Source organism: Anolis sagrei, chromosome 1 (assembly GCF_037176765.1).
Source record: "Anolis sagrei isolate rAnoSag1 chromosome 1, rAnoSag1.mat, whole genome shotgun sequence".
Lineage (NCBI taxonomy): Eukaryota > Metazoa > Chordata > Lepidosauria > Squamata > Dactyloidae > Anolis > Anolis sagrei.
The window spans coordinates 312,902,614-313,046,792 of NC_090021.1; positions in this window are offsets into that span (position 1 = coordinate 312,902,614).

Below are 144,179 nucleotides of genomic sequence, written 5' to 3' on the forward strand. Positions count from 1 at the left end.
CCTTTTAGAAAGACATGTATCAGTGCTCTTTCCTTAACTATTCATTTTTAAACATGAGTGGCGGAATCTCTAAGCTTTGGCTAAATATGAAGTATTAGGCTTGAAATTTTTCTTGTACTTTTCAGCATCTAGCCATTCTGAATAAAATTGTGGTTACTTACTATATTTGTAAACACTGGTGATAAATCCACCAAATCTACTTCTACTGATCTAGAATCTTCTCATTTCTAAAACACAATTTATCTGCTTCTTCCTAATGATCACCAATAACCCACAGGCTGTCCCTTGTCTTTCAGAACCACTTACTGAATGCAGTACATGATGGTTCTGGGACTGTAAGAGACTGTTCTGACCACGCTGGCAGCAGAGAGAACCTGTAGGCTGTGCTGGCAGCAATGGGGCCCCATGGGCTATGTGCTTCCTAGGTAAAAAGGGATGGAGAGCCTGCCGTGCCCCTGCGGAGCCTTAAGGGCTCCATGGAGCACAGTTTGAGGACTGCTGGTCTAAAATAAGGGAGGCAAATCTAGGTTGCTCTCCAGATGCCACTGGACTATAACTGCAAGCATTCATCATCAACTAGGGATGTGCACAATTCCGTTTGGTGATTGCGGATTCGGGGAAATTCTGCGATCCAGGTTCTGGACCACCGAAAATGGATCAGCCAGGGCCCAGCCAAAGCCTTAACTGGAACAGATCATGAGCAGCCAGATCTTTCAGTTAATAGGGGAGATTTGCCCTCATCCAGACCGACACAGCAACCAAGCACCAGTTCAGTACCTGCACAACCTCCTTAGTAACAGGTGGAAAGGAGTGATAGAGCTGAACATCATCCGCATACAGATGACATATAACTCCAAGCATGTTTACTGATTTTGTTGTTGCTTTATTTGTCTCCTACTTGGTTTAGATATTTAATTCTGGTGAGGAATAAGATGTACTCTGGATGATCTCTCCCAGTGGCGTCATGTAAATGTTCACCCAAAGGTGTGTCTTCAAAAATATTTTAAAGGAGAGGAGGGTGGGGACCATTTTCATTTCTTTAAGGAGGGAGTGCCAGAGATGGGGAGTGATCATGGAGAAGCCCCCCCCCCCCGCCTTCATTCCCAACAACTACACTTGTGACGGGGGTGGGACTGAGAGCAGGACCTCTTCCACTGACCGGAATGCATGGGATGGTCTATATAGGAAGATGTGGTTAGACAAATAGCCAGGACCAGCCAGCACCATGTATTCCTTTGAATGATTTACACTTCCTCCTGCTGCACATTGCCACTCAAACAATACTTCCTTTCAATAAGATGCCAGAATGAAGTTGTAAATATGAGATGGCATCCTTTTTGTGACATATACAGGTGTAAGTTGTACTATACATGCAGAGAGATTTTGTTTTGGGCAATGGACAATGATCACATCGAACTAACAGTGGTGGAAATAGAATTGTACATTGGGGACCATTGTGCACATTGTAGTAAATTGAAGTACACAGTGTAGCATGCATATGTGCGTTACCATTATGCAGTATTCTATACATTGTAATTAGACAAATGTTTGTCACCCATGCTCATTGACCATTGATGCATATATGTTGGACTATTTTGGTATTCAATATATCCATTGGTGGATATTCATACCACAATGAAGTGGTTTGGATCCCAGTTGTTATCTCCTGTCCTCATTCTGACATGGCTTCCTGAAGACAAGATATCACCATGAAGCTAAATTGGAGTGAGGGCAAGAGATGGATGCAACATTTTGCTTGACTCAGGGCATTTTTCTGGCTGAGACAGAGCAGAAAATGCCCTCCCTTCAAATAGAGTTCAGTTGTTTTTTCACTGGAGTTAAAAAATTCACATAAGCACATCTTCCATCACAAGCAATAAAGGTTCCGTTTTTTTTTAAAAAAATAACCAGCAATGTATTTATTTATTTATTTTTATAGTTGTCAAAATGAATTGCTTGCCTGCCTAGTAGTAGGACTGCCCTACTAATACAGTACTTTCACTTAGCACAATATGGATAGCAAGGACTAAGAAAAATATTTTGAGCAGCAGCTTAGACCACAGCATTGTGACTTTTGTGTAGAATAACAAAAACAAAACCAAAAACAGTGAACAGGAGGCACAATAACCTATGACTCTGAAATGAAACCATGCTCTAAAAGATCTAACATCCCAGCTATAAACAAAACTGAGTATAGAAAATGAAACAAGAGATGAATCCAAGCCAGGGGCAGATAGAGGATTTTAAAAAGTCAGGAAGGACAGAAAGGAAGGAAAGGATCTAGATGTTTTCATCTGTTTCAGCATTAAAAGAAGGGAAGCGAGATAAGGTATTTTTGAGACTACCGGTAAACAATTTGAGCATTAGGCATTGATTCTGGAGATCAGGGTTCAAATCCTTATTCAGCCATGGGAACCCACTGAGTGACCTTGTGCAAGTCACATTCAGGTTCAGAGGAAGGCAACAACAAAACCTTTCTGAATAACTTTTGTCAAGGAACCTCCATGAGAGGGTTGACTGGAAAGCACACAACAAGATCTATTTCAGCATAAGATTTCATGGACTCAAGCATATTTATGGACATGCAAGAAAGAAAATAATCTTTAATGACAACTGCAATGACAAGTTATCCTAATTTTTAAAAATGGCTTCCTGCACTTTTGTTCTTCCTGTTTTGTTCCTTTAAATTAGTCTAGGTTTGCCACCTTTTCTAAAGAACAGAAAGGAGATAAGCCAGAATGAAATAGTCCACTCTAGACTGAGTAGTTGTATTTCTTGAAAGTTTCTGTTCATGAAATGGCATTGTTTTGCCACACACATAGGAAACATAATTGAACCATCATGTATTTAGATCATCTTAAAAATGCTCATTTCCAAACATATAATAGCATTTCCAACATGATTTTAAAAAACCTATTTCAGCATCTCTGTGTACAAACTGCTGGCCCAGGATGCTGCCTTATCAAGGTTGGTATCAGCTACCCTGTAAATTACTGTAAGCATGCCTATTTCTATGGGATCAAAAGAGAGGTAGCCCTGGTTTAGGAAGGTAAATCTTCAATTGTTTTGTGGTTGTTTGCAAGAATAACTAGTTTTGTAGCTTTCTCTCTGTTGTTTGGAGAGAAATGAATATTTTACATAATATTTTCCCTCGAGTGTTCACAAATCTCAGTGTTTCAAATTATTCTGGGTGAAAATACACTTTTTGTGCAAAGCTCATAGTTTATTCCTAGAAAGCATGTGGTTTTTAAAGTGTTTTTAATGCAAAATCTATAAATTTTGTGCAAGAAATTTTCATGGAAAGTGTTTTCTTCCACACCTTTTTCTCCATAGGGACTCAAAGCATCTTATAATAACATGACACAACACAATAAACATGGCAAATACAAAAATTAAAAGCAATAAAAAACAAGTCAAATACAGTTAAGATACAATAAAAATACTTGTACAGTTAAAATTACATTTAAAACTAAATATCCTTCCTCAATCCCACTCAAAACTTTCCTAGCATGAAATATACCAGAATGCACTATTACCAGATGAGGATTCTTGCCTCTGTCTTGTTCTTTCCAACCAGCTTTCAGAACTGCCATCTCTCAGGGGTACTTTGATTGTGCTTCTCCTGCCTGGCAGGGGGATAGTAGCCCCTGGTGGTGCAATGGGTTAAACCTTGTGCTGGCAGGACTGAAGCCCAATAGGTCGGAGGTTCGAATCCAAAATAGGATGAGACCATCCATTTCATGAATGTATGGATACAGGGATCTTTGGAGCTATGACACTATGAAAGAGGTAGCTAGGAAGATCACCTGTCGATATCACTTCCATGACCACATAAATTTTCAAACCACTGAACACACAATGGTGTGTTCGGAGAATGGTTTACCTCTGAAGAGTCCCTGAGGATGTTACAGTGAGAAATAAAGATATAGATTTTAAACAAGCCTTGCTAGCAACCAAAGGACAGCATTTGATTGGGGCAAGCAATTGAAGCCCCTGTGAAAAGACAAAGGAGTTGTTGTTGGTTTTTCAGATTGTATGGCCATGTTCTAGAAACATTCTCTCCTGATGTTTTGCCTGCTTCTGTGGCAAGCATCCTCACCTCAGAACCTTCTAGAACATGGCCATACAACCCGAAAAACCTACAACAACCCAGTGATTCCGGCCATGAAAGCCTTCAACAATACATAGACCAGGGGGTTCTCACAAGATTGGTGTCCCCACCAGCCTCGGCATGTGGGAGGGGCCTGGGCAGGAGCTAAAGCAGTCAGCCTCTCCCTGCTGCCTCAGGCATTCAAACACCTCTAGCACATAGCTGTCCTGGTGTTGATCTCGAGGAGGTACAACACCGCATCTCTAGTTCCCTTGCGGAATCATTATTCGGTCAAGACATTATTTCTATATTCAATACAAACCCTATTCTCCTGTAACATGAAACCTGAAACTACCTTCGAGGGAAGCAGAGATTGCTCTCTGCTTCCCTACAAAAACTGAAAATAAGTGCATTGAAATTTGTACATTGGTTAAAGTGTCATTTAGGTGAATTCACATTAAAAATGCAAAGTATATTATTTCCTCCCATTTCCCAGACATGACATCCAGCCTTAGGCATAGAGAAGAGCTTAGGGGTATTATGTGACTGTCTATGGGAGAGAAAAAAATTAAAACCAGACTTTCAATCACTGACCATATAAGAACAAGAATAAAATCTGCTTCAAAAGTTTGGGATCAGTCACATTCTTGAGTTTTTTCCGCTCTGTGTCATGTTTGTCCATTGTAGTCTCATGAGAGGTCTCAATGGTCTATCTATTTCCAATTTGCACCAATCAATCTGGTCCCTGAGAGATCAAGGGAATGGTCACTCTCTGGAGGACGTCTGACACCTCCGTTCAGGAAGCAGTCAATTACCCCATTCATCATTCCTGAGTCTGCCATTTCGCATTGCAGAGGCACAGCAATGATTATTGAAAGGATGCTCAAATGGCACATAATTGCCTTTTTATTGTCCATCAGTCTCCTTTATATTTCCTAGCCAGAGATTCCCAGACATTACCATTTGCTATCCCAGCCACTATCTCTAAATCATTATTTCTTATATTGAGTTAGTAACTACAATTTATTTAAGACTCAGTCTTGGGAGACACTGGGTATCTACCAAGCAAAACGTTGCCCATTATCTGGCATCTATGCCTTGACTTTAGAAATCAGATTCAGCCTTTTGCTTGCCAGTTCCTTAATGCTAGAAAGCACATATTTTTAAATCAGCATCTTCAACAATTAGTGGTGTTCCTGAGGCTTACCTCCTCTTTCTCATAACAGGTTCCAGATTCAATGCTTTATACCTATTTGGAATTAGTGTGTAGTTTTTTTAAAAAATCCAGCTGGATCATTTGTGTTATTTCTTTTCTATTCACCAGCCTGAAAACTAAGGTGTTTTTTTTAAAAAAAAAATCATAATGTATGCTGACCTTTTTGTGCCTTTCTAATATTTTGTGGGTGACAAGATTATATGCAGGTTATAAAGAGCCTAAGAACATGCACACTATCTAGAGCAATATTCTTTTTCCATAGAGAAGAATTATTATATGCAGGAAATAAAAATAGACACCAGATTCTGTCTGAACATGGAAGCTAAGCATTGTCAGCCCAATTTAATATTTGGATGGGAGGCTATATTTCAAGGGAATGAACTAGCACAATCACCTTTGAATATTTCTTGCCTATGAAAACTCACTGAAATTCAAGTGGTTGCCATTCCAATTTATTTTCAACCAGTTATTCACATTTAGACACATACTACTATTTTATACTAGAAATATATAGGTATCATGATTATCATGAGTAACCCTGGACAGCCGGCTTCCTCATGAATTTGTCTCATCTACTTTCAAACTCATTCAAAGTGGTGAGTAATAGGGCTGGGCAACCACGGAAAAATTTGTTTCTAAACTCGATTCGTTTTTAGGGGGTTTTTGCGTTTCGATTTTTAAATTAATTCCAAAATTTTCCTTTAAAAAATTTCGATATTTACGAAATTTTGTAAATTACGAATCGATTACGAATCGATTTCGAACCAATTACGAATCGATTCGTTAATGGCGGGCGCGATCGCGCAATACGCTAAAAAAAACCTCCAAATGGGACAGGAAGCTTCCCTCTCCCTCTGTTGTTTACTGTGGGTGTGATATTTTTTTTTTTCACTGAGAAAACAAACAACGTCTATAAAACTTGCACCAGACATGCGGAAATAATAACGAAACGATTTAGAATCAATTACGAATCAATTTCGAAACAAATACGAAACAATTACAAAACGAATTGAAAAAATTTGTTTCGTTTTTTAGTTGCTCCTGAATGGTTCAATATCGCTTCGTTATAAAAAAAAATAACGAATTAATAACGAATTACGAAATTAACGAACGAAACCGCCCAGCCCTAGTGAGTAAGTATCTCTATTCTCTAGCAGTCAAATCTTCAATTTAACTTCAATTTAACTATCTGACACTGGATCTCAAAAGTTCAAATCTGAATAATATGGTCTATAAATCCACTTTTTCACATCATATGCAACATACAAGAATAACTTCTAAGAGATGGCAGAATGTCTTGTGTAGAGTGCAGAAAGCATTCATATAACAAATAATAATTTTATTTCTTACCCACCTCTCCTTGTAGCTCGAGGTGGGATACAACATCACTAAAAACATATAATCATCTACACATATAAACATTATATAAAATACATGTATTAAAATATTTTTCTACAAAAATCATATTAAAATACACTGAACAAAGATTAAACATAAGACATAGCTGTCAGATCTCTCATGGCAGGTTGTTCCACAGTCCTGGGGCAGCCAATGAAAAGATTCTCTGGGTGACGATCACCAGTCAGGTTCTGACAGGCTGAAGTCACCAGTTAGGCTTTAGCAGGCTGACGACCAGCCAAGAGGGGCAGGGATCAAGAAAGTAGGTTACTCTCCTTAGTTGCCCCAGCAGCTTGTCCACATCAACAGTACTCACAAACTGAAATGGATCCAGTGTAATCCCACTCATAGAGGTGCTGGACACCTCGTTGTTAGCTTCTGCTGCAATGATACATCTAAGTCAGCTCTTATGCAAGAGATTTTATCTGTAAAATGGTTGTGAAAAGCATCACAGTTGGGGGGGGGGACTCAGGGTGGCCTCACAGAAGTACCATATGATACCAGCATCATAAAACATTCAACAAGTATATTAAAACATTAAAAAAATCATTAAAACAATTGATTAAACATGCCACTTAAAAACCAAATCCAAGTCTGGGTTAATTCATTGTCATGAGTAGCCTAAGTTTCTTTCCACTTGCCGCTATTCACTGGTCGAACACCTGGTCCCATAGCCAAGTCTTCAGTTTTCTTCTAAAAGACAGGAGGGAGGTGGCCAGTCTGATGTCCCTGGGAGAGAGTTCCACAGATGGGAGGCCACTGCCGAGAAGGCCTTGTCCTTCGTCCCCACCAATCGTGTTTGCTATGACAGTGGGATCGAGAGCAGGGCCTCTCCCGATGATCTTAAACTTCATGATGGCTCATAACAGGAGATACATTTGGACAGGTAGTCTGGGCCAGAACTGTTTAGGGCTTTAAAGGTTAAAACTAACACTTCGAATTGTGCTCGGAAGCTGATCGGCAGCCAGTGGAGCTGGCATAACAGAGGGGTTGTGTGCTCCCTGTACGCCACTCTGGTGAGCAACCTGGACTAGTTGAAGCTTCCAGGCAGTCTTCAAAGGCAGCCCCACATAGAGTGCATTGCAGTAATCTATTTGTGATATAACAAGAGCGTGGACCATTGTGGTCAAGTCAGACTTCCCAAGGTATGGGCACAGCTGGCACACAAGCTTTAATTGTGCAAAAGCTCTCCCAGCCACCACCGACACCTGGGGTTTCAGGCTCAGCGATGAATCCAAGATCACTCCCAAGCAGCGAACCTGCGTCTTCAGGGGGAGTGTAACCCCGTTCAACACAGGCTGTAACCCTAAGCCCTGTTTGGTCTTTCGACTGACCAGAGTACCTCTGTCTTATCTGAATTCAGTTTCAATTTGTTTGCCCTCATCTAGACTGACACAGCAGCCAAGCACCAGTTCAGGACCTGCACAACCTCCTTAGTAACAGGTGGAAAGGAGTGATAGAGCAGAACATCATCTGCATACAGATGACATCTAAGCCCAAAACTCTGGATGATCTCTCCCAGTGGCTTCCTGTAAATGTTAAACAGCATGAGGGACAGGACCCCACAAGTCAATAGTTGTGAGGTTGAGCAGGTGTCCCCCAGTAACAAAATAGTAATAATTATAATAAAGAAATATGAAATCTAAAACACTTCCAGTATGAAGCACTTTAGATAAGTAATACCCAGATTGTATAAGAATATTCTGAGCATTATGCCATATCTAAACAATCTTGCAACCAGAAAAAAAGTTTCTGCTCATAAGTTAATAAATATTTAGCTTAAAACAAATGAAACAATTACGTATTCACTTGACATGCGGGTAAGGCAGGAGATTGAGAGATGCATATTCCCACACCTATTGCTGATTGGTCACTTCTCTTTCACTGCCTGCATATGGCATAGCAATGAAGATACTGTAATCATGAAAACTTCAACCTCACCCAATTACAAAGCAAAAAGTTTCCTTCCCCAGGTAATACTTCACAGACTGCATTTTATGATAAAGCTGCCTGTGTAATCAAGTACAAATAGCTGAAACTCTGACTGCAGATTATAACCAAAGAGGTTTAATCCTATGGATTAGCTACAGCGCCTTCAGCATAAATGCTGTACTGGGCTAATGATGCAAAGACATTCTACCACGCTTCACTGTGCACAAATTAGGGTAAACAGAAAGCATAGTTATTTCAGGGTAACCAGAAAGCATAGTTGTGTGACTGTTCCCAACTGCAGGAACAGCTTAGAATATAGTGGTTTTGAAGTGCTCGCATTGGTTCCCCCCCCCCCCCCATTTCAAATAGTATATGGGAAATATATGCACAAAAGATGGTGGATCAATGACCTGGATGTTCAGGAACCACTGAATCATTACCTGCACTAGAACTTAAAGATTATCCTCTGGGAGAGAAAACTGTATACTTGATCAATCAGGAAATGTCAACTGCCAGTTAGCCTATGTTCTACTGCTCTATTCAGACCACTATATTTTGAGGCTGACGTATTTTAAGTATGTGGGAACTGAGGATGGAGACTTCAGCCTGAGGATGGAGTGAACTAATTAAAAATTGTGTTCTAAGCCTGCTGAGGAATGTTGCTGAAATGTTGTTAAGGAATGTTGTAGTCTGCCACACAGGTTTGACAGATCAGGATTATCCTAGACCATGAGCCTTTGACACTATTTAATTACAGTGCTGTGATTCTACTTTAACTGCCTTCAGTGAAATCACAGGATTTGTTTAGGGGAATACATTAAGAATTATCTGGCTGAAAACTCTACAGCCTCCCCAAGTTACAAACTCCAGAATTCCAAAGGATGAAGTATGGCAATTAAAATTGAATGATAATGCTATAATTGCATAGTTTCAAGGGGTCCTCAGGTTTGATCCTGTATAATGTCACACAGAGTGGATCCAGTTAATGTTAGAACATTAATGTTAAAATTGGCAGTCCTCAGCAATGTCATTTTTTGCTGTTTATTTGTTTAGTTGCTTCCAACTCTTCATAACCTCATAGACAAGCCCACTTAAGAGCACCCTGTAAGAGCACTCTTGCCACCCCCAGCTCCTTCAAGGTCAAGCCAGTCTCTTCAAGGATACCATCCATCCATCTTGTCCTTGGTTGGCCCCTCTTCCTTTTTCATTCCATTTTCCCCAAAATCATCATCTTCTCTTATTTTAACTTTCTACGTGGAGTGTGATCAGGTCTTGCCAGGCCTTGTTGTTCTGTTTCTTATTGTGATATGGCCTAAGGGCTAATCAATAAAATTACTACTACTACATCTTGTCCTTGGTTGGCCTCTCTTCCTTTTTCCTTCCATTTTCCCCAAAATCATCATCTTCTCAAGGCTTTCCTGCCTTATCATTATGTGGCCAAAGTAGTTCATTTTTGCCTGTAATGTCTGTCATGATAAAATATGCTATGTAATTTGAGTGAGATTGTATGAAAGGCATACTAATGTGGCCCAGTTGGGCTGAAGATACCATTCTAAGGAATGAGACCTGGAAAACTACAAGAAAGAGATGAAGAACTCATGGACTGTAATTAAAAATTCCTGATGAGACCTATGAAAAATGATGAACTGTTGACATTGCTGACTAATGAACTCTTGGTGAAAAAACAACTTGTTTACATTGCCAAAGACAATGGGTCTTTTAAATAAAGAAGTCAACACTATGGCTCCTTACAGAAATGTTTACAAGGCTCCTTGATAAGGAAAGCCAATTAAACCACATCAACATCTGTCCAGGAACTGATGGGATCTATCTGTCAGTAATTTACAACTTCAGAACCACATCAACAGAAAATACTACTTAAAAGGACCCCTTTCTCCCAGAAAGTGTGTGTCAGAACAACTGAACACAATTTCAGAACACCATTGTGAATAGACGCCTCCTCTCAAGAAGCTGATCAACTTATGGTGTTCTAAATTAGTTGTATTAGCCTCCCCACATAAAGCGGTACCTAAATTTCCTACTTTACAGATGCAACTATCTTTTGGACTGCATAGGTCAACAGCAAGCTAGATTACTAATGGTTGGGAGCTCACTTTGACCCGGACTGACTTCGAACTCATGACTTCTCGGTCAGTAATGATTTAATGCAGATGGCTACTAACTAGCTGCACCACAGCCCGGTCCTGGAGTATCTCCTGAAGTATGGACTGGTTTGATCATCTTGTGGTCCAAGGCACTCTCAGAATTTTCCCCCAACAACACAGTTCAAAAGCATATATCTTCCTTAGCTCAGCCTTCCTTATGGTCCAGCTCTTGCACCCATAGTTTGCTATGGGGAATATCATTCTTTTTACTCTGTGGATCTTTGTTGCCAGTGTGATGTCTGTACTCTTAACTATTTTATCGAGACTAGTCATTGTTCTCCTCCCAAGAAGTAAACGTCTTCTGATTTCTTGGCTGCAGTCTGCATCTGCAGTAATCTTTGCACCTAAAAATACTAACTCTGTCACTGCCTCTATGTTTTCTCCCTCTATTTGTCAGTTATCAGTCAGTCTGGTTGCCATAATCTTGTTGTTGTTGTTTTAATGTTGAACTGCAACCCAGCTTTTGTAGTTTCTTCTTTCACCTTGCTTACAAGTCTCCTTAGTTCCTTCTCACTTTCAGCTATCAAAGTAGTATCATCTGTATATCTAAGGTTGTTAATGTTTCATCCAGAAATTTTAACTCCAGCCTTGGATTCATCAAGGCCTGCACATTGCAAGATGTGTTCTGCATACAAGTTGAAAAAAAGGGTGAGAATATACAGTCCTGCCATACTCCTTTCCCAATCTTGAACCAGTCTGTTGTTCCATGGCCTGTTCTTACTGTTGCTACTTGGTTCGTATACAGATTCCTCAGGAGACAGACAAGGTGGTTTGGTGTATTGTAGGGTTTTCAGGCTGTACGGCCATGTTCCAGAAGCATTTTCTCCTGATGTTTCACCTGCATCTATGGCAGGTATCCTCAGAGGTTGTGAGGTCTGTTGGAAACTAGGAAAATTGGGTTTATATATCTGTGGAATGTCCAGGGTGGGAGAAAGAACTCTTGTCTGTTGGAGCTAAGTGTGAATGTTTCAGTTGGCCACCTTGATTAGCATTTGATGGCCTGACAGTTTTTAGGTGTAGCTTGTTAGTGCCTGGGGGAATCCTTTGTTGAGAGGTGATTCGCTGTCCCTGATTGTTTCTTGTCTGGAGTTCCCCTGTGTTAATTGTTCTTTATTTGCTGTTATAATTGAAGAGTTTTTTAAATACTGGTAGCCAGATTTTGTTGATTTTCATGGTTTCTTCCTTTCTGTTCAAATTGTCCACATGCTTGTGGATTTCAATGGCTTCTCTGTGTAGCCTGACATGGTAGTTGTTAGAGTGGTCCAGCATTTCTGTGTTCTCAAATAATATGCTATGTCCATCAGGTGCTCTGCTATGGCTGACTTTTCTGGTTGAAGTAGTCTGCAGTTCCTTTCATGTTCCTTGATTTCTGTTTGGGCAATGCTGCATTTGGTGGTCCCTATGTAAATGTGTCCACAATTGCATGGTATATGGTAGATTCCTGCAGAGGTGAGAGGATCTCTCTTGTCCTTTGCTGAATGTAGCATTTGGTGGATTTTCTTAGTGGGTCTGTAGATAGTTTGTAGGTTGTGTTTCCTCATCAGTTTCCCTATGCAGTCAATGGTTACTTCAACAATAGAGTGGTTTGGTGTGTCATTAATCATGGTGAATTAAGCATCTATCACAGTTCTGCCATGTATACCATTCAAGTAAAGTTCTAAGTATTGAGAAATATATAAAAACACATACTGTTTAAAACAGTGGTCTTACCCTGAGGTTCCTCCCTCTGAAACTGAGAACAAAAGAAAACAGAGAGAACCCTACTGCCGTTCCATCATGTAGCATCACAGCACCTAAGTGAATGGCAGCCACATAGGCTACTATACATTTGCCTGCTCATTTTGACCCTGTGGAAGATTTTTATCTCTCACTGGCTGCAAATGTATCAGTTAGGAATAATGATCCTAAATTCACCATTATGATGTTCATTATGCAACTTTATAAACATGTAGCTACATAATAGAGGTGCTAAGAAATGCTGGAGTATCACAGCAACCCATTCACTCATTACAATCTCATTGTTTAAGGAAATGACATTATTGGATTGATTGTTTTCACACCTTGTTACAATTGCACAATGTTGGTACTTTGTTGAGGCAAATTTCCTCAGCCTTCCACACAGCCCACTTCCTATCACCTTTGCTCTACCCAGCACATGTCTGTTGTAGGTTTTTTCCCCTATTCTTCCCCTCTTCTCCCATTTTGTCATAACTGTTTTTTGGTGTGTGTGTGTGTGTGTTTTTTGTTTTTTTTTGTTTTTGTTTTTTTGCATTCTCATTAGACTTTCTCTATTTTCTCTATTGGGACTGCAATGGAAGGACATTGTAGCAGAAGAGATTTTTCCCATGAATGAAAAGATACATTTCAATCATGTTTCGAGCACAAACAACTACAGAAGAGACATAAAACTTTTTTGCAAGCTTCTTTCAAAGACACCTTTGTCCTGCTGTAATTGTGCTTTATCAGCCTTATATGACAAGATATATGTTCTTAATCAGATTCTGGCCATTAGACTATAAAATAGGATTAAGAAAGTAGCACATCAGTGTTGATTTTGATACCTCAAATTATTTTTCTTATTCTGAATGTTTGATTCATTTTGATCCTCAAAATCTGAAGCAGTGTATGGGAAGGGAGAGGAAAGAGAACAATTAGCATATCAATTTACACAGACAAGTGCAATGAATTCAATCCTTGAAGAAGGCAGCTAATTTTAAAGAGACTTCTACAGTCAATATGAAAAGAAAACACTACAGCAAAGATTATCCTCTTATATTATTTCTCCATTCCAAATAGCTCAAAGAGCTTGAGTTTTGAATTAGACACACATCTATTTTTATTCCACCCCCCCCCCCCCCACACACACACACACTTGATCTGCTCTCTGAAAGCTTTGTCCATTTCTTATATCAATGCATAATTTGCCAGATGATGTCAGGCAAACTTCAGATCCTACTGTTTATAGAAAAAAAATTGCTCCAGATTTTTTTGAGTTTTTTTTTTCTAATGCCAAGGACCACACAATTGATTTTGCAAAGTTATTTATCTTCCCACCCCCACCACATCATCACTATTGATATGTATTTAATTTTACCTTTCCAAACCAATTTGATGCAAATACCTTCATATCACAACTCATCATCTTTTGATACTGTGTGCTTTTAGTGCAAGAGTTTAAAAAGAGTTTAAAACCCACATTTTAAACGGTAGGTTCCAGGATACAGGAATCATCATGGAAAACAAATTCTTGGTATAGTCCAAAAAAGACATTTTCCCACGGTCTCATGAAAAGTGGGCATAGTTGAGGTTTGATGAGGTAGGGATTCCAGTCAGAATTTTGGACTTCTTCTGAGGGTGGTTCCAATATGATAATTGTCTTTTATATAACGTTGTAAGCTGCTTTGAGTCCCATTTAGGGAGAAAAGCAGAATATAAATAAGCATTCAATTAATATTGCAGTCATATTGCAGTGGTGTTATCAGTCTGCTGATGATACCCACATATATTTCTCCATGCCTCCAAAAACAGTGTCAGCTAATGATAGCATTTCTACTTCTAATTCTTGGAAGTGGTAATGGGCTGGATGAGGAAAATTAAGGAAAATGGACACTGCATCCAGACAAAATAGAGATGCTTGCTATCAAGAGTCCTAATCTGGGAATGGAGGTATATCAATCAGTCCTGGATGGGGTTACATTCCCCCCGAAACACTGTGTCTGCAGCTTTGGATCCATCTCTCTAAACGTCAGCCCAGGTATTTGCAATGGCCAGGAGTGCTTATTATCAGCTTCAGCTGATACACCAACTACACCTCATTCTAGAATTTGAGGACCTCAAGATAGTAGTGTACATGCTGGTAACCTCAAGGTTGGACTTTTGTAATGTGGTGTATATTGGGTTACCTCTGTACCAAGTTCAGAAACTCCAGTTAGTTTGAAACATGGCAGCCAGCTTGGTTACAGAAACATCTAGGAGTAAACATATTACACCCATATAAAGTCACTCCACTGGTTGCCAACTGGTTTCCAGGCAAAGCTCAAAGTTGATTTTGATCTTTCAAGCCCTATATGGTTTGGGACCAGGTTACCCACAGGATCTCCAAATGCTGCATAATATGCCCTTTTGGACACTTGGGTCCTCTGAGGGAAGCTTACTCCAACCAGTCAGAGCCCAACTGGAGACTGTCATCTAGAGGATCTTTTCATCAATTGCACCATGACTGTGGGATGAACTGTCAGAAGAGCTCTGACAGGTGAATAAGCTGTCAGAATTCAAAATGAAACTGAAGACCCGTCTTTTCCAGCCGATCTACCCAGTCAAGGATGTCCCCATCATCCTTTCAACTGTATGATTCTATGAAGATTGGGCCCTTAATTCAGCACAATGCCATGGGATACTGGAATCTGCAGTTTGGTGAGGCACCAGAAGTCTTTGGTAGAGGTGGCCAAATCACTTCCATGATTCCATCACATTGGGCCATGGCATTTTAAGTAGTGTCAAACTGCAATAATTCAACTATGTAGACACACCCTTGGTCTCACTTGGTCTTCAGCCTACTTTCTCAAGTACTCGGGACAGATATTGGCACTTGCATCTCTGCTCCAATATGTGTATAAATGCCTTAAAATCCATGGTTCCTAGTACAAGACCCCACTACAACTCACCTCAAATAATGTCACATGTTCTTCCTTCCCCAATTCCCCTTCCAAACAGTCTATCAGTACAAACAATACACACACACAAGCATCCTGTTTTTGTCCTTTTAGGAATGAGTCTCCACATGTTTACTGTGCTCATGGGTGCAGCAGGGTGACAGAGCTGGACTTTTTTTTGTTGGATTCAAGCCTTAATGGAGCCCTGAGATATTCTCACTTCATTTGCAGCACAAAGAGTTGACCGCTTTCCTAGCTTTGCAGACAGTAATTTTTTGGCCAAACTATACTATCTACACTATGATTACATAGCTCTTCCATTCTTTGCAGTAGAGAATTCTGCTTATCCAATGGTAAATTAAATATTTGGTTGCTTGCCTCTGCTCTAAAGCAATGTCAGGTAAATATACATGGGTAATTTGCTTCAGATGTTTTGTTTAGTTACGTTTAATTTGGAGAGGAGGGGAGGATGTTCACAAACAAAACAAAATGATCTCTAGGACATATGAGCCAGAGAGTTGACACCAGCTGACCTTGGATTTTATTTTAAAATTAGACCAATAAAACTTTCAGTGCAGAGAGGGGGTAGGAAACCACAGCATGTATTCTTTTTTTTTCCAGTGTAAAGAGACTGAAGCGCCTACATACACAACAAATAAGAGAATTGAAAGAGATGCCTATCTTCCTGGATGGCTGGCAGAGCAGTTATAGTCAGACTGAGATTTATAATAAATTGCTCGTTATATTTTCAGACTTCTGAAAGAATAGCATTGATTTTTTTTAAAAAAAGTGAACAGAAAATGCCTCCAAAACTCTGTTTTGCCTTGCTTCTGTTCATTAAAAAGAATCCAAAGCAAACAGTGAGGGGTTGTTTCATCTTTAAAATGATTATAATCAGCAGAACAGAGGGAGGAGGAAAACACATTTCATCATTAATAATTTAATTTTCAAAGATTCCCTTTTCTGTTGTGGTGCCATGTCATTTAGTAGTTTATATTAAATATATGAAACATGGAGAAAATGAAAACAGACAGAAACAAATGAACAAGTATAGTGTCAAAGAAATGGATAAAGGCAATGTGGGAGAGAGGAAATGAACAACATGCAAAACAATCAGTCTTTGATGCTTACATGATTGGAATAAGTCCAACTGGACTTAATAGGACTTTTTTTAAAAAGTAAATGTGGATAGGTTTGCACTGGGAAAAAGGCTTGGGGTAAATAAATGTAAAATACAGTGTTTGATGCTTGCATGATTGGAAGAAGTCCGACTGGATTTAGTGGGACTTTAAAAGAAAGTAAATGTGGATAGGTTTGCAATAGAAAAAATACCTCTGTCACCTTTAAAATGCTTGAGGATTTCACAAGAGACTCTGTACCAGACAGAATTTTTTTCTACTGACAGAACTGAGAATGAATCCTGCTCAGATGACATATGCAAAATCCTAGGTCCTTAAAGTTGGTTTGTTAGTTATGGACCATCTAGTCCAAACCCCTGCCATGCAAAAATACTCACTGAGTCTGGAACCCCAGGTTTCGGCGGTGGCCAGGGGAGATTTGGCACAATTAAAACTTGGGCGCCAGCTGCGCCCATATCTTGGGAGGTCTGACTTGGCCACAGTGGTCCATGCTCTTGTTACATCCTGAATAGACTACTGCAATGTGCTGTATATAGGGTTGCCTCTGAAGACTGCCTGGAAGCTCCAGCTAGTCCAACGCTCGGCAGCCAGGTTGCTTACAGGAGCGGGGTACAGGGAGCTCCACTGGCTGCCTATTAGCTTCCAAGCACAATTCAAAGTGCTGGTTTTGACCTATAAAGCCCTAAACAGCTCTGGCCCACTTTACCTGTCTGAACGTATTTCTCTCTATGAACCATCAAGAACTTTAAGATCACCTGGGGAGGCCCTGCTCTCGGTCCCTCCACCATCGCAGTCGCGTTTGATGGGGACGAGTGACAGGGCCTTCTCTGTGGTAGCCTCTCGGCTGTAGAACTCCCTCTCTAAAGAGGTTAGATCTGCCCCCTCCCTCCTGACTTTTTGCAAGACACTTAAAACTTGGCTATGGGTGCAAGCATTCACAGAATAGATGGTTTTTAGTGGTAAAGATGAGATTTTATGGACCGCATTTTTGGACTGATTTGGAGGATGTTTTAAACCTGGTGAACTGTTTTAAATGTATATTATCATGTTATGTAATTGTGTATTTATTGGTGTTTTTATATTGTTGGAAGCTGCCCTGAGTCCCTCTTCGGAGGTTGAGAATAGGATGGGATACAAATGTTCTAAATAAATCAGAACTGGTCACCTGCAAGACTAGCAAGGCATGCTTATGCTGAATTTCTCTCTCTCCCTTCTTTCTCCCAGTCCTGTTTCTCTTTCTTTCCTCTGCAAAATGGTATTATCTTGGTCTTGGAAGTCCTACTTTGCTAAAATGGCCAGCAGGCACCAAAAGGCCATCCTGCCTGACTTTCCCTAACCCTGTTTGTATTTAGCTAGTGAGAACAATGCCACTGAGTGAAAAGAACTTTCTAAAATATCCTTCATGGAACAAGAAATAAGAACTGGGAATGTTTAATGGTCACATTGTATTTTTATAAAAAATGAACTTTAACTATGTGCTGGGGGGCTAGTACATCGGCCAAAGTGCAGAGCAATGTGATAGCAGAGAAAACAAAGCCACTCTCCATCTTGTCTACATGTTTAACACAGACCTGGGTCTCAGGGGCATTTGAATATCTTGATAAAAACAATAAATAAAAAAGAAAATGGAAAAATGTAATAAACTGTAATGGAAAACATGTTTCTCTTCTATTGCCAGGAGGGATTACAATATTATTCTATGTACCCTGCCAAATGGAAAGAAGAGACAGGCAAGTAGAGAGGGTGGAAAGGACTGAGAAAACAAACTTCCATTTGTTTTTCTATCTTAAAATATAAAGAGATCTTGGGGGAAGAACTGATCTGATATGAAGAAAGACAGCTTTCATGTAGTGGCTTCACCAAATGCCAGAAAACCTCACACTGCTGGCACATGCATCTAGATTGCAGATACTCATTTTAAAAAAAGGAAGAAAGAGGTGGGGGCAGCAGAGGGGGCTTACATGTGATTGTAAAACTACAAAACAACTTGAAGACAGCATATTTCTGACACTTACTTTAGATGCTGAAAGATTGTTAGAAAGCTGTCCATTTTCCATAGTGTTTGTAGCGAAACTTCTGCAAACCAAATATATGCTCATAATAAATGCACTAGAATTGATCAATTAAAGTAATGGAACTCAAAATAAACTTTGGAGGAAAATGTATAACTCCCATCTGAAAAGCTTTCGAGGTCCAGTAAGTCCAGAAGCCTTGACTTTCAATATAATAGCTTGAGTATCTCACGTTCTTATAACTACCCTTGCTCTGTAAGAAGGACCAGCTCTTCTTCAAAATAATTCAAGGAATTCATCGCAAAGAGATGGAGAAAATGAGGGGAAGTGTGGGGAAAATGTGGAGTTTCATGGGGTTCTGTTTTTAAAGAAGCTGAAGAACTTACTCCCATCACACTAGATTGCCTCCTCCACAGGCCCGTAGCCAGGATTTTGTTTTTGTTTTTTTTTGGGGGGGGGGGGGTGCTGAGTTTGGCTCGGGGGGGGGGGGTGAGTCTGAGTGAAAGAGGGTCTACCCTAGCAAACCTTTTGTATCATTACCCCAATACCCCCATGCATATGGGATATATTGAGCATGGTGATCAGATCATATAAATAAACATAACAGTTTAAATAACGTACCAGTAAAGCATTCTCGCAGACCACCATCAGAATTGGGGGGGGGGGGCTGAAGCCCCCCAAGCCCCCCAAGCCCCCCCCCCCCGGCTACATGCCTGCTCCTCCAGTTTCTAACTTAACCATCTGCTTAATTCCCATCACATGGACAGGCAATAGCTCCAGGCAACAAAAGAGGGCAACAGGGATTAACATAACAAGGGGAAATTGCCCTCTATGCAGGGAATTTAAAAATAAGTTGATGCTCCTGAGATAATGGCCTGTCTGGAAAGGCCCTGAGTTAACAAGAAAGTTCGTGTTGGGACTGTCTTATCCCACATTCTGAAATTATATTCTAAAGACTTGAGTTATAAAAAGCCAATTGAATTGATGTTTCTGAGCTAGGGAACCAGTGATTCTTTGGAGATCTGTAAGAGGGAATGAGGGCCATTTTGAGCAGCCTTGTGAGGAATAAGAGCTTACCCCTTATCCATGGCAGGTAGTGGGAGGAGAAAAGAAGAGCCTGGTGAGCTCCTATAGAGTCTGTCTGGTGAAGGACTCTGGAACTGCCCCAGCAACCAGAGGGGTGAGATAGGAGACTGTCTTTGGGACTGGTCTAAGAGTTTGCCCTCATGAGAAATCATGGGATTTGAGGGTAGGGAATTTTGAGTTGGCTAGCCTTGGTGCAACCCAAATTTTTAGGATTCTCCCAGGACTTTGGCCCAGGTGAAGCTGCAGAATTGGTCTGGGGCCCCTTCCACACAGCTGAATAAAATCCCACATTTTCTTCTTTGAACTGGAATATATGGCAGTGTGAATACAGATAACCCAGTTCAAAGCAGATGTTGTGGGATTTTCTGCCTTGATATTCTGGATTATATGGCTATGTGGAAGGGCGCTCAAAGAGAAAAGTTTCCCCAGCTTCTCCCACACTATGTTTCTCCCCTTTTTCATATCTCAAAGAAAAATTAAATATACGATGTTTTAAATAAAGTGGTTCATATTTCAGTCCATCTTCTGTGTATGGTCTCATTATTTCATGGGTTAGTCAGGGCCCTTCCACACAGCCCTTTATCCCAGAATATCAAGACAAAAAATCCCACAATCTCTGCTTTGAACTGGGATATCTGAGTCCACACTGCTATATTACAATCCAAAGCTGAAAATGTGGGATTTTATTCAGCTGTGTAGAAGGGCCCTCAGCAATACAGTTTTATTCTCACCAGAGCAGTGTAGTGGATAGAGGTCATTTTGCTGGCATACAATGAGGGAAGGATATGAATTAACTCAGATGCTGGCACTATGTGTCGATATATACAGAGACAGGGAGGGGGGTGAGCTTATTTAAAGCCATGTCTCTTCCTCTTTGCATCAGAATCTTTGATCTAGTCTCTAACCTTTGATGCAATGTAAGTTTGCTGGTTGCTTCTGGACCAGATAGGCATTTTTACCCTTTTCCACAGATTTTTCCCTACTCCACACTGTCAATACAAGAAGTTCTAATAGACCAAGGTGGAGTCTTAAATAATTTGCCATTTAGCAGATAATGTGGGTAAAAAAGAGTGGGGAATAAAATATTTTTTGTTGTTCTTGGTGATGTTTGGAAAAGTAGTTGCAATTAACTGCTACTCTAATGTGCTCCCTTGAACCAGACTGTTCTTATAGAGCTCTTTAGAAAAGATTGAATACCTCACTTAACTACAATGCCCACAATTACATTGGATGGAGCCAAGGCACTGATCTTGATAAGAAACTATTGTAAGTGTATGATGTGTACATAGTTATCTAGTTACCTATTATAATGTGTTTATATGTTGTGCATCTATACTCTCCTCCTCAACAAGAAATTCCTGTGGATGTCCACAATATGGAGATACATACACGTGTGTGTGTGTGTGTGTGTGTGTGTGTGTGTGGTCTTCTTTGTCCAGACTTGAGGGGAAAAAAACATGTGTTTTGCAGGAAGTCATCCAACTATTCTCTTTGTCTAGTGTAGCCTTATCTTTGTACAATGAACATGAACAATGGCTTCTAAATTCGGTTGTGATGCTAATGTTAGAACTGTTTTCATTGAAGACTTCACACAGGAGTACACATTTTTTGCAACAACCTTGGAAATTGTCCTGATCCAAGTTCCAAGAAAGCTTTGCTTTTCTCTTTCCATACTTTCTACATAATTAGCTAGGGGGTGATGTGCCAAAATCTATACAATGAAATGGTTAGCAAAGTAAACAGAACTTGTCTGATGAAGCCCAAGGAAGAAAGAAAGAATGAATGAATAAAAGAAAGAAAGAGGAAAAGTATGTGGTTCCCTCTGAAACTCACATAATGGTGCTCAAATCCTTAATCTACTTATACAGAATTAAATAATGGCTTTTGAGCACCCATGGTAAAATCTAGTCATGCTAACTAACTTAATGCATTTACATTGAGGGAGAAAAGTATTATTCTTTCATCTGATTACTTAACTGAATTCCTAACTGAAGTTCATGCCTAAACAGTAAGTGATTATTCTAATCACCAACTCCGTTAACACCTGAAAGAGGCATGCTTCCATTTCATATGGCAGCAAGGCTTGGCTGAAATGACTGATTGCCACCAACAGAACTCATAACAGTCATACAGGTACATAAACCACGTGAAGGTATTTTATTCATTTTGAAATGGGAAGGACAAGTGTCAGTACCTAATCATTGAGGCTACAAAGCATTTGAGGAAATTGGCTGGAATTCATGGGTGCATCTGTGTTGTAGAATTAATGTAGTTTGACACCTCTTTAATGCCATGGGCTCAATGCTATGAAATCCTGGGAGTTGTAGTTTAGTAAGGCACCTGCACTCTTTGACAGAGAAAGTTAAAGACCTGGTAAAATTACTTCCGGGATTTTAAACCATTGCACCATGGCAATTAACATGGTGTCAAACGACATTAATTTTACAGTGTAGATGCACCCCATGAACTCTCATCCTCCTCTTCATTCTCCTTCTTTGCTTTCAAGAAGACTCCAAATTACAAGACCCTATTGTAGGATTTTCTTGACAAGATTTATTCAAAGAAGGTTTGCCATCCCCCCTCTGAAGCTGGCCCTTAAATGTTAATCAAGGTGGCTAATTGCCACATTCAGACTTGCCTCAAACAGACAAGAGTCCTTCCTCCCACCTCAGACATTGCACAGATATATTTAAACTTGCCTAGTTTCCAACAGACCTCACAACCTCTGAGGATGGCTGCCATAGATGTGGGTGAATTGTCAGGAGAGAATGCTTCTGGACCAACTCACAGAAAAGTTTTTGGCCACAGCTTGCTTGATCATTGGAAATAAACGGGAAATTGCAAATCTCCACCTGAAGACTGATATGGTTCAGATGTAAGCCTAGTTACCCAAGAGTAATTTAAGAAAAGGGGGAGGGGAACACTTCAATGCCATATAGTTTTAATGAATCTGTTAATAACTGCTTGTAATTCCCTTTCTGAAAACAAAAGTATATTACAGGTAAATTCAACTGATTTGAAAAGTACTGAAGATCATTTTGAAGATTACTAGCCACTGAGCCAGAAAACTCAAGGTCACTGAATTACAATGGAGAAGCGGGTATCTTTCCCACTGTGGAGACAATGACTTCCTGTTGTCAGAACTTGAACTGGGGAAAATATGCCTTGCTTTGGCTTTAGTAGCTCTGATGATTAAGCAGAATAAAATAAAATAAAATGACAAATGCAAGATACTCCACTTTGGCAGAAAAAAATGAAATGCAAAGATACAGAATGGGGGACGCCTGGCTCGAGAGCAGTACGTGTGAAAAAGATCTTGGAGTCCTCGTGGACAACAAGTTAAACATGAGCCAACAATGTGATGTGGCGGCAAAAAAAGCCAATGGGATTTTGGCCTGCATCAATAGGAGCATAGTGTCTAGATCTAAGGAAGTAATGCTACCCCTCTATTCTGCGTTGGTTAGACCACATCTGGAATATTGTGTCCAATTCTGGGCACCACAATTCAAGAGAGATATTGACAAGCTGGAATGTGTCCAGAGGAGGGTGACTAAAATGATCAAGGGTCTGGAGAACAAGCCCTATGAGGAGCGGCTTAGGGAACTGGGCATGTTTAGCCTGAAGAAGAGAAGGCTGAGAGGAGATATGATAGCCATGTATAAATATGTGAGAGGAAGCCACAGAGAGGAGGGAGCAAGCTTGTTTTCTGCTTCCTTGGAGACTAGGACGCGGAACAATGGCTTCAAACTACAAGAGAGGAGATTCCATCTGAACATTAAGAAGAACTTCCTGACTGTGAGAGCCGTTCAGCAGTGGAACTCTCTGCCCCGGAGTGTGGTGGAGGCTCCTTCTTTGGAAGCTTTTAAGCAGAGGCTGGATGGCCATTTGTCAGGGGTGATTTGAATGCAATATTCCTGCTTCTTGGCAGGGGGTTGGACTGGATGGCCCATGAGGTCTCTTCCAACTCTTTGATTCTATGATTCTATGATTCTATATCATGTGATTCTGGCTTCAGGATAGCTACAAATGTTCAGGTCTTAGTCTTCTCTGGGTACTGAGACATTTCTGCAGTGAATAAACAGCCTCTAACTGAGATCAGCCTCTATCTGGGGTAGCTGAGTCTTGTACTAACTAATTGTCCAAAGATAACTTCTTACACATCTTAAAGAGAACAATATGAAAATAGCAGAATTATACTTTGACCTTCCCAAAATATCAATGGCAACAATTTAGCCAAGAAACACAAGGTTTTTGCAATTAGCAGGCAATAGACAAACATATCCATTAGGCCTGGGTAACAATGGATCGATTTGTTTCTAAAATCTCTCAGTTCTTGTGGGTTTTTTCGGGCTATATGGCCATGTTCTAGAGGCATTTCTCCTGACGTTTCGCCTGCATCTATGGCAGGCATCCTCAGAGGGTGAGAGGATGCCTGCCATAGATGCAGGCGAAACGTCAGGAGAAATGCCTCTAGAACATGGCCATATAGCCCGAAAAAAACCCACAAGAACTGAGTGATTCCGGCCATGAAAGCCTTCGACAATACATTGTTTCTAAAATCGATTCATTTTTTGGGGTTTTTTGCGTTTCGATATTTAAAAGAATTCCGAAATTTTCCTTAAAAAAAGTTCGATATTTACGAAATTTCGTAAATGGTAAAAAAATTACAAAACAATAACGAAACAATAACGAATCGATTCGTTAATGGCGGCCGCGATCGCGCAATACGCTAAAAAAACTTCTGAAGCTTCCCTCTCCCTCTGTTGTTGACTGTTGGTGTGATATTATAATTTTTTTTCACTAATTAAACAAAAAACAACTATAAAACTTGCCCCAGACATGCGGAAATAATAACGAAATGACCTCAAACCAATAACAAAACGAATACATAACGAAATACGAAGCATTTACGAAACGAATTGAAAAATTCGTTTCGTTTTTAAGTTGCTCCAGAATGGTTCATTATCGCTTCGTTAACAAAAAAATAACGAATTTTTAACGAATTACGAATTAACAAAACGAAACCGTCCAGCCCTAATATCCATGGATCCTCCATATCAGTAATTATTGGTGATAATAGAAGGGGAGGAGGCAAGCCCTGCAAAGGTTGTTTCAGACTGCTGGTGGCATCCTAGAGCTGAGTTCTGTATAGACAGTGCCTCCCAGTCAGTAGCTTGCAATCTCTAATCTCTTGACCCTGTAGAACAGGTTTTGAATCTGCACTCCAGGTATGTTTAGTCTGGAGAAGAGAAGGTGAAGAGGTACAATGTTAAAGATGGGGCAAGCTTGTTTTCCACTGCTCCAGAGACTAAGATTGCTGGAAATAATTGGATCAAAAGCAAATCAAGTCAGAGACTTCAGGCAGAGAAGACATGATCCATAGAAAGAAATTGTAATGCTTACTTAGAGATAAGGCAGGAGGAAAGAGGAAGAGTGCTTTACAGGTGGATAGACTCTATCAATAAAGTCATGGCAAAAAAGTTTGCCCGTGCCTGACCTAGATGAACAATTAGATTTAGGAAGAAAATGGGGGGACACACTGCGGGGTATCAGGTGAATATGGCCCCACTGTCTCTTTTGTTCTGTTGTAATCATAGTCACAGATGGCTAAGTGGTTACATTAGGATATTTAAGACAAATCCATTTCAACCATTTAACTCACTGAAACAAACACATTTTGGGCTTTTCTTCTTAAAAATTCTTCTTCAGACTTGGGAACTAATATTGATATTTTTAACAATAATTGCCTTCCTCTTGACTGTCTGTATATGCTGACAGACTACTTGCTCCACGAATTTATTAAATAATAGTCTGTTAACAATTCCAAGTTCAATTAGTTCACAAATATCAAGCTTTCATTTTATATCCATAGGAAATCCTATGTCATGTCTGTCTCTTGGTGGCATTTGATTATGTGAATTTGCATGAATTATCAAAAAGTATCTAGATACTTTATTTACCATTATGGACATGACTGATCATGACTGAAGAAGGGCAGCTTTTCATCTTCTTATAATTCATTATCTGTCTTACTATTATCAGTCCTGTTGTGTGTTGGTCTCAATGCACATTAGTCCCAATGTGCATTAGTCATTTTGCCAGCTCTCCAATGGCATATCATCACTGCAATTTGCTGAATACAGACATTACAGAACTGCAAATGTAAGTGTTCAGATATAAGTCCCCAATGGGTTTCTGGCTAATAATGGAGATTTGACATGACAGGTATATATTTGCAAATCAAAAGATGGGTTTCCAAATAAAGAAATGAATCTATTTTCCGAAAGGCTTTAAAAACTGTTTTGCCTTTGTAGGGGTTTGTATAATTGCTGTTGTCCTGTATAATTTAATTGTAGTGCTTGTCACAAATGACAATCAAGGCAGGTCCATTGTTAACAATCCAACATTAAAAATGATGTTGGCTTACGAAACAATGAGGAATCAAAGCGGGGGGTCCATGAAATCATGTTGTGAATGTTATTGCATACCATTTCCTAGTCAGTCATAATAAAGCTAGTAAGCAGTGCATTGTTTAGAAAGAAATATAACAACAAAATCAGAACTACTGGTTTATGCTAAGGAAAAGTGATATAGTATCCAATATACAAAAGGAGAGATTCAGTTATTTGTATGGAATATGTTCATTTAAAAGTGATTCTGTTTCAGAATAGCTGTGCGTTTCTTTTTTTTAAAAAAATCATGCCAAAATACTCAAAATATAGATGTAAATGTGTGTGTGTATGTATGTATGTATCAGATTACAAAATGCAGACATATTTAAATTTCTCCATTCCTATACATACCTTATCATAAAATGTGTTTTATGTTGCATTTTGTGATTCAAGATTACTCTGCAGAATTCAGAGATGTACAAAAGCCAAGAAATCACTATATTCTGATCCACAATTCATTCCATGAGGTACAGGTCTATGGCAATATTGATTGTTAATTCCAACCACAGTATCTTCATTGAATCAATAGAATTTGCTCATGTGTTGATCCAGCATTCCAATAATGGATTCAACAGATTTACTCTGCTTGAGACAAGGGAACTCTTCACACTGGCCACTGGAATCACAATGGATTCTGGTGCATCTAGCAACCACCATTGGGGGCATGGGAAATCCATCTTTCCACATCCTGGATCATCTGGCTTACTAGCAGGGTTATCCCACAGGGGGGAAGCGTTGACCATCCAGCTTCTCCCTATTGATCCAAGGCAACATGGGAGATTTCCCATGTTGTCACCATGGCGGCATGCTCCACTTTGCCACCTCTTTAAGCGTGGAGCCCCACCAGAAATAGTAGTGCATCATGTAATGGGAGCTGGTGGGCTACATGCTTAAAGGAGTGGTGAAGAGGAGGATGCTGCTGATTCTTTCCCATCTGATGAGGTCATAATTAGTATGCTCTAGATAAGTGGTTCTCAACCTGGGGTCCCCAGATGTTTTTGGCCTACAACTCCCAGAAATCCCAGCCAGTTTACCAGCTGTTAGGATTTCTGGGAGTTGTAGGCCAAAAACATCTGGGGACCCCAGGTTGAGAACCACTGCTCTAGATCCTACTTTACCTGAACAATGACTAAAACAGAGAGCATGTAAGGAAGATTTGGTAACTAGAATAAAAGCAGTTAATACTAGTTGTTTTAATATCTATCCTGTTTATTTAATATGTATTTTATAGAAAAACGTCTTAATATCTATCTTTTATGGAACTGCATTTTAATATGTCTGTTTATAGACTTTTTGCAATGTTTGTGAGTTTTGACTGTGCTGTGACTGGCCTCGTGCCACAAAGAGAGACAGGTAAGAAAGAAAATTGTTATTATAGAATCATAGAATCATTGAATTATTGAGTTGGGAGAGACCTCGTGGGCCATCCAGTCCAACCCCCTGCCAAGAAGCAGGAAAATCACATTCAAGGCATTGTTGTTGTTGTTGTTGTTGTTGTTATTTAGAGAAGAGTTATGATATAATGCTTGAATTTATGACTGCATAATAGGCCACAGAAAGTATAATCTAACACAAACCTTGGATTTTAAGAAAGCTGCTTTTATCAAGATCAGATGTGGCTGGGATTCTCAGAGGAGGAAATGCTGCTAGAACATGACCATACAGCCCAGAAACCAAACAACATCCCAATGATTCCGGCCACGAAAGCCTTCAACAATACAGTTTTCTACACTATTTTAAATAATGTTACACAACTACTTTGGTGTGCACTGAACCATCAGAAAGCAAAGATGTCACTATCTCAGCCACTTGTGCGAAAAAAATTGGATTTTGGAGTATTTTGATTTTAGAATGGAGGATAGAGGATCCCCAATTTGTACTAGACCATCAGAATCCTATTCACCACAGCAGTAGTGTTATCAGTGCATATTTGCTTAAGGCTACAGTAGCTGTGGTAAAATGAGAATACATTGAATCAAAACATGAAGTTATGATAAACCAATGAGTTTAGGACCACTTTTACAACTTACCGGTTAAAAAGAGAACATCTAAGATGATTTAGGGCTATAACTACACATGTAAAGTATTTTTTATCTGTTGTCGATCCACTTTTTGGGTTTCATGCAAATCTACCATTTGTCAAAATATATGATCCTGTGCCACTCTTTTCCATTTCTGGCCGAATAGCTTAAATTCGGATAATATTTTCACTTTGCCATTTTAGCAATTACATTTTTGCAGCAGTGTCGTTCAAATTGCTAGCCCTTGTGACCCTATAGGCACTTGTCCTTCCATCAGTTCCGGGGCTAAATCCCAACTAATGGTGGATGAGACATGATGGAGCTGTGTCTTCCTGGTTGCCTCCTCTTTACTCTGTTGTCACAAAAGTATGTACAGTATGAAAGTGATAAATGTATTACAGTTGGAATGAGAACATACTAGAGATATAATTCTTTCACATTCTCAAGGGAGACAATGAGTAATTTCAACAATTTTCTTTCTCCTGTGAGAAAGAGTTCAGAATATCCAGTTTGCAAAGACTTTTGGCAGTTCAAGGATTATTCTGTGCAAAATCTGCATGTGTGTGTGTATGTGCTGGAGACACAAACACCACAAAAATGGGCAAGGAAGATTGCTCCTGATTGCCCCTAATCTAAAATATCCTAATCACTTCTAATCTAAAATTTAACTCCCAACCTGATAAATACATGGTTTACCATGTGCATTGTCATGATGAGGGTTCCTGGGCAAATGATTACATGTTTGATTGAACTCCAGACAAAGTGATCACCCAGCCATATAATTTCTAGTTTTACCAGCTAACACACACATTGACAATATCTTCCCAGGTATCTCCCAACCTGTAATTTAATAATTAGCAGTAAATGTTTGCATTTTATTTAAATGCCATAAACAGTTATTAAGAAGAGAGAGAAACATCTGTGATTTGCTGCCAATACAAATCTTCTCTTGGTTCTGAGGAATATGATTCCAATGACGTCATCTGGTTTGCACCATATTATTTTTGACCACCTATGAGTTTTTCTTCCTGGCAAGGGGTTCTTCTCTCAACAACACAAATGCCTTGGGTTTTAAAATAAGGAAACAGGCCCTTTTCCGTTAGGTATAAATGAGATCTTTATAGCATCATAGAATTGGAAGGGTCCATATGGGCAGTCAGGTTCAACTCCTTGCAGTTTTGTAATTATTACAAATAAAATTCACATGTAACTGTAAACAGCATTGACTGCACAGAAAATATAATTCTGCATAGCTCTTTCCTATGTAGAAAGGAAAACTTTTTTGTGTTTTTTCTACAGAAATCACCACTGTGTGAATTTTGCATATAATAAATAACAGGCTACAAATACTCTCATCAGTTCAGGATTCTCTCATCAGTGGTTTTTTTTTTTTAATATTTGAAAAACCTGCTTTTTTGGACATTTTTGAACATTTATATATTCTTTCCATCTAATTGTCAGGTTATCAGAAGCTATTCATTTAGCCATATCTGGATTAAACTTCAATATGTTTCACCAACATTTAAATAAGAATAGCCTGCTTGGACTGATATGAAATGAAAAGATTGAGATTGAAAAAGAATGTGTTTGAAGCTTGGTGTCAACAACATTGAGAGAGAGATAGAAAAATATTGAGATGGAAGTTGTGTGTTTACAAGCATTTGATTCCACGAACAGAACATTAGTGGAATCAAATGCTTATAAACCAGTCCAAACTAACTGTTGTTCCTTGCAGCAGGAAGAACTTAGGTTAGAACATGCAAAATTGAATTGCAAACAGGGTATACTTTTATTATGCTACACCCATCATGAATTTACCAACATGAAGTAGAGGTTCTAAGGATTCTAGCAATCTCCATTAGAACCCTTAGTACCTATTAGAAAATCTCAGCTGTCTGCCTTAGACAAACAGGAAAATGAGTGGTCAAAAGAGGTGAATGACATTTATCTGAGATTCCCCTTTTGCTCCTGCATGCAAATCTCTGTATTTGGTCATGCACTTCTTCTAGTATGAGACTTTTTATTCATTTTCCATTTCTAAAATTATCTCTGTTTGGAAAGAAAAGGAATACATGCACCTTTGCTAATAGTTAATAGTCTTTTCATCCACAAACTGGATTAATTCATTTCGTTAAAAAAACTCAGTTAATACACATTGTTTTTCTATACCTCCCATGACTATGCCCTGAATGACAGTGAACACCAATGGTTAGAAGTGAGTCTCGAATCTGAGTTGAAAGCATATGATAAATATTCCATATTGTTGTCCCCCACCATACCAGTGATTTGTAGAGAGAGTGTACATACAAATTTAATATACATCTTTAATAGGCAATGGTAAAGCCTAGCTAAAACTCTGCAACATTATTTTGCTATGAATGTAGATTGATTTTCCCCAGAAATGCCGATCTAGTGGATCTGTCAAAGATGTTACTGAAGAATTACCTCATCCCATCTGAAATGTGTGACCCAAATTACGAAGCAATGAAGTGTATAATGGTAATTAGCACAAATAATTAAAAGAAATCTGTTGCTGCCCACCAACCAGAAAATTGAACCCCCTTTGCATTGTAAGCACAAATTCTATAGGGGGGGATGTAATGCTTAACATGTCTTTTGTAATTCAATTACTAGGGAGAATTGTGGATTTCCGCTTGGGCATTCTTGTTCAGAGATCAAGTAGGTTTGAGTCATTATGGAGTTTTGTTACTGTAACCACATGCTATATTTTATGTCAGCTCTGATCTTTGTTGACAGGGAGATTTTTCTGTTTCAAGCCTCCACAATGGTTTGATGGTAAAATGGTAAAGCAAAATGGATTTTGTGGTATCTCCTGGGATGATGGAGAGAAATTCCATCCACAGTACTATGGGACTTTTTGCTTTTTACTTACATGCTACCCCAAAACCACCTAATCAATTTTTCATTCTACACACTTTTCTTCCAAAGCAAACACAAAGACATCAAAGTGCTCTTTCTAATATCAGTTGATCACTGTTGTTTTATTTAGTGATCTAACAAAACCACCAGCTTGGAAACTGTGGTCCTTTTCCAGCTGTGGAGTTTTGTTGTTTCCCCATAGCAACAAATGGCAAAATAAAACAAAATAACAATGCTGGGTTTGAAATATGTTGGATTTTATTTTGGCAAACAGATAATATAATCAGTGGTTGTGGCTGTGAATTTCAGACACTTCATTAGAAGTCAGAATGAATGTTCCCATTATTTCATTGTCTCTCTGATCATTCTAAATCCAAGATGCAACATCACCAATACAAAGGATAGGAGAACAAATTTTGAAGACTATACATATTTGTACACAGTGAGCCATTATAATCCATGGATGTTCAAATTCCATTGTATATAATGTTATAAATGTCTAAAATGGCAATGTCTCATCATCACTTAGAATTGCCTAGAATGGTCAGTAATAATTTCCAAACCCGCAAATATATCTGAAAGAGTGGTGGGACAGAGAAAAGGGTCTCCCCATATTCAGAATAGCATGCCCCAGCATTTGCTTGAGTCAGTAGCCAGGGCTAATGTATGCTGCTGTAGAAATAACATTTCCCTCTATTGCAGTAGTTCTCAACCTGGAGTCCCCAGATGTTTTTGGCCTACAACTCCCAGAAATCTCAGCCAGTTTATCAGCTGTTAGGATTTCTGGGAGTTGTAGGACACCAGGTTGAGAACCACTGCTCTATTGCCTTCTGGGGACACCAGGTTGAGAACCACTGCTCTATTGCCTTCTTCAAGATATACCAGTAAGCGGAGGAATTCTTTTCCTCAATAAGCTAACACTAGTGGTCAGTAGATCTACTTAGCAGCAAACCTCTCTGGCCATGACTAATAGAAACATGATTAACACATGTTCACATTGGACTGAATTTCCACAGCATTTTAAAATTGTAGGCTGAAGCTCCAGTAGTGTACAAAAACTACACAATTATGGGAGAATTGGGGAAAAAATATACTGTTTTAAAGCTACACTGCATAAATAATTGTCTTTGATGAACTTACTGGTCAAAAGTTTAGTGATTGACCAATTTTATTATAACATAGTTCAAATGTATGGTTAGTTAAAGAAGCTAGAGTTTGTCTGGCTCAGAGAGTAGACTTATTCATGCATTTCTAATGGAGAACTATCAATGGATAAAAATCGACATTTTCCTGGCCTTCTTCAGCCTCCTTGTGTTTGCACATTTACAACTACATCATACCATCAATCCCAACTACTTACTAAACAAATGATATGTGTGTGTGTTTATTTGTTGTTGTTGTTGTTTATTCATTCAGTCGCTTCCGACTTTTTGTGACCTCATGGACCAGCCCATGCCAGAGCTCCCTGTTGGCCATCACCACCCTCAGCTCCTTCAAGGTCAAGCCAGTCACTTCAAGGATACCATCCATCCACCGTGCACTTGGTCAGCCCCTCTTCCTTTTTCCTTCCATTTTCCCCAGCATAATTGTCTTCTCTAAACTTTCCTGTCTTCTCGTTATATATATATTCACTTTCATATAATTGATTCCATGTGTCAGGAATAGCTGGCAGTAAACTCAGGGGGAGGCAATGACATGAAGAGGCAGGAAGATTACTAAAGTCTCAGTACCCTAAGTTCTCATTTACTCCTCCAAAACCTGGAGTCTGATTGAGGCCTTATTCCATCTACCTAGATTCCCCACTATTCCTTTTAGGTGAAGCTTCAGGAGTGTGATTTTATAAAATGATAATGACTTCATGTGAGCACTGTTTCCTTGTCTCTAGCTTCTTACTTGTAGCAGCCCCCATTCCTTTGGAATTTGGCTAATCAGTTGAATCAGGCTCATGAGAAATACTATAAAAGCTCTGGTACCATGTGTTCACAGTCATTAAAATAGTTTCGGTATCAGGGACTTTGTTGTATTCTCTTTTCAAAGATAATAAGAGAAAAGGGGAAAGGAAAGAAGGCACAGGCCAGCAAAATATATACAACACTAATAGAGGCTGATGGATGTACAATACGGGATTTGAGAAGTGTGTGGGAAATGGAGTTACAAATCTTGGAACAAGAAATGAGAAATGTGGTAGAGACAATAGGGATGGAAAGGAATACCAAAGTACGAGAAATGAGGAGGAAATTATTGCACAAATGGTATCGTACACCCTGCCAATTAGGATACTACTATAAAAAGGAGAGTAGTCAGTACTAGCATGGATGCCATCAGAAAGGGTGGTTTATGCACATGATGTGGAAATGTGAATATGTACAATATTTTTGGCAGACTATACAAAATGAGTCAAATCAAATACTAGGAAATGAGTGGGTCATAACAAAGGAAATAGCAGTATTAGGGAAAAGAGAGGAAACGGGAAATAAAAGGGAAATAAAAGAAGCAATAATAGAATGTGCACAAGCAGTAATGGTATTAGGGTGGAAAGATAAATCAAAATGGAAAGTAAATAAATGGTACCAATATATGGTGGAGCAATGGAATTTGAAAATATGAATGTGAAATTAAATGATTTAAAAATTAAGGAAAATAGAATGAGAGAAATGGAAGATGGACAAGGGTAAAGAACTATATTATGAATCATTCTGGAGATCAAGCCATAAGAAATAGGATACAAATTTTATATAGCATACAGGATGGAAATTTATAAAGATAAAGATATAATTATTGTCTCAAAAGAATGACATGTAAAAGAAAACAATCCTGTGTTGGTGGTGGAAATTGTAAATGTTTTGTGGTATGTGTTTTTTTTGTATTGTTACAATAAAAATTCTAATTAAAAAAAGGGAGGCTTTGTTGTATTCAATAATAAACTTTATTTATATTCTGCACCTATCTCCCTGAGGGGACTCAGGGCAGTTCAATGGCCTCAGACTCAACTGAATGTTCTTTCTCAAACTCTTAAGAATTGACTATTGTAGTGAATACCATTATGTTTGGTATCCTTTACAGGCACATGATTTGGATTTACTACTACTATGACTACTATTACTACAACCCACTTTTTCTCTCTTGAAAGAGACTCCTCCATAACTTACAAAAAATGATCCTGAACAACTTTTGCAGTTTCAGGGATGAGACCCACCTCGCTCCTATGTTACCCTTATCTATGGAGAACCAGGTTGGAGTACTGATCAGACTGCACTTGTGATAGCCAGAGATTTTTTTAAAGTCTATATTGTGCCTGTATCCATAGACCTTAGGATATATTTTAAGTGATCCACTGCTACTAAAAGCGTTTTGCTGTTTGAAGTCATTGAATAAATTCTGCATGTCCAAGGACTAAGTAGATAGGTGGAAATTAAGGTTTGCTTTCTTATAATCACAAAAGAGCTAATTTTCAAGTGTTGCTCTAGACATTAAGCTTTACTGCAAAGGATATCAGTAAATCTTATGCATCTGCTACAAGAGTACCACAGTGAACTTGAAATTGTTCTGAACAAATGATAATCTTTTGAATGTTATCTTTGTTTGATGTAGAGTAACCAAATTGATAGGATGCTTTATTCAATCTTAACAGAATTGAACTTGGCTTGAAATTAGTTCTTGATTATAATTCTATTTAGAAAATCAATGGGAAGCTGGTAAGCATCATGTCCTTACCCGCAGGCTTTGTGCTCTAGACAATTGCTATATTCCCCTTGTAGATGCAGTCCATTTAATATCAATGTAGTGTGTGCTCCAGACAGTCTCCTAATTCAAGACTGATAGATGAAGGCAGGCATCAAATGCTTCTGACAAATAATCGGGTAGAGACAGTCCCTCTTTATCTGACACTATCGACAAATTAGTAGCATGTACTTAATACCACTAAATCAGAGACAAATGAAAGGCAAAACATAATGATGAAAATTGAAAACAAATAGTACTTGATGTAGAATATTTCACATCAACAGAAAAACAAGCAATGAATCATGACAGTATGGGTTGATGATGTTAGTTCTAGTGACTTTAATCTTGTTACCACACTACATTGTTATACCATTATTATTCCACTTTAACTGCTATGGCTGCCTCCTATAGCATCCTGGGATTTGCAGTTGAGTGAGGGCCTTTAGTGAGAGCTCTCAGCCAGAGAGCCCTCACTCAATGATAAACATCAGAATTCTACAAGAAGTAGCCATAGTACTTCAAAGTGAAATAATAATGCTATAACAGTGTAGTGTGACATTGTTCTAAGACAGGAAAAATGTTCCATAAAATACTATATACAACATCTAGTTAGTCATGGTGAAAAATGGAATGCTGCAACTGACAGATTTTCAGTTTGATCCAATAAGGAAAGGTTACAATATTCAAAGCTGTTAGCCGCAGTGGTTGGCAACTTCTGTGTCCACGTCTGCCCATGTGTGACTCTGTTCCAGATTTCAGTCTGAATTCTAGGTTCTGCATATTAACTCCAAACCAGTTTCAGCACCTTGAATGGAGCCTTTTCAATGTGCACTACTTGCTGTTAATTCAGGAATCGTGGAGAGGTCAGCAATAGCATAGAAGAGACAGATAAGTACAATTGTCTATAGTGTGTGGAAAAGTAGATATTCCAAAGGTTTTCTGTTTATTTTATAGCATTTAAAACTGGGGAACACTGAATTAAAAAGAAAGAAAGATGGGAACAGCAATGGCTAATTATGATAAGTAAAATTTCTCTCCAGTACTAGTAATAGATACACCTATGCTCTGATCCAATATGACTCCTTTTACAGGGTGCGATGTCATGCATAGTAACCAACTGATCTGTTATTATGGTGGATGTATCAATCAATCCTGTAAGTCTTTTATCACACAAAGACATTTGTGTTTAGAGATAAAGCTCTCCCAGGCGTGTTTTCTGTTGCTCAAGGGACCAAAGCATAAATTACTTGATTCAAATAAATCGATATAGACATTAATAATAACATCTTTGCTGCACAAATGATTTGACAATGGTACAAATATCTTAGAGGATGGAGGATTTTCCTTGTTTTGAGAACTTTAAACAGAAATTCAATGGACATCTTTTAGGAGTGCTTTAATTATGTATTTCTGCATGGTGATGATGAATTTCTTGGGATTTTTTGGCCCTTTCTATTTCTATTCTTCTTGTATGATAAAGAAAACCAGGTGACTTTCTCTCCAGGTTATCACTAGTTTCTGTCCAGGCATCATGTATATAAGCTACTGTTACTGAATATAACAAAATTATCTATAAATCTTACTGTGGAATTTCTGTGACTCAATCTATCAATGTAAATCAATCAATTTATCAGTTTTTAGAAGGTTCACCCCTCAAGGATTTATTTTATTTTATCACACAGAATAAGTCGCAAACTGGATTTTTTTTTTCAACTGTGCAGTTCTCAATGGCTTTCTCACAGTAAGGAGAAGCATGATAACATGATTTGCTTTTGCCTGAAATATTGAAATTTGCCAAGATTTACATCCCTAGGAAGTTTCACAAGCTTGCAAATGGGAAAGATAAGGTGCAGGAATTGTGCATTTCCAAGAGAAGGGATACAATAGCTGCTACTCTGAAAGCAGTGGATAGGTCTTCAACTTTCATTTCTTATTTTACGGCACAATCTTTGTCTGGAACTCTCTTGGTGGACCTCTGATAAAGAATAAATTGGTTGTTAAAAGAAAGCCATCTTCTGCAAGCAGGTCACACACTGAACATGTCTCTGTTGAAATCCAAGGAATGAGGTATTTTGTTGTAAAAGCAAGGAATTGTCTAAACCTTTGCATAACTAGAACATTGGTTATGCATTCAGCATTTTCATTTCAAAACAAGTTGTGCCTTTGCACAATGACAATGAAAAGGTACAGTTATAATAAGGCTGTGAAAATCTGTCAATCTCATTGTCATTGCATTTATCAGGGTCCTTCTGACATTCTGATTTTGTCCTAGTTCCATATTGAATGTTGAGACTCCCTGCTTCCTCCATGAAAATGAAGTAATATTTTTGTGCTTTTCGCCCCAAATATACACATTTTCATTTGCATTTTCCCAATTAGGGATTATTGCATGCCTCATTTCCATTGACAGACGCATTTCTCCTCAGATCTTTTACTGTATACATTTTACTAATGTGTGTATTTAAAATGTATGTATGGTACGGGATGTAGTTTTAACCTCCAAAAAAAAAAAGCACCAGAAATCTTGTAAATGCACGGGTTTCAAAGAGAAGATATATTTCATTCAGAAATATGTCTGAGGACATGTGAAGTGGAACCACCAAAGGAGCTATGTAGTGTTAGAATGACTAGACATCACCCCCAGTATATTAGGCAGTGTGTCTTTGAATATCAGTTTCCAGGGAACATGTCCTGCTGGTGGATTTCTTTTACAGATCTTCGAAAAAAGAATATCGAAGTAGATGGGTCTTTGGTCTCGTTTTTCTGATGTTGCTTAATTCTCTCTGATCCCTACTTGGAAGTCATTTACTTGCATATAATGTAAATGTGAAATTAAGAAACTAATTCAAATAATAAATATACAACTAAAAAGAGTATAGCAAACCTCAGGATAAGTTTCCTAAATACTGATTTTTGAAACTCTTTTCAGAATGCCTTCATCTTATTCTCCCATTGCCTATTTTATAGATTCAATTTTGCCCAAATAGATATGAATTCTCCCCTCCCTCCCTTCCTCCAGGTTTGGATCCAAATTAACAACTTTAAATAATTAGAGATCATATAATATATTTTACATGATTGCTAGCGCTATGTACCACAAAGCATCATTTTTGTTTGCTTCAGCTAGGTTTAGCATGTGATAATTTGATAAGTGAGCAGAACAGTTGAGAAAAAAGAGGGCTTTCAACAATCGTCACTACCATTTTCATGACAAACTGACACATTTATGGTGGTTGCCATGACTATAGAAAAGAGAACAAAGCTGCCCTAATCTAATCTTAGTTTCTTTAAATACAACTCGGTTGAAGTGCTTGTGATTGTATGCTGATCCATAGCCTGACACCCAGAAAAGTTACAGATCTGGGTTTCAATTTACAGAATCCTTTTCCATCAGTATGATAGCTGAGGCATTTTGCAGTTTGGCTTTAAAAAGAACCTTTTCTGGGCTCTTCTGGAAACTAGCATTGAGCTGCTGTCATCAATTATGATGATTTTCTGTTGACAAATAGGGGTCTATCTCAAAGCCTTATTTCTGTCAGCATAGTATTGCACATTAAATCATATTCCTCCCATTGTGTTTCTCCTTCAAATGAAGAATACATTTCTCTATACACAATGCAGCTGTTTCAGAACTTTCCATAGGATTACATGCAACTCATTCCCAAATTGCTGCTAATTGGGGTTAAGGAGATGATAGATAGATAGATAGATAGATAGATAGATAGATAGATAGATAGATAGATAGACAGACAGACAGACAGACAGATAGATAGATAGATAATACATATTATGCCATAAGGAAGAAAGCATCAACAGGTATAATCCCATCACAAAATTACATGAGTAAAGGCAAGAATTTAAAGGCATGTCCTTATCAGTCTTGTCATTACAAAAAGTGATCTGCAGAAATGGTCCTACATTTTAGACAGAGACCTTTTATGTGATTTAAAACTGTAGATGTAGATAGTCATTATGGGAGCAGAGGTCTGAAATTCATTGAGACCAAAGTAGTTAGAAGACTACAGGAGTACTGCAGGGGTGGGGAGAGAGAGAATTTGGAAAAGATGCTGGGAAATAGGCAGACTACTGTACAACCTGTTTAAGGGAGGAAAAAACTAGAAGAGGTGACCTTTGTGGGCCTTTCTAATTCTATGATTTTATAATTTATTTATTTTTCAAATAGACATACATTTGCAAGTGTTTGTTGTGTACAGTTCAATACTTTCAATCTATTAATGTTCCATAATAATTTCTCAGATAATATATTCCCTTTAAGGGATCACAGTCTTCTATTTAAATAATATATATAAAAGTGTCATATACTCTTGCTTAACATCCACTTCCTCTTTGTCTAAAGTTTTATATGATCCTCTATATACATTTTAGTTTAATTTTACATTGAGATGTTGAATCACTGATTGCCATTCATTAACAAAGTTATCTAATAGTTTTCCTCTTAATAATACAGTTATTTTATTAATTATCAGCATATCTGTAATATATTTTCCCCATTCTTCTAAAGGAAAATCAAAGATTGGCCCATATCCATGGATGGAACAAGGTGGGAAGGTGAGAAGATAAATGAAATCAAGCATGGTAGATTTCTCCATCCCCACTTGCAAATCCTTTTCTGTGATCTTGCCTTCAAGGTGACACTCATAGGAGCAGTATGCCAACAACTTTGACAAGGTTTCCCAGACAAATGAGTTGAAGTGTTTGAAAAAAATGTTTGGTGGAATGGGACATGTATAGCCTGAAGAAAAGAAAGATTAGTAAAGGCTAGTGAGAACAACCTTCAGACAAAGCAGGAAATAAGCATGCAGTTATGTCCCGAGGGAAGGACAAAAAGAGATGAATTTAAACGGCAAATGCAATGGTTTTGACTGCAAACCAAATAACAGTAGCCTGTCTGTATGGACAATGGAAGCAGATGCCCGAGAAATTTATGGATACTCAGGTACTGGAAGCTCAAGAAAAAGCAATATTGGTCTTATATTGAGTGACTATGCCATTCATTTATATTTTTTCCTTTCGAGATTGGAAAGTTAGACATCATCTGTTCTCACTTTTATTTTCTTGAGCAGCTGTCATTTAAAAAGAAAATAGATGGCTGTATCTTATCATCACTGTCTTCCAAGCTGAGAAAGGGCACAAAAGGAAGATAAAGGATTGAACAGTTTTCCCTTCTGCAATTTCTGATGCTGGTCAGAAGTCTTCTAAACTGTGTGCCCGTTCCATCTCTTTGGAAGGGAAACATTTCCAGGGGTGCAGGGAGACAGAGAGAGGGAGAGTTAATATTCTCTAGCAACACCATTCTGAAGATGTTAATTAAAAGACAAATTGATCATAATTAGGAGAGGAATTTAAGGCAAGGCCACTTGATATGCAGTTGACTTGACAATTCTTATAAATGGTTGTTAAGGTCATGATCTCAGACATCTCCAAAACCCCTGGGTTCTTTTTGAAAGAGTGGACATATGGAAGGAGTGAAATTTCAGTTGTCTTCTTCCAACGCTATTTCACTTTTGCGGCCTGTTTAGGAATTTGCAGGGCTTTGGATCATGTGAAGCCCAAGCTTTCCATGCTCGAACCACATCATACTCAGAATACATTTATTTTCTATCTGTACCAAACCAAAGTTTCAACTTTGGGGTGGTAAAAAGATGGATACACTTCCAAAGCAGTTGATTTCATCTGAAGTTAAACTTTCTCTTCTGAGGTCAGAATTATAGATGCAGAAATCCTATCCATCCAATAGCCCTTAAAATGTTGCCCGTGAACCACAGAAATGCAACCTAATAGCTTTATTTTTAGAAAAAGAAGAGGTTAGTCTTATACTTCTGTGTTGTTTGTCCATGACCTTCATGACCAAGTAGCATCCCATGAGCTTTTCTCCTTATGACAGAAAACCCATAGCATGTGCTATGGCATGGGTAAATCAATGAGAAAAGCATATCAGAAAACTTGTCACAATCCTTTTTGAAATTACTAAATGTTCACAAAGATAATATATATAAGCAGTGTAATAGAATGACATTTTAGATGACAGTCAGTTTTAGTGTGACAGTTTCATAACTCCTCTATATCTGTTTGCTAAGCAAACAGAGTGTCCAAGGAGACCTCTGATTATTCAGGGTTTTTTTTTGTGAGATAAAATTGATGATTGATTCAGTTTGATGTTAGAAGACTGAAAATCTAGAAACAGCTCATGTGCAAAGATAGTTAATTGCATAAAAATCCTTACCCTGGGCCTATTAATTCCTCTGGATTTAATTCAACTAGTGTCTCTTGTGAAAAATGTGAAAAATGTATAATCATCCTCTTTCATTGACAGATATCTTCTGTGTCACCATAGAACACTGGGTGATTTTCATTGCGTTGTTTCATAAACCCTTCATACCATATTAATGCATTGTTCCATATTCAAAAATGGATAAACTGAGGGATCGCTTTTCTATATCAATCAATCAATCAATCAATCAATCAATGATTTATTACGGTCTTTGACCAGCACAGTACAGAATGGGGCATCAGTGCCCAAGGAAGGGAATCGCAGTTCCCAAGTAGATAGTAGGTATAAAAGTAGGTATAGTTCCCAAGTAGATAAGTAGGTATAAAAGCAGATTAAAAACATGTTATAAAAGAGACAAATTAAAAAGATAAAACAGACTAAACTTACAGTTTAAAGTGCATGTATGAATCTAAAATAGGGGGCGGCTAATAACAAATATCAGACGACTGGGAAGCTATAAAAGGGATGAGAGGGGAGCATTTACAGCATTTCAGTTATTACAGATCATTCTAACTATATTCCCAGCAGGAAGTTGCCTGGTGGAGTCTGTCATCAGCCGTCTAATGTTAATTGCTGCTGCACAGAACTTGGCAACACTGTAGGTTGTCGCAGAGCAAGAGTCCGAGAGCAACAGGGAGGTGTAATATCTTTCAGTGCGCCCTGGATGTTTTAAAAGCCGTGGAGTGATGAAATTAGCTCTAATGTCTCTATAGAACACACATTGGAGGAGCACATGTTCAGTTGTTTCAATGTAGCCAGACTCACACGGGCATAGTCTCTCCTGGGCAGGGGTCTTCCGGTACCTCCCCTCCAGTACTGCCGATGGAAGGGCATGGCACCTTGCCAAAGTGAAAGCTCTTCGGTGTTTAGGCACCTCCAGGTTAGCTAAGTAAGGCATGGGAGCGATGAGATATCTGCTATCTTCGCTAATGGTGAATGCTGGAGAGCAGGCTAAGTCTGATTGTCCCTCTATATCCAGGATCCGTTGTCTAATAAGAGCCTTGGCTTGGTCCCATCCCATACCTAGCAGTTGTCCTTGAGAGAAGCCTAGAGTTGTGATTTTGATTGCCACTGCCTTATTCCATGTAGACTGAAATTCATCTCTCAGAGTTAATGGAGCAAGGCCACATGTTGAGAAAGACAGATGCAGCCAATAATTGAGGGTGGCTGTCCACACTCTCGCCTCCACTCTCACAAGGCCTGTCTCTAATCGCAGGGTGGCGTTTGAGACACATCTGGGGACCTGCATCACCGATCTTAGAAATTTTGATTGTACTTGCTCCAGAGGGGCATAGTTTGTGAAGGGACCAAGTTGGGCTCCATACATCATTTGTGCTATGGATTTTGCCTCAAAGAGCTTAAGTGCAGCTGGTATGTAGTGGCCTCCTCCCGTTTTGAGGAACTTTAGGATAGCATATGAGCTCTTTTGTGCTGCCTCTGCTACGTAATCCACATGTACTTCCTTGTTTCCAGTGCAGTGATAGAATACTCCCAGGTATTTAAAGCTGGAGACCTGTTCAATATTGTGTCCATCTAGTCTCCAGGTATGTTGGGTTGTTTCGCAAACACCATAATTTTGGTTTTTTTTATAATTAAGATGAAGCTGTTCTTCATTACACTATTTTGTTAAGGCTCTCAAGGCTCTTTTCAGGCCTACTTGAGTTCTGGATAGTATCACTGCATCGTCTGCATAAAGCTTTTCTATAGTTAAGAATGAGGGATCCCCCCCCCCCATACACAGAGGCAGCCCTAGATAATTGCAAACAGTATTTTGGTGCCCCCCCCCCCCCAACCAATCACTGATATATATTTTCTGTTTGTTGTGGGAGTTCTGTGTGCCATATTTGGTTCAATTCCATCATTGGTGGAGTTCAGAATGCTCTTTGATTGTAGGTGAACTATACATCCCAATAACTACAACTCGCATATGTTAAGGTCTATTTTCCCCCAAGAGCACCTCAAGAGCACCCCTCGGCAAAATCAACTATTCTGCAAATGCTTACTTTACGTAATGGGTTGAGCCGCCCTTGCCCATACACTACTAACAAATCTTATCTCTTTGCTGACAAACTGTGACAGTTGTATGCTGTGAATAACTTTGTCTTTCTGACCAGCCATATTTACATTTGTAAAACGTTTCTCTTGCGAGAGAATAGCAGCTGCTTTCACAGGCAGCAAAGATACTCAGACTGGGGTAAATAATTATTTTCCTCAGGGAAAGAATTATGGTTTTTTGATATTTTCTAATATTATTTCCATCACTTTAAAGGACTGGGCATGCATCCTAGGCAAAGATAAGCATGGGTCCTTTTTTGGAACCAGAACATTGTTTTCCTAGATCACCACCTATGATATATTCCCATTCACACTATTCTTGAACTATTTGGAAGTAAAGCTCAGATTTTGTTTCCTGACAGAGTGGATAAGGAGAAAGGGGATGGAACAGAAACTTTTAAAAGTGTCTTCTGAGAAGATGGTTATGCATTGCCAACAAAAACATAAAAACATTGGAGGACTAAAGAAAGACAAAAAAAATCCTAGTTGTCCAAGGACAACAATATATCAAGGGAAAATAATTCTCTTTGTCCTACCTTGGGGTTAAATGCACAATGCTGCTTTGGTAAGTTTGCATTTCTTTTGTGCTGGGGATGTCTGTGAATGTTTTATGAATGTAATTGAGCTTAGGAATCAAGTTTCTGAGACAGACACAGTTTATTCTGAAGAATAAAGATACCAGCAGAAAGTTATTGATTTGGGAGGAATCTACGCCTTGTGAAAAATTAACCAGACATTCTTTCCAAATCAATACAATTATCCCTGCTACTTCAGGACTACTTAATCGGATCCAAAGATGGTCCCTGGTGCATAGCTGGTATGCTATTGCCTTTGAAAGCAGCTTTCAGATTCTATTCTGCCTCTTCTATACGTATCCTTCTCCAGACCATGTTTTTGAAAAACAAAATGGAGCAGGGCATATTTTTAAAAATGTACAAATTATCCAAATAGATCCATTGAGGTCAGTTGCAATTCTGCAGAGTAAAAGGTTATAAGATTGCCTTTCCAGTTCAGTTCATCAGAAAAGTTCCTCATGGATAGATGATTTGACTTCATAATTTAGAAGCCAATCCCCAGTGAAATTAATGGACCAGATGAGACAGAAATAAGTGTGTGTAAGCCTAATGGTTATTTATTGGAAGCACTCCTTTGCTTAGTTCAATAGTCACTCACTATATATACCCCTTCACCTTTAACATCCATGACTACTAGGCAAGGTAGAGTTGAGTTGCCTGCACAGATGCTCTCCCACAGCCAATCTAGAGATATAATAAAATAAAATAAATATATTTTATGTTTGTGGCTGGGTATATATGTATGAGTGATTTCTGAGATGGCTCTCACTTCCAGAAAGTCCTGTGACTCCCAGTGATGATGGATTTGGACCAAACTTGGCTCACAGATCCTCCATGAACAACAGAAAATACTGGATGGGTTTTTTGGGGGAAGGGGACTGACCCTGGATTCTGGGAGTTATTGTTCACCTCTACATCCAGATAGCCCTGTGACTCCCGCCAACAACTTGGCACACATACTGAACATGACAAACCTTAAGTACTCGGGGAGTGGGGGTGATGGAATTGAGCTTGGATGCTTGGAGTTATAGTTCACCCACATACAGAGGGCACTCTGAACCCAACCAACAATGGATCTGGACCAAACCTGGCATGCATACCTAACATGGCCAACTTTAAGTACAGTGTGTGTGTGTGTGTGTGTGTGTGTGTATGAAGGAAAGTGCCCTTGGATGCTGGGAGTTACAGATCACCCACATCTGATCTGAAACTGAACCAACAATGGATCTGGACCACACAAGGCATGCATACCCAGCATGACTAACTGGTGGGGGTTGGAATTGACTTTGGATGCTGGGAGTTATAGTTCACCCATATCCAGAGAGCACTTTGAACCCTACTGTTAATGGATCTGGATCAAACTTGACACTCATATACAACATGATCAAATTTGAATACTGACATGGTTTTGGGGAAATTCATCCATAATGTTGAGAGCTGTAGTTCACACACATCCTTACACATGTTCTTATAAGATTCTTCATATCTTTTATGGTTTAATGGTTTTTAACTGTAAATTTTTCAATAATGTTTATAGTTAATTCTGCTTTAATGTTTGTGGACTCCCTGGTGGTGCATCTGGTTAAACCACTGAGTTGCTGAACTTGCTGACCAAAAGGTCAGTGGCTCACATCTGGGGAGTGGGCGAGCTCCTGTGTTATCCCCAGCTTCTGCCAACCTAGCAGTTCAAAACATGCAAATGTGAGATCAGTAAGTACCGCTTCAATGGGAAGGTAACGGTGCTCCATGCAGTCATGCTGGCCATATAACCTTGGAGGTATCTATGGCTCTTTGGCTTAGAAATGGAGATGAGCACCACCCTTAGAGTCAGAAATGACTAGATTGAATGTCAAGGGAAACCTTTACCTTTATTTTCAATGTTTGTATATTTGTATATTTTAAAATTTATGTTAAGCTGCTTTGAGTCTCATTTGGAAGAGATAAAGTGGAGTACAAATATAATGATGATGATGATGATGATGATGATGATGATGATGATGATAACTTACTTAGGTAAGTACCTTGTTGTCCAAGTAGGATTGTCTTCCAAGATTGGTGTACTGGCAGTGGGTACGTAGGTGTCTGTGGAGCCCTATTCTTGATCTGCATCTTCTCCCGCAGTGAGGGCATTGGTTTCCAGGTGGAAGGTGGTCCCGGTTGGGGTTGGCTTGACAAGCCTTCCACTTGGTACATTTCTCTCTTTTGCCCTCCATTCATGCCTCTTCAAATTCTACAGCACTGCTGATCACAGCTGACCTCCAGCTGGACCGCTCAAGGGTCAAGGTTTCCCAGTTCTCAGTGTCTATGCCAGAGTTTTTAAGGTTGGTTTTGAGCCCATCTTTAAATCCCGCCAACATTTCATTTTTCGTTCTTGAGTTCGGAGTAGAGCAATTGCTTTGGGAGACAGTGGTCGGGCATCCGGACAATGTGGCCGGTCCAGTGGAGTTAATGGCAGAGGACCATCGCTTCAATGCTGGTGGTCTTTGCTTCTTCCAGCACACTGACATTTGTCCACTTGTCTTCCCAAGAGATTTGCAGAATTTTTCAGAGGCAATGCTGACAAAATCATTCTAGGAGTTGCATGTGATGTCTGTAGATAGTCCATGTCTTGCAGGTGTAATAATAATAATAATAATAATAATAATAATAATAATAATAATAATAATTCATAAAAATGAAAGTAAAGAATATCTTTTTCAAATAAGTAGCAATCCAAATGACTTAACCCAGACATCATCAGGGACCACACCTGGTTTATTATTTTTAAAATGTAGCGTTGGCTTTAACTCAACTAAATACTAATGTCTTAGCTCTTTTAAGATCATTCTATGAGCTCTTTATGAATATGTTTTCAATCTGGGATTCTCTGATAGCTGTATTCCATGAAGAAAAACACACACACCATATTTGGGCATAGATTTTCTAGGGAGAAGAGAAGTTCTTGTCTACACACAGAGTTCAACATGAGCACATCAGATTGCTGGATCATGACCCGCATCCTGCTGTGATAGGACTATTCCTTGTCTGAAAGAAAACATCTGAATCACATATTTATTTTTATAGGCTTGCAGAGGAGTGGGTGCATTGTGTACGTTCCAAAACGCTTTATGTGCAATCGAAAATAAATCATGCAATTTCCCTTCTCTCTTAATTTAATCCCCAAACTATAGAGAGTGTAACAATTTCTTATAGCTCCCATGGATAATGTGATAACAGCTAAGTATTCTAAGTAAATCTCATGATTAATGACCATGCTGCTTTACTCAGTTGACAAAATAAACAGCCTTCTTCTCTGATGGGGAAGTTAAACTAGTTATAATTGGCACCCCTTTCATGACTATTTTCCACTCAATTGCAACAGGCCAATGGTTTGCCAGTTCAGTTTTATGTGTTTTTGGGAGACGTGTTGGAAACCAAATGCTTTCATGAAAGTTGGTTCAATTACAGACAAAACTGCATCAATAGGAGCATAGTGTCTAGATCTAAGGAAGTAATGCTACCCCTCTATTCTGCTTTGGTTAGATCACATCTGGAATATTGTGTCCAATTCTGGGCACCACAATTCAAGAGAGATATTGACAAGCTGGAATGTGTCCAGAAGAGGGCAACTAAAATGATCAAGGGTCTGGAGAACAAGCCCTATGGGGAGCGGCTTAGGGAACTGGGCATGTTTAGCCTGAAGAAGAGAAGGCTGAGAGGAGATATGATAGCCATGTATAAATATGTGAGAGGAAGCCACAGGGAGGGGGGAGCAAGCTTGTTTTCTGCTTCCTTGGAGACTAGGACGCGGAACAATGGCTTCAGACTGCAGGAGAGGAGATTCCATCTGAACATTAGGAAGAACTTCCTGACTGTGAGAGCCGTTCAGCAGTGGAACTCTCTGCCCTGGAGTGTGGTGGAGGCTCCTTCTTTGGAAGCTTTTAAGCAGAGGCTGGATGGCCATTTGTCAGGGGTGATTTGAATGCAATATTCCTGCTTCTTGGCAGGGGGTTGGACTGGATGGCCCATGAGGTCTCTTCCAACTCTTTGATTCTATGATTCTATATCAGAAGAAACCCCAAACCCAGACACGGGAAACCAGATCCATAGGACACAGTGACATTTAGATATATTTTGACAGCTGATTGGTAGATAATTGGACTGAAGGGGCTTTTTGTAGTATTTGAGACAGGGATAAATAAAAATACCAGTTCAGTTTGATTTTGACAACAATTTCCCAAAATTTGCAATTTGGGAGAAGAAAAACATAGAGATGAAAAACATATGAATGTGAGAGAAACCAAAACATGGATTCAGTTAAGAAAACTCAGTATTCGATATCTTAAGCTCACTTGAGGACAGAAGAATATAAATGTAAACAATGTTCATCATCTTTATCATCATCTTTAGCACTCATTGTCATTGACACTCATAGTGCTAAAGTAGGGTTGCTACCTCCTTCTTCTTGACTAGAGAATGAACTGCCAGTGGGTACAACATGCTGATCTCTAAGCTAAACACATCTAACTTACTGAATCTGGCTGGTACAAACGGAAATGGTTTTCCTTTCTTTCTATTTGGAATAAAAACAACATTATACTTTACATTTTCACTGCAAGGAGAGAAAAAGGAAATAGATTACCTTATTTCCAAACCTATAATTGAGTAAGTAGGTTTTTTTTTTTTTAAAAAAAGTATCAGTTTCTCACAGTACAAGAAACCCAGGTCATCCACTCAGGCTGAATAAGGAAATTCAAGATAGATAAAAGGAGATACTTGCCCGCAAAGCAAATAGTAAAATGCCATTGCCAAAAGATGGTTTTAAAGGAAATTGGACAAATTCATAGGGGATGCAGCCACCACAAACTATTATACACAATTGCTATATGTCAACTCTAACTTCAGAAACAATACTTCTTTCTACAATCATTTGATTGGTGACTGTGGCAAGTATGCACCTTTAAACATATATATCTAAACACAGTGCAATTTAAACACTAATCTTACGGGGCAGGCTGCTGAACACCGATCCTTTCAGTTTGCAGATCCTCCACAGGCAATTCCCAAGTTGTGGACATGGTAGGTTCTGTAGGTCTGTTCTCAAGTTGAATTTGTATGTAAGTCACAACAGGAACATTTTATGTGTAACTTCAGCCATATATATGTGTGTTTGTGCATGTGTACATGCATGTTGAATGGAACAGAGAAGGGTTAACATCCTTGCAGTGTTTGTTTTGTTGTCTGTGCCCCTGTTCAGAGGATTTCTGATCATTTTCTGTCCCTGTGATAATTGGATTTTGAAAAATGTGGCTTGTTCTGGAAACAATGATTGGTAATAAAGTTCAGTGGAAACATAACTTTTTCAGGAGGCAATGCCCCTTTCTAGGGGTAGATGTCTCTCACTTCTTCTTGGGGGAACATGCATAATTGGAGAAACATTCCATAGACATCAATACAGTGTAAGATCACCAAAATGGAACAAGTACATCTAGATATGCAAAGTTTCACATCTCCCCCCACTGCTCAATACCTGTAATTATTAGGGATGTGCAATCAATAAAAAAATAAAAAAATAATTACAAAACAGGGGAGGGTACTGCAGCTTAATTTCTAATGTGTTTCTAAAGTATCATGAGTGAAAATTCATTACTATAATGAGAGTAACAAAATTTTGTTACTATTTCATTATAGTAATTGCACATAATTGGGGAAATTTAAGGGCGTCCTTTCTCTCTCATTTTACACCTATTGAAGTGAAACTTTGTTACAATGGTAGAACACATTGACTACTGTTAGCACACCAAATTTCAGAACATTTCAGTTATACATGGATATTTGGAAAATTCTCAAAATTTTTATAAAGATTTTTAATAATGAAGTAAATATGTTACTGGTTTGAAAGTGTTATTTCCTGTTTAATGTGTAGTCCTTACTTTGAAAGTAATTGGTTTACTCCAGGAACTTTGTTTTTGTGGCACAAACTTTATTAAATTGCTGGAGATGCAACAAGACATAATAGTTAAATGTGCTATAGCATGATGTCCCACCCATGAAGACAATGTTGTTTGCAGTTTAATAAGTTTTCCCCACATTTATATGAATGAACCAATTAGGAACTGACATTTATAGCCCAGGAACAAAAATCATAATACACCATCAAACCACTCCTGAGAGATGGCCATCCAGCCTCTGAATAAGAAAATCTGTTCCTAGTTTCGAAGTGTTATTTCCTGTTTAATTGTGTAATCCTTATTTCAAAAGTCATTGTTATACCTCAGAAACTTTGTTTTGGGGGCAAAAACTATGTTAAATTGGTGGAGATTCAACAAAACAAAATGTGTTATAGCACAATATTCCTCCCATAAAGACAAAGTTGTTTGCATTTTAATAAACTTTCCCCATGTTTCTATGGTAAAACCAATAAGGAGCTGACATTTATAACCCTGGAACAAAAATCATAGTAAATACACAATCAAGGGTCATCTAGACCAACCCCCTTCTTCCAGGAAGAAGGGTATCATCCAAACTCCCCCCAAGGGTCATCCATTTAGGGATTTCTTCCCAGTACAAAGATCTGCTTACTTTCTAGAGAAGTATGAGTCAGTCCTCCACTTTGCAAGCAGCAGCTGATAGGGAGGGATAAATCTCTCTTCCCACTACCCTGATTGGTGCTTTCCATTGCTGATGAATTCTGGGAAATGTAGTTCAGAGCAGGGCCTTTTGAATACCCAAGCATAGAGCTCCACCCTTTCCAAACTACATTTCGCATAGTTCTGTATTGTTCCCAGAAAATATCGCTCTCTCCTTTCTTTCTTCTAATGGCAATTAACAAAGGAAAGGGAGCTTTTTTTCTGCTTTGCATGCTTGCTGACTTTGGGAGGAAGCCTTCAAAAAGTCACAAAACTAAAACAAAGAAGTATGGCATAAATTTTAATTCCAAAATATTTTGTATGGACCACACAAATGCATTGGATATAACTTCTGACTGACAAAACTTACTATTTTCTTCTGAATTCCAAGACTTCAGAAATTTTTGCACATGTCTAGTAATGATAAATGCCAGAATGACAAAACAAGAGAGGGAAGGGGAAAAGGAGAAATTGCTCTCTTCTTTTGCCTCCCTCTTCTCGGATCTATTTATTGTTGCAAATTATATGCCACATTTCTGCTGGAGTTGGACCCAAGGCAGCCCAGCAATACAATTTAAAACCCAGCAATACAATTTAAAAATAATCTAACTAATCACATTTAAAACAATAGGAAATATTTTAAAAGCACACAAAAGTTTTAGAAATAAAGTGCATATCCCATAAAAATCTCTCTGTGACTGGTTACATATTAAATGCTTGCTTAAATGTAAAGGTCTTTTCCTGCTGTCAAAAGGAGAGCAGGGGAGGGACCAGGGTAGTCTCCTGTGGAAGGCCTTTCTAGAGGACAGGAGCAGTAGCCACAAAGGCTCTCTTCTGTATCCTCACAAAGTGAGCCTGTGATGGCGGTGGGGCCAAGAGAAAGCTCTCCCCTTCAGATATCAGACAGGTCTTTTCCCCCATTTGTACACTGGTTCACTTCCCTTTTCGGCAGTCTGGGCAGTCTCCATGCCAAAAAGAGTGAACCAGCACCCACCGTGGCAACACAGGAGCCTTCTCGTGTTGCCTTGCCTTCAATGGAGGGAAGTCGGGCAGCAATGCTTCCCCTCATGGGATGATGAAGAAGGTAATGCAGGCAATGCAGAGCTCATGGATTCACCCCAATGCAGAGTGAATTCATGGGCCTTTGTGATAAGGTCATAAGACTCTTTCAGTTTCATGTAGGGAGATGTGTTCTTTCAGATTTGTCACTGACAATAGCAGCCAACTTTTATCAGTAATCAGTTGTCTGTTGGGTTGTCCTCCATAAAGGCCTTTTTTTTTTTTTGCTCTCCCCATGTTTCATCACTGCTTAATTTCTAGGACTCTGGGAGCAGTTCTAGCAGCTGCGAACATCAGCTCTGAACATGGCCTCTATTGACTGCTTAGAATTGATTTCTTTGTCTTATGTGCAGATCAAAGAGATCTATAACATACATTTCAAAATCTCTGAGTTTAATTAAACCCTTAAAGCCCCTACAAACCTGTGACTCAGCCATTAAAGAATTCTTGATGACAAATAGCCCAAATCCTTCTAGTACTCTTTATGCAACACATAACTGAGTGATGATGTCCCAGGTTAGACATAAAACGAAGACAGCCTGAGGCTCTGAAAAACAGATGGATTAAACTCTAGAGGAAAAGGCATTTTATTGTTTAAGACTCAGGAATCTTCCATTTTTTCCCTGTTACAAATTATCTGTAGTATGAACTTCCCTGTTCTTGCCCTTTACTTTGTGTAATAAATAAATCCTATTTATGGATCTGCTTGTACTCTCAATGGCATAATGTGCATTATTTCAATGAGGCAAAGATTAGGTCTTAAATCACAGATTTTTCTGTGGCAGAAAAAAAATGCTGTGAACAGCTTTCTGGAGATGGAGGGGGGAAGTTGAAATGCTGTTACATGAAAACATAATACATTTTCTTGGATCTATAGGGATACTCAGTCAATAGACTTCTGGATTCGGAACTTGGAGTCTTAGTGCCAAAAAAAACAGACTCCAAGAAGGTCACCTTCTAATAAAAGCATATAACAATATAAGCCCTTGCATGGTCACTTAGATGTGAAACCAAAAAGGTAAACCCTGAAGAAGTTATACAAAGGGTTGTGATATTACAATTCAAGTATTAAGAATATGCTAGATTGTAAAATTGGAACAAGCAACTTTCAAAGTTGGTTTGAGATAGATGGAGACAGATCTCTGCATGTTTCTCTTCAAAGAGGCAAAGATAAAATGAGAAACCAAACACACCAGATTGCATTCAGATCATAGTTTCATTAATGGAACCAAATAACCTAAAACCAATTGCACTGTTGACTTACCAAGTTTCTATGAATTCAAATGGTCCTGTTCCTCTCAACTGAAATTAAGGCAAAACATTTTTAATTTTGATTAGATACATGTGTAAAGGATTATTGTGCTGCTAAACATGCACATGCAGGGTCAATAACCAGACCATACAAGTCATTATCAGGGAAGACTATACCATCAGTGATAACGCATGGCCGAGTATGATTATTTCCAAGGGTAGAATCTTAGTGGTGGGTCTGTAAGTGACTGTGAAAACTGATTCTGGATCCACATGGTCTGACAGATTGAGGATGTAGATTTATAAATTGAAAGTGGTCCCAACAAGGGTTTGCTTGATGTTTCTGTATGTTTCTCCCTTTCACTCTATTTGTGCCTCCTCAAAATCCATAACAACATTGGTAACAACTGACCAGTTATAGAGTTTGAGTGCCAGTACATCACAGGTCTCTGTGTTTATACCACATTTTAAAGGTTAGGTTTAAGTTCATCTTTAAATATCTTTTGTTGTTGACTGGCATTAAGTTTTCTGTTCTTGAGTTGAGAGTAAAGTAACCACTTTGGGAGACAGTGATTGGGCATTTGAACAATGTGGCCAGTCCAGTGAAGTTGATGGTGAAGAATCATTGCTTCAACGCTGGTGGTCTTTGCTTCATCCAGAATGCAGGGTAAATTAATAGTAATTTCTTTATTGTAGTTTTCTATGAAATAGTTAAGATTATATTTATTTTGCCATTTCTGGATAAAAGCATATGCTACAAGAAATCCAGACTAAGAACACATGGCAACACAAGCAAATTCATGTAGGATTTGCTTGAGATTGCTCTCCTCTCAGACAAAATTTGACCTCTACGGATTGCCTGAAAGAAGAACTGCCATGATAGTGGTAGGGACATTGGAGTATGACTCTGGAAAACAGAGTTAAAATCACTGTTCAGCCATGAAACCCATGACCCTTAGCCACTGAAGGGTCAACAATAGCCAGCAATGACTTGGAGGTATGTACAAATTGCCTGAATGGGAAGCTCTTATTATGGATGCACCATGAAAAAGAATTTTTCTCTACCTATTAAAACACCATGATGCATTATACATTACCATCATGCAAAGGTGCATCTAATAGGAAGGTATAACAATTCCCTGGAGGTATAATAATAACGAGAACGAGAGACAGGGCCTTTTCTGTGGTGGCCCCTCGGCTGTGGAACGCCCTTCCCATGGAGGTAAGATCAGCTCCCTCGCTAATGGTGTTCTGTAGAAGATTAAAAACTTGGATGTTCGAACAGGCCTTTGGTTAATCAGTGCAATGAATGTGACGATCACAGGAATTGAAATATGGACGACGAATTTTGGATCACGACTCTAGATATGAGATGTATTGGGTTCTTGCTGTTGTGTAATATTGTATACTGTGCTCTTTTGTTTTGAATTGACTGTTTTTATCCTGTTGTAAACTGCGTTGAGTCGCCGGTTAGGCTGAGAAACAGCGGTATACAAGTAAAGTAAATAAAATAAATAAATATAAATAAACGTTATTTTTGTATCTCACCACCATCGCCCCCAAAGGACTAAGCCCAGTCAAACAGAGTTAAAATATACACAATAAAATACATATGCAACCTCATAAAACAAAATTAAAACATAGTTCATTGTACAACAACCAGTAGCTGAGCATAACGGACACTTTCGAGTTAAGGGGCAAAGGAAAGCTTGTGCAATACAACTTTCTAGATGAGAGCTGATGGTAAAGTACGAGAGATAGGTGATAAATTAAAGCTGAAAGGGCCAAGTCAGATTAATACAGTACAACTCCAGGGCAGGGACAATAGTAAAGTGAAAGAGTTGAGAATGAAATTACGGTTAAAAGTTATGGCTAGAAAGGCCAATTCATTCAGTGAACAGATTAATCAAAGGCATATTGGAATAACCATGTTTTTGTGTCTTTACGGAAAATTATTCTGCATGTGCCTCCCACACATGAAGATCCTGGAGACATGGGTTCACTGATCCATGTGATAAATAGTGTCATTATAGTCTCATAGAATCATAGAGTTGAGAGATTACCAAACAGCATCTGTAGAAAAACCTCCATAATAGGAGGATCCCTATCTACAGCAGGCAAAATGTTCCACTGTTGAACAATTCTTGTTATTAGGAGGTTCTTTTTAAAGTTTAAGGGAAATTTTCTTTTGCTTATTTGAAGCCAGGTTCTTTTGGCTTCCAAGTTGTTGGAAGTTTTTTTTGCCAGCCTTAAATACAGTTTTTTTTTTCCAAACTGCTTTAAAAACACTTTTCCAATAAAGGCTAGAATACGTAGTTGTGCATTTTCCTGATACATACATTTTTTTTTACTTATTTTGCATCATTGGCATCATCATAATCTTTGCCATCTGTTTGTTGCACCTAAAGCAGATCACAACTTCTCAAATGGTAGCAATATGTATGGCAACTCAAAAAGAATTATGGAAACAATTACAGACTATCATGTTATCACCAAATAAACATATATAGATCTTTGACTACACAATACTGAAGAAATACAAATTAGCTTACCTAATTCAGCATAAAAATACACAACCTGCAAGGCGAAACAACCACAAATAGATAGATAGATAGATAGATAGATAGATAGATAGATAGATAGATAGGGGGGGGGGGAGAGAGAGTCATCAATATTTTTGTATATAGTACATTTTTTAAGAGAAAGAGAAAGAACGAAAGAAAGAAAGAAAGAAAGAAAGAAAGAAAGAAAGAAATGAGTCATCTGACCCCTTTATGACTAATCAGTTTATTTCAGAATAACATTTGTGCAAGGCAGCCCTCTTATTCAAATGCAAAGAACTGAGTCTCAATAGGCAGATATGTATATGCTTGTATAATGTCATATAAAATGCAAAATTTTCTGTAATTGTGATTGTTTCACATGATAAATATTAATGATGTCATTAGTACTTATTAATTGTGTCATTAAGAAATTTGAGATTTTCAGGGGAGGCTTTGTTGTGTGTTTCAAAATCTCCTGGGCAAGTTAGACTGGACTCATATGTTTTAACTTTCTGCGAAAACTAATATTGTGCTACTCTGAATAGCATTCAATATTTTTAAAGTGCTGGTTTAACTGTTTGAGCATTGGATTCTAGGATTCTTTGGTTTTTATTGTTCCCATCCTTGTGCAAATTTACGAACATCTGTCTACTCATTCCACACATCTTAGTCCATGAAAACTTATGCTGAAACAAATGAGTAAGTCTAAAGTATGCAACAAGATTGCCTTTCCCTTTTCTCTTTTTATATTGAAACACACTAACACATCTGTCTCTTTGAAAATTGGAGCAATAGAGGATACTTTTGAATATTAACTTAGTAATGTACATGTTTTTGTGATCACACTTTTAAAGTGGAGTTTCTACTGCAAAATTCAGCAAAGTGCAGAATTTGTACAACCAAATCTTGGTTCACTTATTGGTTTAAAAGTATGAAATTGAGCAAGCTTACATTAAAATGCAAATTGACATTCTCCCCGATTCCTGCACATGGTCATTCAAGTTAGAGGCTTGAAACATTATGACATTCAGCTCTCATTACTTTCTCTTGAGTTCTTCTTGCCCTTCTTGGGGTACACTTGAACTGTAGACTTAATGTAGTTCGGCATCATATGACAGAAATGACTAACTACCTTGTTAAACTACAGTGTTCATGATTCTGTGACATTGAACCATGGCATTTAAAGTGATGCCACACTATATCAGTGGTTTTCAACCTGTGGATCCCCAGGTGTTTTTGCCTACAACTCCCAGAAATCCCAGCCAGTTTACCAGCTATTAGGACTTCTGGGAGTTGAAGGCCAAAACAACTGGAGACCCATAGGTTGAGAACCACTGCACTATATGAATTATACAGTGCAGTAGATGCAGTCTTGTAGTACAACTTCTAAATGCCCTTCTAAGAATTTAACATTAGCTGTGCTAACTAGGGCATTTTGGAGAATGCTGTTCAGAAAATATATTTTCCAAGCTTGGACTAAGTTTGTGCTGTTCCAGCATACTTCTGATCAGGTATCAATTCTGATCGAGTTTTATATTAATTGCTCCTTAATGACCTAATCAATGTTGGGTTTTTTATGTCATCACTTTTTAAACGTGATTTAAATTGGATGTTGTCTTTTGGGACTTAATTGGGAAATGGGATATAAATAAAACAATAATATTTAGTATTCACACATAAGTACTGGCATTTTCCAATTATTTGCTTACATTTGCCTGGCACATTGGTAGCCCTACTTTTGGTGTGCTCTGTATTACCTTCATTTCTCAAATCTGGAAGGAAATAACACACTTACTTTTGTTTCACGCTCCACAACTTTCTGTTGTTTCATCATTTTGGTGTTTCTTAGCTTGATTTATTTTGGAAAACCAAAGTAAATGCATCCATTTGCATATTGTTAAGAAAGTATAAAACGTTTATGGAGTTTTAATCAAGATTTACAGAATACAATAAATGTGATGTATTGCCCGGCACTTGTCTAATTGAAAGGTGGTAGACAAACTGCAGTAATGATGCCAATTTCTATGAATATTTATGATTTCAAATAACATAGCTAATCAAGAACATACAATGTTATAAATTGTTAAATAAAAATAGCCAGCCTTCAAATATCGGAATCAATGCATTTGGGCTTATTAGGGTTTTTTTCCCCAGTCAAAAATGTTTGCTACTGTTCAGTAAATCACAGCCAATGAGGAAAGGTGTGTTGTTACTGTTTACCAAACTCTCATTAAGTGAAGTTATCATAAAGTGAATTTAATCACTTGAATTCATTATGAATTGGTTGTTAACTTGGTTTTCTGTCTGACATTCAGGAATTTACATTTGCAGCAATCTCTTTGGGTGGTCTCTTACAGTCAGAACAGGGTAAAAGAAATGTTGACTCACTTTTTCCTAAAAAATATTATGTTGTCAATGGAACTAGAAATATAAACCATTTTTTCCAGTTCAACTCACGTGCGCTAGAATTTTTTTAAAAAATATGTATAAAGTGAATAAAGCTACATTACACCAGTGAAAACTCTGTTGCATTACAGTTTTAGCCAACAGCAGACTATAACGTATATTTCATATATATCCTGATTATTTATTATTATTTACAGTATTTATATACCACCTTTCTCACCCCTGGGGGGACTCAAAGCAGTTTACACATAAATAATGGCAAAATTCAATGCCTTACATTGGGCACCAATAGGACAACAATACAAACAATTACAATAGTAAAACCACAATTAATCATAAATTGATTTCATTTAGAATTCCAATGCTCTCTCATATGGGGGCAATGAATGATGGGCATCAAATGTCCTGCTCTGGAAGTGGCAAATTTATTTTGAATTTGACCATCACACTTTTCATATGGGATTTGATTTGAGCAGGAGCTCTATTGGAGTCAAACTTGTATAAAGCACTAACAAATCTTTGGTTCAACTCAAAGCATCTGTGTGAGGTTTAAAAATAATATCCAGTGGATTTACCATCCCATTGGAAGACCACCAGATGCCCCTACACCCAACCTATTGACAATCAGAATATGCCTCTTCATTTTTGCTGTATCATGGTTCGATTGTATTTGTCAAAAGCATTGCATTAATAAATAAGTATAAAAGTGATAAAATAAAAGGAGGACAAGCAGCTAAATAATTTTAGGCCAAAAACAAGCAACAGCAACCGCATTATCTGTATCTTGAAACATTTCTTTCTCTTTGCATGAGACAGGACATTGTGGGCAAGCATACAGATGCTGAGTTGTTTGTTCTGCTCCAGAATTGCACAAAGTGGAGGATTGTTCTAGGTCATGCAATTTTGCCAGGTCATCTTTTGATCTGCCAACTCCAATTCTGAGTCTTTTCATAGACTTCCAAGTTGCCCATTCTTGGTTTGCCCCTCATAGGGGGACATCCAGTTGGAATTGCCTGATTTTACTGCCCACACGGATATTTTGGCTGTTGTTGGAGGAACATTTAGAAGAGTGGTGGTTCTCATGAAACTTTTCCATTTTTAAGTCTACTGGGAGGAGGCTGATAGCTATACAGTGGGTGGTGTTCAGTGTTCACTCTTATTTCTCTCATAATTGGCAGCAACTTCCCATCACACATCATGGGCGGGAGGCAATGCAGCTAGCTTATAGTCTATCAGCAGGTTAGGTTTAAGACATCCTGTGATTTAATGTATTGTCGAAGGCTTTCATGGCTGGAATCACTGGGTTGTTGTAGGTTTTTCGGGCTATATGGCCATGTTCTAGAAGCATTCTCTCTTGATGTTTTGCCTGCATCTATGGCAAGCATCCTCAGAGGTTGTGAGGAGAGAATGCTTCTAGAACATGGCCATATAGCCCGAAAAACCTACAACAACCCATCCTGTGATTATTCAATATGTTTCATTCAGTGCTATTTTCACCTGCTTCACATGAGCAGATTTATTCTAGATGGGGCAGGCATACTCAGCAGTTGAGTAAGACAAGACCAAGGCTGATGTTCGTCTTAATTTTGGGTCTGCACCCCAGTAAGTTTCTGCAGGATGTTATTGCATGCAGGTACTTTGTGCTTGGTGTTTTCACAGTGTTTCCTAAATGTTAGTGTTTGATTTACAGTGATCCTGAGACATATAGGGTGGGAACAGTGTTCAAGTTCTTGGCCTTCCTGGGTAACCTTCATTTTCCTGTTGGCTTCATATTTACTTAGATGTGTCTTGGCAATACAGCCCTGAAGCATTGAATGTGGGAAAATTTAATGAATCAAGTAACGACTGTCAATAGCAGTGGCTCAGCTCTTTCTATAATCCACACTAGGAAACCACCATCACATATGGAAAACATATAGGTTCTATAGAATTGGTAATCAGGTGTATATCGTTTTTGAAATCCTGTTCCCCCAGTAGCTGTCTGGCACAGCATAACACAGAAATTATGTATTTATTGCAATGTTGCTCCTAGAAGCTCCTGGAAGCTCCTAGAAGCTTCTTTCTCTGTCATTGCATATTGTACATTCACCATCTCTTTTGAGATTGTTTTTTTTTTTCTCCCCTCACTCTTGTTTGCTTCACAGTTTAAAAAATCTGATTAGTTTCCTATGTTCTATTTCTTTGCTTTTGGAACTTCCTCTTTTCTTTATTTTGTTTTCTTTGCAATAATTAAGCAATATATTACCAACCTACAATAGCAAAGGAATTAATTTCATTAAGTGTAATTTTTCAAGTGAGAGGAGGGGAATTGTATCCAGTCACCCAAAAATAATTAATATACCCCTATCGCATCTGCAAAAAAGAACTGTTCAGCCTTGACCAGAAAGATGCCACTGAAGCATTTTGGCATATATTAAGCGGCAAAGCAGAGTTGTACATATCTGGCTTGCTATTTCCATGTCGAATTATTCTATAATTCATGCAAACAGAATGTTACATCTTCAGAGAAGCCTTAAAAAGAGAAAGAAAGAGACAAGTAGACAAGTTTTGTTTACTTTGCAGGCAGATAAAAGACTATAGCAAGTCACAACCCTCCCTATTAAATCTGCATAATCAGACAGACATACGTATGTTACCCAAGGGAGCGAGAAATCAGATCTCCCAATCTTGGAAAGTCAATGCCAAATTTCATTTCCTAGTAAACTGTCTACAGAATATTTTTAGGCATGGTTCAGAAAAACAAAAAGTCACAGCAATACATGTCTCAAAACAGTCATGAGAGCCTCATGCCCCCTTGGTTTAACAGGATTGGAGGATGGCCAAGCTAAAGTCTTCTAAAGCAGGATTTTGAAAAGCTGTATTTACTCACGGTCATTTCCTCTGCATTGAGGGCTTGAAAATAAGTTATTTCATTCATCCAACCAACATGCCCCTTGGCCAAACTGAATCACCCAAGAATCAATCTCTATCTCTCTCTTTCGCCCACACAGGCACTCTCAGAATGCTTCCAGACAGGACTAAAATCCATGCCAAAGTGGGTTTTAAAAACCCGCTTTGGCACAGGTTTCACTCCTCATTCTGCCCAAAAGCCCTGCACTTGCCTGAGGGTGTGTGGTAATATGCCATCCTGAATTTTATCAAAATGTCATGTAGCAATCACAAAGCCCCCAATTTTTTGCATAAAGTAAAAAGTACCTATCCACCATAAGTTCCCTCCTCATGCCCTACTGGTGCGAGGAAATTATGTGCTAGGAGAGAGGGAGCTAAGTAGGATATCCCCCCCCCCCCCCGGTCTTCTGGCACATAATTTCCTCATGCCAGGAGGGCATGAAAGAAGGAACTTATGGCAGCCAGGTATGTTTTACTTTACTTCTAGGGGGATATTTGGGGCTTGGGGGAGGGGGTGGCTGCCCTCTCTGTCTTTGGGGCTCCAGGAGCCCCAAAAAACCAAAATGGCTGTTTGGATTGGGCCCAGGAATCATATGACATGGAATCTATGATCCTTTGACATGGTTCCAGGATCCAATCTCTAGAGGGCCCACACTTGGTAAGGTCTGGATCTTACCAGGTATTTAATAAATTTGGAACAAACCAAGGACCATGCCATGTGATTCCCTGGCCCAATCTACAAAATAGCCAGCCTTCAAATATTGGAATCAAAGCATTTGGGCTTATTAGGGGGTTTTTTCCCCAGGCAAAAATGTTTGTTACTGTTCAGTAAATCACATCCGATGAAGAAAGGTGTGTTGTTGCTGTTTACCAAACTCTCATTAAGTAGAGTTATCATAAAGTGAATTTAATCACTTGAATTCATTATGAATTGATTGTTACACAGCCATCTCAGTTTTGTTTCTGCATCAATAGGAGCATAGTGTCTAGATCTAAGGAAGTAATGCTACCCCTCTATTCTGCTTTGGTTAGACCACATCTGGAATATTGTGTCCAATTCTGGGCACCACAATTCAAGAGAGATATTGACAAGCTGGAATGTGTCCAGAGGAGGGCGACTAAAATGATCAAGGGTCTGGAGAACAAGCCCTATGAGGAGCGGCTTAGGGAACTGGGCATGTTTAGCCTGAAGAAGAGAAGGCTGAGAGGAGATATGATAGCCATGTATAAATATGTGAGAGGAAGCCACAGGGAGGAGGGAGCAAGCTTGTTTTCTGCTTCCTTGGAAACTAGGACGCGGAACAATGGCTTCAAACTACAAGAGAGGAGATTCCATCTGAACATTAGGAAGAACTTCCTGACTGTGAGAGCCATTCAGCAGTGGAACTCTCTGCCCCGGGGTGTGGTGGAGGCTCCTTCTTTGGAAGCTTTTAAGCAGAGGCTGGATGGCCATCTGTCAGGGGTGATTTGAATGCAATATTCCTGCTTCTTGGCAGGGGGTTGGACTGGATGGCCCATGAGGTCTCTTCCAACTCTTTGATTCTATGATTCTAAGACTTAGGGCCCTTCCAGGCAGGCCCTATATCCTAGTATCTGATCCCAGGTTTTCTGCTTTAAACTGGATAATATGAGTCCACACTGCCAGATAATCTGGAATTAATGGAAAACCTGAGATCATACCCTGGGATATAGGGCCTGTCAGGAAGGGCCCTTAAACCAAGCTGAGGGCCCATCCAGACAGGCCATATCACAAGATCTGTCTCAGTTATACCGGAGATGTCCAAATGCCACCTCCGGTAAAATTGAGACAGTTCCCATGATATGGACCTGTCTGAATGGGCCCTTAGCCTGGTCTAAGTCTTGCAAAAACAAAACACAACCCTTTAATCCTTTCACCCCACATTTATAACTTGTTTAGGAGAGCAGAATGGTCATTCTTCTGCCAAACAGTAACTTCAGCATTCATGCACACCAGGGAAAATGTGAATGCATTGTGCATGTTTCAGCTTGTAAATATTTCAGATGTACTAATTCATCTCTATGGTAATAAGTACAAAATATTAATTTTATCATTATTAATTCCTGATATACTTGTTGTCGTTTGACATCAAGACATTTTTGACTTATGGCGACCCTAAGGTAAACCTATCAAAGGGTTTTCTTACCAAGATTTTATCAAATGAGGGTTGTCTTCCTCTGAGTCTGAGAGAGTATGATTTTTCCCAAGGTCATCCAATGGATTTCCATGGTTGTGTGTTGTTTTCACCCTGAGGTGCACCTACACAATGGAATGAATGCAGTTCAATGTCACTTTAACCACTATGACTCAATACTATTGAATCCTGGGAATTGTCGATTTACAAGATTTCTAGCCTGATTTTCCTAATAGTACTGGTGCCTCACCAAACTATAACTCCTATGATTCCATAACATTAAGCCATGGCATTTAGAGTAGGATCAAACTGCATCAATTCTAGATGCACCCTGGACTCCAGAGTCATAATCCAACATTCAGTCCACTACATCTTGCTAGTATCTGCTACCCTTAAGTTCACATTGCACCATCAAAGACACACACTTTCTAAAGTGATACAAAAGCAAATACTCTGACACTTCTTTGGCTGTGAAAAGCTAGAACTACCAGTTCAAGCAAAAATGTCTTGTCCATATCACATGCCTTTATGAGCTACTTGTTCTTTCAATGTAAGCAGATGAGACCATCTGCAGTTGAACTGCTGTTAATTGCATTGAAGCCAAGGTCAATCAGAAAGGTAAGAGCAAAACTACACAAGAGAATTGACTATATACAGTTTTGTGACATCACATCTTTTTTTCATGTAGTTGCTTCTGGAAACTGAAATTGCCAGTGAGCAAAATTCAATTCACACCATCACCTTCTCCCCACATTTGTGTATTCTGTATATGGTACTATTGGAGATACATTGTTGTTGTTCTTGCTTTGGTAGTCCTTGATACATATTCTTTTTAAAATGTTGTGAAAAGTCGAAGTCCCATCTACATTGCCATATGATGCAGTTTGAAACTGCATTATATGGCAGCGTAGATGGGGTCATAGCATTATAAAATGCTATGGGTTAACCCAATGCAACGAATGGTAACTGACTAAAGGACTGGCAACATGGATGACGAACTGGATCACGTTTTTAGTTAAGAGTCGAACTGGATTGGTATTGATGTATGAATTGTGTTTTTATGTTTTTTATGTTTTTTATGCTTTTAACTTTTTTACTGTGGATTGTTATATTATGTTGTAAACCGCGTTGAGTCGCCGGCTAGGCTGAGAAACGGCGGTATATAAATATAGCAAATAAATAAATAAATAAATAAATAAATAAAAATAATCAATTAAAATTAATTATTTAATTAATTAACCATACTTATATACTGCCTCTCTCAACCCGAAGGTGACTTGGAGCGGTTTACAGTCGGTAAACAAAAATCTCACTCCTTTCCATATCTCAAAGATGAAGGAATATAAAGAAAGTACAAAACTGGATTGAGAACTAAGTTATCAAGTAGACCTCACAATAGTGCCAAAGAGATTTATACACGTTAATGGTATGAACTGATTAAGAGTAGAATGGATATTATGACTTCTTTCCTGCTTAACATGTTTGTGTTTGTGTTTTGGACAAAGAGGGAGGGAAAGGAGCTTTTAAAATGTTTTATCTACAGAACTGTATAGTGAGAAAAGTGTGAAAGATATTTGAGAAGGTGCTTAATATAACACTGGCACTTCCTGCCTTAAAGACGGCACTCATACCAATGTCTCTTGTGGTTATCTGTTTCTCGCTTTCACCGGCTATGCTGTAAAAATTCATGACACAAGGAACATTACAAGTGGGATTGGAAACTGACCTGAAAGGTTCACTTACACTAAAAGATTATAAGCATCTCATATCCTGCTGTCTTGCACTTCCTTTTTTCTGTCCTCACTGCTTTTCCCCCCTTCTTCCTTTCTTACCTTTTGTTTCAGCTGTACAGTGAATCCATTCAGTTCTGCATAGTCACAATAGATATGCTAGATGCCGATAGAGCTACTTCTTTCCCAAAACTCACATGCCCCAAAGCTTTTATTCTGACAGATGTGACACAAAGGAATCCATTGAAATTATATCTTATATAACATTATGTAAACCAGTATTTCATAAAACTGAAGTAGTTTTGAAGAATCAGTTTTATTAATTTTATGAAGATAATTTTGAGCAAATCCTACCTCAATTGACCTGAGATGATGATGATGATGATGATGATGATGATGATGAATTTATTGTTGAAGGCTTTCATGGCCAGAATCACTGGGTTGCTGTGAATTTTTTGTGTGTATGGCCATGTTCCAGTAGCATTCTCCCCTGACATTTTGCCTGCATCTGTGGCTGGCATCTTCAGAGCTCTACATTTCTACTTTCAGCTGGCAATTACTGGTGCCCCATTCTGACATTGATAGCTAATTTAACCAAAGTCTCATGGTAAATACAGGGAAACTATGAAAACAATCAGGAAATTGTCAAATATGTTTTTAATTTTTGTATTGTATGTTTTATATGTTGTAAGCTGCCTTGCAGAGAAAGGCAGGGTAAAAATATCATATATATGTTTAAAGACTAATAAGAATGAACAAGTTGAATTTCAATCAAGATAAGACCGTTGCTGTGGGCAAAGAAGTGTCACCTCTGAGGAAGCTTGCCATAGATGCAGGCGAAACGTCAGGAGAAATGCCTCTAGAACATGGCCATATAGCCCGAAAAAACCCACAAGAACTGAAAGAAGTGTCACTTCCCTGTCAACTGCCACTGTTCTGATCTCTGAAGGAGAGAAGGGCAAGGCAACACAGCGTCATCATATCTTGACCCCAGCAGCTGATCACCCTGCCCCATACACACTGCAATTACTCTGGCCTTTGAGAAACGGAAGTATCTGCTGGTTTCAATCTCCTCCCTTACTGCCATTTCCCTTCCTTTGTGTGTCTTGTCTTATTTTGCCTGACATTGTCAAATGAACAACATGCCCCCTGCTCTGGAAGTTGTTTTGGTTTTATGACAATGTATAAATACTCAAAAAAAAAAAGTAAACAAAGAAACTAGCTGGATAGAAATCCTGACTTGGATTGGGCCAGGTATGCAGTTCAGAGATTCTCTTGAATCTGGCACAATCAATGAAAGTTGGGGTTTTGTATGGATAATAAGAAAAGAAAAACAAGCTGAGAACAAGTCTTTTGGGTCAAGGCTGATTGTCTAGCTGAGCTGTTTACAGGTTGGTTGTGTGTGTTTTTTGCTAGTGCATACGTGCTAGGAGGGAAAGGCTAGTGCTGAGAGGAAGTGAGTCCCTGGTGTAGTTCAGATGAAGTTGACAGCCAGACACTAGTTCTGTATAGCTATCTTCACAGATTCTGTGAGCCCATGAGAAGAAGATGGATATAGTGAGAGTAAACAGAAATATTATATAGACATTTTACAGGAGAATTTGAGGGAAAGGCCCATAAGATCAAGACATAGTTAATAAAGGAGCCACTGCAGTGAATTTCAACAACTGAATCATGTTTATTTCCCTACCTGGGCATGTTGACAACCATAGCCATACCTTATAGAAGTTGGTTGACCAGAGTGAGAACAGCTTGAGGCATGCATATCTATGCTTTGACATAGCAAGACAGAGGAAGAGAAATGAGAAAATATCAAATATAAAAGTCACTTAAGTCACTTAGATGATCCATTCCTCAGCTTTCACATGGATCACATCTTTTCTGTTCATGTCTGTTTTGAGCACATGTTGACCAGTGTACCATTGTATGACCATGTTCGTCTCTCACATTATACACCATACAGAATGAATCAGACCATCAGGTGTGAGAACAACCAAGTTGTCCCATTCAGTCCTGTGGGTAACATGTATGCAGTTGTTCCTTCAACACAGGATTGTCAAGCTATACTCATCCATATCATGAGCAGTCTTTCTGAGACATCTTTTGGCTACAGCTGTGGAGACCAATAGTGACTTCTCATAATCCTTGTGATCACTATCTACTGCTTTTATGCATGTCCTGGATAATTTGTGAAATTCAGGAGAGGATCAATGTCAAGACCCAGAAGCCTCAAGAACGCCAAACACAATATAAAAGGCCCAAACACAGGTTTATTAAACACAAAAAGGCTTTAGAGACACTTGCTTCAGTGTCTCTAGCACAAACTAAAAGTCTATAGCAACCGCTACGTGAAAAACTCAATTTAAATATAATCTGGATTATCCCAGAGTATAATCTGGGATGATGAAAATATACAGCAAACTGCTTGCAATTTAAAATGTCCAAACGGCACCAAAAAACAATGTAGGAGCAAGCAAAATCAGAGTCCAAAGTCAGTCCGTAGTCCAGGCACATCCAAAGTAAGAAGAAGCAGTCCAAAAAGTATAGTCGTTGTCAAAACACGGTCCGAAGTCAAACAGGGAGAGCTGTAGTCAGCAATTACAAAGTATCAGCCAGAAGTCACGGAAACACGAAGATCTGTAGTCCAAGGACCCAAGCTCAAAAGTAATGGCAGAAACAAAGATACACACCCAAAAAGACACTTTGCCTTCTGTAAAGACCCATTGAAACCAAACCAAGTTATATCCTAAAGCTCCTCATCAGAGGATGAACTGCTCCCCACCCATTCATCATCACTTTCAGCTGCCCCATTCCCTGCAGCTGAGCACTGCCTCCCATCTCTCCACCTTTGCCAGCATCTGTCAAGACTTAGGTCCTCCCAAGTGTTCCCCGATTGCCACTCTTCTGCAAACCCCTCAAAGTCATCACTGGAGGTAGGCTGAGTACAGATATCCCTTATTTCCTGTACACGGGTCCAGTCCAAATCACCCTCCTCCTCAATGTCACTCCCAGTCCCATCACTCCCTTCAAAACCCATAAAATCTTCATCTTCTGTTGGAGCGCTAAGTATATCACGGATACGCTTCCTTTGGAGCTCTTCATCAGATTCTTGTTCATGAGTAGCCCGCTTAACTCCCCTGCTTTCCTCTCCTTCCCCTATTTCACAGTCTTAGAAACCCTCGAAGGATTCAGAATCAGTTGGAGCCATGAATTTGTCTCTAATCCACTTTTGCTGCTGCTGCTCCTCCAACACCTGTGCAGCCCTCTTCTCCCTTCTACCGGTAGTAGTAATGTTACTATCATGCTGTAGTACAACAATCAATTACTGTACCTTCATTTCTCTAACAGATGTCCCATTTCTTCCAACAATCAGTAGATTCCATCAAGCATCACCACAAGTTGTTCATAGTCCTCATCAATGTCAGGCTGTCTAGGCTGCTACCACTGATGCTGCATCAGAGTCTAGTAATCATTGTGCAGGCTTTCTTGTCATCAGTTGGTACAACTTGATGCTATTCTGGCTGAGATGAACTTTCGATTGAAGCATCCTGTGATTGCTTCCAGTTATGAAAAATTGTACTACTGCTATATCTGTTATGTAATGATAGTGCAGAGAATGTGATCAAGTTCATGTTTGTGAAGTCTATCTGGGCTATCATGGGTCCATCTTCAAGTTGACAACTTCTTGAAGTAGCTGTTGCCGTGCCAAAAATGGAAGGCTTCACAGAGTCATTCTCCAGAGTTGTTTCTCTGCTCATTACCGAATGGTCCTATGTACACTTCTGCTTGTTTTTGAGGGCCCATACATGCATTGAAGTCACCTGCCAAAAACTTGAAGTGGCTTCAACAGGCCTTTACAGCATCAGACAGCTGGTTGTAGAAGTCTGCATGTTCCTGCTCATTGGCATCTAAGGTTGGTGCATATACTTGGAGCAGACAGCCTGTGACATTGGGGAACACTGAGAAATCCAAAAAAGCTAGATGGTTTGAGTAGAAGCATACATCAATGACATGATGATGATCAAGTCCACTCCACTGGATACTGAGTTTGCCATTCATTCTCCTACCATCATTCCATATGCATTGCAGGGGATCTTTCCTTTTTGTTTCACTCAATTAGATAATCTCATTCTTAATTCTATGGGTCTCTTCCACTAGTAGATGGAGCTGTGCTGGGGATACGATTAATCAGCAATTGTATGTGCAAATCCTGAGATCCATTATTCTTGTTTGTGTTCTTGATGCACTTTGTTGATATGGGTGGGGTTTGTGGGGGCAGAAGCACATGGTAAACAGAAAAAAAAGTTGCGATTTTGAGGCTAATCATTATGACCCTCCCCCAGGCTATTTTGGATGGAAGGATTTCCTCCACTTTCAGAAAGAGGAGAAATGTGGTGATAGTTGCAAGTGACTCCCTACTGAGGGACATGAAGACAGTAGTATGATCTTCAAGGATTGGGCCAGGGTAAGCATCTACATTCTTCTTACTTCCAATAGTGTTTGAAGTGAATAATGTTATTTGTCTCTAAGCAATTTGGGGAATCAAGCTTGATGAAAAACTACACAGAGAATATCAGTTTGTGCAAAGTACATGATAAATCCTGCAACAGCCTCATGTTTTCACTGGAAAAAATCCTTTTCACCATACTTTCCATACTCAACTGCAAACCTGATGCAGACAGCATAGCACCAGGGTCTTATATCACAGCAAATTATGATGGCATTGGGGCAGGGAAAAATCATACTCTTTATTCTTCTGTGATTCATACTCCTGAGACAAACATTTTGAACAAGGTAAAGCTTTCCTCAATATATCATGAAATTGAAGTGCCTTGAAGATGGTTTCTTTTTCAAACATTTTTACATCTCTACTGAAGAAGTGTGCTGTCTTTCTGGTGCTGATAAAATGAAGATAAAATAAAAGGTCTGGCAAGACTCATCAATTGAGCCTCTCTTCCATAAACCCTTGCAATCCATATAGAACTAAATGATATTACCTGACACAGGCTACAAAATATTTCAAGTGAAAATGAGTGGGCCACAAGTTGTTACCTTTGTCATTTCTTCCTGTTGACAACAACAACACACAACAACCATCAAAAATCAGGGTCCATCTACTTTTGAGGCTTCAATACTGGCTACCTGATAGAAAGTAATATTATCCATTGAGCAAGTTTTAGACCTAAGAGAAGGCAAAGGCACATGTCAAAAGTATGTTTTAGCTTCATTTATCAAGAGAAAATGGAAGGAGTGTGTAGCAATGCAAAGGCACGAGCTCCCTTCATTCTTACATAACAACAACATTTTTCTTTCTTACTCGCCTCTCCTCACGGCTCGAGGAGGGTTACAACATTGCTAAAACACACAATCAAAACACATAATCACTGAAAAACACTCAGTAAAATCACTGAAAAACACTAAGTAAAATACACATATTGAAACACATTTCCATACAATGCATATGAAAGCACACACATAACACAAGCCTGCACATCAGTATTGTGCCACCAACAGGTCCAGGAAATCAAAACATGTTGTTTTCTCAGAGATGTCAAGGACTTGCTTTTTAAAAATAGACTGAAATAAAATGTGTTGAGACTGTTTCTTTTCCTGTCTCTGGAGAATGACTGAAATACCCATACATGGCACCTCCCTCACCTCTAAAATGCTCATTTATGGATGAACATGTCTCAGGCCCTTCAATGATTATTCTAAACTTGGCAGCTTGAGATTGCTGCGCCAGTTACATTAATGATTTCTGAGGTGATGCTGATGGCTCTGAGGTGTCTGGCAGAATTGCTAGCATAAAACTAATGAGTATCCCAGCACGACCATGTCCCCGTAGAGAAGAAAGGGGTGGTGTGGGGGGGGGGGACAAATAAATTAGAGACCTAAGCCTGTGGACAGAATATCTGTACAGGAGCTTAGTGGAGTTGGAATAGAAAATTAATCACCCATAATGATTAGGGTTTGTGAGAATATTTAATTCCATTTATAAATATTTTTCTACCCAATGATAAATTGGAAGCTTGGAGAGCTGGTGTGAACCTAATAGGAACCTTAGAGGTGTTTTAGAGGAGGGGGAGGATAGAATCAGTAAAGTCCATAATAGCATTTGCCTGCTCTGTTTGCTCTCATCTTAATTGGCTTTGCTAAATTGTTGGGTAGCAAAGGTGAAGGCCTAATTTCACAACATCAAGGTATTTATATCCAATGCATTCAAAAATAATCAGGGGAAGAAATTGCTACATTTTAGAGCATTCATCTGAAACTATGGGTGATTAAACTACTAGAAAAGCAGAGAGGGTAGTGATAATTGCTTATAAAAGTTTAGTCACTTCACGTTGTTGTTGTTGTTGTTGTTGTCGTCGTCGTCATCATCATCATCATCATGATCATGTCTTTGCCAATAATAGAACTCAAAGTGGCTTACAAGATGGCAAGATCAGAATGCACTCAAACGATCAGCAATTATATATGTAACTTAAAAATACAATCAGTTTAATTAGGATCCATTAAACAGAAGATAAAAATGAATAAGATGGTGCATAATTAAAAGTCCATTGCAGTCAGTGCCTATAAGCCTGCTGGAATAAATGTTTCATTTCCTGGCAGAAGGACAGCAAAGAGCTAGTCTAGGGAGGGAGTTCCAAACAATGGAAACTGTGATTGAGAATGTTCCCACCAAAGGGTCCTAGGAAAATAATGGGACTGAGGAAAGGGCCTCCCCACAAGAACTTAGATCTGGGCATGAACACAGAGAAAGGCATAATATTTCAAATCAGACCTGCTTTGTAATCCTTAATATGTCAGAAACACTTGGAATTGTAATACACAGAAAATGGTAGAAAATAAATGAATAAAATTAATACATTAATTAAAAACCCAACTTTCTGTATGGGGAAGTCTCTTTCAGTAAAAGCTATCCACAAAATTATAGATTCATAAGGGGGGGGGGGGGAATAGAGAAACTGTCATTTGTAGACAGTTGCTCTCCAGACATAGGAGGCAGGAAAACAGCAATGGAGGAAAGCAGGAGTTATTTCCATCTTCTCTTGGTTTGTAGAACTTCCATACAAGACAGTCTTCTAATAGTGCTGGTGTAACTCAGGTGATCTTGGCATTACTGTGTAAATTGCCACTTGCAGGTCTACATTATTGTTGGAACTAAATCTCTGGACTCACAATTCAACAATTAAATGAATGGGTCTAGTCTTTCTTGGAGTAACCAATAGCATGCCAGATACAGTAAGACAGAAAATTGTTGTCTCTTTTTAAGACCAAGCAAACTGAATTGAATATTTCCCTAGAAAAACTTGTCCTGCATCTCCTTTATTGGTTTTGCTACAGGTTTTGCAAACTGTAGAGTCAAGATTTTTCAGGCCATTTGATAAATGTGCAGAGAAGACTAGGATGTCTAGAGGTTGTCCGTTGTTATTATTATTATTATTATTATTATTATTATTATTCCTCACAGGAAAGCCTAGAGAAGACAATTATGCTGGGGAAAGTGGAAGGCAAAAGGAAGAGGGGCCGACCAAGGGCAAGATGGATGGATGGCATCCTTGAAGTGACCGGACTGACCTTGAGGGAGCTGGGGGTGGTAACGGCCGACAGGGAGCTCTGGCGTGGGCTGGTCCATGAGGTCACGAAGAGTCGGAGACGACTGAACGAATGAACAACAACATTCCTCACTTTATCTCTACCAAAGCAGAATTAAAGCAGCTTAACATAAAAGCATTACCATACAATTTAAAATATACAAATATGCAAACATTTAAACAGAATTATATATAAAAAGTATTTTAAAAATTCACAGTTAAAATCCATTAAAACACATTCAAAGTTAAAAACCACAGCACCCCCGACTTAATCTTAGAAACCTTCATCTTTAAAAGACTATCTGAATAAAATGGTTTTAGCCTACCACCAGAAGGTCAACAGGGGCAGCCAAACCAGAAAGCCCACTCTCTCATTCCCACCAACCATTTGGAGATGGAGGTGGGACTAAGAGAAGGGCCTCTCCCCTTAAGATCTCAGGACTCAGGCAGGTTCGTACAAGGAGATGCAGTGAGCCAAATAGCTTGAACCTGTCTGTACCATACCTATCTAATAACATGATCTAAGCATTCTACTTTGGTGAGATTCCATCTTCTGCTACTAGACCTGTAAAAGCTAGCATAACCTGGGAACATCTTCAAATTGAATTGGGCTTTGAAAATTGTAGACCAGAGCAAAACTTGTCACAGCTTTAATTGGGTGGCGTTGGGGGGATATTCTTGTTACAAGGAACAGGATCCCACTTAGCTGATGATGATTCCAAGAGATTGGAATCTAAATTATAGAAAAGGATTAAACAAGTTTCGCTCTTACTGGGGGCATTTCTCCAAAAAAAAAAAATCACACTGACTTCATTGACTGCTAATAACTTGACCTTGCAGTTCTTATCCAATCTTGTCACAGTTGACTGCGGGCATCTATAACATTAAGTTAAGGAAATGGAGTCTTAACAGAATAAAATGGCAAGTGCGGAAAGGCGTTGCTGCCAAACTGGTGACTGGAAAAATAGGTCCAGCTATGTTCTGCCTGAACAAAGGGCACTCACCTTGGATTTCAGTTAGTTCCAGTCTTTCTTCTTTTTTTACAGAGTGATGAATTACCATTTACACTGAGAGTTGGCAGCACAGTTAGAAATTCATGTTGGATGCAGCAGGCTTGCAAAAACTTTAATCAACAAGTTAAAGTGTGTTGGCTGAGCAGATTCCCCACTATGCTTTGTGCCATTTCTGTTGGGCTGAAATAATCATTTACTCAGCTCACTTAATAGCCTGAACAGCTTGTATTGGGACTATTGTGCTCTCTGAACTGCTGCTTTCTTTTTATTATTATTTTCTTCTATTTCACATATACAAGGCAGTTTTATTTTCTGTGTATGTGTCATGGGGATGTAGATCCTTGTTTGACTTGTTCTTGCAGGTGAGATCAAGAAACAGCAAACTTTTGGTCCTGAATTACAAGATCTGGAGTTATTTTCTGCTGCTTTCGAAATGAATGTTTAACATTTGTGAGATCGATTTCTGTGCACATTCCATGGCTAAGTTAATACCTCCTGTCTTATTGCATGAACTGTTAAATATTGGAATCACTGGATGGGTTGTTTGTATCTTTTTGATCTACCAATCTCACCTTTTGTGCTTTCTGCACACCTGTTTTGCTTCACATAAGTAAAATATTTTGTTTGTTTGTTTAAATTCACATTTCTCCAAATCTAGGATTCAAAGTGGTTCGCAATATGAGTTACAACAAAATAACGAAAACAATATAAAGTAGAAAAGATTAATTAAAAAAATCAAATTATTTTTATTTGAAACAGTTAATAACACATTCAAAATATAGTAATACAAAAGAACAACCACATATTAAGTATCCTGCTCAAGCAAGTCAAAAGTTGAAGTCCTGTTTAATTTAAAATATCTATATATTCCAGTGAAATAGAAGGAGGGAACCAACTGACAGTTTGCACTGGCAAAAAGACCCACACACACTATCAATCTACTGCTATTTCCATGATGTACAGTGACTTCTGTTGAGTATTCTGGCTTTTGGGGATTTCATCTGATTTTTCACCCCTTTCAGCAGACTCTTACACAATGCCTCTATATCCCTGGATCTGATTCAGATTATTTTCTTATTCCAGATTATCCGGCAGTGGAGACTCATATAATCTAGTTTAAAGCAGATAATCTGGGATCAGATTGTGGAATATTGGACAATTTAGAAAGGGCCTCAGGGAATACACCAGAGTTTGCTGAAAATTCCAGCGTATCCTGGGGTTTCACTGCAGTCTCGGCAGCTGGATTGTGTCTCTTTGAACTGATCCACAGTTCAGATGGATACCAATGCCACTGCCCTTTCCCAATACTGATCAGTGCAGAAAGGAGATGACCCATACCTGCCATTTCCTGCCTGGCCACCATCGTTGTATCTCCTGATGTCAGAACAGGGTACCCACATGATTACTGTGAAGTAAGGGGTCAACTGACCGCTTTCTTACTAGTTGTGAAAGTGACAAATTGTGGCCAGAAGATGTGACACATGATAGTGACAGAGAGCTTTGTGGCTGGTGGACAACAGCAGTAGTGACAGTGAATCTGATCCCAATCTGCTTGGTAGCTGAGCCTAGATTTGGTAAGTATATTCTGGACCAAGGACAGTTCTGGGGTAGACTTACACCAAAATAATCCGCCCAATGTAGATGTGACCTGAGTTCTATAACATAGGAGCAGCTACTGAGAAGGAGCCCTTTGTGTTCTTGCCAGATGAGCCTGTGAAGATAAAGCCCACCCTCAAATTTTAGAAACCTCAGACAGGTCCATGTGGACTCATATATAGGGTTTAGGGTTTTGTTGACCATAATCAACATTTTGAAAGGTGTCCAGAAATGGGCTGATGAAGCTGTTTCAGCAATGCTAGTGAAGCCAAGCAGTTCCTAGAGAAAGGAGGAAAAAATAAAATCCAGAAATTGAAACCTCCCACATTGTTCTTCACACAAAATGAGTCAACTGGGACATTCCATGCTCATATTCATTTGAATGCTGTAAGAAGTACCGCATTCCTCAATATGGCTTTGAATTTTTATATCCTGGGAGAGAATTTTCTTGTCATAATGGAACAAAAGCAAAATAGTTTTGGTCTATCTGGGATTTCTGAAATTAGACATTTTTTTCTTGACTTCTGGCATTACCAAATGTTTTGAATACCTCCCCTTGTTCTCACACTTCTCTTGGTAAATGATTCTTCAGATGTAGTAGATATTTCATAACTCTCTTTTTTATTTCATGTGAAGAAACATCTTGATTCATGATGAGCAGTCAGATTCAGTATTTCAGAAACATAGACTGGGAATGTAGAGCTACTGGAGCAGGCATTTTAAAAATTAATTGACCACAATTTTATTCTGTAACTTTCATGATTTCAAATTCCATTTCAGGAAGAAATGTTTTAGTGTTGACAAGTGTCATGGTAATGATGGAGAATTGTAAACACATTATGGGGCAATATCTTATTTGGATCTTTAGCTCCTCTTGTTGGAGTTAACAACAACTCTCAATTGACTGTCTCAGGCAACATCATGAGATTTCTTCCATTTTTATTGGGTGATTATTTTCTGTCTACATCATTTGAAAAAAGTACTTCTGCATAAAATACCTATAGTGCAGATGTATGGGACAGCATGGTTTTAGATCTGGTGGTTTCCTCACCAGATATTTTCATCAAAAGAAAACAAACTGGCTCATTAGGACCACTTTGGGGCTGGGCTTTAGCACAGCAGATTAAACCACCAGCTGCAGCAAATCCTGTCAGTCAAAAGCTTGAAGCCTGGGTCAGGGTGAGTTCCTGGCCTTTAGCCCAGCTTCCACCTACCTAGCAGTTCGAAAGTAAATGTGAGTAGATGAACAGGTACCACATAAAAGTGGAGAGGTATTCTGAGGCACCCATATGGAATGATGGCAATTTGATTAAAAAAGGAGGAAGTCGCAAACAAAACCCTTTGGCAGGGAGATGGAGTGACAGTGCCCCTGTGGCCAGAGCCAAGGACAAAGCCTCCAAGATGCTGAAAGATGGGAAAAGCTGATATATACTTTTGTCTATGTATAATTGCCTGTATAATGGCATTGAATGTTTGCCACATATGTATGTTCTGTGATCCGCTCTGAGTCCCCATTGGGGTGAGAAGGGTGGAACAAAAATACTGAAAATAAATCAGAATAAAATTTCAGTGTATCAGATGTTCTTTTAAACTAACCTTTCCAAAATTGATATGTATGGTGGTCTAACTTTAGAGAACTGCAACACAATATTACTGGACAGCACCAGAATAGAGAAAGGTACTTTACAGATTGTACATATTTGTCAATCGCTCTTGTCCTACAGGCCAAAGAAAAGGGAAATTTGGAGCGATCTGCTGCTTATTGATAAAATTTGATTCATAAATGATAAACAGACACAAACACATGGAAAATGGGATGCTCCATATTTTAAAAAACAGAGCAGATTTGGTTGAATTGACTAGGATCTGCCTTCAAGGATCTTCAAGCCACTTTCTTTCTGAACCACAATAGGAAAAAGGTAGGAATAGTTGGCTTCCTCATTGAAAAAAAGAGTACAAAGCACTGTGCCTCCTAGCTGCCCTTGCCATGGCAAAAAGTTGTAATCTAACACATTCTGGAGGGTCACATTTTTCACAAACATCTCTGTTTCTCCATATATATTGAAAACAGAACCACTCTTCCTTGTAACACTGCTCGGTGTTGAATACGACAAGATAGATACTGCATTGGAAAGGATGCTTTTGTTAATAGAGTTCAAAATGGGATTGACCCTTTTAGCTGGAGTACCACATAGCTGTTTTCTATACATTTTTTGATATCTTCTCTTTCTACACTAACTTTTCAGCATCCCAAACATTAGACTACAAAACATTTTCACTAGAGGATAATATTTTCACAGGCTTGATCATATCTCACATTTGAGAAAGCACACATAGGACTGAATCTTTCTCCATCCAGAGTTGGTTCCTGTCTTTTAATTAAGAAGGTGTGTTCATTTTAAAGCTGGATGGTGAGTGAAACAGATAAGCCCCGTTTCTTTATTTCTTTCATGACAGACAGACTGTAAACAAATAGACAAACAGACCTCAATGAGAAAAGCAAAGTACCACTTGTCATTTTTCTGTTTGTTTCTAATAGCTTTCAGATTGCAGGCCCTTTTGACTGCCAGTGTGTAGAGTTTATTTCCTAGCATGTTTACTGTTTACAGAAGGGACAATGGGGAGAGAGTTGAAAATGAGGGGGTGAAACTGACAAGATCTATTTACAATTGCTTTTACAGCTCACATAAAGGTTATAGGGAGTGAGAAGAGTGAGAACAGAACTGAAACTGACAGATTGGAAAGCTTTGTTCCAGTGTTGATAACAGATATGGAGCATCTGTGAGCCTGATTTCATTGCCTATAAAATGGAGGCTTCCATATGTATCTGAACATCAATATCTAAACTAAAATGCCTGAACAAATAATGCACAGGACCGAGTTCTGTGATGCACTGTGCTGTAATTGTGCCTTTTCTACTATTACACAGGGGTGGGTAAATCTGCCATTTATTCAGTACTCCTTTTTATTCTATGCCTCTTGGCTTTTTCGTCCTGTCACCACTCTTATGGTGGTATACATACACCTGCATAGTGTGTCAAAGTGGCAAGCAGTAGAAACTGGTTCAATATCAATTTTTTAAAATGATTTTATGCAGATTCTGAAATGGGAACGCCATTCATCTAAAATTTGGTAAATTTGATGGACACATATGGTGCTAAAAAGGTTGCATGTGTCTTTCCATTTGGAATGGTGAATAGTAATATTAGAGGCAGGAGAATAATATCTCCATGGAAATCAAAGGGAAAACAAATGAAAATAAAATGAGTTCATGGCTTTAAAAAAAGATGTATGCAATAAAAATGAAAATAATGAGAAATGTTTTAAAGTGACATTCATGAGATGTGAGTATTATCTTTACTGGCTCGAGGTAGGCAAATCTGTCAAGCTTAACAGATTATTATTATTATTATTATTATTATTATTATTATTATTATTATTTTGCTACCAAGCTCATTCCATCTCAATTCTGTGTGTCTTTTCCATCTCAATGCACAGAGGTTCATATATATTTGTATGTACGTTTTCCGGATGTATGCCCTTTTACAGATGTTTCTCAAGTACATGGATCTTTTAGGCATCAACTTATTTTAGAACTGTAAGAATGCTTGTAAAGAAAAATGTTGAATGACACATTTGCACATTTCCACACACCAGCAGCATACAATGCAGTCTATTTAGTGACTGTATACTCAGAAATAAATCCCACTGACTTCAATGAAATTAAGTTCCGGATCACTGGTGGAATTGCAGCCACGTACTCTTTGCATGAATCTGAATATGGTACATATGATTAATCTCTTATTCACTTTGAATATGAGTTTCCTCAGTAACCAAATAATGTGAAATTATTTTTGCTCTCTCCTTGATGTTCATATGCTCCAGGATCCTGAAGTGAAATTTTAAAATAGCCCTCTGTTTTCTACTCTCCTCTTCTTTCATGGTGCCCTGCCCTGAACTCAAATCACACTTTCTTTCAGGTTTGGCAAGGAAGTCAATACTGAGCTGGGAACTTAAGCAGAAATATTCCTTCCAGTCCTGCCATATATGCAACTGCTTCTTCTTTTAAGGTTGAGAGGGGAAAGCTCGTGGGAACAGATTGCAAGAAAAAGTGTTTCATCTTGAGGAGACAGTTTAAATCCTGGTGAGGCCCAGAAGATGTAAAAATAATTCATCTTTAATTATTCATCTCTGTTGTATTTCTCTTGTATCAGTACTGGTCAGTGAGAAATAAGAGAGCTGAGGAATAAAGGGTATGTGTGGTCAGGGCCATAGCCAGGATTTTGATTCAGGGGGTGCTGAGTTTGATTTGGCGGGGCTGAGTTTGATTTGAGGGAGAGGGGCTGGGGATCTACCCCATCAAACCTTTTGTATCATTATCCCAATGCCCCCATGCATATGGGATATATTGAGCATGGTGATCAAGTCATGATATGAATAACAGTTTAAATAATGTACCAGTAAGGCCTTCTCATGGACCACCCTTACTGGAACACCCCCCCCCCCCCCCCGGCTACATGCCTGTGTGTGGTAGAATAGGTGTTTCATGATCATTTTCTCCTTTTATGAAGACTGCCTCATTTGGACATTGGGTGCAGCGGGGGGGGGGGGAGGGAATAGTGGCAAGTTGTTCACAAGTTTGCATGTCTCCACATACATTGTCTCCAAAGTGAGCCTCTTAACAACCCCAGTTGGCTGTTGTTCAGCACCAGTCATTTTGTTTCAAAGTAAGCTTCTTTCTAGCAAAGATTCTCAGATTGCCAGATTGGATATTATCCTATAACTAACCATATCTGATATGTGATGCATTGACATCACTGTTTCTAGGAGGAAAGCCGATTCAAACCTAACAGATTAAAACAAGGCTGCCAGAGTCACAAGTGATATTGCCAATGAGCAGTAATAAACAAGCCCAAAAAGGTGAGGAGTGGGAGCTTTCAAGCCATTCCACATTTCTATGTGCCAAAATTGTTTCCACTGAAAATCTGGAACAATTTTTCTGAAAGAAACAATTGACAGATATTACATGCATTTTAATTATGTGGATGATCTATTGAAACATAAAACATAGACTGTTTCCCTTCAGGACCTTAAGGAGCCTATAACAGTAAGGGCCCTCCCAGTATAAAAACCTGCCCACAACGAAAACAAGCGGGAGCTGATCATGACTCCTCATCTGCTTTTTGGCATCACAGTTTAATCTTTTTTATTAATTCCAGCACGCATAGAGAAAACCTGTATTCCCTGAAAACTGTAAGGAAGCATTAAATCCAAAGCAGAAAGGAGCCAGAAAAAAGAGGGGGGGGGGTTTAAAAAAGGAAGCCCAGGGAGGAGAGCTCCAGGAGGTCATCACTCTTCCTTACCTGGAAGTGATGAAACCTCCTTAAAATGCCTCTGAAAGAGTGCATTGTGTGGTGCAGGCTTGAGGGGAAAAGCATGCATGCATGCCTGAAGTACCTCTCCTCTAGAGTAGAAACAGCTTTAAAGCCTCCTTAAAGCATTCAAGTCTGCCTACAGCACCTTTCCTCTAGAGTAAAAACAGGCAAGAAGCCTCCTTAAAATGTGCATGTCTTAAAGTAGAAACAGCTTTAGGAAGCCTTCCTTTAAATGCCTTGGAAAGAGTGCATGGTGTGGTGCAGGCCTGGGAGAGAAATGACTGCCTGCAGCACCTTTCCTCTAGAGCAGAAACAGACAAGAAGGGGAGTCTGGGAACCTCCCCCCCCCCCCCCCGCATAATGGGCCAGATAGAAAATGGCTCTTTTGGCACCCCGGAGTGAAAACAGATGTCTGCCCTTCTCAATTCAGAAGTCTACTGAAGAATGGATCAGGGCCCCCACTGAAATCCGGACATTGAAAAAGATTGGGGTTTACCCAAAATGCACAAGCCTAGTGAGCACTGATTGCTCCTGATCTGGCCCAATCCATCTGTCCACACTTTAACAAATCCCAGGGTCATTCCAGAGTTCTGGAGTAAATTCTAGATTAACTGGAAGCAGCAATTTTGCAGCAAAACCTGCCATACATCATGTGGACTCCCTGAAGCAAAGTTATCTTTATTTGGCCCTTGTAGACACAGCCTTAGACACTTAGTTGTAACATTCTGGATCCTCTGAAGGCAAATAGTATCTCCCAGAAATGTGATTGGGATGCAAAAGAAGCATAGGGCTTTCTGAACTTTGTGGGGAAAGAGCTTGACCTATTTCTGATCCAAATCAAATAATATTGCAGGAGAGCTCACCCACTGTGCAGGAGGCAGCTTCTGTTTTTCCTAAGTGAGGTGATATAACATAAAGACGACTGCTGATATAATCCACATGAAACACTTGAGCAATGGAAATGTGCTACATAAATGCTATGCATTACTTCAAGTTGTTCTTGGCCACTGGGGCTAACTCTTTTTATTGTGATAACAGAATTTCTGTAATATTCAGTAATGTGTTAAGTGCTTATGATTTGGCTGGAGAATTTAGAGAAGTTTAGGACCCTGCTGGTAGACTGCAAAGCATAGCCTTTTCTTGCTTGTGTTTTTTTTATTGGAGCTGAATCTTAAACTAGAAACTTCACAGTCATTTCCCTTAATCCCTTTGCTTCATTAGCTCTGTGCTCCTAAACCACAGGCCTGATCAATCCCATACCACATATGTATAGTGCACTATAAAATTATCTTATGTGTATCCTGATGTCAGAAACTTCCATTTTAACAGTGACACCTGGGGATATTGTAACTTCTTTTGGACTAGGCAGTTATTTTCATGGCTTGTTTACTAAGGTAATATTTTTCAGTTTATAGAATTTTTTAGAGAAAGAGTAGATGGAACAATAAATTTTTAGGAAAGAGTGTATTTTCTTTTATTGACATCTTCTCGTCATTGGTAGTGTTGCTTTTAGGAGGAAATAATTTTGCCAATATTAACGGCAGGGTATATACCATTCACTGATGGCTTTGTAGGTCAACATGTGTAGATGCTACAAACAATTGCTCTTCATCAAAACTGACTGAACTCCTTATCCCATATATCTTCCTATCAGTTCTATTTCCCGTAGCTTTTTCAGTACTCTTTCAATCTTCTGTTTGCCTCTACACAAAGAAGTTAGTGTTCCAAGGCTTGGCATAGAGATATTGTAGGTAATAGACTGAGCTATTACACTGTGAATTAGCTGGCCACCATATACAAGGCAGCATCTTGATTTTTTTTAACCTTCCTTCAAGTGAGGAATCCATTTGCAGAATGCATTTAGTGATATGCCTGAGAATTGTATCAATCTTATTAATATAAATATTTTACATTACCATCATGGAGGTTTACAAATTCAATAACCCAGACCCAACAGACAAAACAGCTTGTATGTTTTCAAACTATAATTGAAAATTATGTTTTAATTATTTTATTATAATATTAGAAAGCTTCCTTTGAGGATCAAGCCTTCACAATGGACTTTCAAAATATAAACTTACACACTCAAATCACAAAACACCACAAAGCAATAGTGAAAGTATAACAGTATTATTTTTACAACCTCATCAGATGGGGCAATTTGCCCATTGTATGCCGTTTGTTCTCTCTTTTCGCTGTGGAGCTCATTTACATGACACACAGCTTCTTCCAGTTGGCCTCTATGGTGATAGGGGAGAGCAAGTGGTGGATGCCATCATGGCAACACAGGAGACTTCCCGTGTTGCCTTTGAAACAAAGGGGGGAAGTCAAACGGAGGACACTTCCCTCAATGGGATGAAGGCAGCAGTAAGGCAGGCAATCCAGGGCAGAGGACGACGGGTTCTCCACACCACACCAGGATCCCACAGTATTTCCTAATATGTCCCCCTCTTTTATTGTTTTCTTTCACTCTGCAGTGCAATTCTGGGACTTGGATAGGATTGCGGTGAAATATCTCAAAATGACTATTTCTCAACAAGACAAATTGTTGTGCCAAACTGAAATATCCTGTTGTACTTTTTTTTTTTTACATTTCAGAACTTTCTATCCAAACATCCCTCCCCATCCCGCCACCACCCAAAAAATCTATTGTGTATAATATACCATTTCCAATAGATGAAACATTTTTGCACAAATGAATGTTTCACAAAAAATAACCTGAAATGCCAACAGTCTTGTAGTGATGGACCATTTTCTCAAAGATAAATTTTGCTATATTGTGTCACTCTTTTTCACTGTGGGGGTTTTTTCTGTTCGTGTCAGGAGTGACTTGAGAAACTGCAAGTCACTGCTGGTATGAGAGAATTGGCTGTCTGCAAGGACATTACCGAGGGGATGCCCAGATGCTTTTGATGTTTTACCATTCTTGTGGGAGGCTTCTCTCATGTCCCCATATAGGGAACTGGAGCTGTCAGAGGGAAGTCATCCGCACTCTCCCTGGCTTCAAAACTACGACCTGTCGGTCTTCAGTCCTGCCGGCACACGGGTTTAATAATAATAATAATAATAATAATAATAATAATAATAATAATAACTTTATTTGTATACCCCACCACCATCTCCCCAATCAATCAATGAAATAATAAAACAAACCCATTGCACCACCGGGAGCACCACTGTGGGGATGAAAATAATCTAATTCCTAATCTCACTCCTGTGAGATTTCTTATATCCAACATCAGAAAAGACAAGAAGCACTTGTTTGTTTGTTTTTCTTTTTTCACAATCTGTGCAAAGTCTCTAAACCTATGCCTTATGCTTTTTTTGGACAATGCACACATATGAATAGAAAAAGCAGACACAGAAGGATTGGCTGATTGCTCGGAAACATACAAACAACTCAGCCCACACATCCAAATTTTGTGCTACATAATTTACCCAGTTGATGTAAATAATGGAAAAGCTTTCACACAAGAGGTCCAAAGAAAATACCTTATCTGTCTCATAGCCAAGAAAAAAATGACTTTTTTATTTTCACAAATCAGAATGAAGCTAGTAAAGATTTCCATTCATAGCCTCAGAACATGGAAAAGAAAAAGCAGTGGTATGTGAACACTGAAATCAAGTGCATGCACAAACAGTGACAAAGTGTGCCAGATTAATAGGATTCTAGTCAAAACTTTAAACTTGGAGAAATGCAATGCATGCTGGATTTCATAGGAAGATTTTAAGAAGCTGTCAAGCAAAAAAAAAAAAACCCTACTAAATATATTTATATATTTCCTTTACATTTTGAGACATTATTATGATATTAAGATAAATCAACCAGCTTCTGATTTTTTCCCCTTCAGATCTTTCTTGGTTCTCACCAAGGATCTTTCTCACCAAGCAAGAAGAAAAGTCTTCCGAATAGGTGTTTAGGATGTTTTCTGAAGCTATTGAAATCCCATCAATTAAAAAAAAACCCTCAAAAATCATGGGAGCTATATTTCTGGAGCTGTCTTCTTTGGTACCTCTCTATTTTGTCTTGATTATGTATCCTCTCATTCCGGAGCAAGTTTGCAGTCTTAAGCAATGCTTCATGAAAGTATTATTTAGTAACAGAATCTGGCAGATATTGCAAGTATTTTTAGAATGTTCCATGAATTATTATATAGAATTGATATAGTATTATTTAGCACAGGTGTTTCTGTAATTGAAACACAATGGAAGAATGCACACTGTCATAACTTCTTCAGACACATGCTCCCCCATGTCTGATGATCTACTATTAATACACAGGTCTCTGATACAAAAGAAAACAGTGGAATGACAGCAAGCTTCCATCTCATGTTCATTCTTAAAAGTATTTCATTTCTCATCTTGTTAAGACCTTAAGTATTTCCCCATAAACTCTTTTGTTACATTCCATTTCACTTACATGAATTGTATGCTATTTTCCTTCTGAATTAAATGTTCTTCTTAAGCTGGAGGGAATGCCTGCTTAAAAGAAGGCCAAGGGAGCTCCACAGCGTGTTTATAGATGGAAAAAACACAGAAAAATAACTTCCTTTGTAAAGGAGCAGCTTCCTTTGGAGAACCATTTGCTTCACTCTACTAGGGATAAGATTTAAAAAGAGGGGGATATGTGGAGGTCTTTTTTTCTTCTCTGTTGAGAGATGGATGAGGATGACTTAGATAAGAAGGAGAAAACATTATGCAAGCAGAAGGTCAATAGGACATGGTCTAATTGGTTTATGGGATTTTAAATCTGTGCATAGGACATGGCTAGGGTGCAACCATGATTGTCATTTCTACTATTTCAATATATAGAATTATATATCTAGTCTACATTGATTTGGGGGCTGCTATGGAACCCCCCTCTCCCAAACACAATTGTGAATGCAACTGATGGCTTCAACCTACCCAACTCACGGTGAGTGCTCGAAAGGGGTCATATTGTGCTGGATAGATTTTTAGACAGCATGGGTGACTTTAGGATATGTAAAATGCTGGGAGGATAATCTAGGGATGGGCAGTAACTCCTCATATTATGAAGTTTTGCTCTTTAATGCTGTTTGTTTTGCTCTTTCAGTTTTTAGCTTTATGTGCCAATGAGTTAACGGTGTCATTTACAGAGACATTTCTGGTAAGGTGTTTGAGTTGAAGAATGCTAAAACAACAGGCAGTCCTTACTATCTATTTCTCTAAAATGGACTGAGCCAGAACTACTCTTCAATTAGACCTCTATAGTAGTTGGATATTATGCTCTTAATTGTCACTACACACATTTTGTGGGTTAGGGACTTTCATGCTTGTCCCCTATCCTCTCATGCAAATAATTCTTTTCTCACCAGGTATTAATTTTGAGCAGTTACTGCTGAGGCATTTTCCAGATTGGGCTTGATTTGGGGATTATTCTTATTTAATCAGAGTTGCCTCAGGAGCACCTGGAATCAGCATTGATTGATAGAGGTGTGTAGTGAAATCTACCTTTTAGGCAACCAGGCCAAAGCCTGAATATCAGTAGCTTTCATCTGGAAAGACAGGCAGCAGCAGGAGGAGGAGTCAAGCCGACTCCTGATTGGGTAGAGCAATTAGGGGAGGAGTCGGTTGAGAGAGGGAAAGAAGCTGTCAGCTTGTGACAGAGAGAGAGGTGTCTTGACATCAGACACAGAAAGAGAGAATTTTTAGGAGAGGAAGCTAGCTAGAGTTCTGACAGGGAAGAAGAGTTATTAAAGTGAGCCTTAAGGTTAGGGAATAAGGTTGAGACAAAGGCTAGGGTTTTACTGTGTTGAGAGGACCAGTAAAAGAGAGTTTTGTCTTGTTAAACTTAGGAGAAGTTTAAGGTATCTTATTGCCCTGTGTGTGAGACAGATAGGAGTCTGTTCTCTAAGAGTTACTGTTTCTAAGGATAGAACAGTGTGTTTAAGGAAACTCACAGTTTTAAAAGCCTTTTGGTCAGTAGAACTAACTGTTTAATCCAACTAAGTCTCTGCAACTGAATCAAGTTTCTGTACCCCTCATGCTATGAAGTGACGTTTGTTCCAAGCTCAATAAACTCTTTCTAGTTCACTTTTAACTGGTGTCAGCTCCAGTCTGTCAAGCACTTTTAAAGTCCAGTCAGCCAGTTAAGAAGCAATAGAAGAACCCAGGGCAAACACATGTTACCTAAAACACATTCACACCTTTGGTTCCTCAGACCAATAAAGCTGAGGTGGTGGCGGCTAATACTACCAATAACATCGGTAATTTATAATACCTTTTCATCCCTTGCTTTGGTGGCAGAGGTGGGATTGTTTGACCACCCTGCCCAAGCTGTGGCGCTTTAATTCTACTACAAGGTGCCATTCAGAAGTTGGGACAGTGAAAATCTTCAGCTTATAAGAGATGCAGTCAAGTGTTAGTGTTGTTTGTCCACTAATGTTGTTGTGTTTGGTGAATGTAACAGTCCTTTACTGCATATTTTGGTCATTCACCTTCAGAAGAATACTTTGGTCCTGATTATCCAAGCAATCCATTATTTTTCAAAATATTCAAGACTGATGGCCTGAGTTGCATCTCTTATCATCAGCCATTTTCTAGGGTCACTATGGTTAGTAAAAATTAATCACTTAAGGCAATAATTGGCAGAAGCCCTCCAGAGGTTACTAAACTATAAATTCAACCATTGGCTCAATGGAAATGTCACTCATCTAGAAGGCTTCAGAGTATTCACCCCTTATGTGAAAGCCTTTCAACACATTCCTGCCTTGAATATTGCTCTCTAAGGACTTCATCACATTGAGGTCAATGTCAGGTGGCAGCGGGTAGATTTGCCATGCAGTATGGCGAATCCAGCAAGCAGTGGGGAGAAACTGCATCACCCACCATGCCCCTTAACTAATATCACAGGAGGAAGTGGCACCACCTGGCTTCCCCCCACTCTTCTGAATGAGAACACGAGAAGCATCTTGTGTTGTCTATTCCCCCATGGAGCCCCATGAGAAATAGCCTTATGTTGTGTCATGGCATCCGGCGGACTACATCAAGGAAGAGTCCTCGAAGTATCCTAGGACTCTTTTCAAAGACCATGCATTTAAGTGGTAAATCAATATGCTACCTGGCTGAACGACATCTGCAATCAGCTCTAGCCAATTGTGCCATCCTGTATAGGTAACGACATATATTTTTGTCTTATGAGAAATATCTATATTTGTTTCAAGGTTCTGAATGCACAGTTGCACATGCAGTGCCATTACATGTGCCTATCTGCCTCTGCTGGAACTGGTGTAAATACCCCTTTGGTTGTACATTCAGTTGTGCATTAAGTTATACAAATGCAAAAGTTATGTAGCACAATAAGCATGTAATTCTTCATGCAGTGGTTTACACTATGCTGTCTGGGTATTAGCATTTGTGTCCATATGCATTGCAGAATTTTGTTTTTTTCTTGTGCCTGTGAGACCCAGTTGAAGTCTGCAAAGATCTTACTGGCTCTGGAACATTGTCTGTTCTGTCAAAAGGAATGGAAATCTTAATAGAGAAGAAAAACAAACACAATGAGTATTTCCTTTTAATGGAAAACTCACCTGCCCAATTGGCTCTGTTCTGTCAAGGAATGTGTAGACTACATTGTTTAACAATATTGTTGTCAGCAAGTTATAAATATGATCAGCCTCTCTGGGCTTAAAATGGGAAAACCAGAAATTGTAAAGCCTTAAGAATGAGACATAAAAACATACACATTGCCAGATTCCATGAAGGAAAAGAATTAAAATGATTAATAACATGATTATTCCAAAAGGTAGGTCTTGCCCTTTGTGGTACCAGAAGGGTAAATATAGAAATTTGCAAAAACATGCCTCATTCCGTGTATTATCAAAGGGAAAACAGGTAAATTGAAAGAGAGGATGATCTGCTACTGCTTGCTTCCCAGATCTTTCTCCACCTTATTGAAAATCCTTTTTTCTACCAAACAATTTAATGAGAATTGCTGGTCATTTTTCATTTAAACATTAATAGTGTTCAGAGGGGGGAGGTGGATTTTTTTAAATAAAAAATGGACTCCCTGCTTCCCACAAATATATCGCCTCCTATTCATTAGGACTTTGCGGGCATGAACTACAATTTGGCAAAGGATAAAAATTATTCCTTCTATTGTACAATTTAAAGTGTATTTTAATGCATTTGAGAAACAAAAGGCAAGTAACACAGTATGTGGTCTATTTCCTTTGAAGACCCCAGTGCTGAAATCTCTGAAACTAATCCCACCATGGCTTAAGAGAGAGGTTCATAAGTTTATGGTGATAGAAACATACAAATTGTAAGCTCTGCAGGCAGGCCACAAATCAGAATTAAGTACCTGTGTGAGACACAATTGCACGGCACCATACCAACATTTGAAAAATAATTATGGACAACATTTTTCAGCTGCTTTTTATTATCAAGATGATATTGTTAGATGTATTGAACACCTAATTCATGATCTCACATGTGGTAAAATGTGGAGCTGCTCCAAACAGAAGATACATTTCAGGCATGACATTCTACCACTACAGTTAAAAATACAAACCAAATTGCCATCTGTTTGTTCCCCATAATCTTTCCGCTTAACTTTGATTTCTTCCTGGCAAGAGTAGCAGTCTGATGACATCAGGAGATGCAGTAATGTAGTGATTTGGAGAGGGTATAAAATGAGGACATCTCCCAAAATAAGTATTATGTGTCCAATGAAATTTTCCTTGATTTGAGCATTTAGAAATACAGGTTAGGTAACCAATGAAAAGAGGCAAGCAAACGTACCACGATAATGCAAACATAGCAAATATAAGAGTTACTGGGGAAAGTTTCATTTCTGCATGCAGAATTCTAAGTTGAGGGCAAATAAGGATAGCTCAAAATGTTTTGCTGCCAGAGGCAAACACCCCTCACAATCATGTCAAAGTACATTGTATTGAATGCAAGAGAATTTATTTTGCTGCAAGAGAGAGAATATTCAGCTCTTCCAGGCTAGATGGAGGCCAGCCTGGAAGAGGTTCTCAGGAAGAAAAAACAGTAATTCAGGGGTGGGAAGTAAATGGAAGGTAGATCTGAAGGGGAAAAAAACAAGCTATGGTATATACTCGAATATAAGCCAACCCGAATATAAGCCAAGGAACGCAATTTTACCACAAAAAAACCCCCCAAAAAAACCCCCAGGAAAACCAGGAAGAAGAAAAAAAGGAGGAGGAGGAATGGAGGAAGGAGGAGAAGGAGAACCAGAAAGGGAAGAGGAAAAGGAGAGGAAGGAAGGAAGGAAGAAAAAGAAAGAGGAGGAGGAATAGAGGAAGGAGGAGAAGGAAAAGAGGAAGAATAGAGGGGGAAGAAGGAGAAGGGCAGTAAGGCAGCCCCAGGTGTGGCTGTGGGTCGGAAGCAGAGAAGCATCCATCCCTCCAAGGCAAGGGATGGATGCCTCTCTGCTTCCTTCCCTCTCCAGCCACAGTGTGTCCTTTTACTCTTCCTCCCCTTCGGCTGGGCCGGGTGCCACAGGGAAAAGGAGGTGCCACCCCTCAGAGGCCCTCACCTTCTTCCTTCCTCTCCTCCACTTCCTTTTCCTTCCTTTTCCTCCTTCTCCTCCTATTCTTCCTCTCTCTTCCTTTTTCTTGCTCACCTTCTTCTCCTTCCTCTATTCCTCCTCCTCTTTCTTTTTCTTCCTATCTCACCTTCTCCCCTTCCAGACAGCCACCCTCCCCCTTGCACCTCGTCCCAGCCTTGGCTGAGGAAGACAGAAAGGGGCTTGCCGACAGGGTCAAGGAGGCTCCTGGCCCTTCCTGCCTCATCACATTGGTGGCGAGGGAATCAGAAGGGCGACACTTCATTTTCCTGGTGGCGAGGGCTAGGAGAATTCTTGAGAACCAAATGTGCCATTTCCCTGAGTTCTCTTCTCCTTTTCCTGGCTCAGGGAGGCTCCTGGCAAGAGCTCCTCCTCCTTGCCCTTACCCTCCCTCAAGTGCAGGCTTGGGGACTCAGGGAAGAGCCCACTTTTATTCAGCCACAATGACAAGAACTGCAAATGACTGCTCAGCAACACTCACCATCCTCACCTGAGTACAAGCCAAGGGTAGCTTTTTCAGCATAAAAAATGTTCTAAAAATCAGCTTATACTAGAGTATATATGGTATCTAAGCAAGGTGGCACAGGGAGCCACTGGCTGTGTAACAACAATGAAAGAGGGCAGTTTGGTGGAAGGGGAGAAGCAGCTGTTGGAAGTGAGAATTTCTTTAGTATAATGCAAATACAACAAATATTTATGCATAACTCATTATCAAATCTGTGCATGGAACACCTATGCTGCAATCATGACAGAAATATACAAGAACAGTCTGCAGCAGTTGTACAGCAAAGTACATCAGGAAGAATAATACAGTGCTTAAATCTGGTAAATAATATCTTATTAGTTTTCATCCATACTTTGTTTATATATTCTTTTATGGTGTCATTCCAGATTAACTTACACAATTTTGAAAATGGAACAAAATATTTCAATAAATAAATGTAGTTTAAGCACTATGGTAAAACCACTATTAAAATCACCAGCACATCTTTATTATTGAATGCTGATCTTGTCCTCTGCCAATTTCAGCACAGAAAGAGCAGGTGTCAGAAATGCTTGAAAGTGATGGCATATGCAAATTTAATAAGAATAGCTTCTATTATACCATCCAAGTAATATACAGAGATATTGAATAATACTGAGATGAAGACGGAACCCTGTAGCACCCCACTAGTCATTTTTCTTTAGGACGAAGAAGACATATTGGTAAGTAAACTTTGGGTTCAGTTGGTCATCCAGTTTTCAACCCATCTAACAGTAGCATTAACCACATTTCATTACGTTCTTTTTGAGAATATTATGCAGACCCTTGTTAAACTCATGTTGACTTTTCATGATCACAATGTTCATTTCCAAGTGCCTACAGACTATGTATTTAATGATGATTTAATGAAGCCTTCCTGATATTGATGTCAGGTTGACTGGGCTTTAATTGCTTGGGTTCTCTTTTTCCCCCATTTTTAAGATGGGGACAATATTTGGCCTCCTCTAGTCTGCTACGATTTTTCTTCAAGTATTTTCTAAGATTATGACCAGTGGTTTTGAGATTACTTCTGCCAGTTCTTTTAATATCTGTGGATGTAGTTCGCCTGGCCCTGGAGGTCAGAATTTATTTAGACTAGGGCTTTGGGTATTCCGTGCTGTATTTCTCTTGCTGCATCGTCCACTCCATTTCCCCCCAGGTTTTCCTTTTTGGAATAAGACCAAGGATAAGAAGTTATTGAGTGGTTAAAACAGAACAGTAGAAACATTAATGGCCATGCATTGTTTTGGCTGCCTGGTGAAAGCGCAAATGAGAGTAAGCCAACCTAACTGACTTGAGCAGGAAATTCCACATTTGGGGTGCTTCCACAGAAAAAGGCATGCTATGTGTATATCCCAACATAACTTTATGAGATATTGGGATATGAAACAGATTGCGTGTTATGACCAAATGCCAGCCTACAGTCATGCCATGTATCTCATCCTTTGAGCTCCAAAAGAAATGTGAATAACAAAGCAAGGCAATAGAAGCATGGTCCTTTTTATGAAATAGGCATTCAATTTGTCCATGTGGCACCCCCCCCCCCCCACTTTCATTCTTGGCTTCTGCAAAAAAGGCCAAGTAAGGGGAAAGAACCTATAAAATGTCTGATAATTTGCAGTTTTCATAGCAAATACAAACTCAATTATTATAACCAAGTTTTCATCCCACCAACAGATCTAATTGCCATTTTAAGTATGAGATGCCTGTTTTTACCTTGAGCTTTTGATTGTTAAATTGCTATTTGCTTTCATCTGGTTTTTATTTGAAAGACCCATCTGCACACAGTCAGGGAGAAGAATTGTAAAATATACAAAAGTTACAAGCATATAAGTAAGAGGAACAATATTTTCGGAGTTTATTTGGCTACAGTGATAGTTCAAGAAGGTATTTGCTTTGCAAACTATGAAGCTTCATTCATATAGCTGTTAAAGTTAATTATGCTGCTGAGGCAAGATGTTAGGCAGAGCTCAAGCCACGTGGAAAAAAAATAGAGTATTATAAACTCCGGTATTGGTATTTTCTAAAGTGTATATACTTTAACTAATTATATAAAGTTCTGGTTAATCACAAGCCTTCATCTCCCTTTTTAAAGGAATAATCAGGAATAATTTTTCTAAGACTTTGCAGAGACTGAGAACTTAATCTTCTGTTTGGCAATTAAATGAGCAGAATTTATTTTCTTTTGGTGGCAATCATATAAAAGTATTTCAGTGTTTATAACTTTGAGAATATTTAATCTATTGCATGTGAATGCCATGCTAGATAAGCACCATTGGAAGCATAGAAACAGAGTCGGAAGAACATGAATGAAAGTTAGTGGAAGGATGGAGATGTAATGTACAGTAAGAGAGCTAATGAACAGGAATTAGGAAATAAAAGATGAGAGGAAAGCTATGACAGGAACTGGTATTTAGCTCTTTAGCAGATGTTATTTGGAACTCTCAACCAAAACAAAATAGCCTCATAAATTGTTGTTTTGTGTTCTTATGTCTGGGCAAAAGCCCAATTTTCAACATTCAAAGATGGGTCACACCTATGTTTTGCAAGCATAATTTGAGACGCTAAGGGGAAGTGTTAACATCGTGTACTGATCCTATAAATTTTAAAGTGTGAGGCAAATCTCCCTAAAGAGTCATTTTCCATTGCTATAACAGGTGCAAGTTTCTAGTTCTTCCCTCCTTATTTCCTTTTCTTTGAGCTTAATAAGAAAATGCATGGACTTTTGAAGTGATCATTATTCAGGACTAAGGAAAGGCTTATTACTATGGGAAAGGGTGTTGCATGGAGGGGCCCTTCTTAAAGTACCAATGTCTGGTGCAAGGACAGGTTTTTCTCCTCCTACCCACCCTTATACAGCTTATTTATGTTGAACTCCATTCACCCCTTTGAATGACTGAAGTGAAACCTGTGATGCAAAACCTTACCCCTTCACCCAGAGGCGGCCCTAGGTAATTTTCAACGGTAAGCAAACAGTATTTTGGCGCCCCCCCCCCAACCAATCATTGATATATATTTTTTCTGTTCGTCGTGGGAGTTCTGTGTGCCATATTTGGTTCAATTCCATAATTGGTGGAGTTCAGAATGCTCTTTGACTGTAGGTGAACTATACATCTCAGTAACTACACTTGCCGCACTTGCTCCCTTGCCTGGCCCACTTTGGGTCCAGAGGCGTGCCTGAAGACCCCGGCGTGTGCACCAAAAGTCACCTCTTCTCCTGACTTTCTCCTCAGCCATTGGGACCAAGGGAGAGAGAGAGAGAGAGGTGGAGATGCCCACCTTTCCTGAAGGTAGGCGCAAAAACAAAGGAGGGAGCGGAGGTGGGAGATACCTCCAGCTGGAGGGTCTCTTTCTCTCTCTCTCCCTTGGTCCCAATGGCTGAAGAGAAAGTCAGGAGAAGAGGCGACTTTTGGTGTGCACGCTGGGGTCGCGTCCGCCATTAATGAATCGATTCGTATTCGTTTCATATTGTTTCGTAACTTTACGAAATTTTGTAAATATCGAACTTTTTTAAAGAAAAATTTCAGAATTCTTTTAAATATCAAAATGCAAAAAAACCCAAAAAACGAGTCGAGTTTAGAAACAAATTTTTCCATGGTTGTCCAGCCCTAATAGAAAGTTGTCTGTGAACATCAGAAACCTCTGTTCATGTTAGCCATGCTTCATTCTTTAAAATCGTAGTGTGGTGTAGTGAATTCTCTACCTGTTAGGCTAGGAAAAGTCTAAAAATGTAGGCCTAGGAAGTTCGGCAGCCATTTTGGAAAGGGTGCCGGGGGAATCCATTTTAAAATCTCATTTCCTGAAGGGAGCAAGCTTAGGTACTTGGAGGGAAATGAGGGGAGTTAGTGATTGACTGAGAGAGAGTGGGCGGAGCCTAACTTAGAAAAAGAAAAAAAGTGACTTTAAAGGTGCATTTTAAAACCCTGTCAGGCAGATTGAAACTGGGTGTCAAAGGAGAAGGAGCTAAGAGTTTGGAGTGGAGAAGGGTAGTGAGAGAGGCTTGAAGTGGTCAGTTAGCTAGCAGAGATAGCTAGTGGGAAGATTACAGCTATGAGAGAAGATAGCTGGAGAGTGAAGAGACAGGTCCAAAAAGAGAAGGACTGTCTGTGTAGAGTTTGGGGTTACTTTCAGAGAAGAAATCCTGTCAGTAATCTCTGGAGGGAGAAAGGAGTGTTATTTGTAACTAAGTTTGGAACTGCTTAAAGAAACCACATGCCTTTAAGGCAATCTTTCAAAACAACTAAGCTTATTGCCTATTTTGTTCCAGTTCTCTTAAATAAACATCATTGTTTTATTGTTCACAACATCTGCCTCATGTGTGCTTCTGTGTAGGAAGTTTTTAAAGCATTTTAAAGAAGAAGTCAAAGGTCTATTCTAAAGGAGAAGTCAAAGGTATATTCTAAAGGAGAAACCCTTTCAGTGTTACCTTAGTGCAGAGGCCTGAGTGCGAATCCAGCACATACCTGTAATAAGCCAAGGGCTTAACATTGCTTATAAGTTTGGTGGGTGCCAGGGTTCTTTCAAAAGGATTTCGGCCAGAAGAAGTTTCCAGCTTTCATTACAGCTTTTTGTTTTGGGGTTTTGATTACCTAAAGCCACATTCTATTACAAGTGGTTGACAGCTGCTGGGATTTATACACTCCAGTTAAGCCTCCATCTATTATATTGGTGTTCAGTGGTTGGGATTTTATTCCCAAATAAATTCTCCATCCTTTATATGTGGCCTCAAGAGAACTACGGAAAATAAGTTACCCAGAGCTTAAATATTGTAAGGAAGAGGACATGGATAACATTATCAGGAGATCTTCCTCCCCCTCTTTTTTCTGGTGAAAGAAATATTGTTAAATTTATATGACTCCACACATGGACACCAGATTTTAAAATAGTCATATTTCCTGTGACTGAAAGACATAAGCCAGATGCATTACTGATTATTTGATTTTATCATCAGTATTTTTCTTCTTTGCATAACAACATCAATGATCATATGTATATGAACATGTGAGGTCCCAGTTGTGTGACACCTATTATCAGAAATGGATTTGGGGCTTTAGTTTTGTGTCAGTGGTTTTCATTGTTGGATTCGTAGGAGTTCTTAGCTTCTAATACTTCAGAACGATACTAACTTTGAGAACAGATCAAACAAACTTATTTTTACTTTAGTCAACACTGTTTTAAAAAAATACTAATCACATACCTACACATTTTTCTACTGCTACTTGCAAAGCATGTGGTCACCTGTTTCTAGTGAATATGTTTGTCTGGCTAAAGTAAGTCTTGGCTAGATTTCAGTTTATCATCCCAAGTGAATTAAAGAGCCAGACTTTAAAGGAACTGTAGAGCTTTTGTGTCTGTGAATCTTAAAGTTCCTGTTGACCTCATGAATATCTCAGAGTTTTCTTAAGCAAGGAATACTAAGAGATGGCTTGACATTGCCTTTAAAAAACATACAGCCTGTAGTACCTATTATTCTTTGGAAGCCCTTCAACTAAGTATTAATAGGCATAGTCCTTTTTAGCTTCAGGATCAGATAGTATTTTCATGATATTTAAGCTTATAACACAGAGAATTATATATTTCATTTTGTTCTACTTTCATTTAAAAAAATAAACATCCATCCATTTATGAAGAAATTGAATACTTGAAGTTATGCTGAAAATCAATCTGAATGAAATTCAGTAGCAATCATCAATAAGTTGTTACTCTCAGAAGAAGAAAAATAATTGGAAGGCCTTAATTTACACAATACCATACACTCCTCATCTACACAAGGCAATAAAAACAAAAGAAAAACAAAACTCATTTCAATAACTCCAAATAATGTACAGCAGATGTATCTCTTCAAGCCTTTAATCCATCGCAAGAAGAACCAAAAGAAATTTTAACATGTGGACAGCTGTATTGGGCTATATCTTGGATGATCCACACATCAATAAGACACACTACTGTTTCAGTGATGAGAAGCAGCTTCCCAGCAGAGTCTTGCTGATAATGTTGCTTCTGTTGAGATGGTGGTAGTAATAAATAAATAAATAATATGTGTTACCTTCTTCTCCTCACGACTCTACAAGGCACCGAACCATGTCATTACTCCATTATTTTTAATTGTTTTATTTAGATACATTAACAACTTACAGTGTAAACAAAACACAAAAAGTGAACATTGTACAAACACATAGCTCCACCACCAAGACCTGAACAAGTATCCTTTCCTTTGCTATCTATATATATATATATAAATGCTCTGTGCATAATGAGTACCTTAAAAACAAAAGAACCAATAAATGAAATCACACCAAATTTGGCAACAAAATATCTCACAACACAAGGAGTGACCATCACTCAAAAAATTATGATTTTGTCATTTGGGAGTTGTAGTTGCTGGGATTTGTAGTTCACCAACAATCAAAGAGCATTCTGAACTCCATCAATGATGGAATTGAACCAAACTTGGCACACAGAACTCCCAGGACCAAGAGAAAATGTTGGAAGGGTTTGGCGGGCATTGACCTTGAGTTTGAGAGTTGTAGTTCACCTACATCCAGAGAGCACTGTAGACTCAAACAATGATGGACTGGACCAAACTTGGCACGAATATTCCATATGCCCAAATATCAACACAGATGGAGATGGGGGGAAATAGACCTTGACATTTGGCAGTTGTAGTCACTGGGATTCACAGTTCACATACAATCAAAGAGCATTCTGAACCCCACAAATGACAGAATCGGGGCAAACTTCCCACACAGAACCTCCATGACCAACAGAAAATACTTAAGGCCATCCAATCCAAGAAAAGGTAATCAAAGTCCTCCTGACAAAGAGCCATCCAGCCATATAGATAGATAGATAGATAGATACTAGATAGATAGATAGATAGATAGATAGATAGATAGATAGATAGATGATAGATAGATAGAGATAGATAGATATGATTCACACACAGAGAGATATAGTATCATAGATTTGAAAGGGACCCTTAAAGAAGGACAATGATATGTTCCATGTTCCAGGGTAGGCAAACCAGACAGTCTCCACATCAACACTGACAAAAAACAGCAAGAAATACTGTTTACCCACAAGCATAAAGAAATTACCTATATTAGAAACCAACACTTTCTCATTATTTTATTTTCCAGATCAACAGACCGGGCCGCAGCAACGCGTGGCAGGGGACAGCTAGTATATTTCTAAATCAACCATTAATAAAATTTCATATTCAAAATTCCTGACCAACAAGGTTATATTGTTTTCCATTTTCACTCTCTAAAGCATATTTAACAAAGACCAACCAGTATGCATCAATATCTGATCTGTTAGTTTCCCCCCTGAATACCCTCATTTCCATTGATAGTTCATCATTTAAAGCTATGTTCCATACCTCCCTATACCATGCTTTCGGTGTAAGATTAGTTACTATTTTCCAATTCCTTACAATTATAATTCTTGCCACTGTGAGTAAAATAATCACCAAGAGTTTTTGGAATGATATATTTAGTGAAATAGGTAATATTATAGGACTAAATATTACTCCAGATGCTAGGTTAGCATTACTAATGAACGCCACAAAGTTTGTTTATTTATTTATTTACTGTATTTGTATACCACCCTTCTCAGCCCTCAGGCTGAGAAGGGCAGTATAAAGTTGAATTTAGAAATGGAATAGAAAGTTGCATTTAGAAATGGAAAAGAAAGAAAGAATTGGTGGTCAATAATAATAATAATAATAAACTTTATTTGTACCCTGCTCCATCTCCCCGATGGGGACTCGGTGTGGCTTACATGAGGCCAAGCCCAAAACAACAATTACATAAAATAAGACAAAACCAAAATAATAAACAATAATAATGCCATTACATAAAACAAAAGACAACATAGCAGTATAAAATTACAATAAACACAATCACAATATTACTCCATTATAACCTCACCAGAAGCCCCCCGTGGTGCAGTGGGTTAAACCCCTGTGCCGGCAGGACTGAAGACCGACAGGTCGCAGGTTCGAATCCGGGGAGAGGCGGATGCGCTCCCTCTATCAAATCCAGCTCCTCATGCGGGGACATGAGAGAAGCTTCCCACAAGGATGATAAAAACATCAACTCATCCAGGCATCCCCTGGGCAACGTCCTTGCAGACAGCCAATTCTCTCACACCAGAAACAACTTGCAGTTTCTCAAGTCGCTCCTGACACAACAAAAAAAACCAAACCCTCACTAGAAGTAATATTGCCAGCAAGGTTCTGTACAAACTAAAGTCTCATGCAGAAGATGTTATCTTATAGCCTCATCAGACTAGATGAGGTAGGAGTGCCCAGTGGCACAATGAATTAAATCCTTGTGCCAGCAGGACTGAAGACCAACAGGTTGGAGGGTCGAATCCGGGAAGAGCACGGATGACATCCCTCTGTCAGCTCTAGCTCCCAATGCATGGACAAGAGAGAAGCCTCCCACAGGGATGATAAAACATCAAAACATCCAAGCATCCCAGGGCAACGTCCTTGCAGATGGCCAATTCTCTCAAGTCACTCCTGACATGAAAAAAAAATCATTACTAGAAAATGGATCCACTTTAAATCTAATTTCTGTCTCCTGCAGAATTCTGAGTTTTGTAGTTTTGTGAGTCCCTGAACCTATGTGTCTGAGCAGTTCAAAGGGTCCTCCCTAAACTACATGCCCCTGAATTCTGCAGGAGGCAGAAACTAGATTTTAAGTGGATCCATGCTCTAATGTGATGAGGATTTCCATTAAAATGAATGAAGCAGTCATTCTGAGCTTCATTATTTATTTATTTATTTATTTACAGCGCTTATATGCCGCCCTTCTCACCCCAAAGGGGACTCAGAGCGGCTTACAATATATATTTTCATACAATATATTATATTATTAGCATAGTACAATATCAGTATATATTACTATATTGCACTATACAATTATATTGTAATATTATTAGTAATATTACATGTAATTAAATATATAAATATAATTATAATATTGAAGTATTATTACTAGTATTATATTGTATTACTGTATTGTATTATTATATTGTAGTATTATTATTGTATTATTGTATTGTATTATCTGTAAAACAAAAACAAAAAAAGATGACTGAATCATATCACTGGAGTCGATTGTCAATAAATGCCATCAAGATGACTTATGGCAGCCCTATTCATGGGAGACCTCCAGGTTATCCTTTTATCAACATCCATGCAATATAAAATCCATCATAATTATAAATTCTATGCAATATACTTGAGAACCACAGTTTGTTGTAGCAAGGAATTTGTAAATCTCAGATGTGATGCTGAAGATATTCCAAATTTTTAAGTTGCATGTCACTAACGTGTAGATGGTCCCATCTGCAGATAATATGGAGTGGTTGAATTGAACTCTTGTAGCATTGCCTGGAGGTAAGGAAAAAAGCAAAATAAACTCCTGTGTTTTGACGAAGGCACTTAATCAGGATCACAATGTTGTTAAGAGATTCAGTGGGCATGTGGACTGTCTTTCCTCTTTTATCTGGTTTGTAAGGTGCCTTTATAGACTCTCCAGAGTGAACTAGATCATGTAAATCTACATTCTGATCTGGATTAAATTGATCTGTGGAAAGGCCCTCTATCTCCCAATGCCAGTGGTGACTTGTGGCTTCCATGTAAATGACAATAAAAATACTGTCAACTCCAAGGGTTTGATCTCAATTTTAAAGGGCCTTACAAGAGCCTTAACCTACTTTTGGATTACAATGTTATGGCACCTTGGATAAAGTACCAACAAAAAGCCAAAGTGATTTACTATCACACTGAAATGACATTCCATGTGTTCTGAGTAATATTATCTTGGAGAGGGGTTGCAAATGACTTGCCTTACAATATGAATTTATTATGCATTTATAATAATATGTATCTATAATACATACATATTTTAATATGATTCCATCAGTACATTCCTTTTGTACATACTCATTCCTAATATATGTATTCTGAGCTTCTTCTTCCTTTAGTTGGAAAGTCCATTGTGGAAATTTAGAGAGGTATGAATTCTGAAGGTCAGTTTGTGTACTGACATAAAAGTGAGGAATTAAGCAAGCCTGCTGTGAAATAGAACCACATAAATTTCTTCCCTATGCTTGCCAACAAAAATACAAATATGTTTATACATGGACCTTCTTATTACAGATAAGATGGGTCAATACAGAAGAAAGTGAATGCAATCATGAATGCTTCACTAGTACAAATGACTGACAATACATAGAATTGTAGATAAACTCCAATTTTGTATTTCCTTATCTTTCTGCTGTGAAAACAAAGCTTGTCTCCTATGTAAACAATGCTATTTTTGTTATTGTTTTGGTGTCTGTATTTTTCTTCACACTTTTAAAAAACAAATGAGTGTTTCTCTGTCTAACTTCTTCCCTCCCCCATCACCTTTAGAAATAAAACCCATCAGAGTTTTGCATTTGGATTATGTATTTTATTATTTCACCTTCTATTTTAAATCTGACTTGGCCATAGCAGTCCACACTCTTGTTATATCCTGAATAGACTACTGCAATGTGCTCTGTGTGGGGTTGCCTTTGAAGACAGATCGGAAGCTTTAAGTGGTCCAACATGCGGCAGCCAGGTTCCTCACCAGAGTGGCATACAGGGAGCATACAACCCCCCTGATACGTCTGCTCCCCTGGCTGCCAATCTGCTACCAAGCACAATCAAAAGTGCTGGCTTCAGCCTATAAAACCCTAAACAGTTCCAGCCGAGCTTACCTGTCCAAACGTATCTCCTTCTATGAACCATCACAGAGATTAAGATCATCTGGGGAGACCTGCTCTTGGTCCCACTTCCTTTGCAGGTGTGGTTGCTGGGGATGAGAGATAGGACTTTCTCAGTGGTGGCTCCTTAGCTATGGAACTCCCCCCCCCCCCACCCCAGTGATATTTGATCAGCTTTTTCCCTCATGGCCTTCAGAAAGAAAATAAAAATATGGCTATGGGACCAAGCTTTTGGAGAATCACTGTAGTGCAATAAATGAAGGTAGAATCTGTGCAATGACAACTGGAATGGCTCTTGATTACGACCCTGGATTGTGTAACTTTAATAATTGATGTAATTGTTTTAGATGCTTTTAAATTTTTGGTTTTCAATGTAAATGTTAATTAACTGTATGTTATTTTTAAGGCATTGAATTTTTGTTGATGTGTGAGGCCACTCTGAGTCCCCCTAAGGATTGAAAGTGGTGGGGTACAAATGTGGTAAAAAATAAATAATAAATTTTATTCATGTAGGTTATTACAATTGCCATATACTCTGCATTTATGATTAGAGAATAATGCTCACAAGTTAAATTAAAACTGCAAATACTTTTTAAAAATTGATGCTTTCGAAAGTAATAAAGACAAACTATTCACCTTCCTGACAACAGCAGCAAGGACAACATATGCCAAGAAGTGGAAACTAAAGGAAGTGCCAACCAAAGAAGAATGGGAAGCTAAGGTTTCTGAAATAATGGACATGGATTTATTAACATACTATCTTAAAGACCCAGAGGGCAAGCCAATAAACCCAACAGACTGGACCCTCTTCAAAAATTACATGGAATCACAATGAAACCCATGAAGACTTGCTACCCCCGAGTGAGTACAAGTGACAGAAATGAAAACAAGAAATCAGAGACTTGGAAAGTCCAAAAAAGAAGTGACCAATATTAAACAAAAACACGGCACCAGAGTGATGACCAAGACTACCCAGGGAAGATAAAGGCGGAAGTCAACAAAAAGAAACAGTTTCTAAACTATTTTTAACTGTCATATATCTGTCCCTTTTCCGCCTTTTTTCTCTCCCACTACTTCCCCCCTTGCTTCTCATCCTTCCCCCCTTTTTTTCCCCCTCGCCATCCCCCTGCTTCTGCATTGCCCCCTATTCTTGACGCTCGAATGCATCCATCCCCTACCCCCAAGCCTACCCTTGCCTACCCCACATCTATCCACTATCTTCCCTTTCCTCTTTCTAAAAGTTCTAGTGTTTTTAAATGTTTGTAAGCAAAACTACAATAAACATATTTTAAAAAATGGATGCTGAGAAACAATTTTTTTCTTAATAAATTATAGCATGATTTAAGCACAGTGCCTTAAGAAAGTGATATTTTGAACATAACTAATGTGACATTTATCTTGACAAAATCATGCAATTTGTTTTTTAAAAAATATTTCTGAAGTGCATCACTCAACTAAAGAGAAGGGACAGTTTTCTTACAATGCGATTGGTTTAAAATACAATTCATAGGGGAGCTCTCTATTTAAAACCCCATTAAAATCTACATTTTTAATGGGCAATTAATGAATCTAACAATTAAGCATGGCAATTGATGAATGTTTTTGACAGGCTCATTTGAAGTTTGGTTGTTCTTTGAAATTGCCTTGCAACCCAGTTCAAGGTACAAGTAACAAAAGTCCTTTTGCCATTGCTTTTATTAATCTATGAAATATGTTCTTAGGCAGAATTACACTTAGTGGCTGGCATCTTATATTGCAGTGATGGATTCATACCCTATGGATCTGTAACTGGTTCACATTCGTAATGCTATGAAAGTGCAAATGTGACACGTTTGTCGTGATCACAAATGTTCCTTAACCTACCTTAATAGCCAGCAGCTGCACTGAGCAAGCAGATGTGTTCTGTTATTGTTATTGAAGTGCATTCCCCCCATAGGAAAGTTTTGCTCCACGACCTCCACTAAAACGAGCTCTCCTCCGCAAATAATCTGTCATTGTTTATCTCGTGTTTATCTCGCCTGAGTTTTTTAATCTGTTTCTACCCAATTTTCTTTTATCCATTACATGTAGCTCACCCATGTTACCGTGATTGTGTTTATTGTGTTTATTGTAATTTTATATTGCTATGTTGTCTTTTTTAAATGTAATTATTTTTATAATTATTATTTGTGTTTTTGGTTTTGTTTTATTTCATGTAATTGTTGTTTTGGGCTTGGCCTCATGTAAGCTGCACCGAGTCCCCATTGGGGAGATAGAGCGGGGTACAAATAAAGTTTATTATTCTGCTGCCAATAAGGAGGATGAGAAATATTGACAAGGGTTCTGTTTGGATTGTTACAGCTGTTGTATCCCAGAGCAGGAATATCTCCATCCTTAAACGCCACACCAGTACAGTAAAATCAGCAAGCAGTTTATTGAAGGATATATGTAAGCAAAGCAATCAAAATAATAGAAACAATATGTATACTCCAAAGGTAACAGATAGTCCATGAACTTTAAGGTACAAAGGTAAAAATACAATATCCAAGAATGCAAAATCCAGAAGAACAAGACACCATGAGATCCAATACACAGGACAGGAACCTGGCAAAACTTAAAACATGAAACTAGAAATCCATTTGGAAACAAGACAGTAATGAAACTCCAATGTTGGCGAGACTAAGCTAAAATCCTTTCCCCATCTCATATAAAGCTTTCCTGTCTCATGAAATGAAAGGAAAACATTCTGTTTGGTTTACAACCAGATAAGGATTTCTTTTCACGGGCTGTCCTTCAGTGAGCTTAGGAACTTTGTCTTAATTTACAAAAGTCTTGTCTTCTAGCTTCAATCTCATTAACTTCTGCACTTCACAAATCATCCTTGGAAGACAGTTCCTCAGAGAAAGGCTGCCGTGGGCCCCTTTCAAGAATTTGAGAATCTACAGGAGAAGCACTCCATTCATGAGAAACCTTGGCCCTTCAGCAAGGCCAGAACCAGGCCTTTCAACAAGGCCAGGACTTGACAACTCAGGCCCAGGAAAACCATAATCCCCATTGACATCAGACACAATCACAGGCTGAACTACAGTGGCAGCTTCTTTGGCCAATCTCCTGGGGGAAAACATGCCATATGCAAATTTTGAGCAGAAGGAATTCCAAACCATGGAAAGTTCTGAAAAACCATGGAGGCATTCAAAGGCATTCTTGAAGAAGATTACTAAGGAAGAAGTGCAAATAAAGTTTTGCAATTGAACTTTAAAGGGAAAATAGATGATTTATATAACTTTAAAATAGATGAGGAAAGTATTCAGATAGGTATGGTTTTCCATACCTTGACTCAGGGTGCATCTACAATGTAGAATTAACACAGTTTAACATCATTTTAACTGCCCTGGCTCAATGCTATGGAATTTGGAGTTTGGTGAGAACCAAGCACTGTTTAGCAGGGAAGCCTGACAACCAAAAATAAACAATACCCTTTTCAAATAACCCAGGCATCGCCAGGTCCCCAAGCTAGTGTGAAATAAAATAGTAGGGTCTTAGGAATGAGCATGCGTCAAAGTAAAATGGACAGGAAACAGACTATTCTGTTGAAACAGACCAATTCCTAGTCCCTACACAAAGCTGTGAAGCCAGGAAAAAAGCCTTTACAGCTATGCAGGATATATTTTAAGCCTAAGGCCTTAAGTTTCATATTCATAAAATGTCAGGGATACAGAGGAGGAAAGGGAATCAGAGAGTGCATCTGTATAAATGTGGAACTCTACAACAGGAGAAAGTACTATTCCCTTGAGCTTGCTTCTCTGACAGCTGCTGAAGAATAAAAGAGTCAGTTACAATGCATCTATCAAGTTTTGGCTTCATCCCTCTGGCTTTAAAGAGCCCTAGGACATCACTTTGATGATCCCTGGTGTGATGACCTTGTGCAGACACCACATCACACAGTCATTTGTCTGAGCTCATGCTTTCAGGCAGACAAAACAGTTTAATTGATGGGTTAGACTCTAACTGTTAGAAGAGAAGTAGAAATGTTCATCTTTCTAAACTCACCATGGAATGATGCTCTTTCTGCTGAAATGAATTTACTTATAATTCACATTTCTGTGTATACTAATTATAAGTCCACCTCATGGATTTTGATACTACCAATTGATAATACAGCTCAATAAAAAATGACGTCTTGATTTGTAGGCCTGACCCTGGGGTTATTTGGGGTGCTGTTTCAGAAAATGGCATTGGATAGAACACATCAGTTGTAGTCTCTTAGATATGGTTATCATTATCTTCTATGGACTAGTAGGTGGTGACTGGTAGATGTCATATGTTCTAGATCAATAGAGCTGATAGAAGGAAACCGGTTCTAATTTTGGAATCAGCAGGTCCAATATGGCCAGAAACAGGGTTAACATTTGGGGCACCAAAATGTGTGTTGACCAGTGTTATGACCTCATCACATGAGATTCTTTTTGGTGTCATGCACCAGTTGGTCTATACTTTTATGACAGAGCCCACCAACTCCCCTCCCATGACCTAGAACAACTTCCAGCGGGGCCATGCTGTAAAACTATAGGCTAACCAACACGTGTTACTGCCACCACAGCAACACAGGAAGCTTCCCGAATTGAATAGAAGTTAACAGAGGGAAGGCGGGCAGCCTTCACTTCACCCCGAGGATGGGGACTCAAGTGAATCAGGCAATGTGAGGCAATAGGTTCCCCACAACCCCCGATGGGCACCGCCGGATTTGCCACAATGCATGGCAATTCCAGCAGCCCATTGGATGAGGTCATAAGTTAAGGGTCAATCCATGGAGCTTGGAAAAAGGTCAGTGCTATCTCAGGGGGCCAGCCCCCTTTTGGCATCTACCACTATTTTCCCACCCAAGGATTCAAATAGGCTTTTGCCCCTCGACTCCAGAAATAACGAGACAGACAACAATGATATGGATTCAATTGGGCAACTTTTATTGAATGTTACCTATTTAAGTTCAACTGAACTAAACTATGTGTCTAGGAACTTGGTGGCTAGCCGAGGCAGCGTCCTCGGCTATTTAGTGTGTGATATCTGTGTGCCCTGGATCCCCAACCGGGCAACCTGAAGGTAAAAGTCTGGAAAAACCTGTCTCATATTATTGTAATCAGCTTCTCCAATTTCTGTGCCAAGTGATGTCCCCTCACCCATTTGGTGACTTCTAGGTGAGTGATTGTTGTACAGTGCCTCCCACCCTTAAGGGGTGCCTTGTGTATACCTCCATATCCGTGTTTTCCTGAACTATTTATGCCACGGATTGGGGGAAAATGTCTATTTCGCCCCATCCCCCACCAAGCCCCTTAAAAACCTCCTGAATGCCTAACTGCAAATCAGCCCAAAATTGTGCGTTACCCAAATCTGTGAGGTGTATACCAACATAACGGTAAAACTGTGTTTTGTCATGTGTAATGTCTCCATGGTGTATGAAAGATCGCCCGCCCCGTGCCAAAGCCGTGCGCATGGCCCAGTTCACACGCTGTCTGGCCTTCTCGAGCTTCCTGACATCACTGCCTCCTGGCCACCAAAGGCGTGAAATGATGGCCGACCAAGCTATGTGAACTCGGGGCCATGCCTGCCAGATCTTAAGAATGTCAGCACGGGCTTGTAGATACCGGGCCCTGCCGTTAAGCAGGCCCATCTCATTACCTTCGATATGGAGCACCGGCCCAACGAAGGCCCCGAACACCCTTCCACTCGACCAATGCAGTGGAAGCGCAACCTGGCCCAACGAAGGCCACGAACACCCTTCCACTCACCAATGCAGTGGAAGCGCGACCCAGACGCTGGCCAAAGGACGAGTTCCTGGCGTATCTCTCCGCCCAGTGGACATAACTATGCCCACAAACAAGGATACTCCATCTATGCACCAGCCTGGCAGTCTCTGCAAAATAAACAACAAACAAACAAACGCCGAGCGAACATATCTCCCGTAAGCATCCTATTTCCCCCCTGCCCATTGATTTAATGGCCACATCATCATAACCCAAGTGAGCTGCCAAAGATGCCGCCCCTATATGAAAAAAATGAGTGCCAAATTTATGGGCACCCTAACCCCAGCATCTCCGGCGCCCTATCTGTGATTTCCCAAACTGATATTTTGCAAGGGGGTGGAATCCTGGAAGCAAAACCAAATATCCCCTCGAGTCAACCCTAGCTCGGGGTCCCTGTATCTAGCTAATGCAGCCGGCCCGCACAGGGGATCACATCAGACTTAACATTTTTGGAATTATTCCAATACTAGTTCCGGTTAAATTATGGGTTGAGGCCCCTCGCAGGATAAGAGGGAACCCCTGTCACCCACAATTTTGAAGGGATTGAAGGGAACATGGGCCAAGGAGTGTCGGTCCGAATATGAGCAGCGGTTATTCCATGGATCTCAAATTAAAGGATAATGTGGGACCCTCTGAAAAAACCTTCCCATAGGTACTTAGCTGCCCCCTATCTGGGAACTGATCCAGCCAAACCTTCAACTGATTTAACTTAATTGGGCTGGGGCCCTTGTGAAACTGCGGCCTGTCCTGAAGGTTTCTTAACGAATTGGGTGTCTCTAGTATTACCTTTCACGGCTCTCCCCTTGGGGCAATTTCGGGATGGGTGAGACCCATAACAAATAGAGCACGAGTGCGCGTATCGACAGTCCTTCCGTGAACAGGCTCCCTGAGCCACAAATTCCCAGCATAAAGGCTTTTGGCGCTGGGACTGCAGCTGGGGAGCCCCCTGCCGAGAGGGCTGTCCCGCTGTGTTCTGAATAGTGTGCCCACTGTCCGCCTTCAAGGCAGAGGAAGCCCTAGATGGATTCATAACCTCAATCCAAATTTGATCGTTGATCAAGTCCCAGCGTTTGTCTGGGTGGCAAGCCGCTTCGGCTCTAAAGCGCCTATCATATTCTAGCCAAGCGTTGGGAGGGCCGCTAACATAAGCCTTGTTAATAACATTCTGATACTGCCACAAAGCTGTAGCCCTTTCTGGGGCAGCATTAGAAAGCAGATTTGCGTACATAGTGAAACAAGGGAGCCAGTTCTCCCAATTCTGCTCAACCTTGTGTTTCTTAATTTTATCCTTACTGTCCTCATCTAACTCCTCCTTCTCCTTCTTATCCAGATCCCTAAAGTATAGAGAAAAGATATCGATATATTCATTTCTCAATATGCTCTCCATTGTTTTGGCTGCCAAACTGACAGTAGGAGTTGCCTGCGGTGGCCATTTTGCAGTGCCCCAAAATTTGTTGGCTTCCCCAGTTCGGGCCGATTCCAAGGTAACAGTAGCCGGTTTAGCCGATTGAGTAGTAGAAACATTCCGATTACCCCCTATACTGGGTTCCGACCCACCCGCAGACTGAATCCCCACTGCAACATGTGACTGAACCCCCACCAGCGGTTGAGCCCGACCTTGGTCCCAGGGCCAAGTGAGTGAGGTGGAAGTACCTGCTGATGTGAGTGTGGTGGAAGTACCTGCTGGGACAGCCGTCCCCACCTGCTCGCACCCCGCTACATCAGTTGAAGCAGCAGTCAACCCCACCGACTGAGTGGACCCAGCCACAGCACTGGACGTGGAGGCCAATGCCGCGGGCTGACTGGGTCCGGTCACAGCAGCCGCCAAGGACCCGGACGAAGCCTGCACAGATGGATGTGCTTCTGGGCTGGTGATGGTCTGCACCGCCGAAGGTTGGTCAGGAAGCCGGACCGCCCTTTCAGCCCTTACGGATGAGGCCGACTCTAAAATAGAAACCCGGGACAACAAAGATTTAAACAATTGCTTCTTGCTTGCCCGGCGAGTGGGGCCTGAACCAGCCCCACCCACATCAACCCCCCTATTCTTTTCAACTTGAGTAACACGCTGAAGAAGAGCCTCTAAATCTTCCATAGATACGCCGTCTTCATCCGACGATGACCCGTCCTGATGTAAAGGGCGCTTGTGACCCGTCTTCTCCGCGGGACCCTTTCCCTTAGGGCCCCCCTTGTTTTTCTTCGAAGGCATCCTAAAGAACAAAGAGGAGTAGAAGATACCAATGAGCACCGGCACGCCCACCGGGCACGTGTGTCCCCGTGGCCGCCTCCCCCACCTGCCAACACGGCGATGATAACTCTATAGCCCCACCTAATCATAGAATCAAAGAATTGGAAGAAACTCCAAGTGCTTTCCCACATATCCCACTTATGGCGCCCTATTGTATACGGCACCACATAACCATAGAATCAAAGAGTTGGAAAAACCATACGTTGTTCCCCATATCCTGCTTATGACGCCCTAGCACCATAGAATCAAAGAGTTGGAAGAAACCCAAGGCGCCAGCTTCCCATGCCTATGCCGCATGGGCATCCCCCTATTAGTAACCTGCACAGTGGCAGGTTAACCCAACAACTATATACATCATGTGTCCTCAGCCGCCACCCGCCTGTTGCACCTTAAAATCATAGAATCAAAGAGTTGAAAGAGACACCATGCGCCCTCACCCTCTTCTGCCTACAGAACAAGTATGCTATCTCTCAGCTGTAGAGAAGACCACCCTACAATATACAAAAAAGGGGGTTCATCCCCATTTTTATTTTATCTTTTATTTTTTATTTTTAATATATATATATATTTATTATTATTATTACTATTATTATTATTATTTATTTTTTTATTATTTAATATATATACATTGTGTACACATTCTTTTGATTTGAAGTATTCGTTTCCACACTATAAAATTAACTCAACTCCCAAAAGGAAAAAAACCCCCAGGGGATGTAAAGTTTGCCTAACGTTTTCCCCAAAAACATAGAATCAAAGAGTTGGACGATACCCCCTGTGCCATTCCCCATCACCATGCCCCTGACTCCTTCTTAATCATAAAATCAAAGAGTTGAAATGGACACCATCCCATCTGCTGCCCACAGGGGAATTCTATGTAATCCCACCGCCAACTGGGCATCCTATTCCCTCAAAATAGTTGGAAGAGACCCATAAGCCCCCAAAGTCTATTCCTCCCCTGATCAAGCAGCCACCACCGCTAGCGAGGCCCGATGGGGGCTTAAGGGCTTAAAACGAAAGCGCGGCCGGATCGAGGCCCCAGCCTCTCAAACGGCCGAACTGCGCCAAAAACGGCCGCCGTTGCCGCTGAAACGGCACCCAAAATGGCGCCCGGTGCATCGACCGCCCAAAATGGCGCCCTCCGCAGCAGCGCCCAAAGACGGAGCCCCAAGCCACGAATAAGCTGCGCGCGCAGACCAGCCGCGCGCGACCCAGGCGAGGCGCTCCAGAACAGCCAGGCTTATCTCAGCCCACACGCCGCCGCCAAAACGGACGGGCGAAGGGAAGCAGAAGAAAACCATCCCCTTCAACCCGCCGCAGCACGGCAAGGTGGCAGATGGACAAAGGGAGGCAAGGAGAAGCCCTCCCATGCCCCCGCCATACATGAAAATGGCGGCAGCCGCCCGGGACGACCCGAGCGCACGCCACCCGACTTCAAGCCCGGCTGGCTCAATCCTCGAGGGGACGACCTCACTCGCTGCCCAGGATCAGCAGGGGAAGGAGGGAAGGAACCCACTCCTTCCCCGCCAGCACCAAAGACCGACCTGAGCAGCAGGCAAAGGTACGTCCTTCTCCGTACACAGTCTTCAACAAGACTGAAGGAAGGAGGCTGGCTCACGTGATCAGCCAGCCCCTCCCTTCTTCTAGGAGGTTCGAAGGACCTCCCAACTCTCTGCCTTCTGGGGGGAGGGGCAAATCGCTCTCCCAACCAACTGCGTTGGTTTGGAGAGTCCCTTAGTCATCCTACTTTGAGAAAAGGATGCTTTCTTTTTTTATAAAGGTTAAATATACTATTAATTCTTATACATATATCCATGGTGGCTTTTTGTTTTATTTGTGTCCACATTTCTTATTATTTAGTGACCAAACTTTGAGATCTGTGCTTTTTAATATATGTTAGAAATAGCTACTTGTGGCTGAGCTATTTGGTCTCCCCTTTTCTCTCTGTTTTGTTTTTTGTGCATACTCAAAAAAAATCCAGCAGCATTGAGTATGTGGAAGAAAAGGGGTGGTTGAGTGGGCATAAAGAGACTTCATAAAAAGGAATTGAATGTTCAAAGATTTTGTTAAATGAGATATGTCTGCACTTGGATGCTTTAGGAAAAAGATCAATCAGCATCCACTGGGTTTGAAACCATACATGTCTGTTCAGGACTACATTTTCTCATGTTCAGTAGATCTAGAATTGTACCATAAACCTTTTGATTCATAGAGAAGAATTTTTGGAGGAGCATGAAGGTTCTTTTAAGGAAAAGTGCACTGAAGTATTTTATGCCCATGGAACATTCCTCCAGAACATCATAAGACATTCTAATAAGGTCCTCAGAGTGATGTGAGTCAGTTAGTTTTCCATACGAAGGCAAAGTGAGTTGCTTGGCCACCACATCTAGATTTATAGTTCGCTTCTACCTGAAGTGTCTCACTAATGGTGGCTGGCAAGTCCTTCAGACACTCCGAAAAACAGAAAAACTTGCTCTTTCCAAAAGTATCCCGAGAGCCTGTGGCTTTTTCCTTCTTTCTGTGCCCTTCTGGCCTTGACTCTTATACATCTGAGGCTCGTTTCTTAATGTCTTTCTTCTTCATCATCCTCGTCATTGCACTTTGGTTTGTGACATTTCTGCCAACAACCTTTCAAGTTAGGGCAGTTTTCCAAACAAGGGTTGACTCGTTCATTGGCTGCACCACCCAGAATGGAGTGCTACCTGTACACTACAGGCCATGCCCCAGAAGCCAGCTGCATCTCCCACTGGCCCGTACTACATTGGCCCTGAAATTTGTAACAAAAAAACTGCAGGTGTGGTACTGCTGCCTCCCAGACAGCCACCACTACAGCATGATGTCTACTGCCCAGCAGAATTTTGCAGGAATGTGGGCCTCATTCAATCACTTCTATGTTGAGGAAATCCAAGTGATGCCCTGTCTCCATGATGCTCTCTCTCCCCCACCAATACCCGGTGAGGGCATTGCCCATCGTGAAGTAGATGGAAGTCCATGAGGTGCCATCCAGCAACTGCTCCACATGTTCCCTGCAGCCACATTATAGGGATGGCACAACCAGCTTGGGAAAGTGTTAGGTGACATTGCAGTGTGGGGATATTGTAGTGCAGCGAAGCCACCAGCACTGTCAAGTGGTGAAACTCTCCCTGCTCCACCATCACAAAGAACTGATAATTGAGAGCCAGCATCTTTTCCGGACACAGTATTATCTTTATCTTATGGCTGTGTTTGATTTTCTATTGTATTATTGTGCATTGTTTATTGTATTTTATGCCTTATTTATTATGTTTTTTATGTTTTGGTTTTATTTTATTGTAATGCACTATTGGGCACGGTCTCATGAAAGCTGCCCTGAGTCCCCATTGGGGAGATGGTGGAGGGGTAGAAATAATAATAATAATAATAATAATAATAATAATAATAATAATAATAATCTCTCACTGTGGAAAACTTAGTTGCTACATTCATAGCGATTGCCCCTGGCCATGCCCCACTGCTCTAGGTTGGCCTGCCCCTTCAGTCTTATGGAGGACTTGCAGTAGTGGGTAGACACTGCCAGTCCAATTGGCAATTTTCCAAACAGACAGTGGCTTTTGGTTGGCCATATGGTCAATTCCTGCAAATATCAGTCAGTTCAGCAATGGCTCCACAGAGAAAGTTATGGCTTCGTTCAAATCAATATATGTAATAAAAGAGAAAATCAATATGCATGTGTGTGGTGGGGCTATTCCCAGGCTCCCACTTCCACAGTCAGCTATAACTCCCACCACTCAGGAGACACCAATGGCCCTCCCTCTGATGACATTGCAGGTTATAGAGACTAGAGCACTGGGAAAATGACTCAGATAGCAGAAACGGATTGCTATTCAGCCGAAATGCACAAGCCTACTGGCTAGTGCTGCTTGAAGATAGAAAGAAATAAAAATCTGAAGCAAAACAATTGCTCACCCCTCCATGAGACAAAGAATTCTATGAGTCTGGCAACCAAAGATTCCAGGAAAAAGAATTACAGTCATTGTAATCACAGCCACTACATTACTGACTGAAACATAACAAAATAACACTGTAAGGAAACATATGAAGATCTTGCTTGGAAACATGGTTAAAACTGGCATTTCCCCTGTCACCTCAGCTGCAGAACATCTTTTCATTTACTTTCTATACATTTTCTGCAATTTCTTGGGCTTCTTCCTAGTTCATAAGTAATTGGACAGTAATATAATTAGCACCACTAGAGATATGATGTGAACTCCAATTGTTTTCTAATACATGTAATGGTATTTGCTATGGCCCCTCTCTCTGATCCCTAAGTACTTTGTCATGCTCACTTGGTCAAGAGCCATAGAATTGCATCTATTTGTTATTCCCTTTTCTTTGGGTTTTCATTTGGCTTTTGGATTAATTTCTTCCAAAATGAAAGGAAATGCAATTACCGCATATTATTTCATTGCTATTTCATTGCTATTTAAACCACATGTATCACTGATATTCCAAATCAGTTAACACTCTTCAACTTCTGAATATACTCAACTTTTATGTAAGCAATATGAGGAAAGAGTATTAATGTACTTCATTCTGTTTTAGACTCCATTAACCCACAATGCAGAAAAAGAAGTCAAATAATGCTCTTCCTCAATAATCATCCCCATAAATAGCATGTTCTGGAAGATGTTTTAGTCTTCACTGTGTAAAAGGAACAGGTGCTAGAGATTAAAAGTTCCTATATGACACACAAGTTTAGAGCTAACAATTCCTTTGATCTCTTCCATTCTGATGACCTTGTCTTTGGGCGCCCAAGCAGAAGGTGATGTGGCAAACACATAGTGCATTGCCTGGGAGTTTATTCTCTTACCAAGGGAATCATTAAAGGAAAGCTTTGAAAGGTTGATGTTTTCATTTCTGTGGAAATTATTGATTTACAGTGTGTTGCTCTCATGTATCACAGCCCTCCGCATTAGTAGAATCAATCTGACAACCAGAAGTGTTGCTCATGTTGGAAAAAGATCTCCAGTGGGGTACATATATTTTCCCTCAGTTATGATGTTGTAGAAAATTAGAAGGGCCACTTTTAGTTTTATTTCTGACCTGTCTGAAGGAACCATACTTATCCCATGCCATAACTTTAACAACATATAGACATCAGTAAGTGAAACTAATTCCCATTGGCGTTTTACCTCCAAAAGATAACATAGTAAGTTACCTAATTAAAATTTCATTTTTTCTTTCATTCCAAATATGTTGCAATGGGTAGCCTCTCCAAGATATACCCAAATCTACTAGTTTGTCTGTACCAAGGCTCTCAACGTTCTCCTGACTCTTTCCAGCAATAGAGTCATTTTGTTGTTGTTTATTCATTCAGTCACTTCCAACTCTTCATGACCTCATGGACCAGCCCATGCCAGAGCTCCCTGTCAGCTGCCACCACCCCCAGCTCCTTCACAGTCAAGCCAGTCACTTCAAGGATACCATCCATCTTGCCCTTGGTTGGCCCCTCTTCCTTTTCCCTTCCATTTCCCCCAGCACCATTGTCTTCTCCAAGCTTTCCTTTCTCCTCATTATGTGGCTAAAGTACTTCATCTTTGCCTCTAATATCCTTCCCTTCAACGAGCCTTTGGGCTTTATTTCTTGGAGTATGGACTGGTTTGATCTTCTTGCAGTCCAAGGCATTCTCAGAATTTTCCTGCAACACCACTGTTCAAAAGCATCTATCTTCCTTCGCTAAGCCTTTCTTATGGTCTAGCTTTCACATCCATAGGCTATTATGGGTAATATCATTGCCAGTGTGATGTCTCTACTCTTCACTATTTTATTGAGATTGATCATTGCCCTCATCCCAAGAAGTAAACATCTCCTGATTTCCTGGCTGCCATCTGCGTCTGCAGTGATCTTCACACCTAGAAACACAAAGTCTGTCATTGCCTCCACATTTTCTCCCTCTATTTGCCAGATATTGATCAGTCTGGTTGCCATAATCTTTGTTTCTTTGATGTTTAACTGCAATCCAGCTTTTGCACTTTCTTCTTTCACCTTGGTTAGAAGGCTCCTTGGCTCCTCCTCACTTTCAGCCATCAAAGTAATAGCTTGGATGAATCCACATATATACATTTGGCAGCATGCTGTTGATGTTAAGCACAACCAATACTTGACATGATCCTGTCAGTTCTAATGACCAGATTCTTGAGTACACTACAGAAATGACTCTCTGAATATATGAAATATGTGGGAAATGAATTTAGATTCTGTACTGAGTTCAGGTGGGACTCCCAGTGTACAGTAGTGGTATTATTGTCATATGCTATCTCCTGTTGCTTTATATTTAAGTTTCAGATTACAAATTTGGTCCATAAACCAGTAACTTCATTTTATTTATTGGATATGTCTTGCTGGATGCTATCATTGCCAGGCCCCAAAACCTAAAAGCTTATAAACATCTTGATCCAAAACTATTTATAGATGTTAGTAGTGGTTCCCACCTTCTATTCTCTTGACCTTTGGTTACATTAACCATCATTTAATGCAGTTCAAATGTAGCTTCAAGCTTTGGCAACTAGACAACAAATACCCACAAAAGCACACAATAGATACACAGTACCTTAATGTGTATCAGGGCTCTGTGGTTTCTCCATCACCATCCAGGCCTCAAACTGGTTCAGGATTTCCTATGTAATTATTAGGCCTGGGTAACAACGCAAAAATTTGTTTCTAAAATCGATTTGTATTTGGGGTTTTTTTTTGTTTCGATATTTAAAATAATTACAAAATTTTCCTTTTAAAAAGTTCAATATTTACGAAATTTCGTAAATGGTAAAAAATTAACGAATCGATTCGTTAATGGCGGACGCGACCGCGAAATACGCTAAAAAACCTCCAAAAACTTCTGAAGCTTCCCTCTCCCTCTGTTCTTTACTGTTGGTGTGATATTATAATTTTTTTTTCACTAATTAAACCATAAAACTGGCCCAGACATGCGGAAATAATAACGAAACGACCTCAGAACAATAACGAAATGAATACAATAACGAAATACGAAGCATTTACAAAACGTGTTTAAAAATTCGTTTTTTTTAATGATTGCTCCAGAATGGTTCGTTATCGTTTTGTAATTGGAAAAATTAACGAATTATTAACGAATTACGAATTAACGAAACGAAACCGCCCAGGCCTAGTAATTATCTGTGCAGAAAAACCACTTTGTTCAGTATCAGTTTGAAACTGCATTAAATCCTAAGTTCACAGGTATTATATGTTATTGGATCTCTTCTCAGCTAATCTCAGTGACCTGTGCAGCTGAGACCTCACTTTCCTCAGGCCCATGAAAGCCAGAATATTTAATTATTTTTCAGTCTGCTCAAAAGAACTCACTTGCATGTGTTCAACAGGCTGAGTAGTAGCTCATGCCATAGATGTTGCTTCAGGGCTTGGCTGGGGTAGCTGCTGGGCACTTGGGCTCCATCTGTACCTCTGAGCCTTCCACCAGCACCTCCTCATCCATGCTTTGTATACAATGTCCATGACAGTGGTATACAAACTCAACCATTCAATTTTCCATAAATCACTTGGTCCTACTACTGATTATAAAAATGAGATCTTTCACATTTCATTTAAATTGTCTTCTATCCAGTATTGTTCTTCCCAGCTCCCTTTCAAGCCATAAAGTAGAGCAAAATGTGAGCCAGTGCTCACAAGAGGCACATGAGTGGAACCATACACTATGAGCATTACAGAAATGGAGACACTGAAAATTGTTCACAACCAGAACTCTTACATTTGTGTTATTATATTCCCTTGGCAGTTTCCTGCCCTTTTCTTTTGGATCCCTAAATTGTATTTCATAATGCTTCAGGCTTAAAGCTACTGCAATGCTAGAAATTTGGAAAATGAAGGAAAATCTTATGGATGGGGCAGAATTCTACTTGGGGGAGCAATGTCCTCATTTTTCCCCCACTCTGTAACATCACCTCAGACTGGATTGTGATATTTTTGTCCGTTTAGAATAGCCTTCCCTGCACTTTTCCTCTTGAGAAACATTTATCCTGGAATTAGTCTAAAAACGAATCTATATAGCAATATAATTTAGACCTGATTGTGAAGGTCAATGAATAATTCCCAGTCCTCCACTGAAATTAGTATTCAATCTATAGTACATTTGTGATGCACTGCTCTCTCTAACACATGCATTCACATCCAGATTTAGAAAAATAACACCGCCTGAATGTTGCTTTGTTTGTTAATTTGAACACAAGCATATGCTTTACTTTACACTTTCAAGTTTAGACTTATCACTTCCTAACATACCACTCTAGTTTTTAGACCATTTTTAATTTGGGACTTGATCTTTGGCTTAGTGATCTAAGCAGCCAAAGAGGTAGGAAGAAAAAGGCTGCTATTTTGTATGACTTTCAGTCCGATGCTGTAGGGGGGAAAAGAAATCAGCTCACATTGTCTACATACAAGACTGGTTGTATGATGGCTTCTTTCATACATTTATCGAGAAGTAATCAAGGTCAATATGAGGGACAGACGGCTCCAACCGAGAGAGCTATAACAAATTGAAGTGTCCCATTTCAGCATGTCTGCATAAAGTTTATTCTTGGTACAATCAAATTAAATCCCTTCACCAAGAACCAAAGCCGTGGAAGCTTCAGTTGGCGGCCTCTTTGACAATCCAGGAATGATGGAGCCATCTACTGGTGGACTATCTTATATATCCATAAAATGATATTCCTATATTTAAAAAATCAGGTGGACTTGTTATAGACCTGTTATAACCAAAAGCTCCTAATTCAACTATGCATCTGTCCATTTTGCTTTGCCTTCCATTCAAGAGTTTAAAATCTTAAATGGTTTAATCGCTAATATGAGAAAAGTGGTGTGTGTTGGGAAATTCTCATTTAAACCAAGGAGAAATTAAATTCTTAACTATATACATTGGATAAATTTAGTAATAGGCAAAACTATTTCTAGCTCTGAGGTCCCATCTACATTGCCATATAATGTAGTTACAGAAAGCAGATTGACTGCATTGAAATGGATTATATGACAGTGTAGACTTGTAATCCAGTTCAATGCGGTACAATCTGCATTATATGAGTCTACACTGACCATTATAATGCAGTCCATACTGCATTGTATGGCAGTGTAGATGGGGCCTGAGAAGACCTGCTTATCATATATTTTCTAAAATGAGAAACCTGATAGAAAAAAGATGGCAACCCTAATTCCATGCCAATTATTCAAAATACTTGGAACCAGAAGTATTTTCATGTATAAGATATCTGATTACCTATCTTGGAGATGGGACCAAAGTCTAAACTCAATATTTCTTGTATGTTTCAAGAAATAATTTTGTGCATGAAACAAAGTTTGTGTACATTGTATCAAAAGAAAGCAAAGTTGTCACTCCCACAGCCCTCCATGTGGACAGTTTTGGATTTTGGAGTATTTTGAATTTTGTAATTCCAAATAAGGGATGCTTAATCTGTATGGTCAAACGAATAGGATCTGAACCCCAGACTTTGCAAAGCTATGCCCTTCAAGTCCTTGGGTCGCAATATGTGGATGTTTCAGTTTTGGTTTTCTGCATTTCAAATTATTATTATTATTATTATTATTATTATTATTATTATTATTACCACACCTTTGTCCCTGTGGGGAGTCAAGGAGGCTAACAATCCACACCAGACAAGTTTCAATAGTGCAACACAAAAGTTAAAAAAACAAACAAACAATGAAATATTAACAGTGTGGTAAAAACAGAATTAAAATACAATGAGCACACTAAAAATGGCCTCTGAAACTCATGTGACAAAAATATTATTCAGTTTAATCCAGAAAAGGTGAGCCTATACTGTAAAATTAATGCAGTTTGACACCACTTTAACTGCCAAGTCTCAATGCTATGGAATCATGGGAGTTGTAGTTTTACAAGGTTTTTAGCTTTCTCTGCCAAAGACTGCCTTTGCCTCACTGAAATACAGTTCCTAGGAATGTATAGCATTGAACCATGTCTGTTAAAGTGGCATCAAACTGCATTAACTCTGCAGTGTAGATACACCCAAAAATACTATATACTTACCTACATTACTGGTTGAAACAAAACAGAGTAGAAGACATTTAACTCTGTTGAGAAATTGTTAGTTTTGCAAGAAATAAACCTATACAATGTATATAACTGACATCTTACATGAAGATCTAAATAAATATTTTGCTTGATAGAGTAAAGTCAGAAAATGACATTCCAAGTTACTACAGAGAAAATATTTAAGATTTTTCTTTTAGAGTTTATGTGTTCATTGGTGATGTGAGATGTTCTTGTCAAGAATATCAATCATAAATATGTAACTATTTAATTGAAACTGATGCACTACCAAAAATAACCTTTGTATATGTTCTGATTTTTTAATTTTGCTTTCAGATAGAGCAGCTTGAAGAAATCTTTCTTTTTTATTGGAACTTAGTTACCCACCATATTGTACAGTTCTTCAAACATTGTAATGCAGTTCTTGAGAACTTAATTATATCAGGACATTCAGATATGAATCTGGAAGAGAACAGTGTTAATTTGAACACAGGTTGAGAATCCTTGATCTTCAATTCTAAAATTCAAAATACTTCAAAATCAACACTGTCCAGATGGCTGAAATAGCAACTCCTTTGCTTTCTAATGGTTCAATGCACACAATTTTTGTTTCATGAACAACACATACACACACAATTACCTCCAGAGTATGAAACATGCATCATTTTTTATTGTCCAGACTTGGGTCCCATCTCCAAGATATCCCATTATGTACACATATGCAAATATTTCAAGACCGGGGGGGGGGGGGGGGAATCAAAACATATTTGATCCCAAGCATTTTGGACAACAGATACACAAGCTGTGTGTATTTTGAGAGGAAACACACATTTTGATATGAAGGGACCTCTTCACATGTCCCTGACCCCTGTACTGTTTCACCATCAGTTGCTGGCAAAAATGGCAGGTGTACTGGGGGCCTCGTTGAGCTCCACATGCCCCCCTCCTTCCCCCATCAGATGGGGACAAACCCTCTCACATGGGGGGAAGGGCCCAAAATGCAGGTAGCTCTGTTGGAGCTTCCCAAAACCCACTTACCTCTCCATCATTGCAGAGGAAGCATCTTGCAACACTTTCTCAGCCCTTGGAGGCTAAATGGTACGCGATGGGGCTTGGCAGGCCCTGTTCCCAAAGTGCTTCAAAGAGGCATTATGCTTCAGTGTGATGAGATGGCAGTTTGAGAGAAAGCACACTTTGAAATAGATATTAAAATGCATATTTAGAATTCTGTTTTGAGAGAAGACCTTAGGAAAATGAAGACTTATGTTTATGTTGAGTTCTAGGTATAAAGAAAAAAGGTGACATAGAATGTGACTGTATGGAGAGATTGGGTTTTGTTGAAATCCTGATTTTCCCATATCAGAAGGCTGCTTTGCAGAATCAAGTCATAAAAATATTTAGAGCAAGATGAGTCACTTCAGAACCTTCTGTAGGAACTAAATAAAATGAAGAAGGGAGGGAAATACTCTGCATGAAGTGAAGCCAAAGGCTCAGGGAAAATTGCTTGACAATGATCCTGGGAGTGTCACCCTTTAGCGCTATGGTAGTTTTAGTGGCTAACTTATTGACTGAGTTTCATTAGACAAATTGATCTGCAAAATGCACGGGCCATGCTTCTTGCTACAGCAGGTGACACCACGACACAAGATATACAAGACTCTCGAGGGATTTATTTTCACACATTTTTACCTTTTTAAATGTTCAGAGTAGGAAACTGAATTTGCTAGGCACCCAGTGCTCACTGGTGTGTCAAAATGAGGATAAAAGCCAAGCAAAGTGCTGTTACAAACAGTACTCAATTTACAATTCAAATCAAAAGAAGGAAAATTGAAGGAGAAGATGATTAGATGTAGTATTGTGAAGAGAATCCAAAACCCTGTGCACATACCCTTTAAAAAAACACCACTGTTCTTTCCCTTTCAGGTGGCAATCAATTCTGGTGGAAAACTCCTACAAATGAACACTTCAGCCTTGAAAAAACACCCAATGGCATGTGAAGAGCTACTTGCCAGAAAGAAAAAGTGTTCATGGGTGCACCCATAAAGAGAAAGAAATACCAGTGTTGGTCCAAAAAGAAGAGCAAAGATATAGAGTGGGTGACATTTGGTTTGATAGCAGTATGTTTAAGGGATGTAGGATTTATAGTAGACCACAACCTGAATGTGACTTGCTACTGGAGTGTGATTTTAGGCTGCATCTATAAGAGCGTAGTGTCTGGGGAAATAAGTCTTACTCTATTCTGCTATGGCCAAATCTCCCCTGGAATACTGTGTCCAGCTCTGGACATCAGATTTGGGAGAGGTATTGACAAGCTAGAACTGTCCAGAGGAAGGCAACCAAAATAAAGCCAAGCCCTATAAAGAGTGACTTACAGAGCTGCTAAAGAATGTCAAGAGGGAATTTTACAGTCATGTTTAAACATTTCAAAGGTTGTCATATTGAAATGGTGCAGGCTTGTTCTCTGCTGCTCTAGAAACTACAACAGGCGCTATGTATTCAAACTGCAGAAAAAGAAACTCCACCTGAATATTAGGAAACACTTCCTGATTGTCAGAGCTGTTCAATAGTGGAACAGGTTTCATCAAAATGTAAATTAACATTTGTAAATGAAGAGTCTTCTCAGTAGCTTCCCTCTTCAGATAGAGATATGAAAATTTGTCAATCTTCATTTGATTTTTCAGAATCCCCTTGGCATACTAATTCCATTCTAGATCAGTATTGGGTGGCAGGATTTCCTTCCTTCAAGGAAATCAATGATGTTTTATAGCTATTGTTTATGCATTTTAAACACATTTTACTAGCATATTCATTATTCCACACATTCTCTTGATTAGTATCCACATCTTGTTAATATATGTGCTTTAGCAATGTATGCTTTGGGAATATGAACTTTTTTGTGTGCATTTTTCTTCACTGAAATGCCTCATGGGTTTCCATATGTAATATCTAGATATGGAATTGATATTTTTGTAGATAAATGTGAACCCAGTGAAAGTCCTTCTCATCCATCAGGTTTAACATACAACTATATGCATCATGGTTAACACTTTCAAAAGAAAATAGCTTTCTTCTCACAATCTGTGCTGCCCTGTTGTATTTCTAGAGCATCATCAGAAAATAATAGCTCAGATCAAGATGGTATGGAAACAGAAGATGCCTAGAAGAAGGGCTGTTCCCCTGGGTCAGGCAGTAGGAAGTAGCCCTGCAGACAATTTTAATGAATAACATGGTAAGAAAGGAAACACCAATAAGACATTTTGAGACCAGAGGCAAAACTCCCAGCTTGAAGGATAGTTTGTTCGTCATGTGGCATAAGCGAATTACAAAGCCTTCATGTTATAGCAATCCCTCTCCAGATTTTTTTTCTATTTTGAACTCTCATATCAGCTTTTTGGATTGATTCTTTGCTTTCCTGGACTTACCTTATCCTGAAACAAATATAGCATGACTACAAAAAGCCCAGCAAGGATCAATGTGGGGTTAGAAAGGAAGGAAACAAAAGCTTTGTCTTCTGAGGCAATGTGATCCCTCCAGCGTGGGCCGTTAGATATGAAAGTCATCTCTGGATTATGTAACAACATCTTAACAAAATAAAGAAGCTGCTTTGGCTATACATTTCAGCATTCCTTTATTAACCTCCAGTGTCTTCTGTTTATTGTAGAATTATTCCTCACTGTCTTTTGTCCAACTCAACGTTGGCTCTCTGGGGGCCTAGAACTTGCATTTGATGCTTTAACATCATAAATATTTTTAGAGACCTGGAAATAGGATCAAAGTGTTCATGCTTTGGAGATGAATAATAAAAAATGAAACCCTAAAACAATAATTGAAGCCACAATGCTGACAGTAAGGTACCTCAAGGCTATGGATTCCCTGGGTAAGTGATCATATGTACAGATATCCAACTTAAATCCTATCAATACTGCATGGGATGTATGCCATTTAATGGGGCATAGAGGGTTACAGCCAATAAGATGAGATTAATAACTCAATCCTACAAACATTTACCTTGCTTTGCTTTGATTTCCATGAATGTCAGCTCCCTGGTGAGTGTGCTTGGGATTGTGACATAAAACTTGGCAGACATATTTGGCAACAAGACAACACATTGTGGTTGTTTAGGCCAGTTCTACTTATTTTTGTCTTTGAAGTTCCCTCTGTGCTAATAATCAGCAGACAATTTTAACTTCTTAACTTTCCATCCCTTTCCGTGATTTCACATATAGCCTGTCTTTTCCCCAAATACAAGCAAAACCACATGTGGCTAAAGACATACAGAAACCTAAGACTGAAATAGTATTACACTGTCTATGGAACTAAAACAATTTAATTTAAAAACAGAATAAAAGTAGTACAGCAGATTTAAAAAGAATCAGAGATCCCTTTATATGTAAAACCATTTCAAAAGCATGCTGGAATACAAGGATCTGCACATGACGAAGAAAAATGGGAGCCAAGCCTAGCCTCTATTTCCTCTAATAAAGCAGTATTCCATGACTGGGAACAGCCACAGAGAAGACCTTTTCATATATATCCCCACGAAATGTGCTTATGACGTTGAAAGGGTAAAGAGAACTGTCTCTCATAAAGATCTGAAAATTTAAATAGCCTCATTTGTTATGGTCCTTCAGATAGCCTTGACCTAAGCCATGTTGAGCTTCATAGATTGGAACAGCACTTTCAGATTTGTCTAGAAACTGACTATCAGCCAGTTAGTTACAATTGAGACATGTAATCTCTCCACCCAGCCCCTGTTAATAAAGTGACTGCCAGTTTTTGGCCGAGTTGTTCCTACACACCTATAAGAGCAGTCACAAATACAGCACACTGCAGTGATCCAAATGGGGATATTCCTAAGGCATGTGTCACTTTGGTCAGCTGAAACACCTCTAAGAATGATAGCCAGCATGGTTAAGTGGTTTTAATGTTTGGTTTGGGGTCTCTTCACAGTTGGGATTTTTCAACCCCATTTTTGCATTTGTCCCACATTGGAAGGGAAGCGTCACCAAACTTTTGGATAATAACTGCAGTACAATAAATGAACAATGAATTTATGCAATGAGAATTTTGGAATGGACCTGGGCTATGGCTTTGGATGACACGATTTAATAATTGATATAACTGTTTTTATTTGTTTTAATTTTCTGTTTTTAATCTGTCTTTACCAACTGTAAGTTTTAAGGCATCAAATTCTTCCGTTATGTGAAGCCACTCTGAGTCCACCTCGGGGTCAAGAAGGGTGGGGTACAAATATAGTAAATAAATAAATAAATAAGATAGGGGGAATGGTGGCAGGGCAATGTGCATTGCCACTCTTTCTCCCACATAATGTGGACAGAGCACCAATGCACCTTGTCCCATCCCCATCATATGAGCCACCCCACACATCTTCCCTTTTGCCGCTGACTGCCAGCAAAATGGCATAGCCCTAGGGACCGTGTGAAGAGGTCCTATGTCACTGGGGGAAAATGTTCAAATCCACACTCAGCCATTGAAACTCACAGGGTGACCTTAGGTGAGTCACACACATTCGCACCTAGAAACCTGCATGAAATTTTGTCTTTGGATCACCCTAAGGCAGAAATGACTTGCAGGTGCATATAACAACAAGATAGATCGAATTCCCAAGGAGGAAAGGTGAAGGGGAAAAGGTAAAGCTGAGGACTGATGCAACTCACTCCACAGTTCCTTATGATACAGAAGAAAAAAATCTATCACAAATGGATGGTTACCTTGAAGCTTTATTTATCCTGATATCAATGGGGAAATCAACTCTACAAAGCACAGGCTCTTCAACAAATTTCTGATGTACTTTGCAGGTAATTTCCTATTTTAAATGTTACAGAAAGGAACATGGGCATTAACAATCCTGAACTTTATCCTAATAGAAAGGAGTTGTTCAATGGGCTCAAAATAGTCTGTACTTTAGGGGGAACTGAGCATGTAATGCTGAAATTCACCGCTGTGGGACAGGGCAAGGAACAGTATAGTACAGTATACTTCTGAATTCAGGGAAGGTGATTTTAACAAGTTCAGGGAAATAATGTAGAGAATACCATGGGTAGACATGCTAAGGGAAAAAGATACCCCACAAGAGTGGAAGTTCTTGAAAAAGAACCTGCAAAAAGCACAATCACAAAGAATACCATGGAAGAAGAAAAAACTAGAAACCTGGAAAAAGTCAATCTGGTAGCACAGCAAACTCAAGGAGGAACTGAAAAAAAATTGGTTTATAAAGAATGGAAAGAAAATCACAGAGGAAGTGCACCGATATATAGTGCAAGTTTTTAGGAATAGTATAAATAAAGCTAAAACTTAAAAAGAACTGGGCTGTACAAAATTATTGTTAGTCCTCCTAAGTTGGTTCAAATTAGTTAAATTCATACTTACAATGTGATATCTGACATATGGGCATGGCCCGCACTAAAAACTTAAGAAGCAACACTTACCCAATATTTTTTATTTGAATTTTGTAAACCTCCAGAAGCCCTCCAAAGTCAGTTTCATTTTCATCACAAGCAAGCAAAGCAAAGCCAAAAAGGCTGCAATTCCTCTTTAAATTAATGGCCTCTCACCATTCGGAGATGGAAGGAGTAGGTAGAAAGCAGAATTCACTGGGAAAGAGAATGAGAAGGCACAGAATTCTGGGAAATGTAGTTTATTAATTAATAAGAGGCATTCAATAAGATAGCTATTGTGGCTTTTTTTTTTTAAAAAAGAGTTGTTATCAAAACTTTAAAATAAATCCCTAAAACCAGTGGATGTATGAATATTTCTAAAGTTGGGGGAATGATCCCCTGTTATCTTGTGTCATTGCATATAAAATTCAAGGAGATAGCTTTTATAGTTTTTAAAATGTTTTAAAAAAGTATTAAAGTGAAAAAGTAACAAAATTTCATTACTCTCATTATAATAATGAAACTTTCACAACAATACTTTACAAACGGTTTAGATATCAAAAGCCAATGCACCCTAATTTTGTGATGAGTTTTGAAACTTTATCAGTTGCACAGCCTTAATGGGCACTTAATCAGAAATCACATAGCTGTAGCTAACCTAAATGAATGCAATTCTGCAGGACCAGATGAACCGTACCTCAGAATACCGAAGGAAAGTGCTGAACCTCTTACTATCATTTTCGTGAAATCTTGGGAAATAGCTAAGGGGCCAGAGGATTGAAAAAATATTCCTCCTATCATAAGAAAAAACAAAAAGAACACACAGGAAACTACAGTCCAGTCAGCCTCAACAAAATACCATACAATACAATACAATACAATACAATACAATACTAAAGAAAGTCTTTTTTAAAAAAATGGGCTACTAGTCGAGTAGATGGGAATGCTGTAGATGTTATTTATCTGGATTTCAGCAAAGCTTTTGATATGGTCCCACATAATATTGTGATTAGCAAACTGATTACATGTGAAATAAATGGGCACACCATTCGATGAATTAATCTTTAGTTCGAAAATTGAAAAACCATGCTCAAAGATGTGTCTTCAGCATTTTTGTCAATGAGTTAGCGATCAAAATTCAGGGAATCCTTTCAAACTGGCAGATAACACAAAATTGGGAGGGTGATTAATAGGAACGAAACTACCTGATTTTTAGATGTCCTTGAAGACTTAAAACTTTTTAAAAACTAATTAATAACTTTGGGATTAGCCGATATTGGATCCAGGCAGTGGTAATCCTTGCCCTTGATTGGTCAGCAAAACTTCTTTTCTTTTTCTACCACCTCATCACATTGGGTTTTTTGCCCCTTTTTCCTTGTCTAGATGGGGTCTGCTGAGTGCCATCAGATGATGCTGGCTTAACCCTGTCTCCTTTTCCCCAAAAGTGGAGGGGAAACTACCCACACCTTTTCCCTTTCCTCCATTTGATTAGGGAAAGGACAACGTGGCAACACGTTGACACCCTTTTGCATCTGATGGCGACAGGGATTGTGCACCAACGCACCTTGTCTCAGTCACACCATGTGATGGGGAAGGTGCATAGGACACCACGCAGTGCCCTGCACATCTGCTGTTTCACTGGCAAAACAACACCGTCCCAGGTGCCATGTGAAGACGTCCTTAGCCTTTCTTCTTTACTTTCACATCAATTAGCATCACATAAGAACTGGATTACGACCACACATGCTACCACCACACCCACAGTTACATCTCAAGTGGCATCACCCTTTTGCCATCCACATGTTGAGGAGGCAGAACAGTAAATGGTGCCCACGGTTTATCAAGTCAAGAGGTATAGTGCCCATGGTATGTGAAACAAAACTAGAGATGAATTCCTGACTAAAGGTATCAAAAGTAATGTCAGCTATTTTCTTCAAACACTGTTGTCTTAAAGACTATTTAGACTATTCCCACCCATAATTTACAGATGGTTGTTTTGCACAGAAAACAGCACCTTCTGTGTACACTGATAAAAAATGTAAAGACCAACAAAATGGTGGGTTTTGATGGCATGAAAATCAGCCCTGTGGTATAACTCCTGGTGAAAAAATACCATAGCATGGATATAGGATCTCTTCATGAACTGCAAGCCAACACAACTTGAGTTATCAAACACATGACGAGCTTATTCACATTCAAAAGCTTCCCCAGGTAAAGCATTACATTCCCTCCTTATACATGGATTAATCTGGCTACATTCATAAGTGTGGAGTAAATGTAAGCATAAAGCAAGGAACTGACTTCAATATTGAGTAGGGGCTTATGCTGTAATTACTATATTTTAGAACTATTCTAGGCCACCTATGATTGGAAAATGACTTTCGGAATATAGACAACTTAATTTCCATTTCTGTCTGTTTGTGTGTGTGTGTGTTTGTTCATATACTTATGCCTAGAAAACTGACTTCTTTTCCAACAAAGTTTAAGAAAGACTTGTAAAATGTGAGAGCAACATGTAAAATTACCATTGCTAAAAGCAGTCATTCAATAGAATTCAATGAAGATACCATTATTATACCTATGTTGATTGGTTAGTCCTTGCCTTCAGTCTCATGCCAATATGGAGAACATGCCATGGAAATAGCATAATTTCTTTTGATTCAGTACACCCCACTGTGATCAAAATGTTATTGGGCTTCAAAGATTTATGTTATGAAAAGAAGACTGAAATAGCTAGATATATTCTGACTGGATCAGAAAGGAGCTTCAAAGTGATCCAAGTGAGATTTGTACAGATATATTGGAGATGTAATGAAATCCAAGAGGAGTCTCAACATCTTTTTTAAAAAATGTAGGTGAAGAAGCTCAAAGACATACATAAGTGCTGCGCAAAACTTAGGAAACCAGGTAATGAAATATAGAACTATAGACGTTCACAGAAGGGCAGGTTGGCCATGAAATACTGAACTCGAAGGAGTTATATTGTGATGGAGAACAGAATGAAGGAATTTAAGAAACTACACAAGTTCAAAGTTGCATGTAAGTCAAGATAAAGGAATATACCTTATAGAAATAAAGCTGTTTCTCACAAATCTTATCCTTCCGAATTCTTTATACTGAAATGCAGCTCATCTGGTTTATAGTCTAAAACAACCTCCAACATATTTTGAATGGGCAATTTTTGTCTCTTTGGATGCAGTGGAATACAGTTAAACCTTGGTATCCACTGTGGGTTGATTTCAGGAAACCCCACCACATGAATACCGAAAACCATTAATGCTGAAGTCTCATTATATACAATGGCATAGTGAAATGGCAAAATTATGCTTTAGATTTTTAAAAAATATTTTCATTCTTTATATGGTTGAATCTGTGAATGCAGAATCCATTCATATGGAGGACTGTTCATACATAAGACAGCCCTCCTAACCATCCGCAAGAGAGTGAAAATGTGGCTTTTGACCAAGCCTTTGGAGAACTTGTGCAATAGATAGACTTGGAACAATGTGAAATGACAATTGTAACAGCCAGGATTATGCTTGTTGATTATGTGTTTAACTCTAAATGTATTGTTCTTAAATGTTTTAATTATTTTAATGTATTTTCCAATTCTATTTTAATATTTATTTAAGTGTACATTGTTTTTTAAGGCATCGAATCATCGCCTGTATGTAAAGCTGCCTTGAGTCCCATCCGGGGTGAGAAAAGTGGGGTAGAAATGTCGTAAATAAATAATAGGCCAGATTCATTGTGGTTACATTGGTGTATGCAATACAGAATTACATGGCTATATGTCTTTTTAAGTACATTGAAAATTCTCTTTAGCACCCCCTTGTATTATGCCTCTTGTCTCTCGGGGGGTAGGTCTCACTCTCTTGGACATTAAGTGGCCAGGGAAGAGCATAGGGCACTTATGAAGCATCTGGTAGCACTGTGTCAGTTCTCCAACATACTCACTGTAAATCCAGGAGGGGACCAGCTGTTGATTCCTACCCAATGGAAATGCACAACCACACAGTGTTCAAGGGTCTTGCACCCCTGCCATCCGTTACATGGCTCTGTGTGTATGTGTGTTTTCTGCATGAACTGAAATGGTAGCCTAGTGCCACTGTGCAAAGTGTTGTGTTTTTCCACATGGATGCAGGACAGTACTGTCGTGGACTAAATCCCATTGAAATTTATGTATTAATAAATATATTTAGGAATGTATCATTAACCTGTCATTCTCTGAGTTTTTATTGGTATTTGCTCTTCATTATTTTTTATGATCATTATGATCCCCATCTTCCAAGGTTTCAGGAAACGACAAACATAAATAAGTTCCACTTTCATTAATTTAGTTTAGTTTCAAGTTACTCAGAAGTCAAATCTTCCTCTCTGCTATAACAAATTAGTTCCCTGAATCACAATGTCTAAATCTCCTAGTTCACTAGGGCATAGTCAGTCCTTTTCCAATACTAAAATTGCATTTAGATAATGCAATCTTTCCACAATGATTTATCCACCAACAGTAAATTTGATGTGTTCAGAAGTCACAGTAGTTATCTAAAATGCACATTATTGATTTGATTCCTAAGCAGTTTCATAAAATAAAACATTAACCAGGCAAAAATACTTTCTTCTCCATGACTCCAAATGTAACATATAGTTAAATTTCCATTGCCCTGATGTGCATAATCTTAAATTCAATCATGCTTTTATTTGTGTGATATCCTTGATTATCCACACATTTGTGTGATATCCTTGATTATGCACAACGAGGGACCATTACAATGCAAGAATGGTATGATTTATGTGCATAGCAGCTGAGTGATTTTACCTTATTCAGTTTTCAAGATATTGATGAAACACTTTGTATATAATATAAAGGATTGGTTATACAGTAAAAAAAAAAAGACTGCAATTAAGATGAAATTACATAGGGAGAGCTGATTAATGCACTCAGGAGTAGGCTTTTAATATCTAAAAATACACTTGCAACTATCATATAGATTTCCTTAAAAAATGAATTCACATTCCAGAAAAATGTCTATTTTACAAAGTGTCACTCTGCACCCCACCCTTCACAATAATGAATGTATATCCATAAATGTAAGGGAATCTATTGCAAATGGATGTTGTTCTTCCATCTCGAAAATCAAGATTTTTGTGTGGGTTAGTTCAGAAATACAAATTATTCACTTGCACATGCAAGAAGGGTAAAAAAAAACCCCTAACATTTTCCTTTTGCTAAATAGGATTAATAGAACTTTTCTCACTCTTTCTCAAATTTGGGATTTCTTTGTAAAAAAAATTAAATAGAGGTATTGCACATTAATTTGTTGAACCTCTGTTGCACAAAATATCATTTGCAAAAGAAATACTGGTAGAAATAGAAAGATATTTGAAAATATTTGAAAAGTTAGGTTCTTGTGGGTTTTTTCGGGCTATAGGGCCATGTTCTAGAGGCATTTCTCCTGATGTTTCGTCTGCATCTATGGCAAGCATCCTCAGAGGTAGTGAGGTCTGTTGGAATTAGGACAATGGGTTTATATATCTGTGGAATTGCTGGGGTGGGGCAAAGAGCTCTTCTCTGCTGGAGCTAGGTGTGAATGTTTCAACTGACCACTTTCATTAGCATTTGAAGGCCTGGCTGAGCCTGGGAAAATCTTCTGTTGAGAGGTGTTAAGATGTGCCTGGTTGTTTCCTCTCTGCTGTTTTGCTGTTGTAATTTTCCCAGGCTCAGCCAGGCCTTCAAATGCTAATGAAGGTGGTCAGTTGAAACATTCACACCTAGCTCCAGCAGAGAAGAGCTCTTTGCCCCACCCCAGTCATTCCACAGATATATAAACCCATTGTCCTAATTCCAACAGACCTCACTACCTCTGAGGATGCTTGCCGTAGATGCAGGTGAAACGTCAGGAGAAATGCCTCTAGAACATGGCCCTATAGCCCGAAAAAAACCCACAAGAATTCCCACAAGAATTCCAGCCATGAAAGCCTTCGACAATACATTTGAAAAGTTGTTGAAAAAAGTTATTTTCAAGTGTTTAAAAAAACCCTTATGAAAAACTAATTAGTTAAAATTAACTAATAAAATAAAGAGCAAGTGCTGATGCACGGCGCCCCCTTATATTTCCAGTCTTCTTTACTTTCCAATTGAAGACTAGAAGTTGAGGAGATTAAAATATCATGGTTTAATTCTGCAGAAAATACTACGGGGTGGTTACAATCAAGACAAGACAAGACAGCATCAAGAAGATAGCGCCATATTTGACTGTCTCTGAATCATGGGTTTTACAGTTTCAATTGATGCAAATGTGCACATGCGCACACATGAAATCAAACTTCCCTTTCCCTTCTTTCTGTGAAAAGAAGAATTCAAGTGTGTATTCCCTACTAGGCATAGCGCGGCTGTGAGCCATATGTCATTATTTGTGGCCCAGGATGGCTATGAAAATCACTCAACACAAAATCATGGCTTCTGTTTTGCAGTAGTGTGTGGCCCAAGACAATTCTTCTCTCCTTGTAGCCCAGGGAAGCCAAAAGTTTGGGCAACCCTGGCCTACATGAAAGAGTTCAGCAAAGTCAGATTTTCCTAATATATGCATTGAAGCCTCTGCGATTTTTTTTCTTGTTAAAACTAATTTTCTCAATAATAATTGAGAAAAATGAAGGCTCTGAGTTAGAATTCAGATTCTGTAATGCACATCTGTCTCCGCCTCCTATCATGACTATAAATGGAATGCACAGTATAAACTAATAAAACTATCTCCATACTGTTCTTGAAATATTAGTAGAATAAAGAGCATTGTACAGGAGGAAAACTCATGGGAGGAGGAATCATAGCAAAAGCTTTTAAAGTCATGTTCAAGGTTTTCACTAGTTGGCTGTCAAAGAAAATGCATTTGTTTTAGTGACAGTATTAAGTATTATGCATAGAACGCAAAATGCACATTTATACCTAGGAATAAAGGAACGCAAGACATAATAATTCATGAAAAATTTCTTAAGAGCTTACTTGTATATTCTACAGTTGCTACTGCTGTTATTTGCTTTGTGTCAATTCTGAAAGCCCTTATCATAAGATTTTTCTTGGAGTTACCATGTAATTTTGAGATGACATACGTGCCAAACAATGTTCTAATGTTTTGCTACATATTTCAATGCACAAAATTCACCAGGAGCAGAAGACACCACATTCCTCTGGTAAATTCTGTGAACTGAAATGTATAAATATTGTCTGACATTCTAAATAATCTACCATCAGCTCTTGGAACTAAACAATCTCAGCTGTGGTTATGAATTGGATGGGAGTTTGTCAAGGAATGCCAGGTATCATATGTTATATTTCAGAAAAAGACTTAAAAACTTCCTCTAGTTATTACTTGTCTAAGAAAATCCTATAGAAAATCATGGGGTTACCATCAGTCAACAGACAACTTGCAAGCACATACACACAGAGAATCACCCTAATTCCTTCTTTCCCCAGATCATGTAAACATCTTTCCTGATGTCAGCAAAGGTACCCTCTGATGACCATGAGCTCCTCAAAGCTCTGTAGTTCTCTGAGGTAGCAACACAGAACAGCAAAGACAAGTTCCATCCCATTTTCGCTACACTGCAGAGCATAACGAAAAGGGGAAGGCAGAACTTGCTGTGTAGAAAGTGGACCAGTTAGAAACAGAACAAATCCAGCTGTGCATACCAATTCCGAAGTGCAGATCTGCTACAGAGTTTCACTGAAACCAGCACATTCCCTGACTTCTACTAACAGAGGGCAAAACTGAGTTAACCAATTTTACCTTGTATTGTGGGATGGAAGCTCCTGGACATCATGTGGAGTGACTTCTGGCCTGAGTCAGAGTTACTGACTACTAGTCTAATCACTCCTTCTTAAACTGTGGGTCCCAACCTCAAATGGGGTCGCATTAACTCAATGATTGGGTCTCAAAAATTTGGCAACATTAAAAGGTTTCTGAACATCACTTAGGGACTGTTTTAGACATTTACAAAAATATGTTGTACAGTGTTTACAGTGGACTCTGTAGAAGATGCTTCAACTGTACTTCATAAAAAAGATAATCAGCCTATTTAGCAAGCCTTACAAATGATGATTTTTAACCAATAAATATTTGTGTTTATACCTATTTTATATATCTATATACCCAGGGTCATGTAAAAAAGAGTTGTAAGTGGAAAAGTGGAAAAAGCCCTGGGCTAGTTATGTCCAGAATCCAATGTCCCAATGCTTGTTTATGAAGAAATTTGCAAATTTTGGAATGTTTTTATTGTTATTAGGTCAAGTTCAACAGGACAACTGATCTCAGCAAAAGGGAATTGCTATATTGTTCCTGGCTGCCTCATACATATTCAAGATGAGGTTTTCTTGGGAGGACAAGAGGGTAGCAAAGCAATATTTATGGGACAGGGTATTTAAGGAATAAGCTCTAGATCTGAATGTACAAATCTTTCCATTTTGGTCTATTCAACATTAATTATTATTTTATTGCATTTTATTTACAATAAAGTCTCCAGTTCTTTGTGTTCTGAGTACAATGATAAAAATAGGAAAATTCTAATAACAAATACAATAAAATAAATTTTGGATCCATCCCTATCTCTTTTTAAAGCATAGAACAGACAAATAGCATGCCCTATGTGTATCTAGCAAATGCTTATGTTGATCTGATAACATGCAAAGAGATTGTATACTTCTCTCTACTATCACAATGATGAAGGTAATGGTAACATGGTTTTATTCAGCCAGGAATCATCATGTAAATAGTCTGAATTTAATTTAAAATATTGAATCACTATGCATTGGATCCATTAATAATCCTTAAAACAACAAACATCAGTCAGTTTGGCAGAAATCTGCATGTTATACAAATTAATGAGTTTTGCATGAAGAAAAGGAAAACATTGAACTTTTATTGAAAAAAATAAAAAACAAAAGAACTCTTTGTAAAATGAAAAGATATTTTACTTTTTCTCTAAACAGAGGAAGAGACAATTACCATACCAAAAAAAGAAAAGAAAAGAAAACGAGCCCTTCGGTTAAATCAATTAATTTTGAAGCAACGGCATACTTGCTCTCAGAACAGTTGCTGGAGAATAGATTCTGAGCCATACAGGAAGGTAGCCCTTCAAGTAAAATCTTACTATTTCTAATAACTCATAAAATGCAGAATTTCTAAATACAGAACAGATGGAGCAAACTTTTATGCATTTCTCCTGATTTATGAGATTCAGCAATATGATGTTCCAAAGATGGGATAAAAGGAAACCATTCCAAATTCACTTCTCTCTGTGTGTCATTTAGGATGGGGAATGTGGCAAAGTTGAAAGAGCTGAATATTGAAAGGTGTATACCCCCTTGGGGAGGAAAAATAGGTGAAACATATATTTCTTTCTTGGAAAAGCTACCTTTAAGCCTTTTTTAAAAAGCCATGCAAACATTTAGGAAACACTGTATGAACACAAAGTAGCTGCACATAATAACATCCTGCAGAAACTTACTAGCAGCACATGAGGTGCAGATCCAAAATTAATAAGAACATCAGCCCTGGCCTTGTTTTACTCAACTGGTGAGTATGCCTACTAGGCATGGTTAGGTTCGGTCGGAATCTTTGTAATTCGGAATAAATTTGGAAAGATGTGCTTTTTGAAGCAATTTCAAAGTTTTTAAGAAAACTGGAAGTCCCTTTGCCCTTCCAAAGCTTTTTCTGCCATTTCTGTTACAAAGCAGTAAGTCGGAAATGATTCCTGGTCTCAGCTCAAACCTGGGAAGCATTTTAAAACCAAGTGGCTGACTTTCCTCCTCTCCTCTCCCCATGAACCTGGGAAGCATTTTAAAACTGAAGGATGACTTTCCTCCTCTCCTCTCTTCTCCCCATGAACATGGGAAGCATTTTAAATCGAGTGGCTGACTATCCTCTTCTCCGCGTGAGCCTGGGAATCATTTTAAAACCGAGTGGCTGACTTTCTTCCTCTCTTCTCCCCATGAGCCTGGGAAGCAATTTAAAACCAAGTGGCTGACTTTCCTCCTCTCCTCTCCCCGTGAGCCTGGGAAGCATTTTAAAATTGAGGGATGACTTTCCTCCCTTTGCTTTCCCCCCTTCTGGAGTAAAACAACTACTTTCAAAGTAAAGACCACCCAATCAAACACGAAATAACACTTTCAAACCATTAAGGAAGGATTTGGAATTCTCAGAAGTTTTGAAAAGTTTTGAACATTTTTTTTCTGTGAAAATCGGAATTGAATTTAGAATCAAATCCTAACCAGTGCCCCCTACATACAAAATGAGTTTTGAACCATTTTTCTTTTCTTTTTCTTTCTTTCTTTTTCTTTTTGATCCAACAAGCCTAATACCTACCCTGTTTGGCACAAGTCTGTCCATGTGAAGGAAGTGAACATAGCACTGAATGAAACATGCAGAATAATCACAGGATGTTTCAAACCTACACCTATTGATAAACTTTATAAGCTAACTGGCATTGTCCCCCCAATGTGCGATTGGAAGTTGCTGCTAACTATGAGAAAATAAGATTGAACACTGTGAAAGCCATCCTCTGCATGGCCATCAACTTCCTCTCAGTTGACTCAAATCAAGGAAAAGCTTCATGAGAACCACCACTTCTCTTAATGTTCCCCCAGCATCAGCAAGATTATCCCTCTGGGCAGCTAAACCAGGTGATTCCCCGCCCCCACAAGGGTCATCCTGCAGGGACAAACCAAGAATGGGTGACTTGGAAGTCCCTGAACAGACTCAGAAGTGGGGAGATCAAAAGACAACCTGGCAAAATGGCTCTACCTAGTAGAATCCTCCACCTTGTGCAACTATGGAGCAGAACAAACAACTCTGCATCTGTATGCTTGCCCACAATTCCCTGTGTCATGTACAGAGGAAGAATTGTTTAAAGCTACAGACAATGCAATCACTGTTGCCCATTTTTGGTCAAAAATTATGTAACCACGTGTGCTTTGAACATGATTTTCATACTTCTTAGCAGGGGGTTGGACTGAATGGCCCACAAGATCTCTTCCAACTCAATGATTCTATGATTCTACTATTCCTTCTATCACTTTTAAACTTATTTATGCAATGCTTTCACAAAATTCAAACTGGGAGATTTTGGAAACTGAGATCCAAAAATAATTTTTACAGGGATAGAAAGGATATTTGTAAAATTGTTGAAAAACATTTTTCATTAGTGTTGGTAATCTGTGATTCAAATCCTCCATGGATGAAAGTAGAAATAATCTGGGTGAACTTTACACATAATTAATATACAAAAAACAGCATTTCTGAACTACAAATAATACTTTCTTCTACATAAAAACATAATTTTCTGTGGCAAAAATGCTGAATGCGTGGGAAAGTACCATGTAAAAAACTTTCTCAAAGCAGGAAGAAAATAGCTAAGTTACTTGTTGCTTCTATTGAGGACAAAATTAATGAGTTAAATCCCTAATTTTTACCAAACTGCATGTTTCCAGTAGGTCCAGGCCATGATATATGACTATCCTTCTGATCAGCCACAAAACACATTGATACATGTAAGAAATGAAAGTAAACATAATTTCTTTATGCAATGAAAAAGATTGACATTTATTGATTCTCTTAGTAAATGCTTTCCATGTCTGCATGATAAGATATTGAACCCCAGCTTAATCATGGCATTCTTGAAAGTCCATAAACATACATGAATTGATTAAATAGTCCAGAGTTGATGCAGGATTGCTATATAAGCATAATAGTTTTCACCAAAGCAATGCAAAAATATAGTACCCATAACTCAGGGATTCTGGCGTCTCTTAAACAGTTTTTATTTTCCTCTTTTAATATTAATGAAGGCTAAAAGTTTGATGCCATGGAATGCAGATCCTCTATCATTTTAATAGCCATGTAAAATATGAATAACAGTTTTGTTACCCAGAGAAGCAGATATACTAGTACATTATTATGCATTTTTCATATTTTTCTATATTTCTGAAGGACAGCCAGCATAGTATAGTGCCTTGAATGTCAGATTAAGATTCTGGGAATCCAGGTTTCAAAGCTAGAGATATTGGAATATGTGATGCTGTCTAGTGTATTAAACACCATTAGTGTTAACAACTCCTTTTCTGGCAGATTCAGTATGCCAGTGGGCCCATGGAGAAGTTCTTTTTTGATTGGAGGAAAAATATTGTCTGGTTCTGCTTTGAACAACAGAATTTAGCAAAGCAAACCTAGGACAAGGAAAGCTGGAGACATGGGCTGGGGAAATATTGAATCAAAATTTCAAAATTGTGCTCCTAGATTTAAAATGATGTACACACCCATGCATAGCATCCTGAAATGGAGCCCAGACCTCATGTGATGAGGTCCTTAAATAATGACATCAGAGCTGCCGAGATGATTAAAAGAAGCAACTCAGATGGCCTGGGAAATGGAATACATGTGACAATGCAGTTATCTTACCTCATTTTAATGTAAACAAATTTAACAAAGATAAGCATGCTCTTTGGGGCTAGTTATACACTGACATATAATCTAGTTTCTGAATCCAGATTACCTGCTATGAACTGGATTATACAGCAGTGTAGATAGGGCCTGTGTGTCTGTGGCTGTGTGGTTAAAAACTTGCTTGACTTAGCCTCTTATAATGTCTCACTCACCGCTCTCTTTCTTTCCCCTCTCAATCTATTTCTCTCACTCCTTCAGACTCAAGATTACTTTTTTGGTTCCTGACAATAAAATCAGTCTCATTACAATGTCTAGGAATAGCCTAAACCTCCATCAGTTTTCCACACTCCGGAAAAATAAACTGTATTTGTTGGTTAATAATTGACGAACCTAGTTAAACCATCACTGGTGACCTGTTGTTATTTTTGGTGGATGTGGTGTAGGGTAGGATCTTTTTACAATAGTTCACTGCTGATAAATACTAATGTTGAATATCATTATGGACTGGGGGAGTTAACCCAGAAAGCTATGGGGGACCAGAGACTCAAAAAGCTGAAGTTTAAACTTGTGTTTTCCCCACTTTCTTTTTCCTTGTTTATATGGATTCCTTCTTTCTTTAGTCTTCCCAAAATATTAATGAAATCTGGATATGGAATAAAGGGAAAGGAGAAGAAATGGTCTCTGAGAACGATATTCCAACCAAGAAATAAATTATTTTCAACATATACTTCTGAAGATTAAAGCTGCAGACTCAATGGATTAGACTCTATGGATTGTACAGATGTGTTTGGCATGGACCACCCTTGGAGATGGATTCATCTCCAAACCTCAGACCTGAAGGTACAATAAGTGTTATATATCTCCTGACCCAGACAGCACCTGCCTCATTCCCTATTTTGGTTCACCGATTCCAAGTCATGCTAAGCAGAAAGGATTATTATATAGTCAAGCATGTATTTTCCAGCATATTTGTTTTGTGGTTGATGCTAGGATAACAATGGAGAAGACCCCAAGGATTTCACTCATTCATTCAATACCAACTTCTGCAAAGTCCATTATCATAACATTAATTCCCTCATCAAATATTATTCCATTCTGTAAGCACCTTTCCAAACAGTAGTGCAGCTGGAATAAACAGCAGCTGAAAGGGAACTGTAGACAAGTCATGTACATTGGCCAACAAATTGAGGTTTGTATATATCTGCATAGATATACTTGGGGAATAAATCTTACCCTTTCCACTGTATTTTCAAGTACAGCAGATTATTCTGTGCTTTAAAAAGTTAATTATCAATTTGCTTTGGCAACATAAATATTTGGGTTCCCAACATTTTGCTGAACTGCAAGCTATTTGACATTTGAAACATTCCTCAAATATAAAACTGAAATGAGTTTCAATTTGTTTTTTATGTACTTAAACCCCTACCACTAAAATCTTGGAGTAGAAGTTACATTTCTTTGGTTTGCTTGACATGAAGCAACTTATCTCTCACTTTCCACATTAATATGCAAAGTGGATGACAGTCATTGTTTGGTTTTCCTTCATGTTCAAAATTTTCCATGCAGATCTTTCACCAAAATGTTATGTTCAAAAATATGTACAATTGAGAAAACTTTATATAAAAAAATAATTATGTTGCAGAGATGTGTTTGCAAGAATGAGTACAGTTCGGAGAAATTGTGCACAAAAATGAACATAGGAATGCACATGAACTTTCACATTCAACTTCGTGGATTCTGTATTTCAAAAACTGTTGCAGAAGTGGAACAGAACAAACATTACATAAACAGGCAGTTAATATGACTGAAATGATTTTTTTTAAAGCTGGATTGCATTTTTGCTTGTGGTCTATCACACAGAGCAAAGAAAAGGCTGCGGCTTTGAGAAGAACAGAGAAAAATCCAAAAGGATGGGGCAGCACTAACTGAATCCTTTCATTTAATGGATGCTGAAACAGCAGGCAAGAGGAATAGATTACTAGCTTCTTGACCTGCCTAGCACAGGCTAATCCTGACTTTCTGTCTCCAGTAGCATTCAGGTCAAGTAAGGCTTACTGACAGCAGCAGTGGAAATAGCTTTAGCTCCTGTTTAAAACAGGTAGAGAATTTAAGACTAGTTTATTGAAAGAGAGAGAGAGAGGGGCAACAATCCTTTTGATTTTTCCATATTCTTTATCATTGTGCCGGCCGAACCAGTTTTTAAATTGTGTCTGATGTATTCACCGATTTTATTTGTCTTTTGCTTAATTGTTTTGATTTGCTTGTTTACTATTGTGTTATGTTTTATTGTATTTTGTTTTTGAGGCTTCGGCCTGTGTAAGCCGCATCGAGTCCTGCGGGAGATGTTAGCGGGGTACAAATAAAGTTAATAATAATAATAATAATAATAATATCAGTGGGCTAAGGCAGTGGGTGAGGCAACTTTCCCTTCTTGACCTGGATCCACCAGGAAGCAATAGCTTCCATTTCAATAAAGCGATGACTCTGCTTTGGGTTTTAGCCACACTCTAAGGCAGGTATCTTCAAACTGTGGCCCTCCAGCTGTTTTGTCCTCCAACTCACTGAAACCCTAGCCAGCTTGTTCAATGGCCAGGAATTCTGGGAGTTGGAGGTCCAACCAACTGGAGCACTGCAGTTTAAGAATGCTTGCTCTAAGGAAATGCCTATTTGGTGGTAAGTACATTTTAATTTCAGACCAAACCCTAAAGCTGAATCATAGTGTTGGAAGAATCCACAGATGCTTTCCATTTCAACTTCCTACTGTCATGCAGGAGAAGCACAACCAAAGCAATGAGTAGATTCTTAGAAGCCATCAGCCCCCACTAATTTCGGGTCCAGGACCATGAGATGAATATGAGGGAGGAAAGGCATTGGACATTGTTAGAAAGGAAATCAGCATGTTATATGTGTTGAGTATGCTGGTAGAAAATTAGAGATGGGAAAAATATTCAACAATATCTTTAAAAGAATTAATTTTTCCCCCAAGTGCTGGTAAATCCTGATGAGGAAAAAAACCTGGGGATGTAATAATTTTTGAGAATAATGACTTATTGTACACAAAATACAGACAGAAATATTTTGTCTGTAGTAAGAAACTTTATCTGTTCAGGAAAAAAAAGCAAATTCTGAGTAGAATAACCCACAAGCCATTCTTTCCTTCACGAGCAAAACTGACTGAGAATTATGCCCCACTTTCTACATTATCCCATAGTTTGGGGAAGGAAAGGGAACGTTTCACATATATAATGTGCAGCATGTATCTTTCTGTATTTTCAACAAGAGGTTGGAAAGTTAGCTTTTAAAAAGGATCTATTTCAATATTGATTATACTGCTTGAGTTGAAATTCAACATTGCTACCTATTACAATGTTTAAACATTTTACATGGGTGTGTTACTTTTTGAACAGGTCATTACTTTGTTTTATTTTTCATTTTAAAAAACTTAAAATTCATAAGAAAATAGCAATAAACTTGAAAAAACTTTTGATAACTTTTGCTATGATCAATTACAAAAAAAGTACTCTTTATAGGTAACCACAACAGAATCCAAATATCCCAAAAACACCAAATCCTACCTGAGCTGGAAAACTAAATAGGGCTAGTCATAGATAGTACTTGGATGTGAAACCAACAGCGAATACCAGATCCTTTAGGCTGCTTTTCAGAGGAAGGAATCACTTGCCTAAGAAAACACTATAGAATAAATGGGGTCACCATGGATCAACAGCTGACTTGATGGCTGATATACACACAGACACAGAGTTCTTGTAAATTGTTATTTCTAACTCTGCACTGAATGATAATTCACTGCCAGTGCACACCTGAGAAGGTATAGCACTCTCTTCTGTGGTGATTAGAAAGCAGATTTTGCAATGAGAACAACTGAGTGAGAGAATGGGATGTTAATGTTATCAAGTTTCTTTTTGGAAGAAAAAGACGTTAACATTAGACACTTATCCAATAAAATATGAAACTCTTATGGAATTTTATAGTCAGGATAAGATTGGTTTACAAAGATGTAAATCATTAAAATATAAGAGAAGATCAAAAATGTAATGTTTTCCTAACAGACTCCTTGGGGATTTGAAAAACACTCATTTCCACATGTTTCTTGACTGAAACTATTGATGAAGTGGACAACATCTGGTTTTCTGTTTGTCACTAGCAAAGGAAAACTCTATTGACCAATCACTTATTCATCTGAAGGTTCAGTTAATGCTGGCTGGATGTCTAGGATTCACAGCTTAAATACAAAAGAAAAATAAGGCACATTTCCAGTAGTAAATAGAGAGTATCGGACAGCCAATAAATAAATTGGCTATGAAAATCTTGGGGTGAATCAAAGCAATAGAATTAATGCATTTTAACACCACTTTAGCTGCCATGGCTCAGTGCTATGGAATTATAGTAGTAGTTTTACAAGGTCTTTAGCCTTCTGTGCCAAAGAATGCTGGTGCCTCACTAAACTGCAAACTCCAGGATTCTATAGCGTTGAACCATAGCAGTTAAAGTGGTGTCAAATTGCACTAATTCCACAGTGTTAATGCACCCTTGCTTATCCCCACTGTTATAATGGTGCTGTTATAATCACCAAGATGCAATGCAAAAGCTGCCCTTTCATCACAATTTGTTTCACTTGCTGTCACTATAAAAATAGCAACATTTTTACGACTGAGCACAGAATAAAAAGTTACTCTCCAACCAGACATTGGTAGTGGTTCAGTTAGTAGGGTTGGATAGGTTCGCTTGGGTGTGGTGTAATTAGGAAAACAATCAGATGTTTTTGTCTTCTGAAGGCACTTCCACCATGTTTCAAATCACCTAGCATGATTGATTTCAGTGATGTGGAAGTGAATTGGAACTATGATGAAACATTTTTAATGCAACTAAACCTGCTGGGAGGAGTGCTCAAAAGTTGCTTTTGGGACAACCCGGAAAAGGGGTGGCTCCTCCAAAACAATCCCTGAAGACTTTCTCTGAAGACTTTCTTGGGTCTTCCATACAATACATAGCCTTCTGTCCAGGGGATGTCAATCCCAAACTCTAGAGGAATCCCCTCTTTAAGTCCTTCTTCCACAAATTTATCATAGATTCCTTTCTTCATCACGTCCCTCCATATAATAATAATTATAATTATTATTATTATTATTATTATTATTATTATTATTTAAACCAGATTTGATGGAGGAAAGTAAAGTAGGCACATGCTTGCTCCAGCAGCCACATCATCTCCATGTTTCCAAGTTCAGCTTAGTATCTGCAAAGTTTACTTCAACCCTGTAGGTCCAGATCCCCAAAACTAGAAAAGTAATATTCAAATTGAAAAACTGCCCATGTTCATGGCCCCTCACAGAACACGTTGGGGATTACCTCTTTAGAAAAAAAAAGGATTAAACTGTAAAATCTTTAAAGTACATTTTAAAATGTCATTATTGTACACAACTTTGAGATCCTTGGATATAAGGTGGGGTATGAATTAAATGTTTCATAAATGGAAGTCCTTTGTGAAAGAAATACTAGTACCACTTAGCAGCCATCAGCTAATGAAGAGAATTTATATTTACTTCCCATATATTAAAGACTTCCTTTTTTAAAGTCCACTGGGATATTGAATCCATTGGGTCCATTATAGTTGTCTTCAGCCCACAAATATGAGCAGGAATTGTGTTTTCAATTATTCTCTAGTACCAAGACACACTGCTCTAGAGTGCTGCTGTATTTTTTCTGATTTTATTTTGATGAATGAAATTTACACCTATCCCTTATGTACCCTCAAAAGGAATTTTTATAGACAAGAGGGGATGAAAGATCACCAGTTGCATCTCTCAGGAACAGCAATAGAGAAAAGTCGCAATTCATTTTTTTCCAGCTGAACCAGCTGCCTCCACAAAATGACAAGGTAAGCCTGTAATTAATGACAAAGAAAATTCAAATGGAGAAGGGAAGGTAGAAAAAAAGAATGGCTTGAAGGATGACTACATGGTTGTCTAAAGGAAGCTTGGTTTGGTTTTGGGCTTTTTGAAGTAAGCGATGCAGGAAATATGTTTTTCTCTCTCTGAACATTTGGTCAGTTAATCTGTCCCCAACAGATTTGTGGAGTTAGGGGAATAATATTTATGTATTATGTGTTTTATAATTGTACATTAGGTAGCAGAGCCCCTTTCACAGCCAGATTCACATTTTAGACAGCAGATACCCCATACGCCCACATTTGAATACTGGTGGGGTTGGGGGGGGGGGGAGAGAGAATGAGTACTTTTTTCAAGTGCTACTTAACCAAAAGTGTCTGTAACTGTGCAACCAGAATGAATACTCTACTTCTTGCTATATTGCACATGGGCTCATCTACCTGATCAGTGTATCACATCTAGACCAAGAGTCATCAAAATGATAAGAACTGTTCCCATATAATTTTGTAAAAGACAAAGGTTTCCCCCTGACATTAAGTCCAGTTGTATCTGACTCTGGGGGTTGATGCTCATCTCTGTTTCTAAG